The 144,179-nt window shown below is 43.0% G+C and overlaps 1 protein-coding gene across 1 annotated transcript; it reads left to right on the top strand.

Moving 5' to 3' along the window:
• The first annotated feature begins 35,789 nt into the window (after positions 1-35,789).
• On the top strand, positions 35,790-119,059 carry Sgms1 (sphingomyelin synthase 1). The gene is given in 7 exon segments (XM_050157565.1): positions 35,790-36,001; positions 36,759-36,830; positions 84,203-85,041; positions 101,135-101,252; positions 112,697-112,850; positions 116,453-116,619; positions 117,232-119,059. Coding segments are annotated over 5 exon segments (1,242 nt in total). The 5' UTR covers positions 35,790-36,001; positions 36,759-36,830; positions 84,203-84,418; the 3' UTR covers positions 117,412-119,059.
• Positions 119,060-144,179: the final 25,120 nt, after the last annotated feature.

Here is a 144,179-nt window from a genome sequence, read left to right as displayed (position 1 = left end):
TGCTTTTATGAGCGCACTATCTTTTCTCCTTTGTTTTCTTGGTTTTTTTTTTTTTTTTTTGTTCTCCTTGTTCAATTTATTTATTTTTAAAGTTGTTGGTATACATTGGTGTCTTAGTTAGGGTTACTATTGCTATGATGAAACACCATGACCAAAGCAACTTGGGTAGGAAAGGGTTTATTTCAGCTTATATTTTCCATTTTGCTGTTTATCATTGAGGGAAGTTAGGACAGGAACCCGGAGGCAGGAACTGATGCAGAAGCAATGGAAGGGTGCTGCTTTTTAGCTTGCTCTCCATGGCTTGTTCATCCTGCTTTCTTATAGAATCCCCGACTACCAGCCCAGGGGTATCAATACCCACAATGTGCTGGGCTCTCTCCCATCAAGCACTAATTAAGAAAATACCTTACATGCTTGCCTACAACCTGATCTTATGAATGCATTTTCTTAACTGAGGTTCCCTCCTCTCAGATGACTTCATCTTATGTCAAATTTATATAAAACTATCCAGCACAATGGCTAATAGTTTTCCATCTCCCCTTTGACTAAAGATAGACCATTCACCATTTTTGGTTGTATTTTCTGGTATTCATGTATCTGTTTCAAAAAATGGAAAACGCTTTAAGTGTTACTTTAGTGTTTTCTTCAAGAATTTTAGATATCTGTCCTATTTCCTGATGAAATAGGCGACCCTTGACTGCTGGGATTCATTTGCCATTCCTACCCCCACCCACTTTTCTTTTACTTGTCTTCTTCCACCACCTTCTCCTTCTCTCCTTTTATGAGGGGTAGGGGAGACTGTGGGCTTATACTGATCTCAGACTTAGAGTCCTCCTATCTCAGTGTCTGGGACTATTAGATATGTAACACTATGTCCAGATTTCCATTTCTCTTAGGGCAGCTGTGTCCTAGACTGCATTTAAGTATTAATGTTTGCTGAGTTGTGATAATTATTTGGCTTTGGCTGAGCGTTGTGGTATATGTTGTCATGTAACAGCCATTCTGCTTCCTACTTGGCTGCATGGGATGTTTTATGCCTCTAGGAAATGGTTAACACTTTTCCTTATCCCAAGAATCCGGAAGTTCCATGCTGCGGGCTCCCTTCCACAATCCCTCTTTCCTTTTTCTTCTTCTTTCCCTTCCCTCTCCCCTCCCTCACTTTCCCTGATATTTGTAGTTTTTCACTTAGCATCAGTTTGATGACTTTCTTGCTCTCTTCTGTCACCAAAGTCAGAAATGATCAACTATTTCTTACACTGTATGATTCTGACCAGCTTCTCTCCCTACCCTTTTTTCTTTCTCAGAACTCTTTGATTACACTGGATTCATTTAGATAATCCTGGATAATCTCCCCATTACCCTTTTCCTGTGATTAATAAAATATAAATAACATTACTCACCCTTTTGAACATGTTTAGTATGAGGTAGATAGTGTTAATTTACATCTTTTATATAAAGGATCTTGAGACTTTTTTCACCTTGGAAAATTATTACTTATCTATGGAGTAACAGTTCCTTCTCCCTCTCCCTAGCCCCTGGACATCATTTTTCTTTCTTTTCCTTTGTCCCTGGAATCTGTTGTCTCTTTGAGGCTAGTTGCTTCCTAATGACCTGACCGTTTGTGCACGTAGCAGCACATGATAGAATCTTCTTTCTGAGGGCTGAACACTATTCTACTGACAAGGCAACCATATTCTCCTTACCCAGTTATTTGTCAGTAGACATATAGTATGGTGCCTTCTAATCTTGGTTATTGCTAAAACTGTCATAATGAATACTGATATGCAAATATCTCTTCAAAATCTTATTTCAGTTCTTTCAGATATACTTCATAAACTAGATCATACGATAGCTCTCTGTTTAACTTTTGAGGGATTGTCTGTGTGTGCTCCATATCAGTTGTACCATTTTACATTTCTAAGAGTGCACAAGGTTTCCAGTTTCTCCACAGTCTTGTCAACACTTGTCATTGTCTGTTTTTGCTAATTGCCATTCTAAAATGTAGGCGGCTACATTTGCTTTTGCTTTTTGACTTGCTTACCCTGATTAGTAATGCTGAACATCTACTCATGTACAGTTGACCATTTGTTTGTCATCCAGGGAGATGTCTGTGCATAAATTTTTGGTTACTTAGGGTTTTTGTTGTTGAGTGCTAAGAGATCTTTACATTTGGCTGTTCATACCTTTCATAGTCACAGTTTGCCAATGCAGCTTCCTGCTCGTAGCTTGCCTTCCATTCTGTTGATTTCTTCCTTTGCTGTGCAGAAGCTTTTACATTGGATTTAATCCTGGTCTGTTTTGCTGTTGTTGCTTGGGTCTTTGGTGTCACAACCTGAAGAAGGACTAGTATGGGATTTCTTGTAAGCGTCCCTCTTCATCTGTCGCCCAATGTGGGGCGAGTAACTTATAGGCTAATGGCAGTAGGAATTCCTACAGCAACAACCAAGAAATCTGTTGACAAATTACATGACTTGAACCTTCGTTCTTGCATTCTCTTCTAGGAATTTTAGTTTTAGATCTTACTTTGTACAGCTCAGATCCATTTTGACTTAATTTTTGTAAATGGTATAAGGTAAGAGTTTTTCTGTAGACTTGTAGGCAGGCTGCCTTTTCAGTGTTATTTTGGTCCCTCTGTCCTCAGCCCTGAGAGAACTTCAGTGGCTGTGCTTTGGCTTCTCAGCCAAAGCAGTTGTTCTGCTTTCCAGTATGCACAGTGCCCAGTGTCCCTTATCTTCTGTGGTGCGGCTTTCATTCCTCTCTCTTTATGGGTTTGTCATTATTTTGCTATCTTATCATTTTAATGGCAACTTGAAGAGAAGCAGTGCAAACAGGTCAGTCACAATGTCCATTCACAATCCCAAAATATTGCTTTTAAAAGTTAACGGAAGATTTTAAAAAGTACTTCAGAAATAATTTACAAATCCATTTCTTTTCCGTTTGTTTTATTTATTTATTTTTTAATTTATCTTGTGGTGCTGGAAACTGAGCCAAGACCTTGGGCACGCCAAGCAAGTGCTCTGCCCCTCGGCTTCATCCCCAACCTGTTTGCTTTCTTTTTGGTAGCCATTTGACATGTGATGCACCAGGACCCAGAGCCAACAGTAGCAAATTTACTTTCCAACTGTTATTTCAACATCAAGGTAAACTGAGTCTTTTCCCATATGAAGCAATATGAATTTATTTCCTCTTCTGATTTATTATTTTGTTTTTATTTTAGTGAAAGTTTGAATTTGTTATTCCCTTTTTATTGAGATAAAGCCATGGGGCTTTGGCTTTGGGCTTATAGGCTATGTGTTACTTTTATTAAGAGGTGGTGTTCTTTAGATAATAAATGAGTGTGTATCTCTGTATTCCCACGAAGCTGTAAGTGAATGCTCTTTACCATAGAAGGGGATTAGGCTTTAAAACTTTGTCTCATATTAGTTGAGACAGCTGCTATTTTGTGACTGCTTATGGCTATGGTAGGTTGAACATGATTTTTTCTTCCTTTCTTTGTTTCTCTCTCCTTCTATGTGTCTTTCTTTTTTCTTTTCCTGTGTGTGTGTGTGTGTGTGTGTGTGTGTGTGTGTGTGTGTGAGAGAGAGAGAGAGAGAGAGAGAGAGAGAGAGAGAGAGAGAGAGAGAGAGAGACTTACTATGTTGTGTTTGCTGCCCTGGAACTTGCTATGTAGACCAGGCTGGCCTCAGCTTACAGAAATCTACCTGCGTATTCCCCCCAAGTGCTAGGATTAAAGGTGTGCACCACCATGTTGGACTGAACATGATCACGTACAAGACGCCAACACTAGGTTCTAAGGAACTGTCAAGAGGGTGGCTGCTTTTGCCCTTTGAGTTGTTTATTCCCAGCAGGCTGGGCTGTGACTCAGCAGTAGAGTACATGCCTAGCATCTGGGAGGCTCTCACTCAATCTCAGCCCCACAAAGGAGGGAGTAGCTCAGCATGTTAGTCTGCCCAAATGCCCTGGACATTGGGTTCAGGAGTGGCTTCTTGAACATTTGAGGTTGAGGCTTAGAAAGGCCTTGGATTCATCACGGGCTTCAAGTGAACCTCAAAAAAGATTTAGATTGAGGCTTAGAGATTCTAAACGGGAAGGAAAAAGGAAGAAGGGAGGTGAGTGTCTTAGTCAGTATTTACAGCTGCATAGTGATACCGTGACTAAGGCAATTCACAAAAGAACACATTTGATTGGGGTCCCGCTTAGAGTTTCAGAGGGTGAGTCCATGAGCTTCATGGCTGCCAGCGAACCAGAGCTGAGAGCTCTCATTTTATCTTCAAGTTAAAGATAGTGAAAGATAGAGATAGAGAGGCTGGGCCAGGTATGGGCTTCTGAAACCTCCAAGTTCACCCCAGTGACACTCTTTCTCCTATAAGACACCTCTCAATATTTCCCAAACAGTTCCACCAACTGCCGGAGTTATTCTCGTTCAAACCACCACAAAGGTTAAGGACTTAGTTTTTAATTAAGAAAAGAAGTGTTATATCTGTTTTATGTTAATAAAAAAGAAAACAGTACAAAATAGAAAAGCTGAAGCTAAGGAGGTAGAGCAGGACTATTGGAATGTTTTGTTGTTGTTGTTTTCAAATTATTAACCATCGTAGTGCTATTATTTCTGTTGAGCCGTTCTCCTGCATTTGTAAGTTTCTTTTAGCTTTGGAATTTTATGATGCTATTTCAGAGTTAATCTCAAACTGTTCCAGTGGTCTAAGATCACCTTTGGGTCCCTAGTAATTGATCCCATTATCTGGCTAGGAAACTTGATACCTGGCAATCCTGCCTCAGAAAGCACACATGACAATTATCGCAGAAGAACTGGTTACTAGAGTCGAAACAGTAGTTGTCAGAACCTGGCATGCCTACCCGAATATACAGAGTTAGGCACTGTGTCCTGTGGGAATGGGGCCAGTGCTTAGGACTGGAACATGCCAGTCTGTTCTCTAACCTGAGTGTTACTGTTAGCTCTGACTCAGCCCCTTCTTTTATAGCCCTTCCCATTGCCTGTGGGATAATAATGAATCAGTGAGCCTGATTCTGGCCAGGTGCTGCTGGGGAATTTCTGACTGGAGACTGCGTTGGTGTCTTTTCTGGGAACAGAGCAGTTTGTGTGGAATCTCAGCAAGTGTATGTCCTCCAAATAAACTTTTATTGGCTTTTGAACTTAACCCTGGTCAGCACTGGCGCTCTCTGGGCTCAGAATCTGGGATGTGTTCTATAGTTCATTGTCTCTGGGCTCTGATCTGTGCCGTGGACTGTATTCCATGGTCTCTGGGCTCTGATCTGTGCCGTGGGCTGTACTCCATGGTCTCTGGGCTCTGATCTGTGCCGTGGACTGTACTCCATTGTCTGGAAATGGCACCATGTGCTGCCACCTCCTTTTGAAGCTGAATTTAAGAATATATGTTTAATTCTTGAGGAATTTTCAACACTTACTATTTTCATCATTTGCAGAGATGGTTGTTATGAGACCTTATTAAAAGTGCTTCTATTTCTGATGCAGGCTCTGCTGTGGTGTCTGGTTTCATATTTATCATCATCCTGTCCTTTCTGTGTGAACCTAGTGAGGCTGATACTGGAGAAAAAACGATAAGGTTTTTCTAGAAATCTTATGTAGTTCACAAACTTAGTTCAGCAATTAAATCCATGTTAGCAGAGGGCCCTGGAACTGCGGTTTATCGTAGTCTGGGGGAGAAACCTAGCACTGTAGATATAACCAAGTGAAAAACAAGACATCCACTTGGATACCATGCATCGACTCAGATTGTTGACTCTCAAGAGGTTGTCCTGGAGGACTCAGACTTGGAACTTAGGGACGTGACATTCATTCTGTGTTATGTTTATTTAGGCTTTCGGAATGTTAATGAGTTAACAATAACTATTTATCCTGATAAATATTTTAATCATTTTTTATCCTTCCTACCCCTGGTACTGAGAATTGAACCCAGGTGCCTCTTCCATGATAGGGAAGTACCCTGTCACTGAGCCACTCCCAGCCCCACAGATGAATATTTTAGTTTGTCATCAAAATCCCGGAAAAATCTTAGCTGCTCACTGAGAGACCAACCTGAGGCTTGTGAGGCCGTGAAGCTGCCAGAGATCATGTCCTTAGAAGATGAAGGAGCCCAAACTTGATCGGAGACCCATCTGATTTCCCAGACTGCTTAGGTCTGCCTCGCTGACTGCACACAGGAGTGCCAGCCACCCCTGGGAATTTTCTTGCATCCACACAAAGGCATTCTGAAGCTGTGGTGTGGTGACACATTCTCCCTGGAGCAGTGGGCACTTCCTTCTGGACCTGAGGCTTCCTCAGAGCAGGGTCATTTCAGTTTAGACCCGGAGGGTGTGTCTGCTTGTGAGGTGTGCCAGCCTAGTTTAGTCTTCTAGTAGGGCACATGCTGTCTGTCATTCCCAGTGCTTGGGAGGCAGAGGCAGGCGGATCTCTTTTGAGGCCAGCCATGGTCTAAGATGTGAGTTCCAGGACAGCCAGGGCTATGTAAAGAGGCCTTTTCTCCAACAAACAAACAGAACAAAATAAAAAGAAAATTAAAAATAGGTCAGTTTGCTTTAGTGGTTGCATCAGTAGTGGGGTGGGACTTAGGATTTAACCAAGCCATCTCACAGTGAAGGACAGCTCTGGCAGCCCTGTACAGATTTCAGAATTTTGTCTCATATTCCTGTCATTGCCTAAAGAAAATGCCCCCTTCCCCCTTACCACCCTTTCCCGTCTTCCTTCCCACTCCCTGTTTTGTGTTACCAATCCATAATTTTTTGGAGATGGGCTGTATTTCCCTAGTGCTGGGGTTAGAGGTATGTCTCGCCAAGCTCAATCGTTTGCTCTGAATGGGACTCTAGAGTTTTGCTGTGCAGATTTTAGAGAAAATTTAAGACTATGGTGGTGTATGCTTTGTTTTTAGTGCTCAGGAGGCAGAGGCAGGCAAGTCTCTGATTTTGAGGCCAGCCTGGCCTATTATTTGAGTTCTAGGACAGTCAAGGCTATTGAAAAAGACATTTTCTCAAACAAACAGAACAAAATAAAAAGAAAATTAAAAACCCCTACTTAAAAGTATTTTGGTGTAGAGGCTTCCATTCTTATACCTATGAATAGGTATACTTTTTTAAAAAAGTATACAAAATTAAAATCACAAGTCTTTCATATTTATTTTACCCTGTACAATGCCTGCATTTCTTCTACATGCTTAAATATCCTTTGATAATGTGTTCTTCGTGGCACGAAGTCTTCCATGTTCCGTGTGGCTAAGGAGTAAATGATCTGCCTGGTGTTAGGTAGACATACTTCTTAGACACTTGAGGTCATGCTGGAAGGAGAGTATCGAGTGAGGGATGCACAATTGCCACGATTTTCATCTATCTTGTTGTTGGGTTTTTTGTTTGTTTTGTTTTGTTTTTTTCAAGACAGGGTTTTTCTGTGTAGCTTTGGAGCCTGTTCTGGAACGTTCTTTTGTAGAACAGGCTGGCCTTGAACTCAGAGAGATCTGCCTTCCTCTGCCTCTCCAGTGCTGGAATTAAAGGCCTGTGCTGCTAATGCCTGGCTTAGAATGGTATTTTTTTAAAACTAGGGTATTTTGGAACCTCTGTTTCTTTCTTTGAAGTGGGCAGCCAGTCTGTGACCCGAAACCTCTCATACCTTATTCTTAAGTAGTTTAGCCCTCTTTTTCACTGTGCGAGTTAATTAAAACTCTTCACATCCTCTTTTGTTGTTTAAATATTTTCCACAGTTTAACCCTGGTTAGGTCATTAGCCCCCACTGAACCAAGGAAGCCTCAGACCTCTTGAGAGTTCCTATTGTAGGCCTTGGTTAGGGGACAGAGGTCAGCCGTCACAATGGGCAGGAAGACAGAAAAAGGAACAGCCAAAACCTGTGTTGTGGGACTCAGTTTAGTGGAAAAAAAGATAGTAAGCTCCATATATAAGTAAAATACCCGTATGCTATACCTGATGAGGGTGGGGGAGGGATAGAGGAGGGGAGACAGAGGTGTGTACTGTGTGCGTGTGTGTCAACATTTCCTTCCTGGTGTGAAGATGGAAGCCATGAAGTCTTGTGTGAGAAGGGACAGTCTAGCTAGCGAGGGGTGAGCCTGCTTATATCTGGGGCAAGGACATCCCGGGCAAAGATGTTGAGGAAGAGCTCCCGAGACTTCCCAAAAGTGCACACAAGCCAAGCTAGCCCAGACGTAACCGCGTCAGAATCGCCACTCTCATGAAGTTGCTCAAAGAGAAGCATTTCCTTCCTCTTAGAAAGGGTTCCAGCACCTGGGAAGAGTTTTATACTCTACAAGCAATGAAGGCTTAGCTGACTGGCTTTCAAACCAAAGGAACGGACACCAGATAAGTAGTTAGATTAAGTGTTGCACTCAGATAACAGAACCTTACATTTACAGCTACCCTCTCTGGGGTCAAAGGTCACTCCAGAACTATTTCTGCCCTTTGTTTTTAAAATAAAATGTGATTTTCTTCACAAGTTTTAATATTCTTGTTTTAAATGTGAAAATTTGAAAGCCTGACATTCTAGTTTAGTGGAAGTTGACAAAGACTATGGCCTGGGAGGACATGTGTGTAACAGACAGAAGCATGGACACTTTCCTCCATTATTCCAGAGGCCTTCATCAGGGGTTTTGTGAGTGGAGCCTGAAGAAGGTAATTGACCGGGAGGAGTCTTCGTGATCCAAGACTCCTTTGGTGAGGTCAGTGTAAGCACCATCGCCTGCTCGGCTCCCTTCCCTCAGGCTGGGGAATAAGTGACTTGTGGCTCTTTCACCCCTATACCTGATGTTGGGGAAGGGCAAGGGCCTGGGTGGGTGATATTGTCAGGGGGAAGGGGTCTTCCCCTCGCCCCGCCCCTGGGCTGATGTTTGTGTGGGACAGGGGAGTTCGGTGGTGGCAGGGTGGGTTGAGGGGTTCAATCCATAGGTGCTGCTTTGCTTTCTTAGCCAGGATGAAGAAAAGATGCTTAAATTTTGATATTGGATAAACTGATTGCCCGTGAACATGGTGTTGTGATTTTGATAACTACCATCAAGTGTGACCCTCATACCTATCTGAAGACTCTTGACAAAGTAGCTTTGTTGTTTGGGGATTCCCAACTGTATTTACTGAATTTGCTGGCAGTAACAATCTCATTGAGTACTAATGTCTTAGTGGTGTTTCACTCTAGACCCAGCTTGTGAGGCTGCTCCAGTGTAAGGAATGAGGATCCAGCCATTGGAAGCCTCTGTTCTGTGTGTAATCTTCATTCCGTTGTTTCAGTGGGATTCCAGTTAAGGGTATGTGAGAAGCTAAGATCCTGCTGGATTGATTGACATCCATGGGAAGCAGTGAATTTTAAATACTGGGATTCCAAATAAAAAAATTGTTTTGTTCCCTTTCTCCTTCTCTCCCCCAAGAGCTTCCCTCTTGTGTAGCTAGAGCTACGATCACACTTGTAACTCTCCTGCCTCCACCTAAGAGTGTTGCATGTCCTACCCTCTCACGAGTTTTTGTCTTGTATTCATAGCCTCTAATTTGTTAATGGATTATACTTTTAGAGACACCCCAGTTCATAACAGAAGGGAATAGATGTTTAGAGGTTTATTCACCCTTGTCCTGGTCATTCACTGTTGGGTGCCAATTTGTAGCATGGAGGCCACTTGTTTGTTTCCCGGCTGCTCAGCCCCGAAAATAATCACACAGAAACCATATTACTTAAAACACTGATTGGCCCATTAGGTCTAGCTTCTTAGTGGTTAACTCTTACATTTTAATTTAACTCATTTCTATTAATCTGTGTATTGCTACATGGCTGTGGTTTACTGGGTAAAGTTCTGGCATCTGTGTCCAGTGGGACTCCACGGCTTCTCTCTTATCTGCCTTCTCCCAGCATTCAGCTTAGTTTTCCCCATCTACCTCTATTCCCTGTGCAGGTCCAAGACAGTTTCTTTATTAACCAATGGTAGTCACAACACACAGAGGGGAACTCCACATCAATTCACACCCTTCCCCATCATCAGCATTTCCTGCAGGGGTGGCACACTTGTGACAGGTTGACAAGGCAACCTTGTCATCACCCAAGATTGTGACCACTGCTGGGAACCACTCGGGCTATACCTTCTTTGGATAGACAGTGACACACAGGGCTGGGTTTGAGGCCACTTGGGTGAAAAAATGAAAACCTTGAAGAGAATGGAAGGGAAGATCTGGACAAAAAGGGATGGTTGGGGCTCTGCAGGGCAGGAGCCAGTATGACTCGGGGAGCTGCAGGAAGTCGGTGTCACGTGCTGCTGGGCTGTCAGACTGAACTGAGGACTGCTGTTCCCCTTAGTAACACTGCACGTCATTGATGGTTTTGAAATGATGGCTGTAAAGGAAAGTGGTAGGAATAGAAGTAGCTCGGGAGACCATGAGAAGATTCCCAAGGATGGGACTCAACCTGTCTTCTCTTTTTTGGAGGCATGTGCTGCAGTCAGCTTTATTGTGCACGGGTATCCAGGTACCATGGCACTGGGGCTGGCGGCGGTTCTCGGTTCGGCAGGTTTGGGAAGTATGCAATATACAGTTGCCCAATACTCTGTGCTTTGGACATGGTAGTCACTAAAAAGAAGTTGAGCAAGATTGTAGCTATTATGCAGCATAGTGTCTGTGGGTGACAAAATATTACTGATCATTTCTGAGAGTAGATTTGAAGTAGTCTCACCGCAACAAAAGAAATATGGAAGTTAATGTGTGTGTTAATAAGCTTGCTGTAGTCAGTCGCTCACAGGGAAATATAGGCTTAGCAAAGTATCATATTACACGTGATAATGATATATAATTTCTACATATCAGTTGTACAGGTTTATCAAAGTATCATATTACACATGATAATTATGTGTAATTTCTACATATCAGCTGAACAAAGAAGAAAGGAAAATATGAGTTGCTTTGACTACAGTTAAGAAATGTGACTGGGTAGAGATAGTTATTAAAAACAAGTTTTCTTAAAATCATTCTGTTCTTTAAAAGTTTTAACTGACTTTGCACTTTTCTGTTATTAATATTGCATGTGTGATTTTTGAAAAGAAAAATAATCATGTATTTTCATTTTGGGAACTGAACCCAGGGCCTAGAGCACTCCAGGTGAGCTCTCTATCATTGGACTCTTATTCCCTTTTATTATTTATTATATTCCAGCCCTTTTTATACAAGAGTTTCTTGTCTTTTACCAGACTGAGAGTTTCTCAGTCACAGGGAGTCATCTTTTCTTCATTTCTCTAGTGACTGCTGTCTTACCTGTTGTATGGTAGAAGTTTAAAGATTCTACTGACAAAAAGCACTAGGGCATCAGGATTTGTCTTCTGCTTCACTGTGGCATGCCTTTCCTGTCGTGGGGTTAAAAGTGGCCTTTAAATTGTCCGTGGTGGACTATGGAGATGATGGCTCCATGGATAATAGACCCTGGGCAAGCGTGGAGGCCTGCCTGTAACTCTAGTGCTTGGAAGACTGGGACAGAGGATCCCCAGCAAACACACACACACACACACACACACACACACACACACACACACACACCAGCATGTTAAATAAAATTAAATGAGATCTAAAGACAGATTGCTTTTAATTCATATTTTATGAACATTTTAATGTGACTGGTTCACATACTGCTTTGACAGGAAGCTCACAGTTCCTTTTCCTTTTTAAAGAGAGTTAGTGAATCATCATCTCTCTAGAGGCAGAGGATGCTTCTGTTGGGCATGGTGCCTCACACCCCGAGTTCCAGCTCAGGGGAGGCTCAGGCAGGAGAACAGTAAGTCTGAGGCCAGCCTGGGCTGCGTAGCGAGATACTGTCTTAATAAAATAAATCAAAGTTAGTAAAAAACAAACAAACAAACAAAAAAAAAAAAAAAAAAACAAAGCCACTAAGAAAGGACATTCCTGTCACCCTGGAAAGGTTTTCATATGCCCATTCCCATCATGTACCCATTCCATTAGTGTCCCTTTTTAACGGGAGTGGGCACAAGTTTGATTGTGTTGACAGGTGCTGGCACTTCCAAAACCTCAGACACCGTTGTACTGAGTGGGTTTGTCTTCCTTTGTTCTATGTAATGATACTTTTGTGATTCATACTTATTGTTTGTCTGTCAGTGTGTTCCTTTCTGCTGCTTAGTAATATTGCCTTTGATGACTGCATCTATTTGCTATTGGTGTGTATTAGGGTGGACTTCAATTTGGAATTATTATGGATATCTTGAACATAACTGCACACATCTTATTATAAACATGTTTTTCTTTCTTGGAGCCATGTACTTAAAGATACCCCCTTGAGGAAATGTGTGACTTTGTACGAAATTGTCACACAGCATTTGGCAATGAGATGTACATTGTAGTATTCTCGTCAGTAGTGAATGCTTTGCTAATTCTCCCTTCCACATCCCTGATCCTCTACCTTGTTTTGTTAGATTTTGATGCTAGCCGTCTGTAGATGCGATGTTATTTTGTTGTGCTTTCCTGTGATTTCCTTGGTGGCTAACGATGTTGAAAATGTTTTTGAATTCTGCTTTTCATGTCCTCCTTATGAAGGATCTGGCCAAATTTGCTATTTCAAAAACTGGCTTGTGTGAATCTGGGTGCACATTTAATGTGTGCCTGGTGCATACTTTGCAATTATTGATTTTTTTCCAATTTTTTTTTGATCTTTGAAAGGGGGGATATTTTCATGAAGTCCAAATGATCACTTTTCTCACTTATCTGTAACAGTTGGCCTCCGTACTTAGGATTACACTTTGGCTTGTTTTCCTGTGAATGGCTTAGTTTTAACTTTTATTCTTAATTGTGTCATCGCTCTTATTTCTGTTTAGTGTTGAGGCAGTGGTTAGGATCCATCTAGTCCTGCTTAGTTCGCTTCAGAGATGATCCTTACACTAACCAATTGTTGTATGTGTGTGACCTCTGCTATATTCCTTTCTTTTAGTCATTTGTCCTTATCGTGATCCTATGTTTTTTGGGAGCTTTTTTTCTTTGTCTCATGAGTGACATAAATTTAATATTTTCTTGTTATTCTCTGTTTTTTTTTCTTTTCTTTCTTTGTTTCCCCTCCCCTCCCTCCCTCCCTCCCCTCTCCCTCCCTCCCTCCCTCCCTCCCTTCTTTCCTTCCTTCCACCTGGCACATCCTTCTCACCTGTTTACTAGGCTGGTGTCTATTAAAGAGCATCCATTGTCGAGAAGGGCGGGGTTCTGTGTTACCTTTTAAGCATACTTTAAGGATCTATATCTTTCAGTTCTAACATTTCGTCTCTTTTCATTGGCTGCAGTTATTGGCACGGTTAGTATTAGTTCCCTCGTTAAAAATATTTTTTAATTGGTTCACCCTTTTAAAAATGTTTTTGTTGTTTCTAGTTGTGTGTGTGTGTGTGTTTGTACACATGAGTACAATGCCCACAGAGACCAGCGTCATCAGATCCTCTGGCGCTGGAGTTACAGTGGTGCTGAGCCCCGGATGTGGGGTGCTGGGACTCACATTCAGATCCTCTGAAAGAGCAGTGTGTCTTTTTAATACCACTGAGCCTTCAGTCTGCCCCAAGAGATTCTTTCTCTCTCCTTTCTCTTCTTTCTCCTTTTTTGAGACAGTGTCTCATTATGTAGCTCTGGCTTTCCTGGAACTCACTATGTAGACCAGAGTGCTGGGATTAAAGACATGCAACAATGTCCAGCGTGATCCTGTCTTTTAAGACATTTTTCTAAAATTTCTATCTTTTTCTTCTCCTTTTTATTTAATTGAAAAATTCTTTACATTGCATTTTTATTTCAGGTATGTCTCTTTGCATCATTATATTTCTATACTTTTTGTTAATTAAAATATCTATCTTAGTAGAATTCCTACCTTGAATTAAGGTGCGGCTTCATGTGAAACTTAAGAAACTTGTAGCGTCTCTATTTTCCTCCTTTCACGCCTTGGTTCTCATTCACTCATGTATGCTTATGCATGTATGGCACAGACTAAACAGTGCTCGGACATGCTTTTGATACACTGCAAAATGCAGGAATTTCTTTTGCAAGAATAGTGCAATTTACCATCTCTTTTCTTGTGCCCATTTCTTACCTCAAGACTCCTCTTTTTTTTTTTTTATAGACCCTCTCCTCTGCTCAGCATGTCACGGAGTGTTTATCTACTGACCACAAATTCTCAACTTTCATTTATTTAAGGCTATCACGTCTTCGTTAGTTTCAAAAGGTACCTTTTTGCTTCGTAGGTAACTCCAGCTGATTGACCCCCACACCTTTCATTTTCTAACACCATTTCTGAAATTTTTGTTGCTTCTTTGGGGCGTCATTTTAGGTGAAGCTTTGTTGTGGTTTACTGAATTTCCTGCTGGGGGGATTGTTATTTGGGCTGAACTTTGAAAGTTCTGGCCATTTTTTAATAGTTTTTTTCCCCCATATCATCTGTATCTTCCCTTCAAAAAATACGCTTTATCATCAACTAAAATCATAGTTTTTCCCCAAGTGGCAGAGCACGGGAGACATAGCCATGTACCAGCTGGAGAACATGTGGCCTGCTCTTTCTGCTCTTATGGTATAAATCTAGGGCCAGTTTCCTTCTTCAACCGGCCATATCACGTTGCCCACACTGCAGGCAGCAAAGCCTCAAAACGCTGTGCAAGATCTGACTGCTGATCTCTACTACCCACATCCTTGCTAGGCGGGACTGCAGTAACCATCAGAGCTTTCTATTTAATTCAGGTCTGCTTGCCTCTTTTAGACCTGGGCGTTCAACAAGGTACAGTTCTGGAAGTCTGTGCTCGTACCCGAGAAGCAGACATTGCCCCGAGAATGACATGGATACTAACAGGGATGAAGTTCGTATCACAGAAATGAGATTTAAAATGATATCACCTGAGATTTTTGAGAGACATTTCTTGGAGAAAGAGATTGGCAGCTAAATAAAGAGTTGGGTGAGAAAATGGGAGAGGAGAAGCTAGGGACAGTCTGGAAGGCAGAGGACCTGTCTTAGACAAATGAGAACTCCTTTGTCTTTGTTCAGGACAGTCTTCTTTTCTTAGTTACTTTGAAGCATTGGGATGATTTTTGTCCCACAGTCATCTACATAAAAGATGTGGTAAGAACAGGTAAGAGTTGTGAGTTATGGACAACAAACAGCATGTTTTACAAGTGGGGTCTTTGGATCAACTAATGCTGAGCAAGTATATCATCTTTCCCGTTCTGACCCCTGTCCCACCCCAGTGCTGCACTTCCTGGAATATAGGAACTTCTGGGACTATAAATCCTCAGGCTCTTGGTGCCAACAGAATGGCTTCAGTGTGCCAAGCTTTTCAGGGAAGCCCGTAGTATCTCTTTCTATCTTTTGGTATGGTAGCCACTGGTTTCCTTCTGGAGGCTGGGAGTCAGCAAATCACAGGCTGCAGTGAATCTGGACAAGAGCTGTTCTTGCTAATATCATCCTAGTGCATGCGTCTGTTCTGATCTTGTTTGTGCTCTTCTCGGTCATTGATTTTTCCTCTTCTATCCACAACCGGGCATCCATTTGTCATCCTGCCGTCCGGCCTCTTCGTTCTTCTCCCCTTTCCTAGTAGTTACCCCAGGTGACACGAGTCAGTATTTGGGGCTGGCTCTCTTACTTAGGTCATGTCAGTCTTTGTTTTTTATCACTTTTCACTTGAAGTCTGGTCACTGCTCACACTTGAATGGTTTTCATTTCTTGGTTCGGAGTGACGGAGAAGAGAAAAGCACAAGCTTTGCCTTCAGTGAAAGAACTGGAGCTGAGCCTCATGGCTTAGGCAGGAGGTTCCAGCTCAGTGCCCGAGAACACCCGGCTCTTCACCTGCCCCAGGACTGTGGGAGGACAGAGCACCTGGGGGCTAATAGGTGTGCTTCTTGTTTTCTGTGTAGCCAAGATCAGTCATGATAGATTTCCTTCACTTACCAATGTCTGTGAGAAAGTAAACTTAACTTTTGAATCCATTGTGGGAAAATGGGGATTTGTGAGTTGTTGTTGTTGTTGTGGTTGTAGTTGTTCTGAAAACCTGCTCTAGTAACACAAAGAGTCTTCTTGTTGAATTTGGTGTAAATAAGAACTTAGAAAGCTTAAATTTTATGAATTACGCTATTTCTATAGAAATAATCAATAATATTGAATGAAAGCCATTTAGACTGTATTGTTAAAACTAGGAATGCTGCATTGTGATGGAGATAGGAGAGATCAATAATAAATTTAGAAATTACAGGTGTTTTCCCAGATGACTGAGCTAGGGCTAGGCTTTTGTTACTATCCTGTCCGTGGAAGAGGCGTCACACAGGACATGACAACACAAGCTTTGCCTGGTTGAAGATAACATGTTCCTGCCTGCCTTACATAAACCATGAAGCCACTGCTAGGAAACGTCCCACGAGTTTACAGAAGGCGGTGGAATAGGAAAGGTTGCCCAGGTGCGTTCCCTTCCCTGGGAAGGAGCCAGAGAAGCCAGCGTTCAGTACATGCAAGGTGAGGGAAGCCAGGACTCCCTTATCTTGTACCACCCAAAGAGGAGTAAGAGCGGGAACTCTTATGTCTTCCTCATAAGCCATGTGTTTGCATGTGCGTGCGTGTGTGCGTGTGTGCGTGCGACATATAAATATATAAACTTAAACATTTACTGGTAATAGAGATTTATGTCAGAACAGTTCTTTGCTATACAGAGAATTTTACCATTTATTAAACACGAAAGCTTCATTTGCACACGGAGATGCTGTGCTTGTTTATTTTCACATAAAGAATTAAATCTTGGCTGAATATTGGATACTTAGATGAAAATATCTTCAATATTTTTCACAGTTGGTTGATATTTTGAATTTATAATCATCAGGGCTGAGAACACCACTTAGCATAAATATGTGGTACAAAATGGCAGAAGTGCATTCAGGGCCAGTTCAGAAACTGGAAATTCCATCCTAATTGGAAGACAAAAAATAATGAAATGTTTTAGAATTGGTTTATTGGTAGCAGCTTAAATATCAGCATTGGACATTTCAGGTGGTGCTTGTTGGCACCGTGTGGTGTGACTGCATGCATACTGTGAAGTGCAAGCGCTGTATACTTAGAACCAAGGCTGCCTGCCATGAAGTTCTCCGTGCATCAAGAGCAAGTGTGGCACCACACATTTCATTTTGAATTAAGATGTGATGTCCAAGCGATGCTAACACAGTGCCTATAGTCCTTGTTGAGTGGAAACTGCAGGCTTCGTGGGGAAGAGAAACCCTTGTTTATTTTTTGTTTATTCTTTCATTGTCTGGGATAAAGGAGAAAGTTGAAAGGCTACATGCATTTTTCCCTTTGGGAAAGTTCCCTAACTGGAGTTGTGGACAAATCTGACCCCGTTCGTTGGGATTGCTTGCAATGTCATCACATGGAAGAGCAAGCTGCTGCTTCCTTTTAAATCCAGAGGTATCTAGGGGTGACGACAGCCCTGTCTCCATTCTGATCAGCCTCCTGGTACACATGCTGCAGATTCTTCTGCTGCATTGGTGGGCTGCCAAGATGGGGTTACTTCTGTTGAGAGTGTCGGCAAGCTCTGTTTGCCGATAGCGAGCCAGGCGCCTGTGCTCTGCACCTGCCATGTTGCTCTGGCTCGAGACATCCTCCAGATGTTCACTGAATGGATCAGCGACTTCAGGGATCAGCGTACATGAAATAGTTGAACAGTCTTGCTGGCGCATTTTCTGTGCCTGCCCTCTTTTGATTTTCTTTCTTACTTAACATAAGGTAACGAAAGAGATTCAGGTCATTCATAAGAAAAGCAGCCTATTTAAGGCACACTCCACCTTACTCAGAGCGTAAGATTTGCATTGCTTTGGAAAGGACTGAACATTTAACATGAGTGTTTTATGCAGTGGTACCCCCTCCCCTGCCCTGCGCTAGAGCATAGCTCTTTAGAAATAAGAACTCTCTGGTATCCTGAAAAGTGAATTCCTAATTTTCCTTCACAAGATAATATCACTGCTGTCGTGTTTTCATGCTGAAGCTAACATTTGGTAGAGAACTCAGTGTAACGAGGCCTGGGAAACAGGAGGTCAGAACTGTGCTGCTGCAGAGAAACCTTGGACAGATGAGCTGGTCTTCGGGTGTGCGCATTATGTCTGTCAGCTGCAAGGCTGGGCCTGAATGAGCAATGTAGGTTTTCCACCTTGCAGAGGATGTGACTGTGGGGTGACCTTTCTGCTTGTAGTCAGCTGGGCTGTGAGGTGAGGGGGTGTTTTATTCATAGCTGAGTACACTCTGGCCGTGAGTTGAGGTTTCCTGAACTGATTTATAGAAGTTGTAGGTACTTGTTCAGAAGATTTGCGTGTGTGTGTGTGTGTGTGTGTGTGTGTGTGTGTGTGTGTTCAGTTTTGAGAGTTTGTATTAGGAAAATTTACATGAAACTCTTGGTGTCTTCATTTTAATTGAGTTCTTAAAGGCACTAAGCACAAGTTTCCAGCTTGCCTCTTCAAGCAGCGTTTAAATATAGTACATATATATAGGACGCTCACATTATTCTGTCATGGCCAAGTCTGTAGGAGAACTTCTCTCCTGGTAAAAATTCTCTTGCTGATCTCAATGGCATGCTGCGTAGCTTTTGGAAGCAGCCAAGTTTCCCATCACCATTTAAAAGATGATTTTGTTGGTAAATGGGACTAATTATACCTTCCAATTGGCCAGCCTAGGATGGGAGTCTGTCTCTCCTGAGCCCCAAGGCTCCCTAGGCCTTCCTCTTTCTTCCTCCTCTTCTCCCAGAAGGCCACGAGAAGGCATTATGGATGTGTATTTCTCTGCCTTTCTGCGCTATTTAGAGCCACGTAGCCATGCATACAGTACAATCCTTGTAGATTGACTGACTTACATATGATTCTTGACTATCCTGGAGCAGGAGTCTGGGCCTGAGTTGGTTGAGTGCGGAGCATGGTCACTGTCTTGTCTGAGGTACAGCTGGGGAGGGCCTTAGTTTTTTTGTGGGCTCTTGGATCAAGCATCTTGAGTTCTTGTGATCAGTCAAGGTTGCCCTCAGTGGCTTTCATTCTGTAACTCACATCATGGCAGCCTGTCTTCATAACCAGCATGGGAGAGACTCCCGTGGCAGAATGGATATTATAATCTCCTATAGTATAACACACACATCCTGTCATAGCAGTGATGCCCTGTCAGTTAAGTAAGTCATGGGGCTCACTCATACCCAAGGGAAGGGGATTGCCTACAGAATGAATCATGAAAGGCAGAGATCATGGGCCTGATCACCTGATCACCACACCTGAGCTTGGCCAGGGCTGCCATTTCTCTTTCCTCCTCTCTGTATATTCTGTGTAACTAGGATCCTGTTTCTTACTGCTGCACCTCCCCTTCCCACCCTCCCCACACCCTCAGAGACTTTAACTGCCTTGAATGACGTTTTCCTCCTCTTCTTTCCTTCTTTACAAAGCAAACTGCAATGAAAGATAACCAGAGGTCAACCAGTAGCTACATGCTATGGGTTCCTTTCTCTGAGAGTAGCATTTTGAGTATGGGGCATGATCTTTATGCAGTTCTTTCTAAATCATAGTATGTTTTGTATTTAAAAAGACCGGCGTGGTCCCTGTGCTCTTCATGCCAGCAGCACGTTCTAGAACGTTCTAGAACAAGATGCCATGCATGGTGCCATCATCTCGGGAAGTTTTTTTTTTTTTTTTTGTGAGTCAAAAAGTCTGTAGCACGAGAATGTTTGGTTCAGAGATGCATTCAGTCCAGTGTCAATAGTCCCCGTAGTCTATCACAGTCTCAACAATGTTTAAAAGTCCAAAGGTCAATGTCTCTTCTAAGATTCATGCAATCTCTTGGCTGTAATCCCCTGTACAATCAAAATAAGAAACCTTTCACATACTTCCAAAATACAGTGGCACAGAATATATATTACTGTTCCAAAGGGGAGGAAAGGGAGCATAGTGAGGAATACTGGACTAGAGCAAGATTTTTCCTTAATTTTTTTTTTTTTTAAATCATTTGGAAACTTAGCTGGGCGGGGTCTTTCTTTGAGGTAACCACTTCCTTTATTCCACGTAGCATCAGGTTTTCCTGTAATCTGTTTACACTCTGTAGTGCTCCTTTTTCCCTCCTTTTTTTGTATTTTTGTACATTTTGTGTTTCTCCACTTGCTCCTTTTCATTATATATCTGTATAAGTCTGGCCACTGATGTTACACAACACAGTCAAGGCTAGGTTGTTTGGAAATGTCCTCTGTCAAAGCTGTTAATCCATAACTCATCAATTTAGTGTTGGGCAGATTTTTTTTTTATTATAAGGGCAGAAAGCAGACATATCCGTCACCAAAATTTCACAAGAAAGATCTCTAGGCTACATATTGATATTCTTCTCTGAAACTTCTTAAGTTGGACCCCAGCAGTTCTGTTCGCCCTCACCACAACTGTATTTCATGCTCTTAATAGTGTGGTCTATTAAGGCCTACTTAAAGGAGCCAATCACGTTTCTTAGTCCAAACAAAAGCGTGATCTGTCCTGTTGCAGCGGTACCCCAGTCATTGGCATGAATTTCTGTCTTAGGAATTCTATTGCTGTGAAGAGACAATATGACCACAGCAGCTCTCATAGGAGAACAATTAATTGCAGGCTGATTTACAGTTCAGAGGCTTAATCCATTGTCATCATAGTGGGAAGCATGACATCATGCAGGCAGACATGGTAATTGAGAGTTCTACATCCGGATCAGCAGACGGCAGGAAGAGTGACACTGGGCCTGGCTTGAACATATGAAACCCCAAAGCCTATTCCCAGTGACATGCTTCCTCCCATAAGGACATGAGCTGATAGGAGCCATTTTTATTCAAACTCCCACAGTCCTTAGGGGTCTTAAATCCCCTTCCCTGCGTCCAGTGCTTGACAGCATGAATGGGTGGTTCATACTTGTTGATGTCACTTTTAATCGTGTGGAACAACTAACCGTAGCAGTGGCACATTGCTATCCTTGATCATAATTTTAATCCTTTTAGCTAATTTATTAAAATATTTCCCATAAATAGGAAATAAGGTAGGTTTGCCCCATGCATCAGTGGTGACTGTGCTCAAAGGAGACAGGTGTGTTGATGGACATTGTCCACAGATGTTCTGAAGATGGAAGCAGTTTGCATTATTGGGAGGCGTGTCAAATGGGGCAAGTTAGAGGTGTCAGTGATACCTTCTGTAGACACAGAGTTTTAATACATCTGCTTCAAGGTTGGCATAGTCTTATCCACGCTGTCCTCGGTGAGACTGTAATGTGGTGCTGAGGGAGATGGGCTGCCTGCCGTTTTGAGGGTGACCCTTGTGTCCAGCAAATGCTGGTGGGGTGCACAGCAGTTCAGTGCCTCCACTGGAAGTGAGTGCACAGCAGTTAGTGCCTCTGCTGGAAATCAGTGCCCAGCAGGTCAGTGCCTTCGATAGAAATGAGTCATTTTCTCCAGTTCAGAGTCCATCACCATAGAAAGAACTCAGTGCTGATCCAACACCAGCAGGTACACAGCGCTTTCTCTTGGCTGATGTCAGGAAGGGCTGCCAGAGAAGGTGGCAATTTCCGTTTAACACTCCATTATGATATAAATGTCTCCTAGTAACGACGGGGAAGCTTCAATACCTCAACAGTATGGCTGTCTAAACAAGACCTGGAAAAGGACAACAGCAACAGATATGCCAGTATGGGAGGGAAAAATCTATGAGAAAATAGTGACTGCAGAGAGGGAGAGTTTGTCTTCCCCAGGAATGGGCCTCCCAGGTGGTTACCCAACACCCAGTGGTAGCCCCGTTGTATTTAATAATTTATAATAATTAAAGAAAAGAGGCCAAGAATTTGAGAGGAAGTGGGAAGAGGGGATTTGAGAGGTTGGAAGGGCAGAGGGAAGAGGAGAATGATGTAATGATATTTTGATTTTTTTTAAATTGCAAACATAATGTCAATTTGAAAAATAAATACTAGGAAGTTTGTGTTACTGTCAGAAGATTTAAACCTCTTTCCAAAGTGTCCACATAGAGAGTTTTACTAGATTTTTACTAGATTGCATACTGATGCCTTTTTATAACAAGGAACTTAATATTATTAGTCTACTGTGATCAGTAGTAGTGACACACTAGGTGGGGTTTTCTTTTGAGGACACCTTGTGTGGATGGTCTACACACTCAGCTCCATGTGTCTGCTTTGAACTGTAGTCATTACTGTTCTCATCATACAAACCTTAAGTCTGTTGAGCCCTAGATGGAATAAACTAGCTGGCCAAGATTGCTCTGTTGTTAAATAGCTAGGCGTGCTTCACACCTCCTTCTTTTAAACCTATGTCAAATTGCACAGCATTTTCCATGCTTTTAAAAGCTTCCTTGCAAAGTGGCCAGCCTTATAAAGCCGTAGCTAGCCAATGAGCATGTCCGTCTCTGTGTTGGGGCTTTAGTCTTTCTCCAAAGGGAAGTCCTTCTGTGCTAGCCAGTTGTCTCTGACCCTGGATTATGTGGCATTTCTTCCTTCTCCTCCCCTCCTGGTCCATCCTGCACCTCCTACAGGCTTGGGTCGCACGAAGCCTCTGTCTTTCCTCCAGGTGACTGTTGCAGCACTGTGTGGATGGAGCCACGTCACCTTGTTGTCGTTCTCTTTGCTCTGAGTTAGGGTGTCACTTAGGAAAGTTAGCTCACGTTCCTGCTCTGCCAGTGTTGACTCCCTGGAGCGACACGTTCTTCACATAAACTCACCAATAGCTGCATTCTCCGGGGGGGGGGCAAGTGACCCTCTGTGACAAAGAAGAACACGAAAGTCCTATTCCTAGTCTGTGGGCCCTCCCTGTTACGAGGTTAAACCAGCGGTGAAATACTGTTCTGAATGGGTCCTCGTTACTAAACACAAGCACTTTGCTGGGCTATTCCATTATTGGATGAACGCATGTGGATCTCCAGTATCTGATGAACTGAACATGTGGGCAATAACCAAGCTGTAATCATAAGTGTCGGATGTCCCTGTTGCTGAGACTACATCTCTGCCGGATCCAAGGATGTGGACCGTGCCCTTTAGCTTACTTAACTGTCACTAAACATAGACAATAGGGGGTATTTGATACTCTTTTAGAAATGGAGACTCGGGGAGAGAAATTACTTTCCCAAGAGCCTGTGGCTAGTAAGTGGTAGAATTTTGGACCATTGGGGGTTTTGCTGTTTTTGTTGTTTTCTCTGTGGTATGTTTGCTAAGTGTTCTTAGTAAAGGCCATGCAACTAATGAGATTCCTTCTCCTGGTAACAGGTGATGGAAATGTGCCGGAACACTGGGAGAAGCTAGTATCTCCTAGGAAACCAAGATGACAAGAATCTTTTTACAATAATCCGTAAGTAAATTTTTGTTAGCTCTTTGGAATTCTTTTAATGATTGGGTGAATCATTTTTAAGAAGTCATAGCAAAAGGGCAGTAGAGTCAAGTGACATAAATATGTAAAAACCGAAAATGTTTTAAGAGGCATCAAATAGAGAGGTGACTCCACCATTAAGAACACTGGCTGCTCTTCCAGTGGTCTCAGGTTCAATTCCCAGCACCCACATGGCCACTCATCACTAGCTGGAACTCCAGTTCCAGGAGATCTGGGGATTTTCTTCTGGCCTCTGAGTCACTGCACACACATAGTGCACAGCCATACATGCAGGCACAACATGCACTCACATAAAATTAAAATAAGGATTAAGAAAAACTTAAAGTATTCTAGAGACTTCAGAACACGATGCCAACCCTGTGAAGGCTCGACATTGCATGAGCTGTTCTGTGGAGGACACAGTGTTCTTAGTTGATGGACGGCAGGTGGATCCTTTGTACTAAGGCCAGCAGTTAAACTAGTTAAACTAGGAATGACGTCTGAAAAATACTGATGCTCTTGCTTTCAGGGACTTCTATGTCCACTTCTTTAGGTAACTCTTGTGGGTATTAGACGTAATTATGAAGAAAATTGCTGAATGAGTAAAATTTGATCCGTTGCCCACAAAAGTTTTCTTCTCCATGTGTGACACTGTCCCTGGAAAGAGGGGAAACAAACATCTACTCACCCCTGGGAAATCGACTGCAGATGTTACAGACCCAGGTCTCTCTTGGTGCACCAATGCATGCACTGGAGTTCTGTGCAGGAGAATATGGTTAAGCAGTTACTTGTGGGAGCAGGGATGAATCAAAGGCAGCTGCGTCACTGAAATCCCACTCCAGCATGTTTGGTAATTCACAAAAGCTGGAACTCTCTGCATGACTTGTAGGCAGTATCTTGTCCAGGCTGCTCCATTAGTCTTGGTTTCCTCGGTAGCTCTGGCTCTCATATAACCTAGTGCATCTGGTCAGTTTCCAGAACTCCTGGGGACTTCTGAGTTGTTTATTTCCCGAGTCTTAATGAGCTTCCCTCTAGAACCCCAACTCTTAAGAGCCCCCTTTCCAACTTTCTGGCTCTCAGCGAACCTTGTAAAGAATTGTCTCATTCTACTCTGTCTCTGAACAATTGTTGGTTCTGACCATTGCATCTAGCTGATGTCCAGTTCACTGGGATAATAACACTGCTGCTGGTGGTATCATTGCATGTGGTAGTGAGAAACTACCTTGAGCCAGGCATTTCTAGACCCCACTTGCTCCTGTGCCATTTAGTACCTACTCCAGCTGAATAATCTGTATATTTGATTTGGTAATCCCTATTGTGACATGAAAGACTATCCATAGGACTTTCTGTATAGACCCTTTCTGTAGGGTTACAACAGATGTGGTTGCCTTCTGTTCATATTCTTTGTATTTGTGATTTACAATTGATAAGACTTTATTCTGACTTAAAAGATAGCCCAGCTTAAACATGGCATCTCTTTGAAAGGATGCTGATAAATGCTTTAGGTAGCAAAGTCCAGTAAGTGTCAGCGCTGTGGCTCTGCTAGGAGGGCTTCCAATGCCAACAGGTTTCTGGGGCTGTAAGCATACCTCACAGAAGTCACAAAGGCAGGTTTGAAAGCTATGCATACTCCATTATATGGTTTTTCTATGAGTTAGACGCGGTAGTTGTAACACGTAGAAAGGAGCTGCGGGCAGGCCTGCTTTTCGTCCCATCCAGCTTCCGCACGGCTAGCTTTACACCCGAAATAACAACACACAAGTTGTATTCATTTAAACACTGCTTGGTCCATTAGTTTTAGCTTCTTATTGGCTAATTTTCATATCTTGTTTAACCCATTTCTAATAATCTGTGTAGCACCATGAGGTGGTGTCTTAACGGGAAAGATTTAGCATGTCTGACCTGGCCGCTGGCTCCATTGCATCTGACCCAGAGAGGAGAGGCATGGCGATTGCCTCACTTCCCTTCTTTCCAGCATTTGGTTCTGTCTATTCCACCCACCCAAGGGCTGGCCTATTAAATGGGCCAAGGCAGTTTCTTTATTAACCAATGAAATCAACACAAACAGAAGACCCTTCCACATCAGTAGCAAGCATCAGGAGCCTAGCTAATGGCAAAATAATCAGGAAATAATTAATTTTGAGTGTTTATTATCTTTATTTTGGTTATAATTATAAAAGTTTCAAGTTTCTATAATTTTTTAAAAATTCATTTTATTTTTACTTATGTGTATGGATGCATGTCTGTGTGTGTGCCCATGGAGAGGGCATTGGATCCCCTGGAGCTGGAATCCCAGGCAGGTGTGAGCTGACTGATGTGGGTACTGGGAACAAGCTCAGGTTCTCTGCAAGAGCAATAAGTGTTCTTATCAGCTGAGCCATCTCTCCAGCCCAAGTTCCTCTAGTTTAATTCTTACTGTGGCCAGCTTGCCAGTGGCCCTGAGAAATTAGCAGTCTGCTGCAGCAGTGTGGTGCAAGTCGACTCCAATGCACCTGGTGGTAGGCTCCTGTGGTGAAGGCACGTCAGAGCCCAAGTCTGCAAAGCCCAGTTCTTGGCTGTGATAGGAACGCGTCGCTTTGGCTGGCGTGGTGCAAGTCGGCTCCAATGCACCGGGTGGTAGGCTCCTGTGGTAAAGGCACGTCAGAGCCCAAGTCTGCACAGCCCAGTTCTTGGCTGTGATAGGAACATGTCGCTTTGGCTGATGGCATCAAGGTTTGGTTAAATACATATCCTCATGACCATATGGCTTTGGGAATGGAAGGTAAATGCCCAGATTAATGTTTTACTTAAGTCTCTGTTCTCAGGGGTTCCACTGACATTCTTCAACTAGGAGCTCAGCTTTGTGTCTTTTGGCTGCATGGTGGCAAGGCTTCACGACAGATCCCACCTGCTCACTACCTTTCTACTTCCTTCTGTCCCCTCGCCATCATCTCTACATCTGAACTCCCCATTTGGCTCAGGCAATCCGAGTACCTCTGTATACTGCATGTGCTTTTACTTTTGATTCAGAAATTAGGTTTTAGTGGAAAGTAATTGCTTGCTGAGAGACAGCACCTGAGTGGCTTAATGTTCACCTTGGCTTGATTATGAAATCACAGAGAGTAGAGAGAAGAGCAGGCTTGGATCATCTGGACCACATGGCTCAGTTCCTTCTAGAAGCACGTTCTTTTTCAGTTTCTTTCATTTGCCCTTTAGACGGGAGTAACTGAAGCCTGGAATTGTTAAGTAATGGCAGAGATCATGGTGGTTGTTTTTATTTTAGTCTCTGCCACCTAACTCTTAAAACATAAGCCACGAAAAGACAAGAAAACAGAAAGACCTGGGGTATTTTAAAGTGTTTATTTGTGTCAGTTTCATGAATCAGATTCATATAATCTTAAAACATTCGTTTCTCTTATTTCCTCTAAAAACGCACTTATAGTTCACATTGAATCTGGGGATTATTGAATTTGTACAAAATTCATACTTGTCTATTCCATGTGGAAGCTTATGGTTAAAACCGGAGAGATGTCCTTGGATTATGAATTATCACTCTAGGGCTTCATCAGGATTGAGGATCTTTGTAACAGAATGTAATCATGGGAGTAACAATTAAAGAAGTGTTTCACAGATAAAATGCTTGATTTGTTTTATTACCTCCTTAGGATGGACCTTCTATGGTTTCTGAGTATCCCAAGCATTAATATAATTCGGGTCAGATCTGCAAGGTGTGTGCAGTCCGCAGCTGTAATCCCCAGCTGGGTTGCAACTTTGTAGTGTGCACTCAGTTTTCTGGGTACCCGCTCTCATGGGTTTGGGGGGTAAATTCCAGTACAGATAATACATGCTAATTCTGCTTCAGGGGTCAGTAATGAAGCCTTAAAAAATAAAATAAACATCTTAATTGAAAGTAGTAGAATATATGAAAGATACATAGAATAGCATGAAGGAGGGTGAGGAATTACCCAGGTGTCAGGGGGAGGGGACTAGATTCAGGCAGCTTTCAGAGGCATAGGGCATTTAAATTAAAAGCTCATCAGCTTTGAAATACTAGTTCAGGCACCGCTGGGAGGGACCACGCGCTGGTGATAGTGAGGCTATCGTGAGATGGTATCTGGAAATTAACATGATCAGCATGAAGTCTCGCGGAAACGGGGGGGGGGGACACGACTGCTTTTTAAAATGAGGTGCCCTAGTTTCCTTCTTCAGGCAGTGCCCTCTCAGTTACCAGTTGTGCTATTGAAGACACCAGCCTTCTTTAGATATTTCCAGCTCAAATGAGGCATTTAGATAAGAGATGAGGACTCATCAAGAAGAACCGTCCTTTTCTCTTTAAGCACGTGTCTAACATTGTCCGTGTCGCGGTATAGAGCATTCCAAACCATGGGTCCAGCGTCTGGGATCCCAGACCATGATGCATATACTGCCCGTCCATAAAGAAACAGGCAGCGTCCTGCACTCCAGCGCGATTCCAGTCCAATACTTTGTGTACTATGTTGAGTCTGCTGCACTTTTCTGCATGTTGGCCCCGATTTCAGATGCCGTTGCTTTCTGTTCGCCCAGTTAATGTCCTCTTCCTCAGCATGTGTTACGATGTCATTCAGCGCGCACTGGGTGTTAAGCTGTTCCTTCTCAAATGTACAGTTTTTCACTTAAACAATTTGTACTGACTTGTTCACTCCCTTGTGTACATGCCCTTTTTTGTCCCATATAATTCCTTTAATTTCACAGATGACATGTTAATTTATGTCTCCTGTCAAGTAAGTGGATCAACATCCAGTTGCAACAAAATTAAGCCCTTCATTAGTGGGTTGTTTTCTTTGATTTCTGTTTTTCCCTCTGGTTGTTGGCTCACTTTTGCATGATGGATGATAAGTGAATTAGAGTTCATTATTGTTCTTTGAGATGCCCCCGTCCTTTGTCTTTTTATGTCATGAGAGAACCAGTTGGTCTTGGCTTAATCATACCTTCCTTTGGGTAATTTGGAGTTGACCTCTCCAGACACACATCTCATGACCTGACGTTGGATCAAGGAGATTTGGTGCACTTTAAAATTACCAGTGTCTAGTCCTGGCTAGGTCCGTGGAGTAAAGCCAGGTACTACAATAACCTGTCTCCCTAGTGGTCTCTGTGTTTGGCAGGGTACCACGAAGGATCCAGTTTCTCCAGGACTGAATTCAAAGTTGTCTTAGTTAGGATGCCTGTTGCTGCAAGGACACATCGTGACCAAAAGCAAGTTAGGGAGGCTTATACTTCTGGATCATAGTTCATCTTTGGAAGAAGCCAGGAGAAAATCAAGCAAGGCAGGAACCTGGAGGCAGGAGCTAATGCAGAGGCCATGAAGGGGGCACTGATGGCTGTCTTGCTTCCTCTGGCTTGCTCAGCCTGCTTTCTTATAGAACCTAGACTACCAGCCCAGAGAGGGCATCGCCCACCATGGTCTAGGCCCTCCCCCATCAATCACTAATCTTATGGAGGCATTTTCTCAGTTGAGACTCCCTCCAGTCTGATAACTCTAGCTTGTGTAAATGACATAAAACTAGCTGGCACAGCAATTTTCTGTTCCATTATATCCTATTGCCTCTGTGCTGTGTTTTCAGAAGGCAAAGAGTACTTACTTCTCTGTTTGCACATTTTGGAGATTTTGAAGATTTTATTTCTAATTATATATGAATGTGTGTGTGTCTGTGTATGTATGGGTTTGTGCACGTGAGTGCATACTTGAGGAAGCCAGAAACGGAGCTGGACTTCAAGGTGTTGTGAGCCACCTGATGTGGGTGCTGGGGCTGGAACTCAGGTCCTCTGCAAGAGCAGTAAGTGCTTGTAACAGCGAAGCCATTTGTCTAGCACCCTTATTTTAGTTTATTTGAAACCATGTTTCATTATGTAGCCTAAACTGGCTTTCAGTGTGTCCGCCTCCCCAGTATGAGAATGCAGGCATGAGCCACCACACCCTATTTTATTATAAAAGGCACTTCTTGGACCAAAGTCTTCTAAATCTTTAACACAACTCTGAAACCATTTCAGCCTCAGACAGGAAGAGGAACACACCGAGAGCTGTCAGGTTTCTTTTCGAATGGCTGGTTTCTTAGGTGTGGTGACTGTGTGGGTGTTGATTTTATTATTGTGTTCCATAACAGATATCATAAATACATCCTTTTGAATGTATTCAGTGCTAGATTACCATGAAAAACTTTTAAGTGTGAGACAGTTTATATTACTGATTGTTCCTAATATGTTTGTGATGGCATACCTGACAGTCTTCTCCAAACCAGCAACATTTAAAAAATTTTAAATTTTCTATTAAAATACTTTAGGCTAATGGTTTAATATAGGTGATGTTTTCTTTTTTATGAGGGTATTGTTTGTAAGTCCTCGGTTTTTCAGGTGTTACAAACGGACTTGCAGTGTTATAGCTAGAGCAAATCTAAACTACCGTGTACAGGATGGGCGCCACTGCCATGACCAAAGATGCCTTAAATGAATTAAATTGTAGATAGAATTTCAGATACGTTTTCCATGTTTTGAATGAAGTCTGAGTGCAGTATTAGAAATATTATTGATGTCGAATTTCAGATCAGCCCTGAGTTAAATGGGCTATTTAGGACGGGCCAGAGATGCCAGTATCTGCACTCTAGACATAATGTCTCCAGTGACAGGAACTCATTGGCTAGGCAAAAGTTCAGTGGCTTTAACCTTTAGTGGACATTTAGAATGCAATTTATAACCAGGTGGAGAAACACCTGGATCAGCCTCCACATTAGACACAGAGTGAATTTCATGCTAGGTGCTGATTTAATTCCTGAGTTCCACTTCTATGAAGTAGACCCATTTTCTTTCTTATTTTCTGTCTCTGTATAGCATCCCCAGCTGTCTTGGAATTCACTCTTGTAGACCAGGCTGGGCTCGAACTCACAGATATCTGCCTGTCTCTGCCTCCCGAGTGCCTGAATTAAAGGTGTGTGTCACCATCACTCAGCTTAGTAGATCTGATGGAATTTACTTCTCACACCAGTCTAACTAGACGATTCTCTTGTAGACCAGGGCATCATCGATAAATGGCCCTGGCTAGAAGGTGGAAGGCTTTGCTGAGAATTTTCTTTTTTTTTCTTTTTCTTTTTTTTTTTTTTTTTTTTTTTTGATTTTTCGAGACGGGGTTTCTCCGTAGTTTTTGGTGCCTGTCCTGGAACTAGCTCTTGTAGACCAGGCTGGCCTCGAACTCATAGAGATCCGCCTGTCTCTGCCTTCCGAGTGCTGGGATTAAAGGCGTGTGCCACCACTGCCCGGCTGCTGAGAATTTTCAAATTTACAGCTCTAAATGTGGAAGAGTTCCTCACAGTGCCAGTGCTGGGAGGTGAGTAGAAGGTAGGTGCCTGGGGAGTGGCTCCTAAGGCCCAGAGATGCTTCATCAGGCATTCCTGCTGCCTGCCGTCTTCATTCAGTTCACCGCATGTTGCTTCTTGGCCGAGGATGCTTCAGGTACCATCTCTGTTACACACAGGCTAAAGGATGCTGACTGCCTCTCTTGATTATCTATAAGGACATGTTGCAGTGTCCTTTGTCACAAATTTCAGCTGTGAAGCATTTAATTGGCTAATAGGGCAGCTGGCTTCTGACATAGCTTTTATGGGAAGAGTGGTAATGTTTACTGTCATAAACACAGATATTTATTGACACTAATTAAACTAGTGACTGGAGATACGTGGGTATATATGTGGCAATGACTCTAGGTGCTTGCTCTGATACAAATGTCACATGACTTTTGATTAGATCATCCAAACAATTGTACCCCTATCATGGGGCGTGTGTGTGTGTGTGTGTGTGTGTGTGTGTGTGTGTGTGTGTGTGTATGTATGTGGGGGTGGGCGGATTTTTCTGTCCCTCCTGCCAACTCCCAAATCATGACATGGAGACTTCTTTTATTAATTAGAAAAGCTCGGCTGATAGCTTAGGCATGTTTCTAATTAGCGCTTCTAATTTAAATTAACCCATTCTATTCGCCTATGGGTTTCCACATGATTTGCGGCATTTACTTGTCCTCCTGCATGTCTTGCTCACTTTCCGTCTGGCTTGCGACTCCTCATGGCTCCAGCCTGCTTCTCTGTGCCCTCTGTGCCTGGAAATCCTGCCCAGCTATTGGCCATTCAGCTTGTTATTAAACCAATCAGAGTGACACATCGTCACAGTGTACAAAAAGATTAGTCCGCAACATGTGTGTGAGAGTGTGAGTGTGTGTATGTGATTGTGTGTGTGTATGTGTGTGTGTGAGAGAGAGAATACAATTGTGCTTTGATACTGTACTTTATTATTGAAGTCATTATTAAAGGCAGCTAAAGAGAGATATTGTGACTATAACACATACACTGAGAGATTTATATGAAAGAAGAAATGAGCACTTTGGCAAATCACCAAGCATGCGCATATGTTCCCTACTGGAAGGAAGCTACACGGAGTTAACGCCACTCTTCAGTGGGCTAGGGTTTGGGGAACTGAGACTTGAGATGACACATGCTGCATCAACCTCCCTTCCTCTCAGGAAGTCCTGGATTGGCTTCCCGAGAAGCCTTCAGTACTGTTGGAACGTGTTAGAAAGAGAAACACAGCTGATGCTTGGCTTCTGCTCGCCAACTGGTTTCAGAAACTCTAATAGTTGTTTATTCCGGATGCAGCAGCCAAGTTTTCTTTTCACTGTCTAGGTTGTTATATGACTTGGGCAGCATTAGATCAACAACAATGCCTACTTAGAGTAGCTTAGGCCTGTGGGATCTAGGCCTCTGAAGTACACCGCTGCCTGCCTCATATGCAGTCACCTGCTAGGGGAGAGGGTAGGGATCTCACCGAGAAGGGTGGCATGAAGTAATGAGGTCTGTTCCCCTTGGAGAAGGAGAGAGGACAGGAGCAATCTCATCAGGGCTTGGGCCAGGAAGCGAGTTCTAGGAGAAGGCAGGCTTGAGTGGGTCTGGACTAGGAGAAGTAAAATGATTCGAGAAGCTCATTAGACAGCAAGCCCAGTGTGGGGCAGATGTGGAGGTGACTGTGCTCAGTGCCCGTGGGAAAGCACAGACAGAGTGATAGGTTCTTCGGCAGTGTGATGTAAAGACTGGGTTTCGTGGAGTAGAAGCTGTCTTCTGACGGACTGAATGGTCTGCATCTGGCCTGTGGGCTAATCTTTGTCTTTGTTTTTTCATAACTGTATACTGAGCAGCTTTGTACTTTGTGTTGCCATTGTGGATAACAAAGACCTGGAAATATTTAACCCCTTCCTCTTGTGAGAATGCCATAACTATATCGATAATGGCGGCCTTGTTGCGGGTACATAAAGGCTGCGGAAAATGTGTTTTAAGTGCTTTGATTTCTGATTACAGCTGATGGCATTTAGGAAGGTTTCCTTCTTCCTGGGCTTAACACTTGCTCTGAATGTCAAGTTCAATATAACAACCAGAATATTGCCTAGTAAATAATATCCTAGTACATAATATATAACCAACAGAGTTCACAAGGTATAATAAATAGCAGTAGTTTTTTTTTAAATAAAAACACTGTTTTTAAAAATCCGCATGAATATGACCATTTGAGACGCTGCCTTTTAAGAAGACTGTTTCCGTTTGCACCTCCTCTAAAGGTACAGTTCGGTGACTGAGGGAGGAAAGGTGTAAGACCTGATGGCATGCTGAACTTTGACATTTATCATGTGATGTGCTGATTTGTCCGGAGGCCCAGAGGGAGGGGCCTTCAGCAGAAATAGCAGTTGGACAGCATCCAACATCCCTGACTCTGGCACAAGGAGCCAGTGTTTGAACCAAGAACGGCAGAAATGGTACAGGCATAAAGGGACACCTTCCTGACACACCTGTTGATAGTGAGTTGCCAAGAGATGGAGATGGAGCACAGAGGCTGCCAGAAGTTAGCTTCGAGGGTTGGTGAGTGTCACCTTGCTGAGGGATATGGGGGAAGCGCACGATCAGGCTCCTTTCGAGTGCTGGGTATCTGTTGCTAGAGAGAAGTGGAAGACCTGTCTTGCTTCTGCCCCTTTTGACCATTTGTTTTCCTAGTCAGTTTGTTTTTCCTAGTGGACGAGCTGGCAGAGAACTTGAGAGAGATGAAGCTGTGGTTCTGGTCAGCTACTGGCAGAACCCAGACTAGGAAGGGCACTTTTGGTTCATGGTACAGTGTTCTTTCTGTTTCTCCCATTGCCTCACAGGAAAGAACAATGTTTTAGGAAGGCCCCATCCTCGCTTTAGGTCTCGTTGGTTAGAGAACATTTTGAAGAAGTCTTGGCCAGTGGGATGACTGGCTCTAAGGGAACACACGGTGATCTGGGGAAATGGCTCAGCCTGTTAAGCGCTGGCTGTGTTAGCTGTTTGACAACCTGACCCTGAGTGAAAACCCCAGAGCCCACATAACCCACCTAAAAAGCCAGACACCTTGGGCTGTCAAGATGGCTCGGGTATGGTTGTCAAGATGGCGTGGGTAAGGGCTCATGGAGACTAAGCCTGATAAACCTAAGTTTGGTCCCTGGAACCCACGTGATGGAAAAAGGGAACTGACTCCTGTTGGTTGTCCTCTGACATTCACACAGGTGCTGTGGCACACCTCCTCCCAAATAAATAAATAAATAAATAAATAAATAAATAAATAAACACATAAATGAGTAGATGGGAGAGCTGAGCATGGTGGTGCATGCGTACAGCGGCAGCATTGGGGAAGTGAAGACACACATCTCTGGGGCTTCAGCCTAATTGGGGAATTCCAGGCCAACCTTGTCTCAAAAAAACAAAACAACTAAAAATGAGCGTTCCTGAGGAAAGGCACCTAAGAGTTTCCTCTGGCCACTAAGCATAAACATACATTCAGCCATGCATGTGTTCGTGTGTATGTGCATACCATACACTTGCACGTGTGCACAGACACTTACACACACGTATGTGGGAGCGGCAAGGGAGTCAAACTCAAGAGATCTCTAAACCTAAGAAGATTTAATCTCCGATTTATGAACAAAGTCTCTTGAGCTGGTGCGATAGCTCAGTGGATAAAGATGCTTCCCATGCAGGCCTGATGACCCACGTCTAGCCCTTGGAACCCACATAAGGTAGGAAGAGAACTGACTTTGACCTCCACACTTGTGTACACGCACCCACCCACCCCGCCACCCACCTGCACACAGTAATAACTAATGAAAATAATCTTTCTTCCTCTCAGAAACTCCATTAGTACTAGTGATCAGTTCATGTTTTAATAGATCAGGATTCCGGGAATTAGGAGTTCTGTAGTCTCCTCTAATTTGCCAAATCCCAACTGTTTACAGTTTCTTTTAAATTTTTTATTAGAATATAATGTTTAAGACACTGTGTCTAGATAGAATGTTTTAAAAATATATTCTTGCTTTTTAAGTGTATTTAATTTTCTAAATATCACTCCTTTAATATTCTTTTTTTCACTAGTAATTCTTTCCTTTCAATTATGTTATTACATAAAATCCAAGAAACTTAAACCATAAGCCTACGTTTCTCATGATTTAAGAGAGTCAAACCATGCAACACCAAGCAGCTATTTCAGCTGTAAAATACTCTGTGTATTTTTAGCATAAGAAACAATTTTTAAAGTTAAAGGCCAGTTTATCATTTAAAAGTTTTTTCTTTGCAGTTTAGGGAATGGAACCTAGTGCCTGATGTGTGTTAAGCTAGAACTTCCTCATAGGCTACATCCAGACCCTGCCCACCCCTTAAAAACAAACAAGCTGGGTAGTGGTGAAGGCACACACCTCTAATCCCAGCACTCAAGGGCAGAGGCAGGAGGATCTCTGTGAGTTTGAGCCCAGTCTGGTCTACAAGAGCTAGTTCCAGTACAGCCAGGACTGTTACACAGAGAAACCCTGTCTCGGGGGAAACAACAACAACCAAACAAAAAGCCTTTTGAAAGTTTGAGTCAGAGTCTCCCTAAACTACCCAGGCAGGAATCCTGCTCCAGCCTCTGGATTAACTGTGATTACAAGGCTGTGTCACCTCGTCCTACTCAGTCTATGGCTGTTGACAATAGTGGCACTCCAGATTCAGGATTTGACCTATCTGAGTAGCTACTCTGTGGAGCGCTGAGCTAAGTGTCTTGCATGTAGGGTCACCTGTAATTTGGCCACCTTAGGCGGGCACAGTCCAGACTCATGGCACGTCAGCTCTCAGCCCGCTTTGGTGGCGGTCTTGAGAGCACTTTGCACACATTACAGCCTCAACTCGGGAACCAGTACCAGCAGAAACCCAAGGGCTTCCACTGGTTCTTATTACATGATTAATCCTGGCTTCAGAAAAGTTTTCCCAAACTTTCGAAGTGTTAAAGTTCGTAAAAGCTTAAACTGGACCTAAAGCTGAACTCGACCTAAATCAAGAAAGGAAAGTTCCGCCTTAACCGACAGTGAACGCGCTTATTGGTTAGGATAGCGTAGGGGCTGACTCACTTCTTTAGCTGTAGCAGAGAGCCACGCCCTGCATTCCAAAACCCCGTGCTGCTTGAGGCGCCCTGGCTCCTGCAGCCCCCTGAGCTCACTGTTCTCTGTGCTTTCCGCGCCGGTCAGCTTCTTAGAGGCGGTCCGCCTGCGGGGACAGCAGCCACTCCTTACGCCCGGCTGCTCGCACGGAGGGAGTGCCCGGCTCAAACTTGATCCTTCAGGAACTTTCCAGGATCCTGTCTCCAGGAGGAAGGTACGTGTGGCTCTTTGTGGGAAGGCAAGGAAGGCAGTTCATTAAAATATTCTCCGGGGTGACGGGTTGTAGCAGCGCCAGATGGTGGAACTCCAGGAAAAGTAGAGGAGGAGCGAAGTCGCGCGTAACTTCCACAAGGCACCCTGTGATCACCAGTGGGATTTCCTTCACCAAGAAAACTCACGGGAATCGGCTTACCAATTGGGTTTCAGCCCTAAACTAGGTACTACCTAGTAGTAGGGCAGTGGCTGGGACTGTCGCTCCAGGTAGGTAGGGCGAATCAACAAATGCACCAAATCCTGTGTGATGCCAGCCGATGTGGTTCCGAGTATATAATACACAAGCAACACAGTTTCAGTTTGGGGTTGTCAGGGTTTCCTAGAGTAGGTCTTTGAGAAGTGAGATTGTATTTACAGCTTGGCTATGGAGTTTTAAGGATTACAGGCTTCCTCTGCTCACCTCTACCAAAGAAAGACCTTGTGGAGGAGCTGGGGGAGCGAGCCCTGTACCAGGTGCCAGGAGGGAGCACGTGTTGTCTGTGTTTTCCAGAGAGGCTGTTTACTCTGCAGACTTCTGCTTCTGTTTAGTGCTTCAAGGTGATTGCTCTTGTGAAACTAACTGAGAAACGCATGAGGGTTGCCTATTTTCTTTCCTCCCTGTTTATCTTTTGCTGTGTGTTTTAACTTGTGTTGTCCCCAACAGGATTCTGAGCTCAGTTTTCATGATGGGAACAAATTTTTATTCTACTTTTAACCAGGTTGAGTGTGTGTGCGTGTTGCTGGGGATACAGCCCAAGGTCTGCCTCCATGCTACATAAGCATTTTACCAGGTAAACTAAATCGCTAATTTTTGTCTTGTGGTTTTTTTTTAAGCTTTTTAAAAATCTGTTTGGCCAGCAGATTTGTTTGTATTGTACAAGCCGATTTTTATTTTATTCCTTGGTGGCAGTCATTCAGTCCAGGACTTCTCGTGGAGCTAAACCTCTCAATCCCCAGTTTACCGACTTTCTTGCCATAGCTTGGAAAGGTAGAGGCCTGGGACATAGCTTTTGGTTGCTAAGGAAATGCACAGTACAACCTGGATGCTATCGTAAGTAGAATCAGTGTGTACCAGAAAGGCGGGCACTTGTTGTTCTGATGGCATAGGCAGTACCAGGGACATTTCTAAACTGATCTATGGTTAAGAACGTGCATTAAGCTAGGAACGTTATCCCTGCTCTTCTGCATTTATGAAGCTGTAGACTGACGCTCGCAGTAGGTGGAGAGAGAGCAGAGTAAAATTCTCTGCAACTGACCTTTCTTAGGTCTATAAAGAAAACGCTAGAAAGAAAGCACTTAGAAATGGAATAATTAAATTATGTTTTGTTGGTAATTGGAGAGGTTAGTTCCCCGCTGAACGTCCAGCACCCATTGGAAGCTCCTGGGCTAATAGTTACGCCAGCTGCATTGCCTTAGGTTGATCCAATGTCTGGGTAAAAGGTAACCACTTGGAAAGCTTGGCTAACAACCTCTGACCTCCAGAGAAAAGTCGCCTCAGGGCACTTCTGGGCAGTTGGAAGGCCCCCTCCGGTGGTGAGAGAGTGGGAGAAGGGCCTGCTTACTATAAAATGTTTAAAACCTAACTGGATGGTTCGCAGGCAGTTGTTACAAAGCTGAACATCTAAGGGTGTCCTTTTGTCTGCAACTGAGGCGGTGCGCACCCCCTTCCTCCCACTGACGTTCCGAGTAGCTAAGAGGGAAGTGTATTACCCCGGCTGCTGCTGCTGCGTAGTTCAAGACTTGGTATAACCTGTTTCCTATTTCACAGTCAGTTGCTTTCTTTGTTGGGAGTTAGCGTCAGACATTTACTGTTTTCCCTGTGGCTCTAATAGCTGTCAAACAGCGCCAGTTTTCCCTGTGTGAAGTTATACTTAGGAGAGTCTTGGTTTGAAGCAGATTTCCAAGTGATTTTAAAGGTCTTCGGTGCCCCGTGCCCAAGTCTCAAAGTTCACAGAATAATATATTTACTCAGGAAGCTTGAGGTTTTCAAATATTAACTGAGCAAGCACTGCACTTTTCTTGATGGGTGGGTTGATACATGTGGCTGCCTCAGGGCAACCAATCTTTGTTGACTTTTCTTCCTGAAGCTCTTTAGTTCTGACTGTGTCCTTCCTGCTCCTCAGAAGGAGCACACTGGCTTTCTCCCAGTGTGACACCAGGCGCAGTGTGACGGGTGACTGTACATACGGGCTGTGTCTGATGTGCTGTGGGGAAATAGTTTTCAAGTTAGGCTAGGCACTTAATGTGCTGTTAAACTTGCCTTTTCAAAAGGGTGAGCTCGGGGCGAGCGAGATGCCTCTAGCCATCACAGTGACTGAGAGCACGTGAGGTTCTTACGGAGCACCTGAGTTCAGTTTCCGGCATCCGTGCCAGGCAGCACAACCACCTGTGACTGTAGCCCCAGGGAGAGCTGGTGCCCTTGGCCCCCGTGGACGCCTGCCCTCCTGCCTCCTATTCACATAGTTAAAAATAATAAAAATGAACCTAAAAAAGAACAATGAGGTAAAGGACATGAGAAGGGCTACAATTTAACCTGTTAGAAGGAGGGAAAGGTGCGGTGTGTCGTTCTAGTGGTGGCCGCCAGCTAGCACATTGTGTTGCAAGAAAACAGTGCCACCTTCTTGGAAGACCAGAGGCACCTAGTCCAGCTTACCCACCTCTTCACCTCCATCTGCCTTACGTGGACCTCCCACTCACCTTTCAAACCAAGAATGCCTTGGCCACCTCCTCAGATCTCCGTATCCTGGCTATTTGAAGTAGCGCGCATGCTTGAGGATGTTGAAAGAGCATATCAGGGCTTAGGGGTGTAGTGCGATGACAGAGCGTTTGGCAAAGTACCCAGGAGGGCCTCGGTTCCCTTCCTGGTCTGTGAAAAAAACAAAGTAAGAGAGCATGCAACAGAATGTGCCAGTCTGGTGGACGAACCACTTAGGAGTAATCTTAGAAATCTCACTGGAAAGTATTCCAGAAATGAGATTTTTAAAAGCAGGTAGACGGTCAGTTCCAAAGGCTTCAGAATCAGAGGGTGCTCTGTTGTCAAAGAGAATTGCAAAATGTATTTTTTTAAAAGATGGATGATGCTCTCACAGAAATCACGTGATGAGGGTGGGGAGTAGTAGCACATGTCTGTAATCTTACCCTGTGGAAAGCAGAAGCAAGAAGATCTGGCGCTCAAGACAAGCCTGGGCTACATAGTGTGGCCCTCAGTATCTCTGTGTCTGGCATATGCCTGCTAAAGATCATTTGTGTTCATTAACCTCACGTCTTGTTTTAATGGAGGCGTTGGGCAGGAATTTCAGGACGCTGGCATACGTAGGGCACACCAGCTTCAATATGAGATTTGAAGTGTCCTGTGGGTCCTCTATCCAAAAAGAAAAATGTGGTTGGACAGTGCTATGGATACATAAGCTTGTCTTATACCCAAAGAAGGCGGGTTGGAAGAACAGTGATGTCAGACATGAGTAGTCTTGAGCAACGCACCTGGATAAACCCGTGGATCTTGGGTTACCAGGTGGAGTCCCTAGAAGATGTGATTCCCACGGCTCTTGGATTGACTACAGAAAACAGTAAAGAACCTGGGACTCAGGAGTCAGGTCTTGTGTGATTTTATTGGAATTGCTTGGGCTTCTGTTTCCTTAATCACAAAACAGAAAGAGAAGAATACTTGGCAGTCGGATTTTTCTTTGGACCACCAGCTCATAAATAATGACATGGAGACTTATTATTAATTATGAAATCTTGGCCTTTAGCTTAGACTTGTTCCCAACTAGTTCTTATAACCTAAATTAACCTGCTTTTTAAATCTATATTTTACCATGTGGCTTTGTACCGTTCTTCCATTCTGTATGTCTGTCTCTCTCCAATCTTGCTGATGTCTCCTGTGTGCACCTCCATGATCACCTCCTACTTCCTCTCTGCCAGGAAGTCCCACCTATACCTCTTGCCTAGCTATTGGCCATTCAGCTTTTATTAAACCAATCGGCGCATTATATCTTCACACAGTGTACAAATATCCCACAATACTGACCTCATAGACAGTTGAAGACATTGAAAGATTAAAGTAGTTAATTCATGAGAAGTGTTCCGGAGCAATAATAAACTTCATGTCTTACCCTTAGTTATGGTTGTCTCTGTGGATTTTTTTCTGCTTTTGTGGTACCACTTGAGGCAGGAGGTTGTCTGAACTGAGTTTGTGTTTAGACCTATATCCTGTGTATGCAATGAAATTTTGGAGGGGGTCTATAATCACTTGGGCGGTGGTTAGAAGACACTGAACATGTTTCATTATAGAGAAGCTGGCATATTACTTGTTTAATAAAAGGATGCAGATAGCTGACACCAGATTCTGTGTGTGTTCTCTGGTGTGACATGTGCCTTCCCATGGGGAGCTGTAGCTTGGTTTGAAGAGGAATGTGTACTGAACGAGGTTATAGGGGAGCTAGTTCCTGCTAGTTTCTGAATTTAGTGTAGTTTTTCTGTGTGCAGTTCTGTCAGCTGACTCTGGTTCTCCTCAAAGAGCAGGTTTCCCCTCTAGAGGACATAAGGTAATGTCTGGACATAGTTTTATTGTCATGACTAGGGATGGGTAGAGCCAGGCATGCTGCTATCCAGCTTGCTTGCAGGCACCTGGATAGTCCCATGACAAGGACTTGCCCGTCAGACTGTCAGTAGCACAGGGTTGAGAAATCTTGGCTTACCAGTTGAGTACTTGTTGTATTTATGAAATTGGAATAGCTGTTTTTGCTTGGGTATTGTCACTAGCTAGCTGGAAGAATGTGTTTATGAGAGAGCCTTTGAGACTGAGTCTGTTCTAAAACCTGCAGGTATTTTTATTTTTGTCATTGGTGGTATGGTCCAATAGCATTTGCCCCATCCCCTAGAAGAATATATAAGGTAAACCTATACTTGGATCTCTGCTCTCCAGTTAGTGACCACATGATATAGTCAATGCTAGGCTGGCTTGAAATCTTCTCTGACAATGCCATTAAACTGAAACTCTTCAATTTAGCCTTCAGCAAAATTTTAAGACAAGGACAAAAAGCAGGCGTGTTCTTTGTTAAATAGTGCAAGAAGTCTAGGCCGTTTACTAATATTCTTCTCTGCTGAAACTTCATAGGCTGCGCTGCCATAATTTACTTTGCTCTCAGCAATAATATCATCCATGTTCCTACTAGAATGACCCATTAACTACCGCTCTATTCTTAATATGATTTCTTCATGTATTTCCCTGTGTCTTAAGTTGTAAACAGCACACCCAGCCAGCCAGGGTAGGTCCAAAGGCACCAGCGTCATCACCCTAGTGTAGAGGTATCACGTGACCACTGTTCTTGGCCCCTTCTTTTTGTGTCAAGCCGCACAGTCTGGTCTGCAGCATCATGCAGCTCCCTGACAAGAATATTTATCATGCGCGTTTTTTCCCTTAAGATAAGTGTGACTTTTATGTGGCAGAAGGCAGATGAGAGATTCCAATTTTCAAATCCACTTGCTGTCTACATGTTTTGCAGTTTGTTAATTCTTCCAGTTCTGTGTCAGAGGAGGGTGCTTTATTAACTGTTGGAAACAGTTGTCCCTCTGAAGGTCTCTTTTTGTGTAACTATCTCAGAAGTACAGGACTTGATCCTGTAAAGGTGGCCAGTGTGAGCACCCTCTCCTGCCAGCAGCAGAATTAGAATTCACATTCTCCCCATGAATGGGGACAAGCTAGAATCACAGCAACCTTGGTGTGAGTGGCAAGCATAATGGAATGGCTTGGACTTCAGAGTGCACAGCTAAGAAAGTGATTATGCAGACTAAGTAAGCATTGTGAGTTGAGGGAGCCCTTGGCTAAGTTAACCTTCAGGCTCACCTGGTTCTCCTGATAGGGCAGAAATGGGAGGTGGCCTTCTACCTCTAATAGGCTCATGTTGCCTGGAGGTTGCTGGATAATTGGTATTGGCAAACAAATACAACCAAACCCTTACTCTCAGAGAATTTTTCTTGCAGAACCATAAGCCAAGGGTTTAGTGAGTTTAGTCTAGATCTCACAAGAAGGTAGCTTTGAATCTGGAGATTTTTCTGCTGACAAACCAGCAGTGTCTGTGGTTAGAAGTGTGAAATCTGTTTTTTTTTTTCCCTAATCTCCAAGAAAATAAACTTAAAGACTAAGAAAATTATGAGTTTTTTTTAAAATTGATTTTTATTGAGCTCTACATTTTTCTCTGTTCCCCTCCCTTCAGCCCTCCCACAAGGTCCCCATGCTCCCAATTTACTCAGGAGATCTTGTCTTTTTCTACTTCCCATGTAGATTAGATCTATGTAAGTCTCTTAGGGTTCTCATTGTTGTCTAGATTCTCTGGGATTGTGGTTTGTAGGCTGGTTTTCTTTGCTTTATGTTTAAAAACCACATATGAGTGACTGCATGTGATAATTGTCTTTCTGTGTCTGGGTTACCTCACTCAAAATAATGTTTTCTAGCTCCATCTATTTTCCTGCAAAATTCAAGATGTCATTATTTTTTTTCTGCTGTGTAGTACTCCATTGTGTAAATGTACCATGTTTTTCTTATCTATTCTTCGGTCGAGGGGCATTTAGGTTGTTTCCAGGTTCTGACTATGACAAACAAGGATGCTATGAACATAGTTGAGCATGTGTCCTTGTGGCATGATTGAGCATCCTTTGGATATATACCCAAAAGTGGTATTGCTGGGTCTTGAGGAAGGTTGTTTCCCAATGTTCTGAGAAATCGCCACACTGACATCCAAATGGTTTGTACCATCTTGCATTCCCACCAACAATGCAGAAGTGTTCCCTTTCCCCCACAACCTCTTTAGCATAAGTTGTCATCAGTGTTTTTGATCTTAACCATTCTTACAGGTGTAAGATGGAACCTCAGAGTTGTTTTGATTTGCATTTTTCTGACGGCTAAGGATGTTGAACATTTCCTTAAGTGTCTTTCAGCCATTTTAGATTCCTCTGTTGAGAGTTCTCTGTTTAGGTCTGTACTCCATTTTTTTTATTGGATTATGTGTTCTTTTGATGACCAATTTCTTGAGTTCTTTGTATATTTTGGAGATCAGACCTCTGTTGTGGGGTTAATGAAGATCTTTTCCCATTCTGTAGGCTGATTTTTTTTTTTTTTGTCTTGTTGACGTGTCCTTTGTTTTACAGACGCTTTTCAGTTTCAGGAGGTCCCATTTATTAATTGTTTCTCTCAGTGTCTTTGCTGTTGGGGTTATATTTAGGAAGTGGTTTCCTGTGCCAATGTGTTCAAGTGTATTTCCCACTTTCTCTTCTATAAGGTTTAGTGTGGCTGGCTTTATGTTGATGTCTTTGATCCATTTGGATTTGAGTTTTGTGCATGGTGATAGATATGGGTCTATTTTCATTCTTCTACATGTTGATATCCAGTTATGCCAGCACCACTTGTGAAATATGCTTTCTTTTTTCCATTTGATATTTTTTGCTTCTTTGTCAAAAATCAGGTGTTTGAAGATGTGTGGATTGATATCTGGGTCTTCTATTCAGTTCCATTGGTCCTCCTGTTTGTTCTTATGCCAATACCAGGCTGTTTTCATTACTGTAGCTCTGTAGTAGAGTTTGGAGTCAGGGATTGTGATGCCTCCAGAAGTTTTTTTATTGTACAGGATTGTTTTGGCAATCCTGGGTTTTTTTGCCTTTTTTTTTTTTTTTATATGAAGTTGAGTACCGTTCTTTTGAGGTCTGTGAAGAATTTTGCTGGGCATTGTGTTGAATCTGTAAATTGCTTGGAAATTTTGTAGAAATTATGAGTTTAAATGGCACCAATGATTGTAGTTTTTGAGACCTGATGGGTATTGGGTGACTTCATGTTAGATCCATTCCTTGTCTTTGTTTTCTTGGGTGTGGGACTGGGAATTACCACATGCTGCTGCAAGTGTTTGTAAGCTTCATACACACGTGCAAAGGCCTTGGCATCAACTTCTGCAGTATCTGCTGTCAAGCTCCCAAGGTCTAGATTGTCTAGCCTCAGAGTATAAAGATAGATTTCTTTGCATTTATGTGGAATGTGGGCTTGCTGCTGTCCCTGAACACTGTAGAGTGTGTCTTAACCGGTAGGGCACCATGTCTAGTGGTCCAGGGCAACTCAAGCATGAGTTGCTGTTCCCCTCTAGCTGCGCATGCTCATGATTGGTATTTGTTGTTCTTCCCAGTGAGCAGGAGCTATCGAGTCCTACATTGTAGTTTGTGTTTCTTACAGTAGAGTTCAGTTGGCATTTTTACTTTAGTGCTACGATGAATGTACTCAGCCCAAAAGTTTTGAGCCCCTCTATGAACTGTGGTGAATCCGAGGAGATTTTCCCGGTAAAACCAGCTGGCTTCAGAAGGGGTTACTCGTCTACCCCAGGATTCCCTTTCCTATCCTATTCTCAACATGGGAACGTGATGAATATACTAAGACTGTTACCAAGTGAGTACCACGGCATGCTTACTCACCCAGGAGACGTAGGACCCAGCTCTGTGAGTGACACATGCAGGAGTAAAGAAAATGAGTTAACTGCTGTCGTAGGGATTCCCAGGCCAGTTCTCCTTTAAACTGTACAAACTACCAGATAGCTACAGAAATCCCTCATCAAAGCAGCATGATTAAAAAAAATGCAAATTTTTTGTGTGGTTTTGTATTGCTAAACATTCTTAGAAGTTTATGAAAAATGCTTTAGTTTGGTTCTCAGGAGGATAGTTTGGATCCACTATCTAGAGTGTTTTGGTTCTCAGGGCTGTAACACTGAAAGCACATGGAAGTCCTAAATTCCCACCGCTGTACTGAAATGCTCTTCACTTCTGTTCATTGTGATTTCTGTATGTTTATTGTCTCTTTGAAACAGAGTCTTTCTTATTGCATATACTAGGCTGGCCTGCGCAGTGCAGTGTAGTCCAGACTGGCTTTGAACTCGTGGCAATCCTCCTGCCTCTCAGGTACCTATGTGCTGTTTCCAGATTGTTGAGCAGCTAGGTGATTTTCAGCCCAGGAGCCCGAGAGAGGAAGCTCCTTATCTCCTGAGCACTTGCTCTGAGGAGCAGACGTCTCAGCAGAAGCAGGACTCAGATGTATTTACTTTCTGCCCATGTGAAAGTCAGAGATAGAACGGTATGTGCTTCCTAAAGGAGAACCATCAAAGCAAATGCCCTACGTCACTTGAGCAAGACCGGCACTCACGGAGATGTACTCTGCGAAAATCCCGCAGGTCTGTAAGACTCCAAGGGAAAAGAGTCAGGAGGGATGGGCTGTCTGCATAGGGCACAAGCAAGGAGTGGTCCCCCTGGGTTGAAGACTTAAGAGAAACAAGCAAGCATAGCAGTGCCGCCTCTCTGCTGAGAGTACTAGGTTTGGATGCTCACAGTTCCCTGCCCTTTCCATCGTTCCCAAACTGTCACTGTGCTCATACTCATTCTCATAAAAACTTAACAAGGTCACTTGACTAAGCTGTGTGTAGAGTAGGAATGTACTGTTAGCCAGCACTGTGCCATCCCCTGTCTAAATAAGGGAGTCTCTTTTCTGAGTGAAGTTTTCTCTGTATGGCTAAACTGTTGGGGGAAAGAAGATTCAACCAGGAAAGAGTCCAGCCTTTAAAGAACACAGAGATTACCATGGTTTAAATATGAAATGGACCTTGTAGGTTTATGTAAACAGAACCCAAGCGTAGCCAATATAGGGAACAGCCACCACTCCAGGGACTCAAAAAGAAGGAGTGTCCAAAAGAAGAGATTATAGTCCCCGCCAGCCCTCCCCCCACAGCTGAGCTCTGAGCTCTTTACAGAGGATGTGGCCCTGGCACACTGCATGACCAAGAAGGCAACACAGTTCCCTGCCAGTAGAGCTTGCTGCCAATCTGCCTTCCAGAATTTACTGAAAAATTTTCTTTAGACGGGCCAAGGAAAGGTGTTCAGGGGGAACTGTCACCCAGGGGGTGTCTTGCTCCATCACTGTTGGAGGGCCCCAGAACCAGGAAGTGCAGCTCCTTGCTCTGCAGTATCTGCTGTTCTGTCTACCCACAAAACCCAAACCAACATTATGCAGCCTGCAAATGAACAAGATACCTGTAAGTCCCAGGTCAGAGTTTGTCAGTTACGTCAGTCAAGAACGGAGAGGCAATAGATGAGTAACTTATGGGGCGTGGGGAGGACAAATCCCATATCCCATTTTCTCAGGATTCAGGGTTTTCTTTTGTTCAGCCTGGCACTTGTTTCATGCTTTCTTGGACTTCTGAGTTTATTCCTGGCTTGTCCATGTAGTGGCTCAATGCTAAAGGCTGATTGAAGGTTAGATTTCTTTCTTCTTGTTTGCCTCCTAAGCCATGGGAGGCATTTGGAGCAGCTTTTATCAAGAAGACCCCCCCCCCCCCACTCCACCGCAGCGTTGAGCTGCTAGGTGTCTGTGGTCTCTTGCTTCATAACACAGTGCAATGTGTAAGTCAACTTTCTGTTTGAAACATTAGGCATCCTCAGCCCTAAGCTTGATTCTGAGTTGTCTGTCGTCTGCATTGCTTTCTCCTCTCTACTTCTGGTCTCCCGTCTCTTGTTCTGTTAGCTTAACCTCCCAACACTCCTGAAGGTCCTCTTTAAATGGATCTGGGGGAGGTTCAGACATTAAGGCTGATTATAAATTCTTTAAGTTTTCTGCTTATATTTTAAACCAGATTTTGTTGGATGACATCAAACAGAGTAGATACTTACTCATAATCTTATATCCTGGTAACCATGATAACAAAAATAAAAGCAAAACATGCTTGTGGTTAGTGTATAAACTTATCAAAAGCTATAGATGAGTTGTGTTGGTTACATTCAAATGTGTTAGTATACTTGTGATTTTTTTCCCCTAAAATGGATTGGCATATCACCATATGCTCTTAATAAAAATGTTAAACTTTTTAATTCTGCAGCTAATTTTCCTATACTTACAATATTTTGGAGATCTTGCCTAACCACACACAGAAATCATGACTTTTGGTTGTAGTGATGATATTGTATTTCATTAAATGAATATAATGAATATATAGTAATTAATTTCACCTTTGCCTCTTTCTAGACATTTTAATAGTTGCCAAACTGTGACCGTGTGCTCACTCAGGTATTAGATTGGCTGTATTCTGCCCTATGTGTAAATCTTGCTGCTAAAGTTGGTGTTTAAATTCCTATAAGTGGGATTTCTAGATCAGAGATTAAATGCATATGAACCTTGCTAGATAAAATCGCCAAACTGGATTCCACAAAGGCCACCAATTTTAATTTTAAACCAAATTTGCATTCTTAATTTTTGTTTAAGATATACTGCTAATAATTGTACAAATTTATGAGCCACAGTAAAATTGTAAGATGTTTATCTGAGACAGGGTCTTAGTATATAATCCTGGCTGGCTTGGGACTTGCTGTCTTGACCTGGCTAATTTCAAACTCATGGAGATCTGCCGGCCTCCTGACATTCACAGTGCAGTGGTAATACACGTATGGTATGTTTGCTGTAATCAAATTGTAGTCTTTAACATATTCACCACCTTAGATATTTATCATTCCTTTTCGGTAAGAGCATTGAAACCCTCCCATAGCTATTTGAGACTCGGTGCAGTACTGTGATCCAGAGTTGTGTCTTTCCACCTCCCATCCCTGTAAATCCCAGGGCATTAACTGTGCCGGTGTGCTGAGTTGGAAGTAATGCCTATTTTCTTTTGTTTTTCTTCATCGGGTCAAGACTTAGGATCTTTTCACTCTTCTTTGTTCCCTGGATTTTAATTCCCTAATCTGGTGTACTTTACTCTGTGCTTTTATTTTCTTCTTTCTCTTCCTTATTCGTCTTAGCCGTTTCCCTGAACATTCTTCCTTCTGTTGCATTGACTTACATTAGCACATTTTAAGCATGAGAAATTAGTCTTACTTAATAAATGTTACGTGCATTTTGCCTTTCCTTTGAGCTTTTTGCTTTCATTAACACTGATGCTTTTACTTTAGTGTAAGGAAAATTAAACCGCCTTTTAAAAATGAAGTTAAACATCGAAGAATGATGCTGGTTGAGAAAGCGTAACCATAGTTTGTGCTGTTTGGGGGGCTGAACAGTTATAGTTCAGGGTATGTGCACGGATCTAGTCAGTCCCACAGTCACAAAGACCTGTAACATCCCGTTTACCAAAACTGTTTATAGGGAGTACTCGTCATTGATGCCCTTCTCCTCTGTTGCATTGGCCCCTTTCGGTTTCTTGGCGCTCTGGGCAGGTGAGCTTCGAATGTCTTTGACTGTTAACACCAGGGTGTAGTCATCTGTGAGATGACTGTGCAATCCTAAGTCTTTCCTAGATCCTGAACACGTAGGCTTATAATTGCCTTATGGAGCATGGTATATTGAGTGAATTCAGAAGAACAAGAGGTGCAGGGGCAAAAGTGAGCAAGATTAGAAAGCTTGAATGGAAATTCATTTGGGGACACTTCAAGTTGACTAGATGGATCTCACAACTGCACTCTAGATGGTGCAGCGTCTCCCTGTCCTGCTGTCTTAACTCCTAGTCAGTTAGCGTCTAGACATGTGGGGTGGGCTCCCAGGTAATGATAGCCTGTTTATTGCACACATGTAGACACTGAATGCAGCAACAGTTCATTTGTATCCAATGTTGACTGAATTCTCTCCTTGTTCACGCAGTTACTCTACAGACTGCTAGTGAGAAAATCTTGTCTGTTTTCTTGTGAGTAGTGTTTAAAAAGGTACTTCACAGTAAGACAAAAAAAAAGTTTGACTTAAGTGGATTTCTCTCCAGATTTCTTTAATGAACAAACTTAAAAGAATTCTTATTAATAAAAATTGAATATGCAATGTGTTGTTGCAGTTTATATAAACTAAGCTTTAATCTAAGTTCCAGGAAAATAGTAGGTTAGTTTTTTATTACTTACACATCTCCTGAGCAGATTTTAAATATTCTTGAGTTTAAAAATCTATATTCATAGCCATATCATGATCCTTTCCTTACTTGGTTTGACAAATGATATTTTCTTAAATGTTAATGGCTCAATTTCTAGTAGAGTTCTGACCTCCTTTTCTTTCTGTTTGACCTGTGATGAGCCAATAGCTTTGTTTACTCTTCACAGTTTCCAGAAGGTAATCTACTCAATTAATTTGTATTTACTAAAACAAAAGCCCACAATCAGAAAAATATATTGAATTTTCTGAAAGCTGACGCTATTAGGCTTAGACTTCTGTTACTGGTCAGTGACATTCACACAGAAGAAAAAATAATTGGATACTAGGTCATCAGAGAATAGCTATGGTTACTCAAAATGATCATGGTGTTTTTTAAGCAAACATCTCGAAGTAGGCTAAAGAGATCATGGGTGAATGATGTCGTTAAATAGGCCTTTGACCAGACAATTTGGCTACGATTTGGTGATGGCAGTTTTCTTTTCTAAATAGTATATTGACATGAAAGATAAATGGAGATACTGAGACTGTGTCTTTGACAAAGGAAGGTTCACAAATAGCTTCCCGTGTCCAATAGTTTCGCGTCGCTTTGATCCAAGTTGTAACTTCAGCTTTTAACTTATTAATCAAGTTGGCTAAATAAGGCTGACAGAAATTCACTTGTGTATTGTCGTTGACATTTTGCCCAGGAGGATAAATGAGTCTGGCAGTGGAATCTACTTAGAAAAATGAGGTCCCGGAAATAAGAATTTCTGTGATTTGTTATACTAAGACATGTCTGAGGGTGAAGGACCTTCTTGGTGGTAAGCCAGTTGTCCCTGGAGAAAGGGAGCAAATATAAACAGAATTCTGCTATCAGTCATGGCAAATGTAAAATGTATAAATCAGCAGGAACTTTTGTGAGGCATGTCTGGTTGTCACTCCGAATAACCACACAGCAAATGTGTCATTCTTTTCTTTATACATTTGTAGGGCTGCAGCAGTGGCTTAGTGGGTAAAGTGCTTGGTAAGCAATCATGAGGACCTGATTTTGGAGCCCTAGTGCTGTAGAAAAGCCAGCTCCACCTGTAACCTAACATTTGGAGGTGGGAACAAAAGGGCATTGGGAGCTTGCTGGCCATCCAGTCGAGTCAAAATGGTGAGCTCCAGGTTCAGTGAAGAGGCACTGTCTGGAAAATAAGGTGAAGAAGTCACACATACACACACACACACACACACCCCAATAAGACAAAATAGTTTCTCATGTTATGCAAATTAAGGGGGGGTATTTTTCTGGCTTGTCAAAGTTTAAAGTGTACCTCTTAAAATGCCAGGTAGGAGAACGGGGCCAGTTTGTAGTGTGTTGTCTTTCAGCGAAGTAGATACTTGCTTTGTGTTACTAGAGCATGACCAGTAAGACAGTTTTCCCCACTGCTGTCCCAAGTGTTAGATAATTGACCCTGGTTTATGTTGTATGTTTCTAGGTGAGGCTACAAGTCCCATTGAGGTCAATTATTAGGTCTAAGTGTTTATAACACAGCATTTGCGTTTCAGGAGTGCTCACACCATTGGTCAGGTGAAGCATGGTAATTATTGTCATCATGAGGCAGCCCAGTTGCTGGGCAGCCGCATTAGGAGTTGGTCACAACACATTGAGCTGTGCCTCTAGGGAGCTTCCTGCCCAGGCACCCTCTGGCCATGCTGTGACCCAGAGGGAGTTTGATTGCATCAATGTTGGCCATAAGGTAGGATCTGAAGGCTTTTGTCATTTCTCAGTTTATTTTGCTCCACATTGATACAGAATGTACTTGTAGAGTAAGTCAATGTTGGTAATTTTCTGTTTAATTTTTGTCTCATGAAATTACTCTTTTGTGTTGTAGTTTTACTGATAAGATGTTGGAATTCATGCTCTTTTCTGTATGGGGTATCTTTCCTATGCAGTTTGCTTTCTGTTTATGGCTTCGGTGTTGTTACCTCCACTAGTAAAGGCTGCTGTAGTTCAGAGTGGTTGAGCAATTTTTTCCAGATCTTAAAGCAGTAAATACAAGAGCCAAGACTGAAGTCTAGATCATCTGGTTCCAGAATTTCATTGCCTCCCAGCCTCTCCCATAGGAAAGTATGGGCAGCTATATTAAACAGACATGAAAACCGTGGAAAGAACTCTGCAAGTACCACCCAGCAATAGACCTTTCTTAGCAATGTATGTCCACCTTTCTTCCTTGAACTCTGATAGATAACCCTCCCATCTATCTGTGTCTACTTCAAAGGGTTAGACATAATGAATAATTTGATGCCCATCTTTCCAAATATATATGCAATTACATACATTTATATATAAACAATCTGTATACACATCTCATGTATCCTGTTGTATAGTAATTGATTGAGTAGGCATTTTTATTTGCTAGTGTCTCCCAAACATATTTCTCTCTCAGTGTGTCCCTGGGTGTAATATTGGTCCATTAATTGCTTCACGTGGACCTTTTACAGAATGGTAAAATTTCTCTTAAGTATGTCATTTACCTTGATTTGTTTTGTGAAAGTACTAATTAATGCTATCTTTTGAAGTTCAGATTATTGGAAAGAACAAAGATGAATACATTTACTTTTTCCTCCCTTCTGCTTTTTCTTTCCTTCCCCTCCTTTCCGTTGATTGAGAACTGAATAGGTGCTGGCTTTATAAGCAGTGTACTAGCCTAAACAGCAAGAGCTTGCTAGGATATGGCCCTGTGAGAGGTAATGCTCAAACTTTCTTGGTCATAACAACCCAAACCTGGTTTTGATGTGAAGTATTTACTTCAATTTACTTAGAAAAGTTGCAGAACCCATCTTTATTCAACTATGTCATATTGCAAATGAATGCATTGAAAGAAGGATTTATTTTATGCATATGAGCGTTTGTCTGCATGGATGTATGTGCAGCACATGTATGTTTGGTGCCTATGGAAGCCAACGATGATGTAAAATCCCTTGGAGCTGGAGATACATGTGATTGTGGGCTGTTATGTGGATGCTTAGAATAAAACTTGGGAACTCTGTAAGAGTAGCAAGTACACTTAACCACTAAGCCATATCTCTAGCACCTTCAAAATTATTAATTATTACTTTATTGCTATTGTAAACTATTTTAGATTAAAGGCTAATAACTGTGTGCTTACATGGGCAATTGAAGCTACTCTCATTTCATGGTCTCCATTTCCATATCTTGAGGCATGATCTGGCTTCCAGGTCATCTGGCAGTTGTGCGAGCATTCGGATGTGTGCTCTCTGCATGGGCAGCTCGACTTGGACTCTGGTTTTCCTTGCTCTGTTTTGGGATTTCTCTTTATGGTGAATATAGATTTATTTTTAATTGCCCCTTGAAGTGAATAGTTGCTGCTTTCCAAAGACTTCTGCTTTTGAAGAAGAGTTGTCACCACCATGCCGTCTCCTCGCAGCAGCAGAATAGTAACTAAGACACTTGGCTGGTGCACATACTAGTGGTTTTCTGAGTATCAGTCATGTCTGGGTTGGACTCCAGTAGAATACTGAGGTAGGTCTGGGAGGACCTATATTTTTAGAGCCAAGAAAAATACTCAGAAAGGCTTATTAGTTTACCAAAGTCACAGTGAAATTTTGGTGTAGCTCTTTGTGTTTCATAATTTACTTTTCTTCAGACTAACTTGTTTATTACTTTGCCTAGCCCCAGAGTACCACCCTTTCCACAAACTGAAGTTTTCTCCTTTGCTTTGTATAGTCTTAACCTGTTACCACTTCAGAATCTGAGCACAGGGTATTGTGCAGGGTGAGCGTTCTGGGAAGAGAATCCTGTGGCAGTGCCAGTCAGTCTTTGCTGTGCTCTGGTTAGCTTCTAGCTGGCAGGCCCCAGACTTCGAAAGGGCGGGGATTGCATAAGAAGGAGAGGGTAGCAGAACTAGAGGTGTGGGCCCCCAGAGGTGGGACCCTGAGCCCTATCCAAAGGGACTTTTGTGACCTGCAGGCTGCTGAGGAGATGGCCAGTGAGGGAAGGGTGAGACAGACTTCATTGGAGGCAAAGTTTGTTCTTGTTGATATGTTTGATGAAAACAATGGGAGTGGGTGGGGCTGAAGCGATGACTCAGCAGTCAGGGGCACTTGTTCTTGCAAAGGACTCTGACTGGGTTCCTAACACACTGGGTGACTCACAACCACTTGTAACAACAATTCCAGTGGCTCTAGCTGCATGTCATCTTCACAGCCACCCCCTCCATACACATAGGGCTCGCACATACACTTGAGAACCCCACACACAGACAAATAAAATAATCCTATTTTTTTTTATAAGAAGGGCAGAAAATGCAGCAGGAAGGAAACTAGATGTTGGTTTTGTTTCTCTCTGCAGTGAACAGTTGAATGATCAATCATTTAAGGCTGAAAATAATTAAAATTATACCCTACCACAAGCATTAGAAATAGTGAGGGGAATAATCCAAATACGTTATTACAGTTGTGCGGGTTATTACAGTTTGTTTGTGCGGTCCTGGGGATTGGACTCAGGTCATTAGGCTTTATAGTGTTTTTCCTGTGGAGCCATCTCACTCACAAAAAATAAAAAATTAAAATTTAATAAATGCTTTGACTTTTTTTGAGCCCTATGCATAGTGTCCTGCGAGTTTATCTGATTTGTGATGTTTACTGTCTTCCCGGAACCACACCCGGAATGTCTCACCAACCATCCTGTGCTTAATTCTTTAAAGTGGCTGCTCTGGAACAGCAAAGTCTTCAGAAGGAGCCCATTGCCAAGTTCTTGGAGGTTTTTAGGCACTTTCCCCCCTTCTGAATATTGAAGTTGCTTCAAATAGGAGTTTGGTAGCATTCCTGTTACCTGACTACGCTTATCAAGCCCTACTAAAGGTTCAGTTTAATTTTATAGGATTAGCAAGCTCATTTTCCCCTCATACTTGCATTTCATTAGTTAACAGCTTAATTAAATCCTGCAGCGGCAGAAACAAGTCCAACCTGTGTGAACAGGTTTGGAAGCAAATACAACTGTCTGGGTGAGCATTGCGCAACTGTGTGGGAGGGGCAAGGCCAGGCTTAAGTCAGCTAGTGTTGGTGACAGTGAGTAGTTCCTTAGTCATCCGCGTGTCTTCCTGTATATACAGCAGGAAGACTTAAGCCAGGCCGAGGATTAAATAGAGGCTCAATAGTTTGAGGAGCTTGGACTGAGTGGTTTAATGCCTGCTCCTTAACTGCTCAGAGGAGTTATTTATTAGAGGTATCTCAGAGATTTCAGAAATTTAACTTGATTTTATTTCTAACTGTGCATTAGATTTAAGTGTCAAGGGTATTGTCCTGGCTGGTTTTACGTCAATTTGACACAGCTAGAGCCATCTAAAAGGAGGGAACTCCAACTGAGAAAATGTCTCTGTGAATTCCAGCTATAAGGCATTTTATTACTTAGTGATTGGTGGGGGAGGACCTAGCCCCTTGTGAATTGTGCCCTCCTTGGGCTGGTGGGCCTGGCTTTTGTAAGAAAGCGTGGTGAGCAGCATGCTCCGTGGCCTCAGTATCAGCTCTTGCCTCCGGGCCCCTGTCCTGTTTGAGTTCCTGCCCCGACTTCCTTCAGTGATGCAAGTGTAAGCCTAGAAACCCTTTTCCTCCCCAACTTGCTTTTGGTCCTGGTGTTTCATTGCTGAAATAGAAACCCTAAGATAGGAATTTGTACCAGCATAACAGAATTGTTGGGACAGACCTGACCGTCGTTTGGGGAGGAATGTGGAAGGACTTTGGGCCAGGAAAAAACCACTGAGTTGAGAGCCCAATGGAATATTCTCTAGGAGCTTTGAAGAAAAGTCTGAGCAGTACAGATGGAGGCCTGCCTTGTGACGATTCACAGGGAAACGAGCCTCTGGGGCCGTTTGTGTGAGGAATCGGTGTTGTCTGGTCAGCTGGAGCTGATGAATTAGCTCTATTACAAGATAGCAGAACCTCAGGTAAAACCTTTGCTTTGCCAGGAAAGATACTAAGGTTCCAGTGACCCATAGGTTGGTCTCTTTGCTGATACTGGAATGAAATACCCAGGGCAGATTTCTTAGTAACAAAAGGTTTGTTTACTTCCCAGTTTTGTGGAAACCAAGATGGTGCCGCCCCATCAGTTTGGTGCTTGCTGAGGGCCTAGTGGTGAGTGCCTTCAGAAAGAAGAACCTGTGCAAGCTGAAGAGTTCCCATGGCTGGACAATAAGCTACAGAGGGATAGGTGTGGTTTCCCTTAGAAAAACTCAGTCTATGGAGAACTTTCCTTTCTCCTGCTAGAATCACCTAAATCCTTTTCCAGCACAGTACCTTCTATTGAGGACCGCCCTGGGTGTTTTACCCCTTAAAGGTCTGTGTCTCCTCCCCCCTATCCCAATATCACACTAGGGACCAAGCTCTCAATGCATAAACCCTTGTGTGGTAGGTTCGTATCATGAAAGTGTTTTCCTTTGGGGGCTGTGGTGAGGGCTCCAATCATAAGAATGTAGGTTTATGGCAGAGATGGCAGGTGGATAAGGTTTCTTCTCATCTCAGTGCATGTGACCCTGGACACTGAGATGAATGTATTAGGTGTGTGTTCACTCAGGTGCCACCAGACAACTGCCACTGAGGTCTTCTTGGTAGATGACGGCTGCAAGTAGTTTGTGCAGATGAATTAGAACATAGAGCTTGTGATATACTGCATTGTTACGGGACATGCTTTAAGAGACAGCCACGGTCGCGGAACGTCAACATTTTAATTTCTTCATTAGACATTCCTATCAGATTAGTTTCTAGAAGTCTGATGCTGACAAGGCAAAGAATTATGTAGACTGTATCTTAAAAGATGGATTAAAACAAAAGGAACAGGTAACTGTATGAAAAAAGATGGTTATCTTCCTAATGCACATTTATTTATTTAATATAACCTCAGATTTATTTAGTTTGGTTTCCATTCATGTCTGGTTCTAGGATTTGCACAAACCTGTTGAAAGAACACAAACCCACAGCCTTTGGGAAGGCCAATAGTATGGATAGCTATGACTAACTGAATCTTCAATTGGGTGTGATTGGGTCTTGTTGTGTGTCATAAAATATAGTACAGAATGCACATGTAGTTTTAGCCTACATTTATGCCATTACATGCATTGCCATCCTAGAATCCCGAGTCTCCTAAAGTAGGAATCCATGGGGCTACTGATGGAGGGGCTGCTGAGTTTTAGGCTCAGGTTCTTGAGGGATCAACACTGAGTCTTTAGGTACAATCTCTTGACTAGCTTTGCCCACCTATCCCCTGATTTGGCGGAGGGATTCCTGATGGCCAAAGCAAAAGGAAAGCCATCAGAAGATGCACCTTACCTAGGAGATGGGAACTGATCACTTTTATGCAAAACGAATTCCTCTTCCAAACTCAGAAAAGAAAGAAGTCAGAAGAGATTGGAAATTTTTCTCTTTTAGTAGAATATTGGGTCATAAGCAGGTTTCCTACTATCTGTAGAGGTGAGATGTCTCTCTAAACATTTGAGTAATGAGGACCTTGCTCCAGGCAAATGGACTGAGCACAGTGTCCCATGGAAGATCAAAGGAGTCCTCATTTGGGGGACTGGACCTTTAGCGTTTCACTGGAAAGTCTAAGCCGTTTCACCTACTCATCCAAAGCTGTTGTTAGCTGAATCTTGACTGCCTGTGCCGACATAAAGGTACTATTTAAAAAGTTATTTTAAAGCTCTGTGTGTGTGTGTCTGTGTGTGTCTCTGTGTGTGTGTATTCATGCACAGTGCTTCTGAGTGTATCCATTTGCATGCAATGATCAGAGGACAACTTGAAAGACAGTTCTCCTTTTTTCCTTTGTATTTTTTGTCTTTTGTTTTTTTGTTTTTGTTTTTTGAGACAGAGATCTGCCGGTATCTGCCTCCCAAGTGCTAGTATTAAAGGTATCTACCACAACCACCCAGCCATTTCTCTCCTTTTATCATGTGGATCATGGGAATCAAGCGCAAGTCGTTGGCTGGGTAGCAGGTGCCTTCTTTATCCTCTGAGCCACTTGCCAGCCCTCTCCTCCATAGTTACTGAGCTGTCAAGGGGTAGGTATTAGAGAGGAGCCCACACAGCCTCTTGAAGCCCTACTGGTTGGGCTCAGGATTCTGGGCCTTTATCAAGCCTGTTGATCAACTGGGAGGCAGGTCAGTGACTTCCTGAAATGGAATTTCAAACAATCCTACCTTCCTTCCGGCCTGCTTCCTTATCTGTCACTGTGATGTTGCTCAGCTGTTTCCTGGCCATCCTGGCCGCTGGAGCGAGATTACTCATGAGGAGTGGGGTGATGGAGGTTGGGTAAGAAAATGCCGACTGAAGATTTGGTGTGTCCTTCCTTGTCAGACAGTATGCCGCGCTTGTGCCTCTCGACTTTGTATTTTCCGCATGACACAGGCGTCTTGCACATCGAGTTTGGCCTTTTCACCTTTCTTTTCTCTTTTCACTGTTTGCTGGACTGTGTTTTTAGTTTGAGGAAGTGGATGTAGGTGAGAGTTGATCTGGGCAACACTGACAGGGATGTGTGGATGCCCTTCCAAAATCGGGACTTGCTTTGATCAAAGGTTGTTGTGGAATTAGGTAAATTATGGACGAGCAGCCCCATGGGTCAAATGCCCGAGGTTTGGTAGCAGGACTTTGACCTCCTCTCGCAGTAGTTCATTGGCTTAGTGGCACTAGTGTGTCGCTGACTTGTTCTCTGCCTTCATCATTACTTCACCTCTAGTTCTTGTGCCTCATTTTCTTCTTAAAATTTTCTAGTACTTAATGCTCACGTGTATACATAATTTTAAACCAAGTGAGTATATAACAGATAAAATTCCAATATTCCAGTTTAAAATCATTCTTAAGGAGTCACTTAATGCACTTGTGGTACAGTAGGGAACCAGTAGATCACAAAAGGGTAGAAGTAACTTAATGACAATTTAAATGTAGGATAGTAAAATAAATCAGATATCTTTATCATTTAGTATTATCATCAACGTTCTGTGATCCCAGTTCTCTCTCCTGTTCATCACCCTTCAGTCTGGAGAAGAAGACAATATTTCAGAGCAGATCTTAGATAACATGCCATTTCACCCTTGGACTTTGTCCCGTGTTTGCTGTTCAATTGTTTGTTTGTTTATTTATTTATTTATTTATTTATTTATTTATTTATTTATTTATTTTTTGTTGACTTTCCTTTTCTTTGATTCTTCAATGACACCTGGACTGTGCCCTAGTTATGTTATGGAAGTATGACTTCTTCCATTCTTACCTGTGATTAGCCCGTCAGAGACTGGTGCCCTGCGGAAGACCACTCCAGATGTGGCATTCACATCTCCTCCCTTGAAGATCTTCGAGGAATTACTGCTACTTTCCATCCTTACGGAATTAGATGGAAAGCAGGTACCTGTTATATGGTGCTGCTGTAGACATAGGCTCAACTCTAAGCTTTAATGACATATAATTTTCTTAAGCTCATAAAGAAATCATGACTTAAGATAAGGAAACTCTAAACCAGTGATTCTCCACCCTTCTAATGCTGTGACTGTTTAATACAGTTCTTCGTGTTATAGTGATCCCCAGTCATATCATTATTTTCGTTGCTACTTCATTACTGTGATTTTGCTACTGTTATGAATTGTAATGTAAATGTCCCATGGTCTTAGATGACTCCCGTGAAAGGGTTGTTTGACTCCCAAAAGTTAAGAGTCATTGCTCTAAATGGATAGCATTTTGGTTCCCTAATTTCATAGAAGGAAAACTGTGTTTTGTTATTGTTTGTTTTTTTCTTTTTTCCTTTTTTTTAGACAGGTCCTTATCATAGCCCAGATTGAACTCATTATGTAGCTGACATCAGCTAAGGTAATCCTACCTCAGTCTCAACTGCTGGGATTTATTTTAGAGCATATTCCACCAGAAGATTGTTCACTTTACAAACTTACCCTTTATCAATGCACCAGCCCCTAGTTCAATAATGATCCATGCAGTATTTCAGTTTTCAAAAGATTTCTCTGTAGACATCTTATTTGGTTGTCACAGTAGCGGTTCAGAATGGAAAGTGCTGAAATACCATTGTGTAAGTTAGAGAGGAGTGGGAGCTGCGGGGCCAGAGGTCAGCTGCTGTTCTCTAGTTCTCTGTCCCCCCCCCCCCACTGGAAACTGCTTTCTGGAATATGCTCTGTGTTGTTTGGGAAGTCTTTGGAAATTGAAATATTCTCTTTCCTCAGCATTTTATGCCTGTTGTATCTGATACTGGGGAAATCTGCAGCACCATTGACAGGATCTAGAGATGCTAAGGGAAGCCCACACTTAATGATGCCCATTCTAAGTGTGACAGTAGCGTGCACAGACCCTGGTGGGACAGTTTGATGCCATCACCGCTCTCCCATGTTCTGGTTTCTACTACTCTATAACTACCCCAAAGGCTGACCGAGATTATATTTAGGGCCCTTTGCCTGGGTGTGCTCATTATTGTAATACAGTGGAGTTTGAGCCTAAATGTCTAAAATTTTTCCTGGGAACTGGAGACAACTTTATTTAGAAGGATAGTTTTGAGATTCCTTTACCCTTGAATATTTCGTTGCTCTTTCGAAGTGAGTCATTCTCAAGCAGATTAAGAGCACCATTGAAGGAGACAACTGAATTTGCTTGTGTGCTGCCTGTCTGTTGAACTCTAAGGGCTACAACAACAATGTGCATGCCAAGGTGAAAGGCTCTGAATGTGCTTATAGCCTGCCTTTGGGGTAGATGCAGAGAGTGGTAGGAAACTGTCTGTAACAGAGAGTAGAGAGGGGGGCAACTTCTGCTTCATAAACTTAATTTGCTGGAAACCCAGGATAAATGCCTTCACATTTGCAAGTTCTTATTATCCAGCTGTTGATCCAAAGAAACCTCTAGGGCAGGATGAGAGGTGTTATGTTGGTTCTTGACAGCCCCATCCCACTCATTTGGGACCTACCCCTGATGTCAGTTCCTCGAGCAAAAGTAAGAATGTTGTCGTGGCTGGGACTTGTGCTGTAAACGGAGACCGCTCTTAAGTTTCCCAGCTGCCCAAACCCAAATAATCACATGGAAACTATACGTGTGATTACACGAGTTACCAGGATACTGTCTCTTAAAGAAGCCATGCAGATATTGCTGCTAATGTTGAGTCAGAAAGCTTTCTCTTAAAGAAGTTTCACCCCTGCTTGTCACCAGCGAACGGAGCCTATCTGAAAAAACGTGGCTACCAAGAAGCTCCAATTGACTCCTGTTTTTGTGAGTCTATATGCCCTCTTTTTAATTATATCACTGTCTGGCCCTATTAGCTCAGGCTTCTTATTAACTAACTCTTACATCTTAAAGTAATCCATATCTGTTAATTAATCTCTGCATCACTATGAGGCTGTGGCCTGCCAATAAGGTTTCAATGAGTCTTTCCTTGGGAGCTACATGGTGTCTCCCTGACACTGCCTATTCTCTCTCTATATTGCTGTTCTGATTTCCTGCCTGACTTTACTCTGCTAATGAATTTGCTGAAACAGCTTCAACCAATAAAAGCAACACATATACAGAAGGACATTCCACGTCATTGTGCCAGAGGACCACTGTTCATATCATGATGGATACGGGGGAGAGAGAAGAGGAGAGACCATAGGTAATATCTACCCAAGGACCCACACTAGTGACCTACTTTCTCCAGTTAGGCACTACTTTTGAACTTTCTGGACCCTCCCCCTTTCCAATGGCTGTACAAGCTAAGAATAGGCATTCAAACCTCAAGCCCATGCAGAAGGTTCCAGAGTCAAACCATTCCAGCATTCCTTTATTTTTGGCTCATCTGTAAAAAAATAAAAATCACTTAAAAGCAATAGTGATACTTGATGTCATAGAACAGCATTAAATTCTAGTCATTGGCAGCTTTACATGCATGTCCTTAGTCCTCTTAACAGTCACAGATAGCTTTGTTTTATAGGACACTGAATGGAATAGAACAAGAGAAGATAAAACAGCTTTCCCATCGTTGGTGCATGAATTGGTAGAAAGGTCATTGGACCCAAGACCACTTAATTCCAAATCTTTCATCTCATTCCTGATTTTCCATAGCCATATTGACAGAAATAACATGGGGTCAGCATCCCAAAACAGTAAACGACAGTTGGCCAGCATGTGCTGTTTGGTGTGATAACTGGAAAGACATGTTTCACTTCTGGGTTTTCTAGCCCAAGGGCATGACCCCAGTTGAATTGGGAGAAAACTCGGGGAGCATCTGAGATTCTACAAAATACTGTGGTTTTCAGACCTGCTCAGGCCATCAGAGCCAAGGAAGGAAAGAGGAAGAGGAAGGTGCAAAATTAAGAAAGATTTACAATTAACTGTTCATGGTGGGAAGGTGGCCTGGGGTGGGGTAGCTTGGAGGAGCTAGTGAATTTGAGAGAAGAACACAGGTTGTATGGCTGAGACTGTCATAGTTTCTGGCTTTACTCGTTGTGCCATGGTTCTCTTGACACAAAGCAATTCCCTATACTGCGCTTGCAACTTTAAAAAACCTTATATTTATTTTAGAATGACAGAAAAAAAAAAGTGGTGGGAACCTTTGGAGGGCAGGGGTGTCATGTCACTTACTGTTGTATTAGGGTAAGGTAACCAAGGTCTCAGTTGTGAGACAGCTTAACTGAGATCCTACAAAACAGTAGTCAGCAGGAAGGGAAGAATATTCCACAAGTATTGAGGAGAGAAAGGCCACCTCCCAGTCTGCCCCTGCCGCCTTAAGATTACCATAACAACAGAAATGTCTGACCATCCTCAGGATAGGAAAGAAGTTGAAGGCCAGCTTAGTCTTCCTCTGGGACTATTAGCATCAGACCCCTTTGTGGTAGAAGGACCAAGGGAACTAAGCTCTTGGGTCTTGTTTTTATAAGGACACTAGTCCCATCTGTGTGGGCCTTATCATGATAACATAATCACCTCCCAAAAGCCCTGCCTCTTTTCACGTTCACCTCAGGATATAGATGGAAAGGGGATGTTAGTCATCAAATGTAACATTATATTGAGCACTGTGATCAAAGGCCCTCACATGTCTAAATATAAATATGTCACAGGCATTTTCCCTGGGCCAAACCCCATGCCTAGTAGATGGTTTTTATTTTATACTGGAAAAAAAAAAAGATGGCTCATGTGCCTACTGAAAACAAAGGAAAACATAAATCTAATAACGTGTTTTGGCATGCACTGAATATCTTGTGTTTATAAACAGAGCAATATTGAGAGAACTTATTGCCGAGGCAGTCTGACAGTCCTATGACGCTGTGCTTTTTGGAATTCAAACCAAACAGGTATACGTTTACCTAGGAAAATAAAAGCTTGTCATTAGAAACTGTTGTTATTACTCAAAGAATGTTTACAAAGTCTGAGGTTTCCCTTCTGATTGGCACCACTACACAGCTGAATTCAGTGCCCTCAGAAGAAGCCATCTTTCTGTTCTCTTAAGCAGAGTTGGGTTGAGGAATGGAGGTTGTGTGTTTGTTTTAAGAAGTTAGGCCAATAGGAAGAGTGGAAGTTTAAAAGAAAATCCCAAGTGAATTGTGAAATACAGCTAGAATTGCAACAGAACTATTTTTAAATCTTGTGAAAGGAGAAATAGGTGTTTGCCTTCGTTTCTCTAAGCAATTGAATGATGATTCTGTCAACTCTGTGGGTTAGACTCATAGTGAAAAACTTCAAGCATTCATGTCTTGGGCCTTCTTGTCTTCAACAGGGCAGTACAATTACCTAAAATCTTTGCTGAGATAATTCGACAATATTATAAAATGCATTAAAAATGTCGGTGTCTGTCGGCAAAAATGTTTTTATTGTAAATCTTGGTATTTTTATTAGGTGTGGTTATTGCTGATTTCTGAGGTTAATAACTACATTTCCAGATTTGAACCTTAAGCATGGCATAACGGCTCATACTTCTAATCCTGGAGACTCTGAAGTTGAGATGGGAGGGTGCCTCCTATTGAAACCCAGCCCAGGGTTCATAGTGAGTCCCTGTCTCAAAAAACAAAACAAACAAACAAACAACAAAAACACGGAACAGAATACAAGGAAAAGGAAAGGAAAGGAGGTTGACCTTTGCTTCTGGTTTGTGGGGATCCTGTGTTTCATAGAGACACGGGGTGCAGTTTGCCAGGACATTGTGTAATAGCTCCCTGTGGCACTCTATTTAATAACATGCAGTTCCTGGGGGCATTTGATAGAACTAGATGCCTCAGGAAGCCTGGAGTGACAAGCCTATGCACTTTAGTTTCATAAGGCCAGACTATTTCAGGGGTTGTTTTCGAGACGTGTAACTCAGATCTGTCCGCTAAATTTAGTTTGTCAGCTCATCGGGTTTTCCCTCTCACTTTCCGCCTATCAAACAGGTTGAGCACATGGGTGCAGAGTTTCTGGGAGCAGAGAAGGGAGATGATGTGTACGTGTGTAGTTGTGTTGAGAAAGAGCATCCAGCTATAGGATTTCTATTTTATAGCCTTTCTCAATTATAAAAGTAATGTGTTGATTGTAATAAACTTTGGACTATGAAAATATGCAGAATAAAGTCAACCGGGATTCTAGCGATGTGGAGTATAGAAATAAATCCTTACTTTCTGTATATTTGAGTCTATTATATATTACCACATAAGCAGGCTCGTGTCAACCATGACGGTACATGACTTGAATCCCAACACTCTGGAGTCCAAGGCAGGAGGATCTCTGTGCATTCCAGGCCAGCTTGGTTTACGTAGCGAGTTCTAGGACAGTTAGCATGGTTAGACCCTGTCTTTCAAAGCCAAGCCAACAAACAAAGCATGATCGCTGAATATAACCTTGATTAAAATTTGCAGTATGTATCAAGGCACTTTTCCATGTCCTAATCATTTCCTAAGAACACAACTTGCACACAAGAATACTAATCCTGCTCCTATCTAGACTACTTCCCAAGAACAGCTGATGCCAGTCCAAACCCATGGGTCAGAAGTCAAATATAATCCCAGGACTTAATTCACAATGTTCTTCCTTGTAAAAGTTGCTAGTATAAAATATATGTGACTGTATATACATGATCAAACTGTCTAATTTTTTCTTGTCATTTCACCTTCAGTTGCATCAGGAAGTTTTGGGAAAAGGAAAACACCTTCCTCTCCTTGAGCTTCTGGTTGGGGGTGGTGGCTGGGGTGATGGAGGGATGGGGAGCAGGGATGATGGAGGGATGGGGAACTGAGGTGGTAAAGGGATGGGGGGCTGGGGTGATGAAGGGATGGGGGTACCCAAAGCACTTCTTTCTTCTTGAACACACAAAAGAGGTCTGCTAAACTACCCAGAAGACTGGGAATTTCATTCTTTCCTAAATCACCTGTTTCTCTTCTCCACTGCCCTCTGACCCCAGACAGGGGACCTAGGGAAGGCTTAGGGTGAAGGGGGCAAGCTCCCCTCAGTAACCTACTTGTGTCACCACAGAGCCTGTGCTGGCCTACTGTGTAGGGATTATTTTCTTTCTGCTTGGCTTGTTTGCTGGGTCTTTTTTACAAAGAAAACATTTTTCTCAAGTGGTGAAATCAAACTTCTTACCTCACTGCTCTAACCCAGCCCCAGCTTGGCTGCAAACCAAACCCAGGGCCTTAAGCGCTTCCCACTGAGCTAAATTTCTCAGCCCCTTATTCCTGCATTTCTTCCCCCCCCCCCCCCTGACAGGGTTTCTCTGTGGTTTTGGAGCCTGTCCTAGAACTAGCTCTTGTAGACCAGGCTGGCCTTGAACTCACAGAGATCTGCTTGCCTCTGCCTCCCGAGTGCTGGGATTAAAGGCGTGCACCACCATGGCCCAGCTCCTGCATTTCTTAAGTGCATAACTTAGCAGTAGCTCCTTTCTCACTTCTGTAACAGAATACCTGACTGAGACAACCTAAAGAGGAAGGTGGGAACCAGGACCAGGACATAACACATAAGAACTCCCCCTCCAGTAGTTACTTCCCCTACAGCCCCCATTTCCTAAAGGCAGCCCCAGCAGGGACCAGCGGTAAATATAGGAGCCCGCAGAGGGCATGGCACATGCATGGGGTGGCAGTGGACCTTCACAGTGGCGACGGACACAGTCCATTTGTAAAACTTGCATCATCTCAAACTGAAAACCGTCTACTTGTTTAGGTAATGAAGGAAAAGGGAGGGGTCCTCAATGCCAAAAGCAATTGAATCCGAAGTGAACTGAAAATCGTGACAGAAGAAACACAAAAGACTTGTCCTCCATTGTGCCTTCTTTCTGCTCTCTGCCCGCTCTTTCCGTGGTGCAGGAGAGACTGGGTGGTTTCCCCCGTAGCAGAGAAGCCCCCAGCATCAACCACAGCTCTCTTGCATTCAGAACGTGTTCCCCAGAGTGGCCCTGCAAACAGTTCTACACCACAGGACTTAGTCTTAGTGTTTTGTTTATTTGTGTGTGTGCTATGTGTCTGCGCGTGGAAGCCAGAGATGTTAGTGTCGAGGGTCTCTAGTGATCGCGCTCTGCTCTGTTTGAGACAGGGCCTGTGGCTGAACTTGAAGCCCATGCACGGTGCTGATATTGTGAGCACAACCTACCACATCCGAATTCAGATGGCAAGCTCTTTACCAGCTGAGCGATACCCCCAAAGTCTTATTCTTAAATTCTCAGTTAAATATTTGTCTTCATGTCCATTCATTTCAATAAAGAGAGCCAGCATATTTAACACCTTGAACAAAGTTTGCAGTGAATAAGAACATTTGTAAGTAAATCTTGGTATTGATGTCTGCCTGGTCCATGCCTCAGTCCAGTGCAGCCTCGAATAGCAACCAGGTGTGTGGCCGGGAGGGGATGTAGGAGGCAACATGAAGGTTTCTACTCTGAGTCTTATGACCTAGACTAGCTTCTGGGGTGCAGATAAACTAAGAACATCAGACCTCTTTCTGGTCTAGGGTTTTAGGGACCTGCTGAAATTGGGCAGGCCAGGTCAGATTCTTTTCTGTGACTGGTGGTTGCTGTCTTTGATGACTTTTGCCACATTAGGAGAGGTTTCTTCTCCTTCTCCTTCCTCCTCCTCTTCTTTCTCTCCCTCCTCCTCTTGTTCTCTCATCTTCCTCCTTCCGTCTCCTTTTCTTCTTTCTTCTTCTAAGTCTATTTTCTAGAAACCAGAGTCCCCGTATTTAGGACAGGACCAGAAAGGTCTGTTTGTTGACTGTGGCAGGCCTTGGTTGCTGAGTCTTTCTGAGGAGCTTTGGGTGCTGGCACTTAGGGAAGCCTCGTGGGTTAGGAGTAAAGTTGCTGGCTGTTGGCCTGGGAGCTGCGGTGCCAGCTGTGTTCTTAGAGGAAGCAGCCAGCTTTCTCTTTCCTTCCTTCATGCCTTGCCTCTGGTCCCAGCAGGGTTGCCACAGGCCCCCAGCAATGTAGGCTTCCAAAGAGGAAGGAGTTCCAAGCAGGCAGGCTGTGGTAAGTCCAAGGCAGCCTTGTCGCTGCTTCAGGAAACAGCTTCCATTCAAAGAGACTTGAGTTCTTAGGTAACTCTTGTTTTGTTTTTCTCTCTTTCTTCTTTCCTCCTGCCCTCTACTCTTTATTTTCAAAGAATAGGATGGTATATAGTGTAAGAAGGTAGAATTCTGTGTTGTCCCCTGTTGTCTTCCTCTCCTCCCACATAGGATCTCTATGTTTCCAGAACTGTGTACATATATAGATGCAAGTGTGTATGTCCACTTACCTGTGATAAGTCAATATACCTTGAAATGAACCCTGTGACATGCTGCTTTGTGCAGACACACTGCATTCATTACAATGACTAGTGTTCCATGATGAAGGGTTCCACATCTACTGCTGGGCCACAGGGGGTGTAGTGCTTGAGGACATTCTCGGGGTGCAGTGCATGCCTTTAATTCCAGCACTTGGAAGGCAGAAACCAGTCAGATCTCTGTGAGTTCAAGGCCAGCCTGATCTGCAGAGCTAGTTTGAGGACAGGCTCCAAAGCTACAGAGAAACCTTGTCTCGAAAAACAAAACAAAACAAAAAAGCCGAAAAGATTTTGTGATTGTATATGCGTGTGCCTGTGCATGCATTGATGCACTGGGGTGTGTGCATTCATTTTGAGACAAGGTCTTACTATGTATCCCAACTGTCCTGGAAGTCACTTGTGAACCTAGGCTAGCTCCCACCTTGCCAGCCCCCTGCCTCAGCTGTCTAAGTGCTAGGATTATAGGTGTACCTTGCCATGCCCTGTGCTTCCGTGAGCATTTCTAAAGATCTGTCCTTACTTGTGTTTTAATATTTCCCATAATCATGAAATAGAAACTATGGAGCATAAGTATTATTAAAGAATTGGATGGATGGGGTGAGTCTCATTCTCAGTATTGGAGTGAGTTCCTGTCACACTCGGGTGTCCTGAGTTCTGTCCCAGCCATTCAGAGAAAGACGTTGGTAAACAGGTCTTGCCTTCCTCGTGTGATGTTTAGAACTGGCTGTTGCTTTCGTTTAAACTGAAGCCAGACTCACATGCTTTTTCACACGTTGGCTCCTTTTTTCCGTGTGTCCAAGTGTGTGCCTTGCTTCCTTAGCGTGGCTATGCTTTACTTACCGTCTGGGGTGTGTAGTGATTTCGTGGTCGGTGTTCAGTACGCTCTGGGTTGTGGAAACCGTGGGGATGGTTTAACCCACGTGCAGTGTGCTCTTCGGCCAGGCTTGCGGATGCTTGTTCAGTTTATAGTAGCTCTTAGCTGGGAACTAAGGAAGTGAGAAGATGGGCTCGCTTACCAGACATAGTAACAGCTCATTGCGTGTGCTCTCCACTCATCCGATGTTCAAAGCCTTTTCTGAGCCAAGTGCTGTTCTCAGCTGAAAATTACATACTCGTGTGGGCTTCTGATTAAAGTGTTCAGATTAGCAAATGAACGTTCGTTTCCTGGGGTTGTGAAACATTTCAGGCCTTGCTGCTGTGATTGACTGTGCTAGAGGGACTGACCTGGGTCAGCTTTTCGGACATGTTGGTGTTAGAGCCTGCTTGCCTGCCAGTGGCCTGGTTATACAGAAGAACATGTAGTTTCCTGGCCAGATGGTTTAAAGCATGTAACTAGACTTAAAATTCTTAGTTGTGTGTTTTGAATTTTAAGTAGAATTTGAAGCTCCCCCACTTCTCACCTCTTTCTGGTGTACTGTTAATTAGGATTCATTGTTTTGTTGTCTTTATGGAATAAGAAATGTGAGGAAAGAAATCAGTAAGACCAAAGAAATGATTCCATCAGTCACATGAGAGACTCCTGTAGTGAGAATTCTAATTGCTCTTAATAATAAAAACCTGGAGTCAGATGCTAGCGGTGAAAGCCGAAAGATCAGAGAAGCCGAGCAGCAGCCACTAGTTCTTACCTCTACTGAATCCTCAGACCAAATGGGGTATCCTGTCTCTACAAGTCCTCAGACTGAATGCCCTATGAAATCTCAAAATGAATCCTGAGTACCTGTCTCCTCTGAGGCCTTATATTCCTCTGTCCACCCAGCCATATCACTTCCTGTCTCCACCTTCCAGTGCTGGGATTAAAGGTGTAAGCCACCACCATTTGGTTCTGTTTCTCTTTTAGACTGATTCAATCTCATGTAGCCCAGGATAGCCTTTGACTCACAGAGACCCATCTGCCTCTACCTCCCGAGTGCTGACATTAAAGGTGTGTGCCACCACTGCCTGGCCTCAATTGCTAACTAGTGGCTAGCTCCACACTCTGATCTTCAGGCAAGCTTCATCTGTTAAAGCACAAACAAAATATCACCATGCTTTTCTAGGGCAAAGGTGGGTGTGTAAGCTGCAACAGAATGTGTGGATACAGACTGTAGGTTTATGAAGTATTACCTTGTTCCCGAATCATGGCCAAAAATTGTGATACAGATGTATCAAGAACTAGTATTGGCATGTCTTGGGAGAGGAGTCAGCATTTCAGGCAAAAGATATGGTTAAGGCTTTTAAGAAGGGGAGCTTATGTTGGATTATCCAGGTAAACTAAACTGCAATCATATGTGTCCTTATTGAGGGGCAGGGAGAGAGTTGGCACACAGGCAGTGTCAAGGCAAAGCAGATGGCTGACGATGACACCACAGGCTGAGGAGCATCCTGGGATGCCAGCAGTCAGCAGATGACGGGAGGGAGGCAGTGAGCAGATCTTTATGCAGAGCTGAATGGGGTGGGGGTCGGGATTAGGATAACTGCACAGACACCTTGATTGTAGACTTCGGAGCCCCAGAAATCTGAGACACACGTGCACCAGTGACCAAAATTTTCCAGTGTCACCTTGATGCGACGGAGATCCCACACTCTGTGCTCTCTGCTGTTTCAAGTGTGTGCTTTCTTGTGGCCTCAGTTTAATCTGGACAAGCTAATGCCTGCCTTCTGTCTGCCCACTGAGTTTCTCTCTCTACCATGCTGTTGTGGGGTGCACTGCTTGCTCCTCCAGAGCCTGTCTCCATTCTGTCTTGGAACATGGCACATGCTACAGAATGGCTTGCTTGGAGCTGATTTCTTCAGTGGTGGCTTCATGCTTATTCTTTCCTCTTCTCTTTGAGCTATGGTCTTTCTGTGCAACCCAGGATGGCCTTAAACACATGAGCTGAAGCCCTTCAGCCCTCACAATATCTGGGTTTATAAGCATGCACCATCACGCGAGACTAGTGCTTTAGTATTGTCTGGATCATGGGTGATAAGAACTTCTAGTTGCTTCTGGTCCCGAGTTTCTCAAATTTTCTTATTCCAGTCTTTATGCTTCCATAGCTCCCCTTCTCAGTAGCCTCAGGCTGCAAAGATATTAAGTAAATAAAAATATGAAGCAGTAAAGTAACATGAAAAGTGATAGTCAAGGAGTTTCAGTTGATGCAAAAGGTATTTGAACCAAACTATTGAGGCAAGGGAGTCCCCGAATCATAGGGATATCCGGGGAGGGGTATCCCCAAAGTTGCCTCAAGTGCAAAGACCCTGAAATAGGAGCCCGTGAGCACGCCCAGTACCTGTGAGACCTGCTGAGCTGGCTCGTGTTGTCAGTGGGATGAGATCATAGCTGGATGAGAGAAGGGGAGATGTGGAAAACGAGGTAGCAGGGCCCAGAGCAAGGACACTGAGTGCTCCTGAGAGCTTAGGCTTTTCCTTGAATGGCTGCAACCCACGGGGTTTGAACACAGCAGTGACCTTAAGGGGTCAAGGAGGAAACGGGAGGTTTGCACAGTAGGCACATCAGGGGCAGTTATACTTGAAGGTGAAGCTGATGGACAGACAGGCTCGCATAGGTTGAAGGAGTCTGGGAGATGTTGGGCATCTATATATAGAGAGGGTTTTGCCCCAGAAGAAGGTTTTTAAAAGAGCAGGAATTTGATTTGGGCATTTTCATCTAGTTAGGCAAAAACTGGTATATGTACCCCTGGGGCTCACAGGATGCCAGCCAGCATTACTTTTGTACGCACTAGGTGCTTAGTAAATGGTTGGTTAGACTCTGATTCGTGATTTGGTTTTTACCATGTGGTGTAATCTTCAGTCTTTAGCTCCCCTGGTGCTGGCTCTCTGAAAGACAAAAGCTCATTAAGTTTATAAATAGATATATTTGAGCTGTGCCTTAATGTAATGAATGTGACACTGGCCCTGCCAGAACCTTTGGTAATCTCTTCCCTGAATGCTGATCCAGTCCCTTTAATGAATACGATATCCCTGTGGTATGTACTGAGCTCTCTAAATTCAGAACTCTCGGAGGAACCGAGACTCTCGTGTTGGGTATATGGTATGACTTCTCTGCCATGTAAGTGAAACATGCTTTGTAATAGATACCCACAGGACTGCTACTCTGATTCTGTGGTAAGAAAGTAGTTCTCAGTGTAGTTTGAAGAGCCATTGTTGGCCGTCTTCTGGATGCCATCATAATTACTGACTGGTCTTAGTCTTTTTTCCAGTTTTGATCTTAAAGAGCGATACACACACACACACACACACACACCAAATGAAATCAAAATTTTCCCTTGGTTCTTCTTCACCTGTGGCATTTGGAAGCTAATTGCTTTATCTCCTCATATCTTCAGACCATTTGATAAGATTCTGAAATGCTTTTGAGCTGCGCCCTTCCTGGGCTATGATAACGTAGTAATGCTATCTTTGTGCATGAGGTGGCTTTTATCTGATAGTTTGAATGCTAATGTAGGCAGACTAGAAAATCGAGCTTTGTGTGATCTAGATGCAGAAGCTCAATTTAGGACAGTGACACCGGCAGCTTTCCAGAACTGTGAGGTAAGGAATAGTTAGACACCCGCCCGCCATCCTGGTGATGCCCTGCACCGCTCTGCCGATGTTCTCGCTCTTCCTATCAGTATCTCCTTGCTCATGTCTCTAAAGGATGCTGCAGTGTTCATACATGAACTGTTGGAAAGCATCCCTAAGATCCTACACCAGCCTGCATTTCCTGCTGTAATATCTCTCTGTTCACCCTTCCTTTTTTCCTCCTTCCTCCTTTCTTCCATCCTTCCTTTCTCTTTCTTTTTTCCATTGCTGAAGACTAAGCTGAGGGCCTTGCAAACCCTAGGCAGTTGCTCAGCTACTGACCTGTATTCCCAGACTGTAAAATCTGATTAGGTAACACTGCTAAAGAGGATTTATGGAGCATTGAAAAGAGTGGGGGGTTATTTCCTGTAAGAGATGAATGTGCGTCTAATTGGATAAATTTTGAGTGTTTTGTTTTTAATTCATTGCTGTTCAGGTACTCTGTAAGTTTTGTGTTCTCTGTAACAAAGAATGAAAACTCAGGGACCCCTTCTGGGCCTTTCCTTTGGTCATTTCAGTGGAACGCTTAGTTCCTTCTGTCAATTTTAGAAGTTAGGGTTTGTTTGTTTGTTTGTTTGTTTCTGGGAAAGGGGCTTGCTCCTGTTGGTAGAATGTTTGTCCAGCATACACAAAGACATGGTTCAGTCTGCAGTACTTAAGGAACAAAAAACACCTGGATATTGTGACAAAGCCTGTGATCTTTTCAGTGAAGAAGGAGAAGCATGAGGACAAGAAGTTCAGAGTCATCCCCGGCTACATAAGGAGTTTGATGCCAGCCTGGGCTACTTGAGATCCTATCTCATTTAAAAAGAAGGGAAAAGGGAGTGATGAGAAGGAAGAAGAAATAAATATTTCAATTCTTGAGCCCGCGATATAGTCCAGTGGGTGAAGATGCTTGCCCACCAAGCCTGATCGACCTGGGTTCCATACCCAGGCCCACGGGTGGAAGAAGATAACCAATTCCTACGAGCTGTGCTGTGATCCCCACGCATACCTATGGCATGCGCATGCTTACACACACAAACAAAATCATAAAGAAGTATAATATCATTTTTTAAAGGAAGAAGCATTTAACCGAGCCCTGAACTGTTTTTTCTGCTGTTGGGGTCTGAGTGAGAATGGCCCCACTGGCTCATATTTCAGCCCTTAGTCACTGTTGAATTAGGAGCGGCGGGGCTGCGTCCCCGGCACCCGGCCGCCCACATGGCTAGCTTATGCCCAGAAATAATTACACGGAAACTGTATTCTTTCAAACATTGCCTGGCCCATTATCTGTAGCCTCTTATTTGCTAGCTCTTACATATTGTTCTAACCCATTTCTAATATTCTATGTAGCCCACGAGCTGGCTTACCAGGGAGGATCTTAACCTGCATCTGTCTGGAGCGGGAGAATCATGGCGACTCCTCGACTCAGCTTCTTTTTCCCAGCATTCTCCTCTGTCTACTCCGCCTACCTAATTTTCTGTCCTATGAGGGCCGAGGCAGTTTCTTTATTATTAACCAATGAAATCAACAGATAAGATACAAGACCCACCTCCATCAAGTCACCAGGGAGTGGCGCTATTTGAAAGGATCAGGAGGTGTGGCCTTGTTGGAGGAAGTGTGTCACTGGGGGTGGGCTTTGAGGTTTCAGTAGTCCATGCCAAGTTCAGTGTCTTTTCTCTCTTTCTGTGGATCAACTTATAGCTCTCGGCTACCTGCATGCACGCTGCCCCAATAATAATGGATCAGACCTCTGAAACTGTAAGCAAGCCACCAAGCTTTCTTTCATAATGGCTGTCTTGGTCATGGTGTCTCTTCACAGCAATAAAACAGTGACTCAGACACCTACTAAAGCAGATTTAAAAGCTAGAAATTGTGTAATTATGTTCCGCACACAGCTCTGAAGCAGTAACTGGAAATTGAGCAGGGTAGCACGGCATAGTGGTGGGACTCAGCCGTACTAAGGCGGAAAGGGGCTTATGCGACATGCAGTGTGCCTTTTATTTTAAGAGAGAGATTTCAGAGATAGGAATCACAATCAGGGCTTGAGAGTGAGGGGCTTTGTACAAGCACAAACATGGAGACCATGGCAGAAGTGCCAGTGAAGTGTGGTGTTGCCTGACCTTGGTGATTGAAACAGAAGTGAAGGGGGTGGCTTCCTGACCAGCTAAGCAGTAGCGTGCAGGGAAAGCGCTTGGATTTTCATCAACACCATCTCTCATTTAGATGCTTCCTCTTCGTCAACTCAGTTACCAAAGCGTAGCCTCTTTTGCTGTCTAATTGTTTTTAACTAATGAGGTTGAACTTCTCTCTCTCTCTCTCTCTCTCTCTCTCTCTCTCTCTCTCTCTCTCTCTCTCGGGGAGTGTGGGGTGTATGTGTGTGTGTGTTCCTATGATCCTTTGATCAAGCCCCTAGCCTCATACACATTAACATATGTGTCTGTGTGTGCTTGTATGTGTGTGCTTTATATATGTATATGACTGGAAGATTTACAGTCCCTGTTTATTTAAACTTTATCAGATTTTAAAGAGCGTCTCATATTTGTGATCTATATCATTAAAAAACGTTTGTCCTGTGATGTTGCTTATCTTTTTACTTTTGGAGTGTTTTGTCTGCAGCTTTAACGCTGTGATTTATATAATTGTACCATCTATGTTACCGGTAGAGACTCTTGATGCTGTGGCCTTGAGAAAGCGTTTATGCTTACTTTGAACTTCAGTTCTTTCCATGTGACACACCGTAGTGATGGACACACAGGTCTTCCTTAGAGGACAGAGCTTGTTGAACCCACTGCAGAACAGCTGAGCCATGCTTCTTCAGATCTCAGTCAGTAAAAAAAAAAAATATTTTAGCATACATTTTATGAACGAGTTTTACAGCTTATATGTTTATAATTTAATTGTAATTCAGTAATCACCATCGATTGAAGTTCTCATTTTATTGCATTGAAATAAAGCTTATTAAAATTTTATATAAGACAAGGATGTATTTCCAGTGGAGCTCTTAGGGCTAATCTCTCTTGTAAATGGTGATCTCTGATATTTAGGCTTTTGTACTTCCTTGGGATCCTAGAAATTGTTTTGTGACATTGCAGGATAGCGCAAATATTTAAAAATTGCTCTATTGCTAATGGTATGAACGTTGAAATCATGAGGGTATTGGGGAAAGAATGTCAGTTGGTGACTCAGAAAGCAGAGGCTGTCGTTCCTGGAGTTTCATTACCTAGTTGACTTTCTCTTAGAAGTGTTCTTTATAACCTGGTGGCGGCTGGTACAGCCTGTCATCTTACTGCTGTGCTGCCCCCTGGTGGTATACACCTTCACTCACAGGTAGAGCAACCTGATTCTGTGCTGTCGGGCTGCTTTGCATCATGGGTAAGGCTCTCAGCTGAACTTTGATTTGTGTGTGTGTGTGTGTCTGTCTGTCTGTCTGTCTGTGTCTGTGTTTTAAACTGTTAGTTGAAAAAGAGGTTCAGAAAAAAGGGCCTTAGACGGTTTGGATTACGAGGTCTTAGAACAAAGGAGTCACAGATAATTAGAGAGACATTGATGAATGCTTGCTTAGTTTTAGGGATTGCTGCCTGAAAAAGACACAAATGTGATGTGCTTGGGCGTGCAAAGGGAGAGGACAACTTTTGTTTTCCTTGAAGTCCCCAATCCTGTTTTACCCCCGAAAAGAGAAGCGTGAGAGCTGCATGCAGTGGCTCCCTGGTCACGGTGCTTCTGTGACCCCAGATGCAGGCACCCTGGACAAGGTGCTTCTATGACTATGGATGCAGGCACGCTGAAGAGCCATTCATTCAGAAGTCCCCCCTGAATGTTCTCTGGTCTGAAAATAGTTTGAATTTAACCAATTATCGAAGAAGCATTTGAAATGTATTTTGGGAGACACACTTGAACTTAATTTCTCTTAGCTGGGCCTGTGCGTTGTTGCTAATTTTATGCCTGGTGTCAGTCCCCAGGGTCATGTCCTTTAAATGAGGCTCTTTTCTCTGCTTCAGTGGGTCGAGTTTATAAGCATGGCATGGGAGACTTGCCTTGGTGACACAGGAGACTTGCAGCTAACTGACTAGTGGGTATTTCTGTTCCTCAGTGGCCGAGGGAAACTGATTTTATATAAGTACACGAAGCAAAGACTTCTATTAATTTGAAAACGGTTCTCTGCCTACATCCATTTGACATGGTGATCCTCACCTGAGGCAGAGCCTGCTTTAAGACAGCTGCATTTATTATCTGTGGCAAATGTGTTGATCGTGACACCGATGTCCAGAGTTCACAGGTTATTAACAGAGGTACTTCAGAGTCAGAACAATCATGTATTTGACAAAAAAACAAAAACAAAAAAAAAAAAAAAACCTATCTACTTGTAGGTAGAAGAAGCTATCTTGGAGAAAAGTAATTTAGAAACCAAAATGTTTCTTCTTAAAGGACATTTCCATGGTGTTTGAGGGAAGGGAGAGATATATTTGAAATCTGAACACCTTAGAAAATCCAGAGACAGTGCTTACTGTATGTTAAGCTATAAGATACACTCGTGGTTTTGCTTTTAGATGTTGATAACGCACAGTGAGCGTGAATACTCTGGTTCCAATACCGGAGTCAAGGACGGGGATTGAACGATGTGGGAGAAAATAGAGCCGCTGTGAAAAGCAGGATGGACCGCTTGTCTGTTATTTCTTTGCTCTCTCTTCCCTTGAGATAATTGATATGAAATGGTATTAGTAGTATATATTTTCAGCTACTGTTTGGGAATGCTTGATGTTTGGATGCTTCCCGTTCTGTTGGGCGTATTCCTTCTTCAGGTGTTTTTTTGTTTGTTTGTTTTTTGTTTTTGTTGTTGTTGTTGTTTTTATAGCCCTGGTTGTTGCTGTCCTGGAACTCTGTAGACCAGGCTGGCCTCAAACACAGAGATCTCTCGGCTTTTGCCTCCTGAGTTCTGGTATTTCAGGTTTTTTTTTTTTTGAGTGATTTTTATGATTATTTATACAGTTTAAAAAGATATTTTTGAACTTCTTTTTTCCTTTTTGTGTTTTCTTGAGCAATGTCATGTGAGAAACTTTTTCTGCAGGATATAAAAGCACACCCACACACCAGCACAGAGTCTGCTCACTCCAAAAAGGGAGCCGATGACAGATTAAAGTAACGATTGCTGCAGAGTCCAGGTTGGTGAACCGTGGTTGTTTTGTTTGTTTGGTTTTGGTTTTCAAGACAGTGTTTCTCTATGTAGCCCTGACTGTTTTAGAACTTTGGAAAACAGAGTAGAATTCACAGAAATCCTCCTGCCTCTGCCTCTCGAGTGCTGGGATTAAACACAAGTACCACAATGCCCTAGGATTAAAGGTGTATGCCACCACACCCAGCCAACCAGTGGGCTTTTATTGGGGATGCTAACTAGAGTCTGGGGTGAGAGGTTACTTGCAGGAGCAAGAGCTTCTCACCTGTAACTGCGTCATGAGAAAAAAAGCCCACCGGAAGGCCTCAGGAAAGCTGCATCTCTGGGGCCCTAGGCATCGCACTCAGGACTGGTCAAAGCCGTTCTCTGTTCTCTCGAAGCAGCAGTTTACTGTTTCTGCCAAGTTCCATTCTTCCCAGACCCAAAAGTCCAGTTCCTGGTCTCACAACTGCTCACCTCCGGTGCGCTACTGGGAAGGCTGTTGAAGGCTCTATGCGGATATCTGCTGTAGAATCTGTACCGAAGCTTTGTGGTTTTGTTTGTTTGTTGTAGTGCTGGAAATTGAATTTAGGGCCTCACACATGCCACCAGGCAAGTACTTTACCACTGGAAATACAACACCTCTCTATTTCCAGCACCTTGGGTTTTAAAAAAACAAAACAAAACAAAACAAAACAAAAACAAAAAAAAAAAAGCAAGCTAATAAGCCAGTTGGGTTTTTTCCACAGCCTTGGTTTACTTTTGTGACAGATTGAGAGCTATGCATATGTCTTTATAGTCCAACTAACAAGCCTGGTATCTAGGGATTTGAACTCTTGATTTTTAAACAGAAGAATGGAAAGGCACAGAGTGAGGTTTGTTAGAAATGGAAAAGCTCTTCTGGCCGGCTGACATCAGCACTGTACACATCTGCTCCTATGGGAGCTGCTGGAATTTGAAGCATTGGCTATGCTCCGACATTGTTCAGTGCCCCTAGAGTGAGCCCCCGTCTACGAATGACAGATTAACCGGCAAGCAGGACAAGAGCCCTGCTGGCTCCCAGCAGAGGCAGCTGGTCAGTTGAGTGGGAATAGATTTGCTTCAGTTTTAAGTGAGCTCTAAGAATCAAATCGCAAGGAAAGCTGTAGTGATGAGTTTTCAGAGAGTTGTGTGTGCCGGGTTTCCCCGTTAACAATCAGGGAAGAATTTCCAAGTGGTCCTTTCCATTTCATAGCTACCTGAGTGGGCAGACACCGTGGGACTCGGTAGTAGGCAGTTATAATTCTCCTGGCTTGTCTTCGCTCTGGACAGTGGGAGATATATCAGCCTAGAATTTTGTCGTAGGTTTGGGCTTTAGTCTTATCGTTGCTGGTAGATTGGCTCACTTCTCAGTACTGTTTCTTCATATGTAGGGCTTGGGGTTGTGTCTGTAAATTCTAGTCATGTCTTCAAGCCCATTTCCTATTTCTGAAGAAAGCTGGTATAGGAAGCATCTTTTCAGCTTTGCAGTGCAACCTTCAGATTTCAGAACAATATACTTAGAAGAGCGACAAGATTTATTTTTTTTTCTTTTCTAGGCAAGAGTAAAATGTGCTTATCAGAGAGATTTTAAGACATTGTGGGGGGAGGGAAGCAGAACATTATTTTATAATTCTGTTATTCTGGGACAACAGGAAGTTAACAAATAATACCTTGACTTTTATCCCACGGTATTTATCATACATATATTAACAAAATCAATACTCTGTTTTATAGCTGGTGTTCTCTTCATAAAATTGTAAATATCACTATAAATATAGAAATGTGTTGCAGTCTTTAGTGGGGACTTAGTCATGTATTGTATAATAAATTTTTAATGTATTTCTAATTTTTTGTTGTACTAAATGATACTTTAGGATCTCTGATTACTGAATATAGGAACACCTTATCATGAAATGCCTGGGTTGAGTGGACTTTGCTGGCGATGGGGTTCTCTGAAGTAGACGGAACTGTGGTTCATAGTACGCAGTTGGCGTGACTGCTTTCTTGTCGTTATGTCCTATTGGTTTTACCAACCCAAAGTCACCTCCACCCGGGGACATTGAAGGTTGCTGCTTCTCACTGTAGTTCAAGCTTTTGTGGGAGTAGAGAGTTAAACAAGGAGACCATTAGATAAACAGTTGGGCAGTCACTGAGGAGGAATTCTCTACAGATAGTGTGAAATCTAAGTGTTAAACACAGTTAAATCCACAAGGTCGAGTGGAGGCGGAAAGATGTCCCCACATGCCGTCCGAGTAGACCAGAAGGCAGAGGTGTGTGTTTTGTAAAGCGAGCCCTCCGCAAAGCTCCACAAAGTAGGTCAGCATGCACTTAGCTGGAGGAGCTGCTTTCAGGAGGGATGATTTTCTCTGTGAACCAAAGCTGGATTGTGGGATTGTGAGCTCTGCATGCACTAGCAATTGAAAATAAAGGCCAGAGCAAAGGTTATAGCAGCTCAGAGGAATCTTCTAAACCTCCCCAGACTGTAGAATTGAATGGGTAGCTCTTTCAGCCGGTATTGTTGGCCAGAATTGTTGCTCTAACTTTCACATGCAATTTCTAAACTCTTAAATTAACTCTCGAAGAGCTAAATAAGAAAAGGTGCAGCCTACTAGAGCTGCTTTGGGGAAAAAAAAAAACATTCCAGCTGATATCTAAATTGAACTCATGGAGAAGTAAGTATTCCATTGACTTAGGGGGTTAATTAGGTTATTATTGACATTTATGGAATGTTCTAGTAGATTCAGAAACCTTTCTCTAAACTTGAAGCTTTTGCAAAATGTCAGTTGTTTCATAAGTGATTTGGATTTCATTCTGTAACCAGTTCCTAATTCTAGTCTTTTCGGGGAGATGTTATAGTATCGTTACAGGTTTGTGAGATTAGGTCTTGCTAGGTAGCCCAGGCTGGCCCCAGGCTTGCCGTCCTCCTGCCTCAGACTCGAGTACTGAGACCGCTGGTGTGATGTTTTAGTTTTATGTCATTCTTAATTCTCACAGGCTTTTATTATCACAATGCTATTTTATTTCTAGACTTTTCCAGGTGACAGGCCATTTAATAGCTCCCTTTGAAGAAGTGTAAGCAAATACTCCTAAAAGATTTATTTTCTGATTTTGCCTGGTTGAGTCATCTTTGTATTTCCAGAATGATTGCTTTAGTTTATTTTTTCTTCCGTGGAGATCTGGCTTTCATTATTAACTATAAATTCATTGTATAGTGGTGTGACGTTTCATTGAAAGGCTTTTTGTAGTATTAAAGACTAAAGTAACTATTTTAAGAATCTGAGTTCAATTGAATTTTGTATAGTTATTTTTCTCTTGGTGAAGACCAAATAGGAAGTCCTGCTGGGCTTGGACCCTGTAATGAACATGTGCTCTGGTCTGCCCTCCCATTAATGGAGCTGCTGAGGACTGTAGATGCCGCGCTCTGGGCTTGAGGCCGTTGACTGTTGGGCAGCAGACACATTCTGCAAGCTCCTTGGCTGTAGAGCCAGTTCTTTCCTATGGATAAAATTTTAGACAAATCAAAACCTGACTCTACATTGTCTCTAAAAATTAGAGATGAGAGTTCCCATACCATCTCAGTCTCTTAAATTTTGGGATATTTCAGGAAGAAATGTTTATTTCTTTTTCATTCTTCTGTATTTCTCCCCCATGTTGTGCTATAAATTCAGTAAGCTGGGACGTGCGTGAGTTTAGCCTGGCTTTTCCAGGTGATGATGGGTGTTGCCCAAGATGACCTGTCTTCTAGGCCAAGCTGTAGAGATGTTTTGCTTGTCTCTATGTAGAAATCCTTCACTCCATCTCCACTGAGTGAGTGAGGCCAGGTGAGCAATGGCTCTCCCACTTCTGCGTCTCCAGCCAGGCCCTGGAGTCTCTGAACACACGCTTGTTCGCAGTGGCTGTTAAAAAGCTAGGCCCCTGTCCGCGAGGTCACTTCCCCAGAAATGACTTCTCCCGGTTTCCTAACTTGAGCATCAGCTGCAGACAAACAGCACGCACATGTGCGTTTTCAAGCTCACCTTAGAATCAAGGTTTGTTTCCTCATGAAGCTGGAAACGGTCTTTAGCCCTGTGCTGGAGCGACAGATGGGGCGTTAGAGATGCTATCTGAAAGGACAGCTTCTATAAGTGTGTGAAGTGTCCCTGTGGGCCCAGTTGGTCCCTGGAAAAGAAGGTAGGGCATTCTTTAAAGAATAAGATGATTAATGGAGAAGCCTGAGGCTTTTATCCCTTCAATGTGGATTCTCATCATGGCTGCACCTGTGTGAAGGTGGGTGAGATAGTTACTAGGCTTGGTTTCACTCGAAAGGACTTCCCTCACTAAGGTACTAGTGTTGGCTGCCTGACATGTTTATCCTGCAGAGGACCATCTGAGCGGTCTCCCACACAGACATGCCAGGAGGTTAGATTCTGTGTGTGTCACCGATGTTAGTGAGGAAGGGATTTGGGGGATGTGGAAAAGACTGGGTGTAGAACACTGAGGAGGGAAAGTATCCCAGATTGGGGGAGGTGCAGGATCTCTGTTCGGGAGGGAATGCCTTTTTAACCCTCGTTGGCTACAGAATAGAAGATGCTGGCCTATCTTGTAGCATATTTTGGAGAGTTCCTTTGGCTATCAAAGATGATTTGATGGATATGACTTTGCAAGATTCTTGTTCCTCTATTTGGTTGATGTTTGAAGTACTTGCTATGCCAGATAGATATTTAGCTCTATATTAAATTATCTCCCACAATTTGATTTGTTTCTGTTTTGAAGTTTGTTATCGCTCGGTAAGAAATGGTTTGTCTATTTCTCTATCAGAGAGAAGTGATAAATGTCTTGACCTTTGTGTAGTCTGTTGTTCTGAGGGTTTCAGACACTGGCGTGCTTCCTGTGCTGGGCAAGAATTATGGGATGTAGAACTTAGGAGAAAGCCAATGTCCTTCTCCCTTGGGTCTGAACATGAAGTCAAGGTTTTTCTTTAGCATCCTCTTGTAGATGTTGAGGGTTTCTCAAACAGTTACCCTAGATGTCCTGGGGAGTGTTTGAGGCCAGGCTGTGGGTCTCATGCTTAAGAGACAGGCCTCTGTCTTGTACAGCCTGTGCAGGGATTCGGGTTTAGTATGCATGCCTTTGGCACTCAGGCCAAGTTCACCGCAGTTGAGGTTCCCTGGAAATGGTTATGCATATGCAGAAGTCACATGGGCTTTCTCTCTGGAAAATGCTCATAATTTCCTTGACTGTCCAAGGTAGCTTAAAAGACATTTCAATATTAGTGACACTATTAGGCTTATTTTCCATTACACAGTCTGCACGACGCTACGGGTGTTTGTGAAGCTATTGGCCAGTTATTGACTGAGTGGCTTTTGAGCCCTGGGGACATGAAATGTGTGGCTGCTTGAAGTAGCTGCCTTTGTGAGGCACTCAGCTTCTGGGAACCTGCAGGTGCTTAGCTAGGAGAGAGTGAGGCGGGGGGGGGGGGGGGGGTCGTGGGGGGGGGGGGGGGGGGGGGGGGGGGGGGGGGGGGGGGGGGGGGGGGGGGGGGGGGGGGAGAGAGTGAGGCGGGGGGGGGGGGGCGGGTATCCAGCACCTCCAATACTTGGGAGGGACTGGGGTGTGTCCTTAAGGTTGGTACTGCTGTTGGTGCTATAAGAAATCGGGAGGACACATGCTGTCTGTCCTCAGTCTAGAGTCAACTTGACGGTTTGGTGTGAGACTGGAGAGAAAATGGATGGGCAGAGTAGGTAAACCTTTGGAGGTCAATTTGAGAAGTCCACATAAGCATTTTCTCTACTTGGGAATGCCTCAAGTGTGTACCTTCCTAATGTGAGCACAGTGTGTACTGAATGTACTTGGTGGAAGAACTATCCTTTTAAGGCACAGTACACGTGCACAGTACAGTTCCATGAGCGCATTCTTAGGGAAACAATGTCACTCATAATTCCCAGCTTTTAAACTTCTAGGGGTGTGGAGCGCCTTCTGTAGTTACCATAGCAATAATCATGTCAGAAAAAGTCCAGGTGGTAGAGTTTGTTGTAGCGGGAGATAAAGTGGACAGAGCCTACTGCATAGGACTAATGATTTGAGACAGGATAAGAAGACATGTGCCCCACCAACCTCTTGAAAAGCTCAGCTGTTTCATCCACTTTCATATATAGACCCAGTGATTGACAGCAACCCTCTAAAGGAAATATTTTATTGTTACTGCATCCATTTTAAAGAGAACAGGCTGAAACTCAGACAGAAAGGCAAGCAGGAGAGATACCGCTTGCCACGTTTTATAGCTATGTGGCCTGCATATGAAATTTAGGCTTTTGCTTTGATCTTTCCTTATTTTTTTAGTAATTGTTACAAAATTAGTATGTACTTATAAAAGAAATCAGTGGCAGAAAAACGGGAACCCTCAGAATCATCAAGCATAGCCTAGCTGGTCTGTGTTTTCTGCAGTACTGTGTGTTTTCTGCAGCACGATGCATTACTCAGGGCCTCTGGTTGCATCTGTTCTGTATGTGTGCATCCTTCCCTTGGAGTCTTCACTAGAGCATAGGCCTTTGATTGTTACACCGCTGGTCAAGTATTTTAATCAACGCCGCCCATCTTAGTTACGGTTTTTATTGCTATGAAGAGATACCATGACCATGGCAACTCTTGTAAAGAAAACATTTAATTGAGGATGGCTCGCTTACAGTTTCAGAGGTTCAGTCCATTATGATCACAAAGGGGGCATGGCCGAGTGCAGGCAGACATGGTGCTGGAGCTGAGAGTGCTCCATCTCACAGACAACAGGAAAATGGCTAATTGTCACAGTGAGGGAAGCTTAAGAAAAAGAGACCTCATAGCCATAGTGACACACTTCCTCCAACAAGGCCACACCTCCTAATAGTGCGGTTCCCTTTGGTGGCCATTTTCTTTTAAACCACCACAAATACATACATGGAACTTACATCCCCTCTATACATTCAACTATGGGCAAGACCTTTGACCTTTATAGGACGCATTCCTCGTGTATAGATGAGCAGTGGATCAGATCCCCCCTTTTTTTAAAGTCATGGGGATCTACAGAAGTGTCGAGTGACTGAGGATAGAAAGATCACCTGAGCCTTGGCCCTAGGTTCTGCCTGTGTTGTGCCAACCAAGTCAGCCTCTGTGGTACTCTTTTCTGTATTAGGGGTCACACATGTTGGGAAAAAGTGAACTAGTAGCTTTTTTGGCAAGAAAAGAACAAAAAAGGCTTGTAAAGTTGGATTGGACCAGATGATCTTAAGACCAGCATTTCTCTGATTTTCTTCTGTGACACCAAAGTTGTCACATCTTGTGCACATTTTCAGCATTCCCCAGCAGAGAAACTGATGGAGTGAGCAAGGATGCCAGACTGTTTCCTGTGATGTCATGGAAGTGTGTTAGGTACAGAGAGAACCAATGGTCTGTGTTGAGCAGCGTCCAGAGTCTGTTGTGTTACTTTAATAAGTACTCCCTGGGAGATCTATCCACTGCTGTCCCTGACTGTACACATTTTCAGATTCAATTTAATGATCTTTCGTGGAAGACTTAGACCAGGGAATCATTAAAACTTGAAACTAAGGGCTGGAGAGATGGCTCAGTGGTTAAGAGCATTGCCTGCTCTTCCAAAGGTCCTGAGTTCAATTCCCAGCAACCACATGGTGGCTCACAACCATCTGTAATGAGGTCTGGTGCCCTCTTCTGGCCTGCAGACATATACATAGAGAGAATATTGTATACATAATAAATAAATAAAATTAAAAAAAAAAACTTGAAACTAACACACTTGAAACAGTTTACCGATGACTGTCCTTCCACGGTTTGCATTTTGAAGGAACTGATCTAGAAGTCCCATGGTCCTAACCTTTTCTTTTCCTCCCACAGAAGGAAGAATCCTGTTCAGAAATGAGGCAAGTTAATGTTCGGACACTACTCCATGACGAGTTTTAAACTGCCCTGACCACCTTGCCAACTGAGTCTCTGCTCATGAGACCCAACAAGATGACCCGGCCCAGGAGGGATAGTGTCCTGCCTTGTACGAACAGTGACTGCTGACGTCTGAGCGCAAGTTGGGGGTGCTGCGTCTTGTCTGCCAGTACCATGAAGGAAGTGGTTTATTGGTCACCCAAGAAGGTGGCAGACTGGCTGCTGGAGAATGCTATGCCAGAATACTGTGAACCTCTCGAGCATTTCACAGGCCAGGACTTGATCAACCTAACCCAAGAGGATTTCAAAAAGCCCCCACTGTGCCGAGTCTCATCTGACAACGGGCAGCGACTCTTAGACATGATCGAGACCCTGAAAATGGAGCACCATATCGAAGCACACAAGAATGGCCACGCCAATGGGCACCTTAGCATTGGCGTCGACATTCCCGACCCCGATGGCAGCTTCAGCATCAAGATTAAACCCAATGGAATGCCAAATGGGTATAGGAAAGAGATGATAAAGATCCCCATGCCAGAACCAGAGCGCTCCCAGTACCCCATGGAGTGGGGCAAGACTTTTCTGGCCTTTCTTTATGCTCTTTCCTGTTTCGTCCTCACTACAGTGATGATCTCGGTCGTCCATGAATGAGTACCTCCTAAGGAGGTGCAGCCTCCACTACCGGACACATTTTTTGACCATTTTAACCGGGTGCAGTGGGCCTTTTCTATTTGCGAAATTAACGGCATGATCCTTGTAGGACTCTGGTTAATTCAGTGGCTGCTCTTAAAATACAAGTAAGTAGAGTAAACCATAGTCTTAAGATCCAGCGATGATGGGTTGGCATTTAGCTATCTAGTAATGGTTTGGAAATGAAATTTACCCAAGTGTTGAAATCACAGCATATTGAATAATTTTGAAATGGGACTAACTAAAGCTTCTAGAGCTTTGAGAGAATATTGTATTTGTTGCCTGTTTGATACAGTTCCTCCAGAATTAAGACCATGACTGATGGCAGTCTGTTTTCCGATATCTTCAGAGAGTAAAGGCTGTTGAATTACAAGGGGCAGGGGAGGTATGATAAAGCTACCTAGTCTTGGTTGGTGGTTACTCAGGTGAATTGACAATTGGAGGGTGAGCTGTGAGTGGTGGAATAGTTCCTCCTCACCCCCAGCCAGACCCAGAACCTTATCAATATGTCCTCATAGTTTTTGACCCATAGATCAATCAGACAGCTATTCTGTAATGACTTTGGTTGGGGAAAACTGATATCTCATTTAACTTAAGCTGGTAGAATGTAGTGGAACCTGTATGACTGCATCTTATAGAATGTGTAGCGCTTAAAGCAGTGGGTGGCTAAGTCTGTATTTGGTTTTAGTTGGATCCAAAGTGATTCTTATGTCCCAAGCTGTAATCATGGCAGGGATCTCCTAAAGTGAGCTATTTGCTTAGGTAAGTGTCTTCCCCTGGTTTTAATTCATTGCTCTTGTTCTTAGTGTCTCGGGTTTTTTTTTTTCCCCCTTAGTGGAACATCTTTGTGGCTTCCCTGTGGTAGTTGGGAATGACCATTTTCCCCTACCCACTGGACTGGGATCATCAGTAAGAGGTATCACTGTGCTCTGGCCACATCCCAAGCTTGCTGCCATCGTCCCATAGTGAGCAGGGCCATGCCTGGGACTGAGGCCAGAACTGGGGCTGCTTCCTTACAGACCTGGAACTGTCATTCTGGGGCAGCTTCTGATGATGGAGCCACCAGCTGTTTTGCGTTTCTCTCTGGTAGACTGAGTTGCCTGAGCCGAACGATGGCTAGATATTAAATTGTCTTCCAAGATAATAAAATATAAAAATGCAGGTGGAGCATTTCTGTTCAGTTTGACTCTGAGTGTTTTCCTGGTGTTGGATAAACTCTCAGTTCATGAAGTCAGATGTCCACAAGTAGAAAGGGAAGATTACCTGCTGACCTCATCAGGGAGACCATCTTCACGTTGGTAAAGTCACTGCCATAGCCAAGGGTTTACTTGGGGCTAGTTTGACAAATTTATAATCTAAGTAGAATTTGAAATGGAACTGATGGGCTCTGCTATCTAGTTGAAGAAAAAAAAAATGTTGCTTTGGCTTTGAGAGGAATTGGCTTCCGAGATAGCAGTGTTTGGGATTCCTTGCATACATTCTGTTGACTGACAGCTTCTTTTCGCCCTTTCTCCCTAAAAGTCTGAACCTGTTCCCCATTCTTTTCCTTCACAGAGGAAGGGCAGCTCAAATTACTGAGGTTTTTTTGTTTGGGTTTGGTTTGGTTTTTTCCCCTTAAAATTTGTTTTTTCTCCAGTTCGGTTTCTGGCTTTTCACCAAAATTCGTAGACACAGGCAAATCTATTGCCCCAGAATATAACTCAATAAGTCAGACTTACTGCAGAATTGAGGTGTTTTGTGATTTCAGTCTTGTTCTGAATGAACTTCCTACACACAGGACTAATTTCTACATGTTTTATTTTTCTAGCAGGGAATTTTCCCCAAATCTGTTTTTCTTTAAATTTTCTAATTTGGAATTCTCCTTGTACTTACTACCAATACTATAGTAATTTATTTATTTAAGTTGTTCAACAACAATAAACCACTTGGAATGCCTTCTACACAGCTAATTCCGTGCTGGAGTAGGCAGCCTGGGTTCTAGCCCCAGCTGTGACTTTGCATGCTAGGTGGCTTGGATGAACTTTTTCAACTCAGGAGCCTTGTTCCCCTCCCAGGAAAAATAACAGCTTCTCAGTCAAGGTTCCTGTTGTCCTAGAAAACTTTTAGGTTGGCCCTAACATTGCGGGTAAGCCACTGTGATGGGGTTGGAGTAGTCAGGTAACTAACTTGAATATAGCCAGCTAAGGAGTCTTTATGGCTTCCACTCTAGTTTCTACCTTAGACTGTTGTCCCAAGCATCCCCCACCCTGACTGTCTGTGACCTCTCCCAGTGTATGTGGCAGTCCAGGCGTGGAAGAGGGGAGAGGGTACGAGCTGATAGAGCAGGATGTTTATGCTGATGACTGCCATGTCTGCTGTCATCACAAGGCTAACCCTTGGACACGCTACCCACAACACCCACCCTCGTTTCTAGCTAATTGGCTGTTGCTATGTGACAGTTTTATTTATGGACTGATTTGAAAACATGGAGCTTTCTGCTTATGGGGTACTCTCCCTCCCTAACTTTCCTTGTTTTTGTGTTTCTTGTGAGTTTGGCCCATCTCTCCAGCATCCACCAGCTGGATGGTTTACTATTAACCGTTTTACTCAGCTCCTCAGAATCAAAGCTGTTTGGTTAGTATTAAGTTCCCAACAAAGCCCAAATTTCCATCCCTGCCTCCCAAATTATTCTGACGTTAAGAATCCTGGAATCCTTAAAAAGACCCCCTATTCCTTTTCCCTTTGTACTTTCTAACATAAGATAAAAGATAAAAATGATGAAGAATTGAGAAGTAAGACCACTGGAATTTTGGGCAACATCTGCCGCCAATCAGTCCTTTAGCAGACTTGTAGGGTTCTGAACACTTTGATTCTGAATTTGTGACATTCAGTTCTGTTTTATGTTGTATACAGTTGTCCTTCACTGTGAAAGTAGGTTCTGAACCTCTTTTTGGTTTTTAAAATTGTAAATAATGTTGTCTCCTCATTTAGAATTGGACTTTCAAGCCACTGACTAGGAAAAATTCCCGGGAAATCTCTGCCTTTGTGTCAGACTTCACTGCAAACCAGGTACCCCTTGTTTTAAGAAAGCACCATAAAGAGTATTTGGAGCTCACAGACCGATGGAGCTGAGGCTCTCAGCTAACACGGTGTCACCCCTGCATGTTTCCTGTGGCTCTACCCTGTCAGGACATTGCCGACCTTTGACTGAAGGCAGCATCGAGGTTTCCAAGGCAGGTTTTCTGAGTAAGGCGAGGGTGAGACCGATTGTGGTGATCAGGGTGCCTCAGACTCTCCGGGACCCAGGCCAGATTTGTGAGCTGTGTTTCCTAAGTCGCTTTTCCCCTTCTCTGGCCAGTGGCATTTTCGAGAAATGTAGAACAACTCAGCTGGTGTTGTCTAAATAATGAGCTCGGTCAATTCTAGTTCTCTGTTCTAGTTCAATTCTAGTTTAGGTATGTCTCCTCCTTTCCTTTCATTTCTAACTGGAGTCCACACTGTGGAATCTGATGAAGACACAACTTCTTAGCTTTGAAGCTCGGGGCTCTTCACAAAAAAAATTGAGTCTGCCCTATTTTACCCGTGGCTGCTCCGGTTCCCTGTAAACACCTTCAGCTCATAACACTTTCTCTTTTCTCAGTTCTGCATGTGTCTCCTTCAGTGACAGATTTTTTTTTTTTAATTTTCCTTAAAGGAGGAAATGATGCCGTGTTCATCACTCCCACTTCTATCCTGATGCTGTGACAGGGCCTGGCAGATATAAATAGAGTGTGTTCATTTAAAATCCATCCATTCATTCAACTTGAGTTCACTGAGGAACCTGCTGTATGTAAGCCAGCAGTGCTAGACCCTGGGGATTGCTGCAGCGAGAAGAGGCCTCTAGTGCAGTGATTAGTCTGGGCAGAGTGAGGCAGCCAGTAAACAGCCGAGGATCTGGTGTCAGCTAGTGTAAGGGAACTAGAGACCGCGAGTCAGTGTAAGGGCTTCGGTGTGTTGGAAATAGGGCAGAGGTGGTATTTTCAGATTGGGTAATTTGAAAGGCCCCGGATGAGACAGCAGTTCCTCACACACTTGAGTCAAATGGAAGACAATCCCAATTAGGTATTTGAAAAAGAATGTTCCAGGTAGAAGACATAACAAGTGTTTGAGGGTGAGTTTATTTCTTTGGCTTCTTTGAGCCCCAAAGTATCTGTAATGGCTGGGAAGAGCTGTCCAATGAAGTACAGACAGGGTCTCAGATGGAACCAGTAGTGTGTGGATTTAATGTCAAGTGTAGTAAAGCACTGACACGCAATGATACAAGCACACTTGTGTTGTGAAAGAATTATATAGCTTCAGCAGGATGCTCAGTTAGGACGCTTACTACCACACCTTAAAACTGGAGTTTGGATCTCAGAATCCATATAGTGGAAGGGGAGAAATGATTCCCACAAGTTGTGCTATGACCCACCCCCTCACACACACACCCAAATAAATAAATATGATTAAAAAAATTAAAATGATATGGCTGCTTTTTAGGTAACAGGATAGCAAGAGTTGAATCCAGAGAATTGTCTGTGACCCCCATTGCCATAGTGAACACAACTGGTTTCTGTTATAGTGTATTTCACACATGAGGCCTTGGATTTGCTCACGAAGCTCTAGTTTTTATGTTATTTAAAGAGGGAGATTCCACTAATTCAGGGGTACTCACAACTGTACTTGAATATATTTTCTTTGGAACAAAGTCAAGTGGTCTGTGTAAGCATTGGAGCTCAGATGGAGAGGGATTCTGGCAGTTGGGAGCAGAAGAAACCATAGAATCACTGTAAGCTCGGCAGCTTACAGCCCCGCCCTGGGGGAAGGTTCCCCCATGCAGGTGTCCCAGCTCTGCTCTGAAGGGGGAAGGTTTCCTCATCAAAGCTGTCCCAGCTCAGCTTGCTCTCCTCTGCTCCAGGGAAGTATTGCAGCTCTGCTCAGGCTGCCGGGGTCAGGGGCATAGGGTGAGGGCATTTGGGGGGGGGGTGTTACAGCTCTACTTAGGTCCCCCAGAGTGTTACAATTCTGCTGGACTAGGGGAAAGTTTTCCCTGTAAAAGTGTTACAGTTCTACTTTGGTTCAGTCTGCTCAGGCTCCAGGGAAAGTTGTTACAGCTGGGCTCTACTCTAGCGAAAATGCCACACTGTGCAACAAACCTCACTAGAGATTTATTGGTAAGGGAGAATCCCAGGGGTGGGGGTGAGGTGGCTGCCTCCTGTGAGAAGCAGCAGCAAACTGAACAGGGTACAGAGTTTATACAGGGTTTCTTGGGAGCAGGGGTGGAGTTTTCCAGGGTGATTTGGGATTAGTGGGTTTTGGTGGTCTGATTCTGAGGCAAGTTCAGGGATTGGTGGGGTTTTTGCTCAGGTCCTCAGTGATTGGTGGGATTCTGCAGCCTGACTCTAGGGCAAGATCAGAGATTGTGATTTCAAACCCCAGTCTTGGAGTCAGGTCAAGGTCAAGATGTTTCTCCTTGGCCTTTTCCACTCTTAGTCTACGTCCCGTGCTGGGTTTTCTGTCATGGTTTGGGGTTAGACATTCACTTAGGAAGAGTAGAGTAAGTCAGTTGGCTGAGTGGCAGATTATGTAAGAAGGAATTAAATGTACTAGTAAATATTTGAAGAAAAAAGAAGAAAGCAGTTGGATTATGGCGAGGACTCAAGAACTTAATGGTAGAGATGTTTGGTGATGAGGGAGAATATTGCACCTTAAAGAGCTGCAGGGTCACAGTGGAACTGGTTGATGAGTGGAAAAGATCATTGAATGGGTTCTTTGAAAACTGATCCCAAAGAGAAGGAAGCGGATAAGGGAAATGACATCTGTATTTAAAACTGTCCCCACGTGTCCAGTTTTCCAGTGTTGTTCTTCTGGGGTGGTTATTACAGTTCCAGGATGGATTTTTAGTGTTTACCCATAGTGTGTGTTCTGTAGTAAGAGATTTCTTTAGAAAAAAAACCTAGCTTTTGTTTGTTTTTAAGATTTGTGTTTTCGAGCTGGGTGATGGTGGTGCACGCCTTTAATCCCAGCACTCCGGAGGCAGAGGCAGGCGGATCTCTGTGAGTTCGAGACCAGCCTGGTCTACAGAGCTAGTTCCAGGACAGGCTCCAAAGCCACAGAGAAACCCTGTCTCGAAACCCCCCCCCCCAAAAAAAAAGATTTGTGTTTTCATGTATATGTGTTTATTCGCATTCATGTATATGTACCATGTGTGTGCCTGGTGCCTGAGGGTGTTGGCTTCCCTAGAACTGGATTTGCGGATGGTCTGTGCTACCACTTAGAAACTGGGAACCAAAACCCAGGTCCTTTGGAAAAGCAGAAGGACACTGAGCCTTTCTTCACTTTCAGCTTTAATTTTAAAGTCTGTACGCTTGTGTATGTCAGGGAGTAGGCAGGCGGAACTGGTGACTGAGCCCAGGATCTCGCCCATGCTACTGCACCTCCTTTATCCCTGGCTACACTGCCGCCTTGTTTCATATTTTAGTCTCCGACCAAAGTTTTGGCTTGGGGAGTCTTGTATCTTTGCTAGGTTTCTGCCACCGTAAGACTATAGCATTCCCTTTCTTTTGAGACTGGAGTTTACTTTCTGAGGACAGGCTCTTTGGGCTGATTGGCAGCTGCTTCCGTCAGAGCTATTTTAATCACTTAGGTCTGTTTGGTATTAACAGGACTGTCCACTGACATTTGTCTTTCATTTTGCCCTAGTTGAGTTCCCTCAATGCCTATTTTCGCATTAGCTGTGTATCCGAGTAGTCATTCCTCTGTAATCGCCATGGTAGGTTATGACCGCAGATACTGTCAGCACACTGTCCCTGGTTTTCTTGTCTTGGATGGTGAAGATTAAGCAAAGTTCTTAAAGCACCTGATGTAGAATATGTGACGTGAAACAATTCTTTCCAGGTTTCTATTCAAGTAGCTTGCTTTCCAAGTTCCAGAAGAGCCATTTCCTAGGGTCAGTTCATTTGATCAGCGCTTTGTCATACACTATGGTAGACCAGATGGCTCTTCTCTAATTGCCCTTCCAACATCTTTCTCTGTTTAGTTATTTACCAGGCATTATTGCAAAGGGTCTCTGCAACCTCAGTCTGCAGGAGGCAAGAAGCTAGTTCCATTTAGCACAACTCACTGGTCAGTGTTGGTTCAGACTTCTGGAGTCTGATCCCTAATAGTTAGTTTACTTAGGCATATTTAAGCATAGCACAATTTGGTGAAAATGTATTCTGGTGATAATTAATTCTATCCCTCATATACAGCAAAACATACATAAATCTCTTTGAGGAATAAAGTAAACTAAGTACAGATGGATGTGATCCATAAAGATGGGTTCTGTGCATTGACTGAGAAAAACAAGCTTACAATATGGACCTAGGAGAGGATCCAGTACAATCTCTAACCGCATAGATAGTGCAAAGGTCACTAGGCTATTATTAACCAATTTGGTTCTCAGCCTTTTGGGAGGATAGTAGATTATGCACTCCTTCTCTTGAAGAAAACCCCTGTGTGTTTAATGTTCAGGTTCCCCTAGTGCTCATCTGTGAGCACAGAGACCTCAGTGAATTGTGGGTGCTGCAGAGAACATTTTGAGGGAATTTTCCACTGATCCCATAGTCATGTCTCAAATGTTCAAACTGGGAGCACAAAGTTCCCTCTTGTTACTGTAATGTTTTTGACACCTCTCCCATTATTTGATTGGCTGGTATGCTGTCCATAGTTCTCTCTATCAGTAAATGAGAGAAGAGCTCAGAGTAGTCTCTTCTCTTTCTTTTCTCCTTACTTTTCCTGCTACATGTAACTGAATCTTTTGTGTGTCTACTCTTTGGTTCTGAAATTTTTCTTCCATGTCAAAAATCTTTACAACTAGTCAAGAGGCAGATTCCAAAATAGCTGATCTTTAAGTAACAATTTTTACATGAATTGTAATATCATTGATCTAATAAGCCTTTTAAAAATAAATGGTGCTATTCTTTTCTCTTTGTGAAAGTAACTGAGACTTGGAGAATCTGTTGACTTGTCCAATATCCCACAGGAACGTATGCTGGGAAGTGAAGGTTCTTTGGTGTAAGCCCAGTCTGGAACTTTTGCTACTAAAACAAACACTCTCCAGAAATGTATTTTCTTAACACATACTGTGGCATTAACTCCACGCACAAAGGACAAATAGAATAAAAACAGATGGGGTTGGATTTTAGAATAATGCTGTGTGCTGCTTTTCATCTGGAAGACTTTTGAATGGGATGCTAGTATGTTCTCACCACCCCTTGTGGTTGTCATGATCTGTCTGCTCCCTGTACATCGTAGCCAATGTACGTAGTTCAGTCCTAGCTGCATGCTTCCTTGTAACCTCCGAGGTAAGTCAGAACCACCATTTTGGGATAAATGTCCCTCTACCAGCAACTGCAGACCTAGTGCTCCACTAAGTTGACTGACCAAGCTTATCCAAGTTCATAGTCTCACTTTCTGTTTTTTTTTTTTTGACCAAGTTTGTGGGTTTCTTTTTGTTGTTTTTTCTTTTGATTCTGACCCATCATCTCTCTGGCCTCAGGACTGAGATGATTTCCTGTTTTTCTGGGGATCTTTTCTGAACCCTTTGCCTCTCAGGTCATCTACCCCCAGCTTCCTGTAGTCTGTGCTTGGCCTCCTCTGTTTTGAGGAACATTGTGAGATGAACCTATGGGACCAGACAGTAGATTCAGCGCCACGTGGTTTTACCTGGGCTCACCTTTACCATTTTAGGTTTCATGGCCTAAATAGTCCAGGCCAAAGGAATTATGGGAAAACTAGATTTCCCTGGATAACCACTGAATTGGTTAATGCCAGCATTTTGACTAAGTTATTCTGTGTTAGTCATTTACCAGAGTCAAGTTAAATTTTTATTTCTAACACTAAGACAATGTAAGGAATGGTCTTTTGTGTAGTCAGGTTAATAATGATAAGTAATGCTGTTTCAATATGCGCTTCTTAATTTACATTGAAACTTAATCCCCAAGTTTTACGTCAATGATCCTTGAAGGTGGGGCTTTTAGGAAATAATGAGGACTAGATGAGTCAGGTAGGTGGGCTCCCCGTCTTGAAGAGGGGATGTACAGGCTGTCTCACTTGCTCTGCTTAGCTTCACGGTCTCTGACATGGTGGTAATGTAGCAAGGAGCCCCTTAGCAGGCACTGAGCACACTGGCACCTAGAGTTTGGACTTTTCAGCTGCCAGACAGACCCACGAACAAATAAGCTAAATAATCTGATCTTGATGGTGGTGTGTGTGTTTATGTTTGAGTGTGTGTGTGTGTTTTATGTAAATTTTTAAAAATTCTAATTCTTCATCTCACCAGAGAGAAAATAATAACTTTGAGTTCACATTGTTAATCTGCATCTGTGGTTTTAAGTGGATTCATTTTACCTTCTATTTTCTAACGTGCCCCAACAGTCCCTTTAATCCCTTCTCAGCTGTCCACCACAGATGTCTCTGTGGTCTTTCTCCCAGCCGCCTCCTAGTGCCAGGATAGTGCCTATGGGATGATTCTCCTGGTTTAGTCTGACATTCACCTATTGAGCTCTGTGATCAAACTATTTGCTTAATCATTTCTTTACCTACAAGATGAGAATGATAGTCATTTTTACCCAATATTGTTATGATGCTGAGTAGAAATAAATTCACAGCATCCCACAGTGCTTGGTACTCAGGCTGGTGTTGGGGCCAGCCTTGGAAAAAATACCCTCTTCCAGAGTGGAGGCATGGGGATTTAGACATATAGTAAAGACTGTGAAGATGCGAATGAAAATAAAACACAGAAACATATAGGATAGTATCGGGAGGGAATGTCAGTGAGTACTGAAAATTCACCCGTGTTTAATTTCCAACAGCTCAATATACTCCTGAATTTAAAAGGTGGGAGTAGAACAAAAGGACTGCATTCACGTACAAATTGAAAGTTGTGGGGCACAGTTGTTGCCTATGCCCTTGACTCATGCCCTAGACCAGGCACTCTGTGGGCAAACCACTCCCTGGGTGGAATCCCTAGTTATTTCCTTATAGGGAACTGAAACTTAGTTGGTTCCTTAGACTTTTGTTTTAGGTAGGAACCAACTACTTCCCTATTTCAGGAGCTGGAGGTCTGGCAGCTAGCCACACTTGTTGGCAAGACTTGTGAGAGCAGAACTCTGATTTACATATAGGTGGGACCTTTGAGTTAGAAACATAATAACCTTGAATGAACTAAAAACAAGTCCCAAACTCTCTGACCTTTGGCCTCTTTGGGCCTCCACAGGCTGGTGCTGTTCCCATATGCTTCTTAGCAAGAGCTTCTCTGTTCTTACCTGTTTTAAACCCAAACATCTTGAGTTTTCTTCCTTGATGATGCTTTTTCCCAGTACCTGGTCTGTTAAATCTGAGTCTTCTCGCTGTACCTTCAACTGGTGTCACCTCCTACGCGGGGTGGCACTAGAGCCTCCTGCTGGTCTGTTTTTCTTGGGTCAATCAGCAGTCAGTGTTCGCAGCTCTGAGAGGGTATCAGCGTGTATCACTCTTCTGCCTCATGTATCACTAAAGCCATTGTCTTTATTGTGGCCTAAAGGTTCTGCCAAAGCCAATGGTTCCTTCCCAGACCACATGGACTCATGAACTTTGTTCCCCAACTTTCTAATAGGTCAACAAATGGTTAGGCATACTGACCACGAGTGTTTTCTTCCAAGGGGTGTCATGGATAGGCCTTAGAGCCCTGGGTTTTATGGGGATCCTTCCATTCAACTGGTACCTAAAGTCTCTTGTAAAATGGAATATTGCTGAATAGAAATGCAGATACCAAAAGTGTGTTTTATATTTTTTTTTTTAAAAATGCTGCAAGATCCCCATTGGCAGTAGGCAGCAGAAATGCTATAGGTCCTAAATGGTGGTAGCGGGCCATGTGGTGGCAGACAGTGGGCCCTGTGAGCAGCCAGTCCCAGGCAGAGATGATTGCCGGTCCCTGAGCAATGGCTGGTCCCAGGCAGGGAGACACATGGCAGGCGGGCAGGAGACAGAGACATGGATAGACACAACATGCAGAGTGAGGTTGAATATTTATTCAGGGGGTTATGGAGGAGGAAGGGTGAAGGGGGGACAGAGAGAGAGAGAAGGAGGAGAAAGAGACAGAGAAGGGGAGAAGCAGAGAAGTGGGGAGAGAGGCAGAAGTGAAGCTGCCTCTCCGAGAGGAAGATGGAAAAAAGAGCGAACTCAGGCCGGAATCTGAATGAACTCAGGCCGGAGCCTGCCTCAGTGGATGGGGGAAGGAGTGGGCGTAGCTTGTCTCTTAAAGAGACAGAAAACCATAACAGTGTGAACTTTTTTTGAGTTGGATTTTAAAAAGTTGAGAAGACTTTGCACATAAATAGACACATCTCTGGGGTAGGAGCTTGGCTATCTGGATTCATTCTGCCATCTTGCCTGTGGAGATGCCCACATGCTAAGTGAGTTCTGAAAGACCTTAGGAGAGCATTGGTTTTGATTTGTTGCAAGTTTGGTCTTTGCCCTTTCATCTGTTTGAATAGCCTTTCTTTGGAGTTTCCCGCAACAGTCCTGAGTTTAAGGCCCTGAGTTTTCCTGCTTTGCCTTCTGGTGCTCTGGAGATACAAATGCTGTAATGGGAGTGGAAGATGCTGTGGGGGGGGGGAGGAGTAGGGAGGGGAGAGTAGGGGAGAAAGGTGGCAGAGCTCAGTCTAGGGATTTTCAGACCTGTCTTGAATGGATGAAGCCATCTCAGCAAATATTTTAAACTAAAATGTGAATGCAAAAAAAAAAAAAAAAGATGTGGGTTGGAGGGACAGTGAGCATCAGATTAATTCTGGCAGATAAACGAAAGGTTTACAGGGCAAATGTGTGTGAACAGAAATGGGGACTAGCTGTTGGGATCCAGAGGCTCACAAAGATCCACCTGCCTCTGCCTTCCTAGTTCTGAGATTAAAGGTGCGCACCACCACCACCCAGCTAATAGAATCTTAACTCTCATGTGGGAACTCAAAATGGGATTCCTCACACAAGTTCCAGCGCCTTTTTGTCTTATGTAATTATACTTCAGTTTAGACTCCCTGAGACTCAGTTCTGCCTTCTGTGAAAAAGAAATCATAGCCATTCATTGCTGGGCCATCTTAAGAATACAGGGGGCTGGAGAAAAGGCTCCCAGTGAAGAGCAGAGGCTGCTCCTGCAGAGGACCTGAGTTTGATTCTCAGCACCACAGCCAGTGGCTCACAACCATCTGTAATTCTGGTCACAGGGGATCTGATGCCCTCTTCTGGCCTCCATGGGCAACAGGCACACATGTAGTGCTTATACACTTATGCAGATGTTCACACAGAGGTATAAAAGGAAAGAAACAGAATGAATTAATGCTACAAAGCTTGAAGGCATGAAGGAGAAATTTGGCAAAATCCCTACTTTTATATGGACAACTTTTGACTTATAATAAAAAAAAATGGTAAGTTAAGTATTGCAATATCCATTCTTAGTTCTTTTCCATCGCCTTTTTCTTTATTGCTAACCCGTTTCCTTGATGCGCTAAGAAGGAAGGCATTGCCCTTGACCTCCTTTTTCCTGACAAAGAAGCAAATTTTGTAGGAAATACATGGAAATGACTGAGGTCACCAAGAAAGTCTCTGTTAAAGGTAAAGCAGCTAGCACGTGAGTGGCACTGCTGTGGTCCAGTGACAGCCGAGTCCCTGTGGATCTCATGCTCGAATCCCTGAGCAGAGACCTGCACTGCACAGGACCCTTTCTCTGCCTACGACGGCTCCCATTATGCTGCACAGCATCTCCCTTGTCATTGCCTCTTAGTTGTGAATGTGTTGTTTGGTTCACTGTGTTTTTGTATGGGTCTATTTGTTTTTAAAAGCCAAGAACTTCCAGAAAGATTTAGGTGATGAAGTCTACATCAGAGAAATGGGTTAGAAACAAATGGAAAGATCACAAAACAGTAAAGCTGGGGGTCAGAGTAGTCATTATCTACAATTCTGTAATTCTTTCTTTTGTTTTGGTTTGGTTTTGACTTTCAAGACAGGTTTTCTCTGTATAGCCTCGGCTGTCCTAGAACTCACTCTGAAACCAGGCTGGCCTCAAATCAGAGACCCTCCTGCCTCTTCCTCCCCAATTCTGGAATTAAAGGTAGGTGCCACCACCACCTGGTTTATAATTCCCTTAAATGTGTTGGTCTTTAAGATCTTGGGAAGTAGAGTAATTTAATTTTGAGCCAAGTGCCAGTGGGCGTGCCAGCTCTTATCTACCACTCTTAGCTACACAGGGAGTTTAAAACCAACCTGGGAAACATGAGACCCTGTTTGGGGGTGGAGGCAGAGATAGAGGCAAGTAGTGTACTACCAAATAATATTTTTCCGTTGATATAGTCCTTTGGGGAGTGGAAATTCTACTCTAAGCCAAGAGTGCCGCATGTCCTGCTGCTATGGATTCATGGAAAGAGACTACTTGGGGCGGCAGAACTCTTTCCAGTATTTAATTGAACTTTATAGTCTATTCATTTCTTTGGCCCTTTTTCCTTTAGAATTTTAAACCTTTGTACTAAATGCCAAAAACATTATAATACTGCTGTTTTTAGCCTGGTTGTTGAATCACACAATTAGATTCTAAGTCCCATTTCCTTTTTGAAATTAGAGATATTATAAAGTTCAGTAGGGGCCTTGGGCCATGGCTCAGTGGTTCAATACTTGCTTGTATTCCAAGGCCCTGAACTCAACTCCTTATCCCAATTCCTGTCTCAAACAAAGCTATATAAGTCACCTGTACTGGAAGCAGGATGCATTTGTAGCAAGTCTTAATTGTATATAAAATATTAACAATTTTACTCATTGTCTTATATACAAATTTGGCAGATATAATATTCTGAAGGGGGTGGGTAGTAGTGAGCCTGGTGTGCAAAACAATAGTGGGAAGTCTGTTAGCAGATGCAGTCTGTGCACTGACGGTCACTGCAGTGTGAGCAGATGGAATACAGACTTTGGGACATGAAAGGCATGTTTCTGGACATTTGATGAATGTTCTGGGTTTCGGGGAATTATATCCAGCATCTAACTCCTTCTTGGCATTTGCTTAATCTCTAGTAGTATCCCATGGGCATTCTTTCTATAATTGTTTTTCTTTTTTTAAAAAAAATATTTTTGAGATTATAATATAGTTACATCATTTCCCCGTTCCTCTAGTTCCTTTCGTATACTCCCCCTATGTTTTCTTTGAAACTCATAGCCTCTTTTGTCATTAATTGTTGTTACACACATATATGTATTCCAAAATACATAAATACAACTTGCTCAGTCTACACAGTGTTACTTGAATATATGTTTTCATTTGGTATTAGTTGATCAGTTGGTGTGTTCTTCCCTGCAGGAGACGATATCTCCTGCTCTCGGCATTCCTTAGTTGCCTGTAGTTCCTTGTGTAGTTCATGAAGGGTTGAGGCCTCATGGTCTTTCCACATCTCCTTTTTCATGTCCATTGGTGTCATTCTTGTCCAGATCCTATTTGGCTAGTCTTGTGGGCAAGACTCTATGAGTGTGCCTTCTGACAGTCCTAGGAAGCATAACCTCACAGCAAATTCCTTGATCCTCTGGTTCTTACAGTGTTTCTGCTCCCTCTTCTTCAATGTTCCTTGAGCCTTTTTTTTTTTCATAAAGAATTCAAAGTGTGTGGAATTCCTGAATTTGGGAAAGGAATGCCTTTGTACACTAAAAGTATATACAATTCTTTAAAATAGAAATCCTTTGCTTTTGAACATCACAGTGACTACCATAGACTGCATGTTCTATTCACATCGGCACTTCCTTTGTGGTATTCTTGACTGACATCTGTTGACCATAGTTTTCACTTCTCTTGTGATTAGACTTGAAACCAGAGACGCACACCTCTCTGTGTGTACATGGCAGCCTCATATAGAGTGAATTCTCACCACTGGGAGGGATGTGACCCCGTGACTATGAGAAAATGATTAAAGCCAGCTCTGACAATGACAGTTTGACCAACTTGTGAAATACAGATAAGGAGACATAATACCCACCCGTCTTTATTTAGTAAATCCTGAATTAACTTGAACTGTGTGTATCCCGGTGATATGCCGGTAGAGTAGTAGGAAGTTGTTGTGATACACACACACACATATCACACAGGTAGTCGGTCACGTTATTGCTCTTACTAAATCAACGATTATGAATGACAGTATTTCATTTGGCTTCCACACTCCATTGACCAAGCTAATGGTAGAGCACAATGGTAGAGCAACCACACATTTGCTTTTCTAAAGGAAAAACCTGTCCACTGTTCCTAAATTTTCTTTTTTGCTAAATCATATTTACCCAAGCCAAGAAAAAGACCTTGAGCCTAAATATGTGATATACACCATGTGATGTATCTCCCATAGCCCGTGGCTGAATGGGAGAAAGTTAGAGAGTGAAGGCTTCTACTTAAGGAGACACTTGGGACTACATTAATGAGGTCAAGTCTAAGAAACAGGTAGAATTTGGTGCTAGAGTTCATAGGACACGATATATGCCTGTATTCATCTCGCTCATTACAAACTAATGGCTCTTCCTTGTCCTTCTTTCTACTTTGTAGCCCTCTGTCTATGCCTGCTCTCTGTCGGGGGCTCCAGATCGTATTTCTAGAGTGGTTATCCCTGTTGTACCTGTTAGGAAGAGGAGAGAAGTACTGTCTGAGGTAGCAAAGCAATGAGGAGCAGTGTCGGGGTTTTACTCTGCTTTTCGTAGTTCTTCCTTTGACCCCAGGATGCCTCGAACATCAGTTCCGGATGTGTACTCCCTCGCTGTTTCCTGTCTGACTCCTTGAAGTTTTCGTGCTCACGTCATTCTGAGCACCTTGACGTTTTAGACAGAGAGACACAAAATTTAAATGCCCCGGGTCCTGCATGGCTCGGACCACTCCAAATAAGATCTGCTTATCCACTAGTTGAATGTCAACTCAGATTTAAGGCCCGTAAAGCCTAGTTTGTAGCAGTATAAATCCGTGTGATCCTTTTGGATAATGGCCATATATATAAAGCACAGCCTACAGTATTCTAAAACTCCCCACCTAGATCTTTTGCCAGTGATACTTTACCACTCTGATTTCAGGCTCTTGAGTAGGTTTTTGGGTTTGTTCTGTTGGGTCTTTGAAAACTTTTAAGTAAATGAACCTGAGGAATTTCTTGACTGAGAATCTGCCCTGTTTTTCCCTTTTTCTAGGTCTATTGTTAGCAGAAGATTTTTCTGCATAGTGGGCACGCTGTACCTGTATCGGTGTATTACAATGTATGTAACTACACTCCCAGTACCCGGCATGCATTTCAACTGTTCTCCGAAGGTAAATTATTCCTCCCTGTCATTTCCCCTTTTTGTTTGTTTCTCCTCTTGCCCTGGGGACCTTACACTAAGGCCAAGATGAAAATTTGCTCAGAATCACTTTCATCTGGGAACATCCCTCAGCTATAGGGCCAGACGGCCACACCCTTCTCAGAATTCCCCAGCTTCGCCAGCCCCTCCCAGATAGGAACAAGTGTGGCCAGGGAGTGTGCTGGAAGCTCTCTGTGGAGGCAGAGCTCTTTGCTTCCTGCCAGACTATTAGATATGTTCCTTTGTGCAGATCTGGAAGCCTTCATCTGTGTTCCTTCACTGAGACAGAACGCTGTTTCCTGTGGCACTTGTCCCTCTCTCTGTCTTCCCATCAGTGCTTTCGGCAGGGCCAGGCAGGCACACTCGTGTCCCTTGGCAGTCCTCTGCTAGTTTTTGTGAGACTGTTCTTGGGAAGGATGAGAGGCCTTGCATCTGCTGCCTTTTCTTGTATCCCAGAAGATTTTGAAGCTGCCCTGTATCTCTTGCTTGGAGGCTCTGCCTTTGTACCAGATTCAAATAACCATTACTTTGGAAGAGATTTTAACTAGAAAATCCTTTGGAATGTCATCAAATAGAAAAAGACTTAATTCTTTAATACATTAAAGCTCCTTAGTGCAGTAAGAAAGGAAAGAAACTAAGTTCTTGCCTTGATTTCTTGATTTAAATATATATATTGCTATATAATATATATACAATACTATGCTTTGAGATCATTTATCTGCATTGAGCTGTGTGCTGCAAGAGCCAGCTGTCTTTGGTCCCATCCCTTTCTAAGTCTCTTCCTGCCAAAGGAGACCTCTTCTCAGAGAAGTTTTAGAAAGGGGCTTGCAATATTCTCTCTGGATTTTTTTTGTGGCATCTTTATGATAGGGAGTTCTGGATTCTTTTGGTTTTCGTGTGCACTTTGTTTCTTCTCGGACTTAGCAAACATTCCCACAGAGGTGATGGGTTGCTTTCCTGACTCTGCGAGGTTCACTGCATTCTGGAGAATGCACATTTCGAGTACCGCACTCAGCCAGCCCTCCTCCATCTCTGCCCCGCTCTGTTCCTGGTCCTTGCTCAGTCCTTCTTAGGAAGCCAGCCTCATGTTTCATTTAGTGAATTTTTCCCAGAACCCACTTGCAATGCCCAGATTACAGAATTCGCTCGTTCATTTCCTTATTTTCTATTTGGAAAGACCTTGTCGTTGAGAGTCCGGCAGCTCTCGCTGAGAGTGTGGTTGATAAACAGAATGTTCTGTACTGTCCCCTGACAATTGTGGCACACACCCAAGGGCAGTTCAACTCTTAATAGAGTCTGAATATTGGTAAAGTTGCCACAGAGAAGTAGGTAGATGTGGATTCTGACGATAAGTCTGCGTCCGGGGCCTGTTTTCCATTCCCAGTTCTAGTGCTGTGCCATTGTGAGGGTGTATGCATTTCGAATCAGCTCTTCAAGTCCAGAGTGGCGAGTCAGCCAGAGTCATCAGTGAACCTAACCACAGTCCATGGCTAAGAAGAGCTCTGGGGTTTTGTTGGTAGCAGGCACCACACAGAGATTAACTCAAACATGTCATCCATGTTTTGGCCGGAAATCCAATAGTGCCGTGATTTTATGGCAGGCTTCTAAAACTCAGAATCTTAAAAACAAACAGTTGAAGGTGTGTTAGCACACCTCAGCACATAGTAGTTCAAACCAGTCTAATTTATTTTGTCCAAAAAGGAAAAATTCTGCACACAGCTCTTTTAATGCAGGACTTCATGTAGCACAGGGAACACAACTTTTTATTTTGTTCTGGAATTTTCAAATGTATTCAGTGTAGAGAGGCTAGTGTAAGGAAATCTGTTCTACCCAACACTCAGGTTCAGTCCTTATCACAACGTGTTAGTTTCGGTTCATCTGTAGGCCTTTTTTATTTTGGAAGTATTTTAAAACATATATCAGACAGTGTCAGCCACTAAATCACTGCAGATGTAGCATGTGCCAGAATACTGGACATTAATTACATAAGTGTTAGACTCTTGGTAGTCTAACTAATAATTCTTTAGCCTTGAGAGTGGAATAGTCTGTCTGTCTTGAAGGCATTTCTGATGGTTAGTTTGCACTCGTTAGGATCCAGAGTCTATACATATTTGCCGGGCCTGTCTGTCAGACTCCCCACTCTACCCCTACCCCCATCAGTGAAGTGTAGAGCTCGGATCCTCGGTCCTGATCTCCACCTGCAATCACACTCTAAATGGCCTCATCTGTGTCATTTGTTCCTCGCTCCTCCATACTTTTTCTCAATAGGAAGTTGTGTTTGGAGACGTGACTTGATTCAGTTTTAGCGTGTTTAGCAGGAATTCTTCATGGAGAGAACTCAGAGAGCTGTTTGGATCCAAGGCGAAGAGCTGCAAAGGACCCTCGGGTAGCAGATCGAGCTTGAGACTCGCTGTTCTGCCACATGTTGGAATGTCCCAGTATGGGACAGCGTCACAAGGAAGAGAAGGTTGGCACGTTAGAGGTCTCAGAGACCACGCCAGGCTGAGGGAATTAGAATCAAAAAGAGCCTTGTAAAATGTCTCTGATCAAGACATCATCATTGCCCTCAGCCTCTAAGACCAAGAGTCTACAGGAAGCAGAAAAAACACTGGGTCACATGTCAGTCTGCTAGCCATGAGACAGATGAAAGTTCATGGGCAAATTTAACTAATAATGTCTTTGATGTGATCTTAAGGATTTGTGAGTGAGCGGAGACAATGTAGAAAGGGCTCTATCATTGTAAGATTCTGCAAGCAGGGAAGGGACTTGGTATGGCTGTCCTTCTCTTCTACTGAGGATCGGGCAGTTTGCATTAAACTCCCTGTAAACGGAGATTTTTCTCCATCCTGCCAGTTTCTCTCCGCCCACCATGTCCCTACAGTCCCTTATGAAATAACCATTCTGAGGCTTAATGTCATTTACAATTGTTTGGCCAATAGCCAGGTCTCTTAGCTGGCTAGCTCTCTCTTATAAATGAACCCATTTCTATTAATCTGTGTATCACTGCGTGGATGTAGCTTAAGGTGATGTGGTGATGCCCTGGCATCTCACTTGCCCGGCAGCTACATGGCATCTCATCCACTCTGCCTTCTCTTTCTCCCTATTATTGTTTTGACTTACCACTAGCTATATTCTGCCTGGCTATTGGATGAAACAGCTTTATTCATCAACCAATAAGAGAAATACGTAGTCACAGCATACGGAAGAACATCCTACATCAGCACCCACTATGTTTTATGAGCTCAGGTACAAGAGATGGGCCAGGTAGAGATAACTTTGTTGAAAACACCTTAAAATTTACCTGGTTCAGGATTGTCCCTTATGGAATGAAGTTTTGAGATGATGCCGTAATAGGATCAAGATGAGCCACTAACCCCAAAGATGAAAACACCACACAGATCCGAGCCGTGTTCAAGGGTTAAATTGACAATAATTAGAAGGAATGAGAAAGGAAGGGAAAGATTTCAATGACTGGGTTTTTTTCTTTTTTACCACTCGGATAATTATAAATGGGAAGGAAGGGCGTTAATGACTTTGGGACGAACACAAGTACTTGTGAGACAGCTAAGTGACACCTATAATGGTTAGGTTTGTAGTCTCAAGTTGAAGTGAAAACCAGGGCTAGGAAATAACTATTTGTGATTTGTCATCTTGTGAATGATGGTAAAAGCTGGGACTATGAATGAGAAGTCCATAGAAAGGGCAGAGAATCTTTAATGCTTATGTATAGAATTGGATAGTCAGCGTCTGAGGTCTCTCTAGGCCTGTTTCTTACTATGAGGACGGCATCACTCATTCAGACTGCAAGAAAATGCAGATTGCTAATGTGATTGCAGTTGGCTAATACAAGTTATTTCTTCGAGCAAACGTCTCTGGAGAGCCTGTCCTGTATGGACATAGTGTTGAATATTAAGGGCACAAATGTACATAGCAAGTCTCCCATCCATCTCTCTCCTCCCTCCATGGGCCTCTAGAGCTAGGATCCTTGTGTGATCCATCAGGTCTCTCCCTGGCTTGTTCACTCCTCCCTGTATGAATATGAAGGTCCCAGTTGCCATGGATACACAGGAAAACAGCCATTGTGCTGTGCATGCAAGCTGCCCTGCAGGTGTGTCTGAGCCAAGGTTCTGAAGGACAAGTCAGAATCTGTCAAGTGGAAACAGAGAAGATGGATAGAAAGGGATCATGCAAAGGACTGTAGAATAACTTGAGGTTTAGTGAGCACAGGTATCTGGTTCTCTGGCCTCAGGGGCCTGAGATGAAGTAAAACAGGCAGGGTGTGGGCAAATTTGAAAGGGCTTTATACCTTTCTAATGAGTTTTGACTTCAAGGACCATAGGAAGCCTGGAAAGGTTTTAGTAGGAAGTTACTATGTACTCACAATTTATCTTTTGGGTACTAGTCATATAGTAGGGTGCTTGGGAGAAAAGGAGATAGACTTTGATTGGTGCCAAATCATGTACCCCTTTTTCATTCTCACTGTGGTTCCAAATATGGTTTATTTTCATTTAATGCTGAAAACTCTGAGTGGAGGAAACTGCAGTCAGTTCAGAGATATGTGGCTCTGACTAATGTTTCAGAGCTGCCAGGTGACAGAGGCAGGACATCTGGCCACTGTCTGTTGTAGATGGTACTTTTCCATGGTTGTGTGAATTGGTGAGGAATACCTAGACCTGGCTGATAGCTCTGTCACTGTTGAGGGAAACATTGAGGAGGCAAAAAGCCTTACAGATATTAGGAGCAATCGACTGTGAAGAGGCAAGACATTAACTGAGCAGTTCCAGAGAGCCTTAGAGGTGACTATGTACACCTCAGGGGAAACCTTACCTGTAAGTGGAAGTTTCTCTGTCCCATAGCTGCTCTCAATTAAATACTCAGTCTTATATTAATTATAAATGCTTGGCCAATAGCTCAGGCTTATTGCTATCTAGCTCTTACATTTTAAGTTAACCCATGTGGAGGTACCTTTGTTAGTATGGCACATTTATCTACTGCTTCCTCAGCATCTGGCTGGGTGACTTCTAATTCTGTCTTTCTCCTTCCCATCATCCTTTGTTTGGTTGCCCTACCTATACTTCCTGCCTGGCTACTGGCCAATCAGCATTTTATTAGCATGACGTATTCATCTCCTGTTCCCATGCATTTGGCTGGTGACTCCTGACTCTGCCCTTCTCCTTCCCATCATTCTTAGACCAGTCACCCTTCCTATACTTCCTTCCTGTTTTAGTGTACTAATTTGAGTGACAAGTCTTAGCAGTATACAAGAGGATTATTCCACACCACTTCCCACTGGCTTAGGGTACAGGAGGTGGGCAATGGCAGTTTGATCTTAGGGAGTGGTCTTGGAGCTACCTGGGCATGAGAGACCATCAGTGATAACTCTGAAAAAGCCAGACTGTTCTGCTTGGGAACTCTCCCTCTGGCCATGATGGGTTTGTCAAGCTTTGTTTCTTGCTTTTGCAGTGCTGGGACTTGAGCCCAGGCCCTGTCATCTATCTTTCTCACTGAGCTGTAGCCTCATCCCTCAGGGTTATGCTTGAGACAGTTTGAACATGGCAATATCAGTTTGCAATAAATCAAAAGAAACTTTATAACTTGAGATAACACTTTAGAAAAAAACTAATAAATGTAAAAAATAGAAAATGATTATTTGGTAGCTATTGCAGAAATAATTCAAAAATTATAATCCATAATGGGTGGTGTTGAAGCTTTTGGGAGAGGGTTGGGTCCAATAGTATTTAAACAGTTTTTTATAATCACATTTCTTATTAATTATTAAAGGGCAAAGATAACATATTTAGTGGAGAAATCTGGCAGGCATTGTGTGGCCAGATGGCCACACCAGTAGCCGGACAAATGTCACCAGGGCTTCCTCACAGGTGCACTGGGATAGAGACCACAGCCGTTCTGTTTATTCTGCCAACAGCATTTAATTTGAATTTAAGCAGACTGCAGCATTCAGAGAAAATCCAAGGAAGGAGATGATCTTAAAGTGTGACTATCACAGGAGAAGAAAATGAAGACAGAAGCTCTGTCATTTCTGTGAAAAGCCAGAGCACGACAGGCCCCTTGGCACTGGTCCCTGAGTTGATCCTAGGTCAGTGGGGAGGGATCCAGAGATGATGCTGGGGCTGGTGAGTGGTCTGCATAGAGGCTGTGAGGTGTGACTGAGGTTGGATCACTGTAGATTTCATGCATGATTATAGCTTCTTACTTTGGATTTTGGAGTGAGGTGTTATAAAACTTATGACACAGGAAAAGAGAAGCAGATGTAGTAAAATACTGACATGGAGTCAAAATGAAGGGCTTTGTTATTTTTCCATATAAAAATTTCAAAATAAAAACATGAGTACATTTTTTGTAGCCTCTACTTCCTAACTAGGTTGACTAGAGGAACTTGAACACTCCTACCCCCCAAATTTAGAGCAATGTAATTTTATTATAGGGACATTTTGCTTTAAACACTGGAGTGTGAGTAACAGATCCAGAGTGGATCCAATTTAAAGTTTTTATGAAGCCTTTGGATAGTGTCCTTATTAAAGGCTATGAAAAATTTTTATTTTTGGCTGGAGTATAAAGAGACTGGTGGTAGATTAGTGTCTTGTTGCTGAGGTTGCTTAGAGACCTCCACCCACCCCAAAGCCTGCTTAATGTAGGAACTGATGCAAACATTTGAGTGTGGAAAAGGGCCAAACCGTCCATAGCCAAGTGGAATAAAAAGTCCTGGAAACCATGTAGAAGTGCTTAGTGAAGCCTCCTGCTGAGAAGTCGTGGTGGGTGTGGTGGCATTTGCAGAGGAAAGCCTGTCTCTGCAGAACTGGGAGAGTTCAAGAGTCTCCTGAGTGGTAGGGAGCTGATCACAATGAGCATCCAGCAGAGCCGCAGGTTCACAGAGAGCCAGAGCAATCTCCTTTGCATCTGCTGGCTGTTAGGAACTGAGCCTGAGGTTCCCCCTCCAAAAATTGCCTCAACTTGATAACAGTAATACTGTCCTCAATTTCTGTAATGCGAGCAGTCACTTTGAAAACAGGTAGTACCTGAGGCTGGGAGAGATAAAATGTTTCCTGCTTGGTTAACCTAAAAACTCTTGTCGGAACATGAAGTTCGTAGGGAAAGGCGAGAGTACAGGGAAGAAAATGGAGTATCGATTGAATCCAAACAAATTATGTGCATGTATGAATATTTAGTAAAGGGGTTTTGGGGGAGGGGAGAAGTGGACAGTTTCAAGACAGGGTTTGTCTATGTAGCCCTTGACTGTCCTGGTACTTGCTCTGTAGACCAGGCTGGCCCTGAACTCAGAGAATCCACCAGCCTCTGCCTCCCAAGTACTGGGACTAAAGATGTGTGCCACCACACCCAGCTTAAATAAAGTATTTAAAATAGAGCTTGAGTTAGACTTGAGCTCATTTTTGCTCCTATGAAGTGTATCTGAGGATCCAGTGAGATGGTTTAGCATCTGCCATCAACGTCAAGTTCAGTCCTCGCACCATTGTCAAGGTGGAAGGAAAGCACCAACTCAACAGTCACCATCTGGCCCCGACATGTGTACTGTGGCACACTCATGCACAGCTCCCCCCCATACACAATCAAAAATAAATAATAAAGTATATTTGTAAGCGAGACATGATGGTGCATACCTGTAACCCCAGCACTAGGAAAGGCCCTGAGTTTGAGGCTAGTCCAGACTCCATGATAAGAACCTGTCCCACACATACAAAAAAATCTCTTGGAGGTCAGTGTAGCATAATAGAAAGCAAGGAGAGCTCGAGTTGGGTTGAGAGTACCTGGCTTAAGAAGGCATAGGAAAAGGTTAAATCAATTAAATTTTATTAGAACAGCAACGAAGTATGAACTTGGAAATGCTGCCCCCTTGCTGTTTCAGGAGGTGCTTACAGCCACGGGGTGCTCTCTCCAGGAGCCGGGTAGGATCATTTGTATTTGGCTCACAGATAGGGCCCCTTGTTCTGATTCGAGTCTGTGTGTGTCCTCAGGAGCAGTCCGCAGCCCTCTGTGTACTTCTCTTCTGCAGGATGACCATCATAGCCCCGCTGTTAGCCAGCAGACGAGCGTAGGAGGGTGCAAGGAGGCAGCTGATGGGAGAATCCTGTTACAAGTTTGGGATCTGTGAAAAGGGAACGTAGTGTTGTGTTCTGTAAAGCCGCCCCACTACTCCTTTTTTTACTGAGCAATTAGGTGACAGGAGAACAAAACAAGAAGAGAGCAGGCGACTTTGAGTGACTGATCTTCCTGCTAAGGAATCTATCCTTCCTTTCTTACTCTCCTAGTGGGGCCTCAAGAACTTTCATATCCTTAGTGTGCGAGTATCCAGTCTTGTTCTCAGAGGGCCACCTGCCCGTTAAAACTCAGACAACAGCATGCTTTGCCGTCATTTGTGGAGCTGACTGAGCCCGCCCTCCGAGCATGTGGCTTTCTCAGTGGCAGGATGCTCAAGGCAGGAGCCCACCGGTTCTGTTTCTGTCGCTGCTGTGTGTGTGTGATCCCTGTGTGGTCAGCTGCCCTGCTGTTGGTCTGGGTGCTTTAAGAAGCAGCTTTTGGGGACATGTGATCAATAATAATGCATTTTCTAGTTTGAAGGAAGACTCTTATTTAGGATCAATACACTGTAATTGGCAATGTAGGTAGACTGATTGAATGGCATTTTCCTAAGAGATCCTTGGCGGACCAGGGTAGTTGAAATGCGACATTGATAGTGTGCTCATACTTGTTACTCCCTCTGGATCCGGTGATCAGTCTGATCAAACTCTGAGGGACTAGCATGGCCGCTGGCACGGTACTTTGCTAATAGTGTGGTCGTGCCTTGTTTAAAGACAAGAATGCTTTCAGGCAAACTCTGTGCCCCTGAGATTTAGCGTGTTCCTTCTAGACTGCAAAACTAGCCTTCTAGCATATGACTGTGTTGAGCATTATAGGCGAGTGTAACCTGATTTCAGTATTTATATGTCTAGCCAGGAAAACATACAATGTAAACTAAAAGATTTACTGAAGGTGCAGCTCAGGGCAGTCGCCAGGAATGGAGCTTGCTCTTGGGGGGCCAAGGGAATAGTGTGAAGTCCTAGAACATGGCTGTGTGCTACTGTAGACCTAGTAGACACTGCACACTTAGGCTGTGCTCCACTTGTAAAGACTGTTTTCCCTCACTAATAAATTGACACATACTGTAATCTTTATAAACTTTGGTTTAGTATTCCTTTGTAATGATACTTACCTTAAAATACATTGTAAAGCAAATATACTGTAAAAATACATGTAAAACAGAAGTATTTTCTTAAGACACACAGTAGCCCTGGTCTGCAGCAGATCCTCTATACACGGGATCCACTCATCACCATTCACAGGGTCCCCTCCCTCATCACCATACATAGGATCCCCTCTTAGAGGTCAGTACTTACCCAGTTACAGTTCTGTAAGTGTGCTTAACAGACAGCCAAGTGTCACTTTCCTGTAATTCAGTGACTTTTAGTCTGTGCCCCCCCTACTTTTGGAGGTGAGGGTTGAATGACTTTCATAGGGGTCACCTAAGGTCAGGAAACACAGATATTTACAGTACAATTCATAGTAGCAAGATTATAGTTATGAAGTAGCAGCATAAAAAATCTCTTGGGTCAGGGGTCAGCAGAGCATGAGGAACTGTGTTAAAGGATCACAGCATTAGAAAGGTGAGAACTGCTGCTCTAATTACCTTTCCCTTTCTGTACAGTAGTTTGCTCCCCGGAGTTGATAATTGCCTTGTGTTTTGTTTTGTTTCAGTAGTTTTCTATATGTTTCTTTCTACTCAACTTATGCCTTATAGTCAAAAGCCTTAACTAACCCACCAGTCTCCTGCCCTCGGATACCTCTGGAAAGCATCTAGACTGGGCACTTTGTGAGTCCATGTTGCCGCTGCCACACAGTGCTGTGGCTCTCCCTTCATTGCCTCTCAGAAAGGTCTTCCTCTCTCTGAGTTTACTCACCAGCTTTGGAGAATGCACCCTCTGCAGATCCTGGAGAAGAAGAGAGACGTGACAAATTTTCTAAAGTCTTATGTACATATAAAGGGTTAGCTGCATGGCTAGGTCTAAAATCTAAATTGGAAATCACATTGCTTAATAAATCGAAGCTCTCTCCCTGCCCTCAAGCAATCTCTTTTTCTGGAATGTTCTCTCAAAGTCATATCCGTATGGATCCTTCATCTAAAGCTTGGTTTTAATCTCTGAGGACTTTGGCACTGCAGTACCCAGTTCTGAAGTGCCACAACATGAAATCTTTCGGTGTAAGTCTGCTTCCGTTTGCTGAGCATTCAAAATTGCCTTTGTATTAGAAGAGTCAAATCCTCTGGGATCTGGCAGCTTGCTTTCCTGAAGTAGATAACCTGATTGCTATTTGCAAAGGAAAAGATAATGAAACATGCATTTTTCCGAAGCTGGGGTCTTAGCAATTAAATGTTGAAAGGGGATTATGGTAATTAGACTGGCCAACTAAAATGAACGGGAATGCTGCAGGGACTGAAGCGATGGTTCTGTGGTTAAGAGCATTTGTGGCTCTCATAGAGGACCAGGGTTTGACCTCCCAGCACCCACATGGTAGCTCAGAACCATCCATAACTGCTCTTTCAGAGGACTCTCTTCTGCACCAGGCACACACTTGATATACATACATACATGCAAGTGAAACATCCATGCACATAAATAAATCTAAGAAAAAAAATTGATCAAAAAGAATACTGCAGTCATAGATACAAACATTTGCATGTCTTTGGTGGAGCAAATACACGTGGTATCAAGTGAGTTAGTTAAGCCATTTATTACTTGAATATCCAGCCGAGGCTTGCATCTTAGGCAGATAGATTGCTTTATAAGTTTCTCTCCAACTCTTACTAACAGGAAAAATAGCCACTGTTGCCTGTGTAATTTCAGAGGGCTGAATGTACATCGTTTTGAGTCCCTTGTTTCATGTATTTAACTGACTAACCTCCAATTGCTTTAGCTGATAATTGTTATCCTTTGGGCAAAAATGTTTGCTTAAGAGTCATGCTTTCTTTTTCCAAAGTAGAAATTACAGTAAATCAACCATTAATTCCTTCTGCTTCATTGTATTAAAATTTAAGTTGGATACAGGCGTATAGCTTAGTAGTAGAGCACTTGCCTTCCATGCTTGAGGCCCTGCGTTAAAATCCTGAACCTAAACATTGCTGAAATGTACTATCGAAGAAACGCCAGTGTCTGAATGAGGTTCTAGATCCAGATACGGCATTGCTAGTACCATACACTTTCCAGGGGCTGCCACTAACACGATGAACAGTGTGTGCACACTTGATGAGGAGGACCGTGTGTGTTTTAATAAAGTATACGAAAAGCCAATGGGATGCTAACGAAGGTTCATGGGACTAATGGTGAATCTCATTTCTCCTTTCCATAGCTCTTTGGAGACTGGGAAGCTCAAGTGCGGAGGATAATGAAGCTCATCGCCGGAGGCGGCTTGTCCATCACCGGCTCTCACAACATGTGCGGGGACTATCTGTACAGTGGCCACACGGTCATGCTAACACTCACCTACTTATTTATCAAAGAGTGTAAGTCTAAAACAGCCTTGCTTTGTACTGTCTTCACCCGCCACTCCCCATGGTCCTTTGGAAAGTCCCCTAAAGCCAGGCCGGAGGCGTGAGGACTGCTGTCTTATCTTACTGTGCCTGTGCACCCGGCGGATGTGAGGAAAGACCTTAGCTGCGGCTCTTGTGGGGGGTGCTCGGTTCCTGGATGGCAGCTGTAATATTTGGTCAGTTTTAAATATATGTAACAGAATCATTTACATAAGTGTGTATGTATATATATGAGTTTGAGTGCGTGTATATGTATGTGTGTATATATGTGTGTATGTACATATATGTGTATATGTATGTACGTATATATGTGTGTGTGTGTGTATTCTGCTACTTTGTCCTTTCAGATTGTTTTTGGTACATGAGGCTTAGTTCATTCTTTCTCATTGCTGTTAGAATTTGAGCCCTATAATTGAACAACAGATTATTTGTTTCTCCGGAAAATTCAGTTTTCCTCAAAATTTTACTGTCATAAACTGTTAAGTGAACACTCTCTAAGCAGTTCCCCTGAAGAGTGCTGAGTGAAGTAGGATGCTGTGGTCCTGCAGAGAAGGGACGCATGCCACCGCCACAGTCCGGAAATGTTTTAGGTGCATTGTAACAGAAAGCCAGTGTGCTGGGAGCTGAGAGTAGTAATGAGAGAAAGAATCAATAGATAAGTAGCAACAATCAGAGGGTACCCTAAGCTGCAAGGCAGAGTCGGTGGGGTACATGTAGGGAATGGGAGAATCGGGAATAGTGTCTTCTGAATCTCTTTCAAAGAGGGAGAAAACACCCCGGCAGGAGCTTTCAAGGGGCATTGGAGAGAGCAGACCAGAGACCAAGAGATAGGTCATTGGTTTCTGTTGTAGTTATGCAGAGTGGGTGTGGCCTGACCTGCCCATCACCCATGGGGAGAAGTGGAAGGTACAGAAGCGGGGGGGGGGGGGGGGGGGGGGGGGGGGGGGGGGGGGGGGGGGGGGGGGGAGTGTACATATCAGATAGGAAGCAGGGAAGGAGGAAAAGGAAGCAGATTGGCCAGCCCTGACCTTGAAACAAAAGTAAAAGGATGTGACTATGTGATCAAATAAAGTGAATTCTAGTAATGTCTATTCAAAGGGTACATGCACCTTATCTCATAATATAACCAGATATAGAAAACGGGAACCTTAGGGGTCAGATGCCATTGGCCCTTTGGGAAAGGAGTGCCTGCCCCCTACTGGTCAACACCTGAAATAGTTTCTCATGTTAAAATCTATAAGGGACCAGGCAAGCATCATGCAAGAATCACAAGACTCTGGTGTGGGATCCTGGAACTCTCAGCCACCAGCACTATGACCCTGGGAAAAATCTTTAATCTCTGTGCGACTTTTTGTTTCTTCATCTTTAAAATGAATTTTTATTTCATGAGTGGGGAAGAAGTTATAAACATTTAAAAAAAATGGTGTGGATGGATACTCACAGGAAATGTATATATAGTAGCTGCTTTTTCTGTATCATTAAGGTATCAAGTATGAATATTAGTGGGCTATTCCTGCCCCCACCACCCAATTTAAAATTGGGGGAAAAAAATCAAAGAAAAAAAACCCTTTCCTCCCTCTCCTCCTGATCCCTCTTGTCCTTGTTTATTGTTCATTACTTATACAACCCTGTGATTAGTGTCTTCCTCCGTTCTCCCCTTCTGGCAAGGCTTCCCCCACCAAGGCCCTCCTTTGCCTGTTCTGAGCGTTGGTCCAGGCATCTCAAGCAGGACCTGTCTCTGATCATGGTAGATGCACACTGTCTTAGTGGGTGACTGACGGACCTCCTGAAAATCCAGGAAAATGCAGTACCTTCTTCCTGGAAGTGGGGGCGGTAGATCCTTTCAAACTTCTCTCTGAACTCCCAGGCCCTTTAGCCCTCTACCCCTTGAGAATGGGAAAGAGGAAGACATACCTTTACTAACAGAGGGCTGTCTCCGCAATCTCCCCAGATCCGGGTACAGACAAGTATTTGTGTGGCAGGGTCCTGTCTTTAGGAAGATGTTCGAACTACAAATTCCAGGCATTTGTTCTTTTATTTATACTTCAGAATTAGCAGCCTCAGTCTTTCTGATGATTGTTTAGTTACAGAACCCGGAAGGCAGGACGGCAGCCATACCAATTATAATTGCTTTTTCGTATTTAAGCCTCTGTGGCACAAACATGAGCTAAACAAGGATGGCTCCACTGAGTGTGCCAGCCTGGATGGGGGAAAGGCCATGAGGCCTCAACTCTACACAGAGAACTATAGACAACTGAGTAAAGCTGGGAACACGAGAGGGGGGCTCTCCCCAGGGAAAAGCGTCGCAATTGATTGCCCAGTGTCAAACGAAAACATACGTACAAGTAATATTATAGGGACTCGGCAGGATATTTGTGAATATGTCTGTATATATGAACACAAATGTATACAGTAACAATTAGTGAAAAAAGAGGCCTTGAACTTGAAGGAGAGTGGGGAGAATTTGGATAGAGGAAGGAGAAGGGAGAAATGTTGTAATTAAATTAAATTAAATTTTAAAAATGGATCTGTGACACATTGGGTATTGGGTTTATATGAAGCATTTGCCTCAGTTTATCAACATGTGAAATTTAATTAATGGTCATTGAATAGGGGTGGAGTGCTTGAGGTGTGAGCATGAGGGTATCAGGTAGGCACAGAAGTGTGCTTGTAATTCCAGAGCTGGTGTGGACAAGACAGGGAGCCCTGGGAGCAAGCTGAGGAGCTACACTAGTTGAATTGGTGAGCTGTGGTTTCGATTGCGAGGCCCTCCCTTGGCACATAAGGTAGAGAATCAAAAGAGTAACTCATCAACCACCTCCGGTTTCTACATGTGAGACACACATGTACCTCCATACATGTGTGTTAACAATCATACAAACGTGCATACACATACACACATAAACATGTCAGTAGACAGTCTTTGAAAGTAGCCAGCTGTGGTGGCACACACTTTTAATCCCAACACTCAGGAAGCAGAAGCAGCCAGATCTCTATGTGTTGGCCAGCTTGGTTCACAGAATGAGTTCCAGGACAGCTGGAGCTACACAGAGAGACCCACTGTCAAACAAGTAAGCAAAAAAACAAATCAAAAAAATTGAAGTGCATTGCAATAACCTGTGCCTATTTGGTTATAGTCACCTTTCCTTTTTTAAAATTTATTTACTTTTATATTGTGTGCATTGGTGTTCTGCCTGCAGGTATGTCTGTGTGAAAGTGCCCGATCTTAGATAGCTGTGAGCTGCACTGGGTGCTAGGATTTGAACCCGGGTCCTCTGGAAGAGCAGTCAGTAGTACCCTTAACCATTTAGCCTCCATAATCATTTTTTAAGTTACATTTCTAATTATATAAAGCAACTTCTAGCCCTATATAAATTACTGCTGCTTGTCACGTACTCATTGAAAGTTGTTTCCAGCTAGCCTTGGTTATAGAGAAATAAAGTCTTTTGGTTTGCTGGCCCAGGCTTTCAGGAGAAAAGATGTAGGCCAGTTGGTCTCGGGAATGGCAGAGGCATGACTGAGTGCCCTTCATGGTATCTGAGAACGGGACAATTGCAAATCTTTCTTCTTTCTAGATTCCCCTCGGCGACTCTGGTGGTACCACTGGGTTTGCTGGCTCCTCAGCGTCGTTGGAATCTTCTGTATTCTCTTAGCACACGACCACTACACTGTGGACGTGGTGGTGGCCTACTACATCACCACAAGACTCTTCTGGTGGTATCACACAATGGCCAATCAGCAAGTGAGTCTGCCCCTTGCCTGCCTTTGATTTTAGCTGTTCATGCCCAGCTCAGTGCCGCCATTGTAGGCTGGAGTCAGAGGAACGGGGAGGAAATGAATCTGTGGATATTTTCCACAGCTTCTCCTTCCTAGGAGTAGCAGACTGAGATGGCACTGGCTTTTATACCTCTGAGCCTCTGCAGAATCCGTTTTGTAAAGTGTTGCTATAATGACACAGATACTGCTTTCTTCTGAAATATAGACCCCTGCTGCCTGTGAAAAGAATATTCGCTAAGCCTGTGTCTACACTTTGCTTGATGTCCTTCTTAGCCTCCTTTTGTTATGTTGGGCCCCTCACTAGTTTTGTGGTTATATTTAAGTTTTCCCTTTTTATAAGCATAGGCTGGAAAGGAAAGGCTGAAATATTTAACAGGCAAGAGTTGAGGGAGTCTCAATTCCCCTTGCTGTGCTGGAATTTTATGGGTTTGGGGAATAGTATGGAGGACCCAGAGTAAAGCTGAGCTGTATGGATGGGTGTGGAGCAAGTCTGGGATCCTTTGAATTTCAACATGGGAAGTGTTTTTAAAATGAAAGATTGTAAGATAAACAATGTGCGTGTTCTTCGCTTTCTTAGGTGCTAAAGGAAGCATCCCCGATGAATCTCCTGGCCAGGGTGTGGTGGTACAGGCCATTTCAGTACTTTGAAAAGAATGTCCAAGGAATTGTACCTCGATCTTACCATTGGCCCTTCCCCTGGCCAGTAGTCCACCTTGGTAGGCAAGTCAAATATAGCCGGTTGGTAAACGACACATAACAGCGCTACGAAGAGGGGAATATGAGGACCTGTCCGAAGTGCTAAGAACTCCATGAGAGAAGATGCCATAAACAAACACCTCCCTCCTGCTATTATCTTTCAACAGTTACCTTGACTTAACCTATTGAGTTACCTGGTCAGCACTGTGATCTTTTTTTTTTCTCTCCAAAGGACCTACGGTGGACAACAATAAAGAAAATTGACCCTTCTCATGCACTGTACGCATTTCCTGTTGTTAAGCCTGGGGCTTCTCTAACCGGCAGCCACCACTTCCTCTGTGCAATTCAGCAGCGCCACCGTGCGCGCTTCCATGTCATAAGCTCTGGCCTTTCCAGCCATATCTGGAAATAAAGTGTGTTATTTTCTTGGGAAAACATACTTTTCATATCTCTTGCCCCAAAGACAGGGCTGTAAGCCATTTTCTAGCAAATGTCTCTATGAAGGGTTCAACGTGTCTGAACGGGATTTGGTTCCGAAATCTCTCTGCCTCCTGTGCTGATGCTCAGCTGAAGATGGTAGGTCTGGAGCAGGCTGCTCACTTGGGGTTTTATAAATCAGCAGAGACAGTGTATTAAAAACTGCAAAAAAAAAAAAAAAAAAAGGAAAAAAGATTCTGTTATAAAGTGATTTTTCTAAGTATTTCCTAACTTTATTTTTCAAAAATGATGTTATGAAAACCAAATTTGAAGATTTTTACATGTCACAGAAAAGAAAGTGAAAATTTAAAAATGCTTCTTGGGAGAGAAATTTGTCTATGTTTCTAGTGCCTTTCTTGTCTTGAGTGTATGGTCGGTAGGCAATCTTAAATGTTTTTATTTAAAATAAAGTATTCCATGAAAATATAAATGTATGTATACACTACTAAATTTTGCATTTATAGCTAAATTAAATGAAAAGACTGCTAATGGTTTTAAAAATGTTTTGAATTAAAGAATAGGGTTGTGAATTAAGAGTATGTGCCCATTCACATTTTGTGAGCAGGCAGTGATGGCACATACCACTGAAATTAGTTCATCTATTTGGTAGTTCAGTTTTAACTACTCAATAAAAACAGCCATGAATATTTTTTTTAAAGAGAGTTTTGAAAATGACCACTTAGCCTAAAACTTGAAAGCTATAAATTAGTTGTCCATACTCTCATGACAATTTTGTTGGTGAATAACAACAAAAAAAGAGATCTATTTCTTTAAAATAGATTTGTGCAGAACCTGCATGTTTTACTCCTGACATGCGTGTGTTTGGGGAAGTATTCTGCTCCATACTTGCCAACGTGGAGAACAAAATAGTTTTCTAAGAACGAAGAAGTATATATATATATATATATACATATATAAGATATCCATTCTGTATTTTATGTGCAGCAGAATTACCTTCTGTAGGTTGTATGTGTGTGTGTATGTGTGCACAAGCGTGTGTGTGTGTGTGTGTGTGCGCGCGCGCGCGCGTGTGCGAATGTGTGTTACTCACGAGGTGATATTTGTATTGTAAAACAATAATGGTGAAGGAAATAAAAAGGCTTTTAAATTTTTGTTTGTTTTGAATCTTTGTAAAGTTATTATTCCAGAGCGTATACTGAGATCTTACAGCTTACCTAAATCATAAATTAATCAAGATGCACTTTGTAATAAAAACTGATACTGAAAGTATATGGCCGTTCTGTTGTGTTCATCTTCACGGAACTCACGACTGTGTTAAATCAGTGCCGGAAACCAAGCCTCGAGATCTCCTCAAAGCATGTGTGATCCAAATCCTTAGTATTTACTTATTTCTCCATGCAGGACTTTAAGATGTATTTTTATCATCAAAAACTCCTACAGCTCTTTGCTTTTCAGTCTGTAAAAGGAAACACAGATAAGTTAAAATCAAACTGTTACTATTGTTTACCTGTGAATTCTTGAATTCGCAACCAAATTACTCACTTTTTTTTCTGTAATGAACCAATGTAACCTTTTCCACGTAGATGGGAAGGAAGGGTTTGAGGCAGTGGTTCTCAGGCTTCCTAATGCTGAGACCCTTTAATACAGGTCCTCATGTTGTGTTAAGCCCCAACCATAAGATTATTTCACTACTACTTCTTACCTATAATTTTGCTACATTATGAATTGTAATGTAAATATCTGATATGTGATCCCAAATGGGTCGTGACCTACGGGTTGAGAACCTCTAATCTGAGTCGAGGTTCAGTGGCAGAGTGTGGACAGTCTGTGACTTGGGAAAACTCTTCACCGAAACATGATACTGATCCCTGATTTAAGGCACAGAAGGGTTTAATAGAAAAGGCCTGTCTTTTTTTTTTTTTTTTTTTTTTTTTTTTTTGTTAAAGGAGCGCCCCAGGGAGGCCGGTAAAACCAGACTGCAGAGAGTTTGGAGTTTGTGTGTCCCAGGCCTACAGAGCAAACAAACAAAATGATGTGCCTGGTCCATCTTCAACTCTTGGTGGGGTTGGCTTCCCTTGTGCACTAAACAGATGCTACGTACTGAAAAGGAAGCAGGGTGGGTAGCCATATAAATTACTAACACATCTTAGAAATGGGTTATTTTTCTCCCTCTAAGAAACTTGAGGTAGTGTTTTGTTGTGGTAGAGGGTCGAATCTAGGGCCTTGAGTCTTCTGGGCAGGTGGTGTGCCATTTGCTGCGTCCCTGCCGCACCATTCCCATGGTCTCATGTGGCCTAGGCTAGTCTTGAACTCCTGATCTGCCTTCCCCCTACTTTCCAAGGGCTGGGATTACGGGTACACGCCAGCACAGTCAGCTTCCTTCCCTATTTTGCTATAGGATCTGAAGTTACCTAGGCTGGCCTACTACTCGCTGTATCTCGGGCAGGCTCAAAGCATGTAAGACCCTTCTGCCCCAGCCTCCCGAATCATAGGAGTATGCCATAACGCCTGGCTGAAACTTGAGGCAATTATATTATAACGAAAGTTATGAGTTTGTTTGCCGTGTGTGTGCCGGGGAATTGCCTTGTTAGCTTCACATCGAGTACATGCCGTATAGTGAGGAGCACGCCCTTGTGCCTCATGTGTCCCCATTATTCCCCCAACAATTTCACATCTACTTCCGGTTTATGTACCTACATGATTTTATGTGACTATAAAATCTGCGAACGAAAATGAGAGAGAACACATGCTATCTGTCCTCCTCAGACAGGCATAACTTGCTTCTACCTGCTGTAGAGCCCATGAAGGACAATAGAGAAACGTCTTTTTATCCCGCAGGTTGCACCTGTAGGTTCTGTCCTGTTGGATCAGATAAAGCCCTGGACAATTGCAACAATTATGTCACTCATCTGATGAGTTAAGCATGCTACGTGTGTTATCTTGGTAACCTTCATGCAACCACGATGTAGTCACAGTCCTCTGTTATGTGTAGACCAGTAGGAGTAACTCAGACCAGGGCACAGATGCGGTACAGGGTGTCCCCAGTTTCCACCCTTCCCGGGCAGTGCTGGGAGCTATTACTGAACATAATGAATCAACAGTTGCAGAAGCCTCTGCCTCTGAGGGTAAGCGTAAGCGGGATGACTGTGAATGATGGCCCGAGTCACAGGAAATGTACACCGTGAGGTGTGAGGGAAATTTACCAGTGCCCTAGTGATCATGTGGTTCTTCTTTTGAGGCATGCCAGGTTTGATCATTTTGGTGTTTCATACACTTGGTTGAAACCACAGAAGATGAGAATTTATGCCACTGTAATCTGGCCCTGACTACACAGAAAGTCAACTAGGTTTTGAGTTTACTCTGGAATAGTATGCTGAACAAGTCATGTAGTAACCTTTATCTTTCTCTCCCTGTAGTCAGCAATCTTACTTGAAAGAAACTAAAACTCTTGGTATTCTGCTTCTAGCAACTATTTCAGAATACAAGTTAGAAGGAATTTATGTGATCCTTGTCATCAAAGGATCTCAGTATACCAGTTATTCCCCCTTTTGTTAGGTGCATGATAAGTGTGTACTTGTAGTTCCAGATAACTGAGGCAGGAGGATTGTTTCACAGCTCAAAATTCCAACCCTGAGCAACATAGCAAGACCCTGCCGTAATACACAAGTGTCTGGAAGGGTGACTTGGTGGTTAAGGGGGCTTGCTATATTTTCCTAAGGACCTGAGTTCCAATCCCAGCACCACAGGCATGGTGCTATGCACCTGTACCTTCCGTCCTGGGGGAGGAACACTGAAACAGGAGAATTTGCTGTCCCCAGCCTAGCTGCAGGTTCAGCAAGAGACGCTATCTCAGTGCAATAAGGTGGAGAAGTGGAACAGGATGCCAGTGTCCTTGGCATGGCCATTTGTATCTATCTATCTATCTATCTATCTATCTATCTATCTATCTATCTATCTATCTATCTATCTATCTATCTATATAAAAGATATATCTAAAGTTTGTTCTGGAGTTTATAATGTACATTTTTACCTAAGTTATGCCTGTCTTGAGTGTATTGTAGAATCTGCCTCATCTTTGTATATGCTCAGCTCCTCCTTCCTGTCCCTTGGGAGCATTGCTGCCGGTCACTTATCCAAACGTCATAATCACCCAGTACATCAGCACCATATTCCCTGAAGCAAGCAGTTATCTTTTAGGTTTAACTAAGGACTAGAGGATTAAGAATCAGAAAAAGTCAACGATTGTGTTTATGTAGTGGTGTGCTTTATGTAGATGTAAGGCTTTGGTCTCTTCTGGGGTTTTCTGAGACAGGTTTCTCTGTAGTCCTGGTTGGCCTGGAACTCAAAGATCTGTCTGCCTCTGTCTGCAATTACAGTGTGTGCCACCACACCCAGCTAGATGTAAGCTTCTGACTGCCATTTTCTTTTAGCTTGAGGAAATTCTCACTCCTTGCTGAGCAGGTTAGCGGGTAATGAACTTTTTTAGCTTTGTCTTGGAATGTGTTTATTTTCCCTTTACTCCCAAAGGATACCTTGCTGGGTGTGGGATTCTAGGTTGCATGGTGGTGACTCTATGGCCCACATCTTGTTGGCATGGCTTCTTACCCGAGGCCTGCTGTCATCCTTGTTTCTCTGGTGGCAGTTAGAGTCTTTCCCCTGGCTTCTTCAAAACAGACCTTCGCTGTCTGTTTGAATAGGACATGCCTAGGCGCTGGGGTTTTAATGTTTAATTTCAGTGTTCTGTGAGCATCTCACGTGTCTACTCTAGTGTTCATCATTAGCTTTGGAGAGTTCCCAGCCATGACCACTTCAGGTCGTCTCCACTCTCCTTCCTGGTGATATGTTGAACCTTCTGGAGTGGCCTCAAGGTTTGGAATGATTCTTTGATTTTTCCTGAATTTTTTTTTCTTTTTGTATTTCATGTAAATATCAAGCTTGCTTGTTCTTCGTCAGTGCTGTCCCACTGATGAGCACACCACAGACACTCTTTGTTTCTATATCAATACTCATGATTTCTGACATTTCCCTTAGCCCTTGAATTTCCCAGCTGTCTCACAAAGGATTCCTCTTTCCCGTGACCCACTTTGTCCAGCTCAGACCTGCATATTCTTACTTGAAGTTCTCTGGATATTCGTGTGTGTGTGTGTGTGTGTGTGTGTGTGTTTGGGTCATTCCTGGATCGCATTCATTCTTATCTTAAGATTTATCTTTAATTGTATGTGTATGAATATCTTGCCTGAATGTGTTAGTATGTGTACCCCTCAGAGGTCAGAAGAGGGTGTCAGATCCCCTGAAACCAGAGTCATGGATGACTGTCAGTCATCGTGGGAGTGCTGCGAACTGAACGTAGGTTCTCTATAAGAATAATAAGTACTCTTAACCACAGAGCCATCTCTCCAGGGCTTGGGTCTTGTTCTTATTCTTGCTTTGTATGTTCTATCTTCAGAGTATTTCTTCCTGTCTTTTAGCAAACTTTGTAAAAAAATTTTTTTTTTGTTGAAAGGTAGACCTATTAAGTTGGGAAGTGGGAATTTAATTTTAATGTATTCGTCAGTATGGTACTTAATGCTTGCAACTGTAGACACCACAGGCTCTATAGCTCTTTGATGTACTGTTTTGGATAGCCCTCATGACTGGGCTTCCTCATAGTTTCCTAACAGGTATGGGCTGTATTTCCAAGCTTGAACTTCACAAGTAAATATGAAACTCTCTCATCTACCACTTGACTCTTGTTGTGTATTTTGTCCCCTTATGTCAAATGGGAAGGTTAGAAGTAACTGGCACGGGATAAAGGCCCCCAAGCATTTCTCATTCTAGCACTGGTTTCTATCCCCGCCCCTCCCCAGCTGTTCATCAGTGTTGCCGCTCTGTCTTGGAACTGCTGTGGCAGAACTCAGTCCTTATTCTAGATGCAGCTACACATATTGTGATGGTTGGACCTACAACCTTAGTTCTCCTGTGTATCCAAGAAAAGTTGTTTTCTGTTTGGTCCAGCCTTTTCTTACCAGGATGCCTCCCAAGCTTTTACACTGTAGAAAAGAGATTTCTGGTAATATTTTTTTGAGATGGTGAATGAGACCATAAGCTTGTCTCCTAACAGCAGTTGAAAAACTAAATCTGGCTATCAGAGTCTACCTTGTGTCCCAACTGTCAACCCAGCAGATGTCCAGAAAATCGGGACATGGAGGAATGAAAGTGGCAGTGGAATGAAAAGTAGACAAAGTAGACATGTTATATTCTAGTGCAGTGGTTCTCACCCTTCCTGATGCTGTGACCCCGTGGTCCAGCTCCTCATATGGTGACCTAGACCAAAGAGTTATTTTGTTGTTACTTCAGAACTGTAATTCTGCTGCTGTTATGAATCTTAATGTCAATATCTGATATGCAGATATTCTTAGGCAACCCATGTGAAAGGGCCATTCGACTCCCCCAAAGAGGTTGAGACCCACAGTTTGAGAATTGGTGTTCTCGGACCTGTAATTAGCATCTCTTCAGATTGCTGAGGCCTATTCCCTAGGCTTCTTGACAGTGAGACTTTTCAGAACTGTTGGTGTGCCAGTGTGCCCGGCAGTGCCCATATAGGACTTAGAATGAAGCTATATACAAGTCCAGATCTCGCGTTGCTCTACCAAAAAAGAAAAAAAAAAAAACTCGATTGTGTTATCAAGTGGGGCCTCCTGAAACTAAAAAGCATCTATAAAGCAAAGAACACCATCATTTGAGCAGAGTCAGCCTACCAAATAGAAAAATGTCTAGAAAAAAAAAACTCAGGAAAACTCAACATCAGTGTTGGAGAGGAGGCTGAGCAGTTAAGAGCACTGGGTGTTCTCCTAGAAAGCACAGATTCAATTTCCAGCACGCACATGGAGATGTACCAACTGTCTGTAACTCTAGTCTAATACCCTGCTTCTGCCTCTCTGGTCACTGTGTGCATGTGGTTCACAGCTATACATGCAGACAAAACACCCATACACATATAATAAAAATAAAGGTTGTAAAAAAAAAAAAACCAAAAACCTAAGCACCAAGTAATCAAACTATCCAATTAAAAATTAAGGCATGGAACTAAACAGAATTCTCAAAAGAACTATAAATGGCTGAGATCTTCTGGTTTTGCTTTTGTTTTTTAATATTCACCATCCTTAGCCTTCAGGATAATGCAAGTTAAAACTAGTTTGAGATTTCCTCTTACCCCAGTCAGAATGTCTGAGATCAAAATGAGCAACTAAATAAATGACAACAAATGGTGGCGTGGATGGGGGGTGGAAGGGGAGCGCTTATGCACTGTTGGTGGGAGTACAAACTGCTGCAGCCACTGTGGAAAGCAGCATGGAAGTTCCTCCAAACACTAGAACTAGGTGTATGATGCAGCTAGACCACTCCTGGGCATATGCCAAAGGACTCTGTTTTACCACACAGACGCCTGATCATCCATGCCTGTTACTGCTCTATTCGCAGTAGCCAGGAAATGGAAACAGCCGAGATGCCCATCAGTAGATGAAAGGACAATGATAATGTAAGACATATACACAGTGGAGCTTTACTCAGCTGTAAAGAATGAAATATATGAAGCTGGAAATAATCGTTGTAAGTCTGGTAAAGCCACACCTAGAAGGAATCTGACATGTGGATTCTATCTTTGACTGTGTATGTTTAAATACCAGAAGAAGTCATGAGAGTAATAAGGGGCCATAGCGATGGGTGGTAAATGTTGGGGAATTGAACACAGGTGGTTAGAAGGAGGAAAGGGGATTATAGAGCAGGAAAAATTATGGGAAAATGGGAGGGAAGTGTGGAGGAGGGATTATGGATGGGGATAAATAAAACTGGTAATAGTGCCCCTACAATTAGAGATTACAGGCTTTCCAGAAGTCAGTGTCAAGTATGGGTAGGCACTCCTTTCTTTCATTTGTTGGTCGGTGGGATTCCATCCCCCCAAAACAATAAAGCCTATTAACATTGATTTTGATTACTCTCTAGAACTTGATGTACCATTCAGACTCTGTTGTGAATGTTGCTCAGCCTGTTGATATCCCATCCAGATACCACATACTTATGTCACAGAAAAGGGATCAATCAAACCGGTACTGACCTGCACATTTCCTCCCCGCTAGCTAGCTTTCATTGTGCTGGAAGGAGCTATGTTGTATGCTATCAGAGGAGAAAATGAACCGTGTCTTACTCAGCTGTGAACGCTACAACCTACCGTAATGACTGGCCTGGTAAAATATGTCCACCAGCCTAACAGTGGCCTGGATATTATGGGAGTAAATGATTATATTCTGATTAGTTTTAAGGTCTATGTCACAAGATGAAACTCATGCCTGGAACCACTAGCTAAGTGAGAACCTGTGGCTAAAGAATACATAGACCCTAAAGGGGAACCTACAGCTACTTGCTATATGAACATGGCATTAAGATGCCCCTAAGTAATTATCTTTATACCCATAGATTAGCACATCTCTCAACCATTATCAGAGAAGCTGCTTTTATTTTTTATTTTTGCAGTAGATAGCTATTAGCATAGAGACACACCACCAGGACATTCACAAAATAAGAGTGTGAGGAGTGCTTGGCTCTAAATAGGGCGTCCATATGACACCCATTGCTCCTGAGGTTTAAGGATCATAGTGAAAGAGAGGTTGGAAATATTATAAGAGCCAGAGGTAGTGGATGTCAGTTGGGAAACAGTGCTTTTTGTACACATGAACCCACACAGCTGTGATGCATGCGGAAAGCCTACTCCAGGTCAAGCCAGAGAAAATCCTAGCGAGAGCAGATGAAAGAATCAGAAGGTCCCATCTCTAGCTGAGAATCTATCGACAATTGATGGCTGCTGAAGTGGGGTAGGAATAGCAGTATGGGGAGACAGAGGATGAATTAGAGGGGAGGGAATGGGGGAGCGGGGTGATGATAATGCTGGCTAGTTTTGTGTCAACTTGACAAGCTAGCTGAAGGGCGTCATCTGAAAGCACGGAGCCTCAACTGAGCGCACACTCCCATAAGGTCAGTCTGTGGGCAAGTTGGTAAGGCATTTTCTTAATTAGTGGTTGATGTGGAAGAACTCAACCCACTGTGGGTGGTGCCATCCCTGGGCTGGCCATCCTAGGTGCTATAAGAGAACAGGCTGAGCAAGCCGCGAGGAGTAAGCCAGTAATCAGGGTTCCTCCAAGGCCTCTACACCAGCTCCTGCCACTGTGTTTCCTGCCCAGCTTGAGTTCCTGTTCTGACTGCCTTTGATAATGAACAGTGTTGTGGAAGTGTAAGCCAAATAAACCCTTCCCTTCTCTTCCCTAGTTGCTTTTGGTCGTGGTGTTTCATCCCAGCAATAGTAACCCCAACTAAGACAGGTGGGGTAGATTTGAAAATTTACTTTTTAAAATAAAAATCTCAAAAAATTTGACATACGTTATTGAAATAGCCAAGGAAGAAATTATCTCAAGAGACCCAATGAAAGTTGGAGCCCTCCCTAAATTTTTAATAGTGGCGTCATGAATATGGCACAGCACACCCATCTACATCAAACAAAGACGGGTTGGCATTTTAAGGAGCCTCCTATATAGAGGTTCATATTTACCAGATGTGCAAGTAAGCAGATGTCTGGATGCTCTGCCCATCTTAGTCAGAATGACTAAACCTACCTCAGTTACAATGCACACAGCCTAATCACATATCTGCATCAGAATATTTAATAGTAATAATAATAATAAAAGACAATGATCATTTGGGTGAAACATGATCTAACTACTAAGATGTTTGTTTTCTGATTGACTTCGGGTTTCAGGGGGCCATAGTCGCCCATTGCCAGGCCTATGGGAAGTGTGCTTATTGTGTGAGCATTGCCAAGGAAGCCTTTTGACTTCTGAATGGTGATCAGCAGTGAGAGGGAACCAGGAAGGGACTTAGAGACAAAGTGTGTCCCGTACACACTTCCTTGCTGTGTCCATTAGCAGACAACACTACACCCAGTTCCACGAGTCTCCTGAATGCCACATCAAATGGGTTTGTAGGCATTTGCTAACCCTCTCAAGCCACAGGTTCCATGATGAACAAGTACAGCAAATAGCTGGAAAGGGAATCTTGTCCCACAGGGCTGCGGGCACAAGTCCCCTTTGGACGTGGTGCTTCCCTGCGCTAATGGTCTGGTCTCCTTCCTGGTGCTATTTAGAGCAACTCTCAACCTTCCAGGCAAGTGGGCATCTAATGAGTTTTCTCAGGGACTTCTGGGATCTTGAGCACAGAGGGAGGCAACTGTGAGAGGAGGAAGAGTTGAAGGGAGGAATACAGCCAGAAGACCTTTCCTACAAGGCTTTTGGCCCATTGTGCCCAGCAAAGCAGAGGTTGTTAGAGCAGGGGGGGGAGGGGAGGAAACCATTCTTTCTCCGGAAGAGGAAATGTCGGTGCTGTGAGCACTCACCTGAGCCACATTCAAACAAAAGTGAAAAGGGAACAAGGCTTCTGAAATGTCACTTTCACACGTGGCGAGGGTGGAAAACTGAGTTTCGTATACATCTGGGGTAGCAAAACTGTCACCAAATGTGAGCTGCTCAGTGCTCAATCGCTCGTTAAAATCAGAAGAAATGATGGCTTGCCCGTCCTGTCCTCAGAAAGCCTATTTCTTTTCTTAGACAAAATGAGGAACTTTTCTCTACAAACTCTCTTCTTCCTTTCATTTTGTTATGAGAAATCTTATTTAAGAATTTCATAATAAAAACCCTGTAGTTCCTTATATAGTTTCGACCATTACTTTACTCTGCTTGCTTTCCACAGAGCGATCATTGATGCTTCTCTTTATCAATGCCAGTTCACTTCCCCCCAACGTCAGTATGCATAGCCTCAACTCAAATTTGTTCAGATTTTTATGTTTCAAATTAAGATTTATTGATCGTGTTAGTTAATATGCTAAGGAAAGCCCAGAGTGGTCACTAAAATGTGTCAATACGGCATTAAGGAATGAAGACAGGAATTTCCTCTTTGATTAGTTTGACCAAGATTCAGCTCACAATTGACTTCCATACTTCTCTCCCTGTGTCTTCATCTGTCTGTAGTCTGAAGTTCCTGACCCATCTGTTGTCTGTCTGTTGTATGTGCCAGATCTGTTCCTGTTGCCTTTCTGTTGTGCCTGTCCTACATCTCTGCCTGTCCCTAACAACCGGCTTTCCTCTGCCTTCCTTGCCCAGCACAGAAGACACCGTATGGGAAAGGAACAAGCGATTCCGGGCAGAGCTCTTTGGCAGAGTTTTACAAGGGCGGATGCTACTATCCTGACACAATTCACCCAGAAGAACACTCAAAACTACACAGATGTTATCAACTGCATCTACATGTCGCTTCCAGCATTTGTTTGGTATAGGGTTGCTTTCAAACTGCTGGCTTCTTTTAGCAAAAGATTGCCACAACACATACATATGTTATTCTGTATTAGGGCATGGAAGAATCCATAATTTAAAATTAAAGCTATGCATTTAGCTTATATTGTGAGGACTAAGTTGCATAAGAAATGTAAGGATTAGTTAAGTGTGCTACATTGTTCTCTTAAAGGCAGGTTAAACTTAAACAGGTGGTGTGCACAGTAGGACTGCAGGATAAGCATATAGTCTTAAATGATCTTGAGGCATATTATTGACTTGGCTGCAAGGTCCAGCAAAATTCATTCTCTTTTAAAGAATAGTTTTTTTTAAAAAGCATATATTTACCATTCATGATCAAATATACAGATTAGTATACTTTAGTTGTTTGACAAATATGTTTATATACCCCAAATATCAAGATATCAGATAACACTATCTCAAGAGAAAGATAAGGCTTTCTCAGTCAGCCTTGACTAGCCCTGCAGAGCTGAGATCAATTCCCACTCTTTGTTTCTACCACCGTGCTTGTTAGTTTTTAATGTCACCTTCATATAAGCCAGACCCCTCTGAGAGAAGGGGCCCTTAACTGAGAAAATACTTCCAAGATCAGGTTGTATGAAATCCCATAAGATTTTTTTTTTTTATTATTTGTGGTTGATGAGGGAAGGCCCAGGTGGAGCCACTCCTGGACTGACTGGTTCTATAATAAAGCAGGCTGTTCCCTGGTGGTTGTGGTGGTGGTGGTGGTGGTGGTGGTGGTGGTGGTGGTGGTGGTGGCACACACCTTTAATCCCAGCACTTGGGAGTTAGAGGCAGGTGGATCTCTGTGAGTTCAAGGCTAGCCTGCTATACAAAGTGAGTTTCATGACAGCCAGAGATACACAGAGAAACTCTGTCTTGAATAAACAGAAAACAAAGAAACAAAAAGAAAGCAGGCGGAGCAAGACTTGAGCAGCAGGCCTTAGTAAGCTGCATCCTGCCTCCAGGTTTCCAGAATAGTATCTGCTCAGGTCCAAAAGAAACTTGGGGTAAACAGCTCACTGTGGTACCTTTAGCATCTACAAAGCCCACGCCAGCCTCCGGGCTCTTCTCAGCAGCACAAGTACCTGCTACAGAGTCCACCCTGGCATCTGGCTCCTCTCATCCTGCCCCGCCTCTACCCTAAATCTCTCCAGCTCATAGGCTCCCCGACTCCCAGGTTCTCAGTCTTATATAACTCTGCCGGCCATGTGTTCTCTTGGCCCTCTTTGCTCTCTTTTTGTCCCTGTCTCCTGTTCTCCCTCACTTCCCCTCCTCTCATGGCCCAATTCAGTCTACTGGCCATGTTTAATCTACTATTTTCTCTCTCTGCTCTGGACTCTTCCCCAGTCGTGTTCTCTCTCTCTCTCTCTCCCTCCTCCCCCCCCTCTCTCTCATCTACAATAAAAACCTTCCCCTCAATCATACTTTGGGGTGACAATGTCCTTGTTTTATAAACATAGGTAGATTGTGATTCAGGATATGTAAACCAAATAAACCCTTTACGCCTTTACGCACCCCCGCCCCCACTGCCAAGTTGCTTCTGATTATGGTATTGTATCACACCAGTGATAACCCTAACTAAGATGCCTGGGTTTTTCTTTTCTTTTTTTGTTTTTGGTTTTGTTTTTTTAACTGTGGTAGGCAAGTGCGCTCGCTCTATCTATCTATCTATCTATCTATCTATCTATCTATCTATCTATCTCCAGCCGTCCACTCTTCTCCCACAATACCGTGTCTTCAGTAAGTGGTCTCTATGTCTGCTTTGTTTTACTCTGCTTTATATTTTTTACATTCATCCCTGCTAAGGGCCTTCACTGTCAACTTGACTGAATCTAGAATCATCTAGGAGATTGATGAGGTATAGCCATGAGTGTGTCTATAGGGGCTTTTCCAGAGACAACCCAGGCTGACTACACCCAGTAAAATTTCATCAGCCTGGAACCCAGACAGAATGAAAGGGGAGAAAGGCAGCCCAATGTCCATATCCCCTCTCTCTTTGCTACCTGGTTGCCCATGAAGTGAGCAGTGCTTCCCTGTGGCAGTCCCGACACCATGATGTCCTGTTCAATTGGACCAAGGGACCGTGGGCTGAATATTCTGAAACTGTGGGCAAAAATACATCCTTTCTCTTTTAAGTCCTTTCTACCAACTCTTGAGTCACAACCACTTAAAAGGTCTGCTTTGTGTGCATTGCTGGGTCACTCTTTCTATACAGGAGCAGTGGTAGACAGAACAAAAGTGCTACAGCTCCACTCTGAGCACTGATATGAATGAAGCAGCCAAGAACATTCTTGCATGAACTGCGTGCTTGTGCTCAGGCTGTGATACATGATCTATGTTTCCTGTGTGTAAACACGAAGGTATGAGATTGGCAGCTTATATCATAGATTTATATTTCCTAGAAATATAGGAAATTCCTAGAGCAACTTTTTGGAAGCTTTTTTTGCTCTTAAAGATGCTCGTGGATGTAGGCGCCCTGTTCCTCTAGCAGAGCCTGATCTGGGTCCCTAACAATGTCCTGGGATGCTAAGATAACCAGGTGTTGGGGTGACCTCCTTGGATGTCGTGTGATGCGTTAATAACATCCATTGCTGTGTACTCCAGCTCGAGTCAGAGACATTTTCTAGTTTTTAGTTGACAAAATATAAACAAAGATAAATATTCCTGAAGTATTCCATACACAGAAGTGATGTGTATTGCTTTCGCAAGCTGAACACACCTGCCAGCTGGTTTCCGATCAAGAGTCAGGGAATGGGGCTGCTGCACATGTCAGAGTAATTACAGGTGGTAAAGTGAGATCGAAAGCTCCAAAACGGTGCACTAAACACTAAGGAAGAAATTACCGTCGTTCTCTATAAAGCTTAAATGAGACACCCTGGTCAGTCTTGTTCAATGTTTCCCTCTCTGCTACCCCCACCCCTCCCAGCCTCCACTGCCTCTTTTTTATTTATTTATTTATTTTTTTGTTTTTTGAGACAGGATTTCTCTGTGGTTTTGGAGCCTGTCCTGGGACTAGCTCTTGTAGACCAGGCTGGTCTCGAACTCACAGAGATCCGCCTGCCTCTGCCTCCCGAGTGCTGGTCTCAAACTCACAGAGATCCACCTGCCTCTGCCTCCCAAGTGCTGGGATTAAAGGCGTGCGCCACCACCGCCCGGCCTCCACTGCCTCTTGATCGATAAGAGTCACCTCTCAGTTTTCTCTGTATGGCCACTTCTGACCTCCCACAACTCAGATTTCAGGTATAGACCAGCCCTGACTCTAGGGTGAACAGGGAAGGAGAAAGGAACACACATTTTGCTGGCTAGCTGATGGTCCTTTTTACAGAGTGTGTGTGAAACAGTTGTGTTCCTGCCTCAGCAGGGTAGCCGCTATTGTCATTGTCATTACCGCCAGGTCGCCAGGCCGTCTTTGCTCTCCTATACACAGGTCCATTGCACTCTTTCCTGGAGCTTTTCATTGAAAACTCCCAGGGTAGAAGTAGTTTAGACAAAGGAGGCCCTGGAGCCCAGGGGCCTAATTAGCTGGTAATAAAGCCCAGAAGGCAGTCCTTGCCACTGCAGAGAGCAAAGAGGAGAAGCAGGCAGTCCCTAGCCCTGGTTCCTGTTGGGCCAATCTGTCTTCCTGAGTACCTGCAACAGTTCAATTTTAGCAAACACTTGTGTCACAGCTGCCTGCTCCGTACTCAAGGTCTTACTTCCTTCTGTGGCCTCAGCAGATCACGCCTGGAGAAAGCCAGGGGCTTGCCATAGCTTGGTTCTTGCCTCGGCAATAGTATGTAGCTGTTCACTTCCAAGCGGAAAAGGAGCAAAGCTTTCTTTGGGAATTCTAGGCTTATCAGCCTCCTGCATTGACATGAGGGAATGAGACAGGCTGCAAAGACTTGAGACACATGCCTGAGATCTCATCATTCAAGAGGTCTGAGGCTGGGGGATGGTTATGATTGAAGCTGGGACACAGTGATAATGTGTCGCAAGAAGAAAAAGCTGGAGACAAAATAACAAAAACAAGTTGCTCCAAAACTGGAAAGGTTTACTTTCTTTCCTTGGCTTTGATACTTGTAAATCAACTCCCAAACATAAGAATGGCACAGGCACCGCACTCCCCTACCTGCCCTAGGAACTTTAATATAGATAACACAGGTGGTTTTGAAGGAAGCTGCTTTTTGGGTTTCCCTAGAAGGCCATCATAGGAAGTATAAATATGACTTTATTTGTTTCTCCAAATTACCCAGGTAATTTGGTACATTTACTGCATGCAAATAATTTTCTCCTTCAAATTGCACTCTGTCTAGGAAAGTGGAGACACCATCTTTCCTAGAGCTTAACTCCTTCATCCAAAATGTTCTACACTTCAGTCTCTGCACTGATGGCTCAATCTTGTCTCTGCGGTGTGCAGTGATATCTTGGGGAACGAGCTGATTCCTTTCCAAATCAAAGCAGACAAGCAGGTCAGACTATATCAGTGGTTCTCAACCTTCCTAACGCTGCGGCCCTTTAATACAGTTCCTCGTTGTGACCCCAACCATAAAAATATAATTGTTTTGTTGCTACTTCATAACTATAATTTTGCCACTGTTATGAATTGTAATGCAAATGTCCAATGGTCTGAGACGACCCCTAGGGTCATTGGACCCCCCCACACACACACACACAAAAGGGTCACAACCCACAGGTTGAGAACTGCTCCTCTGGACCATCAGCAGGCTCAGCGGTGTGCCTGGTGCCTGCTGGCTGAGTCAGCACGCAAGTGCAAGTGGTTAAATTAGAGAGCCTTGGCTTTCTGGGTTTAGAGCATCCAGCCTCCAAGAGTTAACCTGCAGCGGTGTTCAGGAGAGCCAAGGCAGAGGATACCCAAGCGTCCCGGCAGGCTTTCTGGCTTGCAGGGAATGCCGAGCAGCTGCAGCAGCGAGTCGGGTACGTGGCTTTACTTTGATTGATGCTGTATTGTTTTCCCTCCAGAGAACAAAGCAATGATTGTTCGTGTTTGCAAACAAGGTCCCCTTGAGAAAGAGCGGTTGTCTATTAGCCTGCTTTCTATCATGAAAATAAGAGCCCCGGGTGCAGGGTGAGTGCCCGTGGATTGTCCGTCCTCCTTTAAGCTGCATCTTTGCATTCGTGAACTGTCTTTAAACTGATCTGAATTCCAGTGCTGCATGATCAGGTCATTTGAATGTCATGATTGCAGTGAGATTCAAAAGACACTTTTGCTATATATCCTGTAAATGTCTACCCAGAGGCACAGAGGTGAAGTTGTCTGTCGAATTAGTGGAGCCAGGGGGCAGAAATCTGTTTTTTTTCTGCCCCGTTTTGGGAGGCAAGATTTAAAACCTCAGACTCAGGGAGCAACTTTTACAAATTCATCACAAGCCCGAATGAGGGAGGCATCACCTTAGATATGACTCTTTCTCCCTGACTGGCTACTTTATTCCCCTGTGTATGCAGTGTGACCTGAAGCAACCTTCAGGAAGCCTGGTTGTCTCCTCAGACTGCTGTACTGCTCATGTGGGCATCGCTATTACTTCACAAACCTGCATTTTTTGTTAGTGAAAACTGTATCGGAAACTCAAAATAGACTAGAAATGCCTTCAAAGATTTTAATTTGATGGAATGTATTTCAAGGAATACAGGCTGTGCCCAAGGAGTTCTCTCTATATAGATTTCAGCCCTGCAGTATCAGCCACAAGCTAAAAACACTTTTTCCCAGTCAGCGCTACCTCTAGATTAAACTGAGTTGCCCCTTAGCCAGCACGGTGAGCAAAACCAAAATTCAAATGCTTTTACATTACCCAGAATGTTCTCTTCTAAGTGTTGGTAGCTTCTGTTCATCTGTATTTCAACCTAGGCATTCCTTTGATAACTAAGATTTCTCTGAAAAATTCAAACGCTGTTGTAAAACTTGGGCAAGCCACACGCACTCTGAGAGACTGCCACAGATCACGTTGCCTGAAGTCATGGATATTTGCTAAAGTGAAAGACAGGTGCCGAAAGGAAGGGCTGTAAAGCCTGGGTTCTGAAGACTAGTGGTTGCTGAGCCAAGGAAACATGGGAGAGAGGCTCAGAGGCAATTTGGGGAAAAGAGGACCATGAAGATACAATGTAGAAGTGCTTGCTGTGCTGAAGGTGAAGATGTTTGCAAGCTTCCAGGAATACGTAGTGTAGTTAGAACCCAAGGGAACCATTGTACAGATCGCTAACTTCCATTTGATACCTTTTCTGAAAATTTACCTCAGCTTGGACACCATATTGAATAAGAACACACACACACAGAGAGAGAGAGAGAGAGAGAGAGAGAGAGAGAGAGAGAGAGAGAGAGAGAGAGAGAGAGAGAGAGAGAGAGAGAGAGAGAACCCTTGTCTTGCTTTTGACCTTAGGAAACCGTTTTTCCTTATTTACTATAATGTTAGCTACTTGTTTGTCATGTATAGTCTTTAAGTGGCGATATATTCCTTATATTTGTACATATCCAGAGATTATTTTCTATGAAGGGACGGTGAAGTTTGTCAAAAGGTGTTTCTGCATCTCTTGAGATGATTGTGTACTTTCTATCCTTAAGCCTTTTGGATATTATGTTTATTGTTTTTCATATGTTGAATCAACCTTGAATCCCTGAGATAGAACAAACTTAATTATGATATATTATCTTAATGTTTTCATGTACACTTTTGGCAAATATTTTAGCTTTTTAAAGATTTATTTTACATTTAAAACCTTCAAGCCTTAAAGGCTTTCACTTAGGGTTCAAAAAGAGAAGCCGCAACAAGCGCAGGAACTAAAGTCTGATGGCTATAGGAAAGAATTGTCTCTCACACATTCTTTCTGTGCATGTTCTCTTTCTTCTTCTCCTTCTTCATTTCATTTCTTCTCAATCAATCTATTTCTTCTGCTGTAACAAATTCCCAAATGTGTGTGTATGTGTGTGTGTATCCATTCATTAGCAACTTGTTAGGAATACTAAAAACTATAAGGAAAATTCTCAGGGACACAGACATTCTTTGAAGATAAGTAGTAAAACGTATCGGCTACTTTGTAGCTAACTGCAGCTCCAGTGTGAGCCTCCACAGGTTACAGAGGGAGAAAACTAACCCATTGAGAGATCTAAGGAAAAGGCAAAGAATACATGCATTATTTTACATTTTGTAAGTGTGATTAATAATACCTGGACATGGTTAGTCAGTTAGGTGCTATTGATTTCTTGACGGACTCAGAACAAGGACAGACACCTGCAATACCACCCTAGTTTATTATAAACCATCTGAAGGCTTAGGTCGTACAAGGCAGACAGTTGCAATTTCATAAGTAAGATCTTGTAAAAGTCCCGTTTGTGATCTGTCCAGAAGGACGTGCGTCTGGCCAGCTTGCTCTGTCAGTAAGGCTAATGATAGAGTTTCTAAGTTTCTCAGTAGAGAGAAGTCATCCTTTTGACCATGAACAAATATGTGTGCCAGTAAGATTGAGATGCAATCATGAGATTACATGTACACATTACATGAAAACACATGGTGATGGGGAGACATCATAGCTACTGTTGCACAAGCAAAATTACAGATGAAAGTAATAGTTTTCAGAGTCGGTGGCCTTGCTGGCTTTGCAGGCCAGGGTTCTTCCATCTGAGAATAAATTCTCAGGTGGGTTGACATCGGAATTATCAATTACTATAAGCTGTAATTGTGCCATGGCTCACAATAGCTTGTGGTAGACGCTCCTGATAATTTGATCTTTATTGTGTGTATGCATATGTCTTTTTGTGCAGGTATGGGCACATGAGAGCTGGTGTATTTGGGGGCTAATAGAGAGCATCAGATCCTCTGGAGCTGGAGTTCTAGGTACTTGTGAGCCACCTGGCTGGGGTGCTAAGAACCAATCTCAGGTACTCCGGAAGAGCAGTACATGCTCTTAATCACTGGAATGTGTCTTCAGGCTTGCAAATATTTTACTCATCTGTGCTCATGAGAAGAACTGGTAAACAGTCTTCTGCTTGTATCTGTGCCTTTATCTGCTTTGGGTGTCAGGACAACACTGGCTTCACAAAATGAGTTCGTTAATGCTCTCTCTGTTCTATCAAGGAACAGTTTGAAGAGTGACGGTGCTAAGTCTTCATCGAACGAGTTGACAGAATTCACCAATAAGTCCCGCTGGTACAGGGCTTTTCTTCATGGGAAGATAATTTTATTACTGTCTTACGCTTGTTGGGTATGGAACTATTTAAGTTGCTGATATCTTTTTGATTTAATTTCAGCAGGTTATGTGTATTAGGGATTTTATAATTTTTTCTAACCTGTCCAGTTTTGAGGACTGTATTTTCAAAGAATCTCCTGATGAGCTGCTGGATTTCTTTGGACTTTATTGTAACATCACTCTCTTTCATCTCTAATTTTATTATTCTGGAACTTTTATCCTTGGCTAGTTTCTCAATCTTATTTATTTTTTTCAAAGAGTCTATTTTGTGTTTAATTGATTCAACATGCTGTTTTTTTCATTGGGTCAGCCCTCATCTTTTTTATTTTGACCTCCTACTGGTCTTTGGGCTTGGATGGCTTTTGGTCTTCTAAAACCTTGAGGTTCATCATTGGTTATTTATTTGAGACATCTCTCTTGTTGTTGTTTTTTAATTTAAGCACTAAAAGCTATAAATTTACCTCTTAGAACTGCCTTACTTATATCTCAAAAGTTCTGAGAAATTGTGCTTTATTTGATTGTACTTGTTGTTTTTAATCTTTTGTCTCTTTTGGGGGCCTGCCCCCTGTTCTCCCCCCAAAAAAATCACACTTGAAGGCTTATTCTTTCTTATGAATACCTGGCCTAGTTTGGCTTACTTATAGCCAGCTTTTCTTAAATTATCTTGTCTACCTTTTGAATCTATTTTTTTTTTCCTTTTCTTACTTCTGTATATCTTATTTCCCTCTTACTCTGTGGCTTATTATGTAGCTGGGTGGCTGGCTCCTGATTTCCTCCTCTCCTTGTTCTCTTGTTCCTTTTTCCTCTCAGATTTCTCCTCTTATTTAATCTCTCTGGCTGCCAGCCCCACCTATCCTTTCTCCTGCTGTGCTATTGATCATCGAGTTCTTTATTAGACTAATCAGGTGTTTTAGATAGGTACAGTAACACAGCTTCACAGAATTAAACAAATGCAACATAAAAGAATACAATTCACCTTTGCATCATTGAAAAATGTTCCACAGTGTAAACAAATATAACACATCTTAAAATAATATTTCATATTTCCCCTTTTGTCTAAATAAAAATGAAAGTTTTGACTTTAATATTGTAAAACTACATACAACAAAACAATTATCAAGTAAGAGTTAATCTACAATATTCATTCCATCTGCACTTTGCAAATTCAGAGAAAACACTCCACTATCCATTCCATCTTAGTGATGCCAAAGTTTTATACCTAATTTACTTTCTATCATTCCTAAGGAAAACTGAAACTCTATTTTGTCTTTAACTCCATCAAAGACCCAGAAGGATGTAATACTACCTAACAACAGAGACATTTGGCTGCCTGGACAGTCACTCAAAGTTCCTCTGCAGTGCTGGGACATCAATCTTCATCCTACAGACCCAGAGTATCTGTCAGATTTTTAAGTGAGCCGGGAAATTTGAAGGACCATCCTGCCTTGTATTGGAAAAGTTCGTCAGTCACTTTCTTCTGTGTCCTGCAGAATGTCTGACAGACTCTTCTGTGAAACAGGAATCTCAAAGGACTGTTCTGCCTTGTTTTGTCAAAGTTCAGCAGTACTTTCCTGTGTGTCCTCTGTGTCTAGTCTGCACAACACACTGATGTGGGATTCCCCTCTGTATGCTGTGATTGTGTTTTGCTACCATTGCTTAATAAAGAAGCTGCTTTGGCCTATGTCAGGGCAGAATATAGCCAGGCAGAAAATCCAAGTAGAGATAGAGGAGAAAAGAAGGTGGAGTCAGGGAGATGCCATGTAGCTGCTAAAGGAAAAAGATGACAGAACCTTATGGTAAGCCACAGCCTTGTAGCGATGAATAGAAATGGGCTAATTTAAGATATAAGAGCTAACTAGAAATATGCCTGAGCTATTGGCCAAACAGTATTATAATTAATATAGTTTCTGTGTAATTATTCTGTGTGGTTGGAAAATGAAAGTGCAGTCTCTGTTTACTGCACACAGTCAAGTAGTCAAAGCAAAAGCAATTTCTTGACCAAATGACTAGCTTTGTGACAATAAAAGTAAACTCCTATCGAGTTTCTTTGATGCTCATGGCTGTAGGAATTTCTACTGTCAGTAGCCTTTAAGTTACTCGCCCACTTGGGTGTGGCCTCTTATACTATATATGCCCGTGTAAAGTGTGTGTCTGGCCTCTTTTCTGACTGTGGGATTTAGTTGCTGTTCCCTGTTCCAGCAGAGGATTGTCATCTGTGAGTGTACCCATAAACAAATAACCTTTTATTATCCTCAATTCTGAGTTGGTGTGGGATTTCTTTTTTAGCATCCTTCTTCATCTGGCGCCACAGCTACCGGGTGGATCAGCTTAAAGGCCTAAATGGTCCACAGTGCAAAAAGTCTCCCTCCCCATCCACTTGACTTGCCTTGACCTACTAAATGTTTTTTGTAACCCCCCCCACACACACACACAGTGGAGCTAACTGGGAGCTGTGTGCAGTGGCTTGGAAATTTCCCAAGTGCATGCATGCCTCCTCCCGCCCCCACTGCCACATTCCCTTTTGTGTGGAGACTTGAGCAACTTCTGGTTTATACTCCTGGCTCCTGAGTTCTGGGCTTCTTGCTCCATGTATGGAATTCATTGAATTGTTTTTAATTTGTCAAGCAAAGCATATTTCTCAGTATTTAGCCAGCACCAAGGAGGGGAAACCTAAGCAGTTCAGGACAGTTCATGGCACCAGGTTGCACCTCTAGTTGTGACTCTGCAACCATGACACCTGCTGGACAATAAAGATTATTATACCTAAAACAATTTACCAGAATTCATAACAGGTAATTAATAAATCAATAAATCAATTATATAATGGCAGACAAAATTACCATTGAAACTTTTTTTGCTAATACTAGAGATTGTATTCTGCAGAGATAGGTAATCTTCAACCACTACAAAGAGCTGTAGAATATGGCATTTAAATAACTTAGGGTTCTGTTAATTGCTCCTGGCAGCACTGGTCTATTCCTGAGAGAATGTTGAACACTGAAGACACTCCACTTGGAGCTTGTTTTCTTCTTGGCAAAACTGGCCTTTGGGCAAGGAACTGCTCATGCATCGACCACTGACAAAATGCACTGTCTGGACAGGACAAGCAGGATACAAGAAAAAAGACTGTCAAATCTTGCCAAGGCAGGGTAAAATGGTTTTGAAAAATTTCCTGCCTTTGAAAATGGTCTGTTAGTTACTCTAGGCCTTAGCCAAAGTTGGTTGTTCCAACATCACAAATGAGACTTTGGGTGATTGCCCAGGTAGCCAGTCACCTCTGTCATTTGTTGCACATTTTGGAAGTTGCTTGATTGCACTTCCTGCGTATTCAAGTAATATTGTTTCCCTTCTTGGGTCTTCATTGGGGTTGAAGACTAGATAGTTGTAGTTATTTCCTCTCATGACTTGGCCAAGTTATTTATTATACAAGACTTAAACTCACTAGGATAGGATAATTATTGAAACATTTGTTACATGTTTCTTGCTTGATATTATTTATGCTGGTTGTAATTCTAATTTTTATACCTGATATTTGCTCTTGTTGTATATAACTTTGTATTAGGCTTAGAACTTTCTTATTTAAACAAAAGGGGGAGGTGCTGTAGGAATTCCTATCACCAGTAGCCTTTACGTTACTCCCCAACTTGGGCATGGCCTCTTATACTATATATGCCCATGTAATATGTGCATCTGGCCTCTTTCTGGCTGCCGGATTCGGTTGCTGTTTCCTATTCCAGCAGAGGATTGGGGTCTGTGCGTCTAAGCCTAAATAAATAACCTTTTATTATACTCAATTCTGAGCTAGTGTGGGATTTTTTTTAACGTCCTTCTTCAGTCCATCATCCTTTTTGAAGTAAATTGGTGCTGCCAGTAGCAGATGTGTCTCATTGTCATGAAAAGTCCTAAGTTAACAAAACATTTTAAATTCCATATACTATGTATCTTTGAAGTATGTATTTTATACTTCAAAATATCTCTGTATGATCTAGAAAACATGCCTAACATCTACAAGTTTGATTGTTATATATGAATAATTACTAACCTATGTTTCTTGATTATACTAAATAGTTTATAATAATAGATTTTAAAAACTAGAACTTTACCTTACATTTTTAAATGAGCCGTGTAGGTACAATACCCTAAACAAGACTAGAAACATTTATACAGTGTAGCAAAAATAACTTTAAATTTGTATCAATATACCAAAATCCATGCCAATGCAAAATATCTGAGCTTAGTAGTTGTCTTTTTATCCTATATTCCTATATTTCCCTAAATATAACAAACATTCATGACCCAACAATTAACAAAAAGCCTCCCACAACCAAATTCTTGGGAATGTGGACATTGTTTTTTCTAGACTGCTTCCTGTTGACTGTGGGTGAAGGCGTCTTTAGGGGTCTCTGAGAAAATTGAGATAATGACTAAGTCCTGGGAAGACTGGTGGTAACCTTTGTTGATACATATCACCTGTCAAGTTTCAGGAGGTCTCTCTTGGTCAAATCTGATCCACATTAACCTAGAAGAAAACCACAGCCTCTTGTTTCCTGTAGAAACAAAAGCAAAACCTCTTCTCCAAAGTATTTTTAACTTTCATTTGACAAATGCATTTTTTTGACTTTCATTTGAAGTTAAGGCATTCTTAAAAGATCTAGGCTGGTTTATTTCATCAGTCCCCCTTTCAATCCCATATCTCTTAGCATCTGCTGTTTTCTTGATTAGCATTCAAAAATTTCAAAATCAAAACAATACTACATAGGATTCAGACTCCCTGTGTATCTTTACATGGCTTTTTAAAATATTATGTTTACCGTCTCTTTAAAGACCTTGTTTTAATTTTTTTAACTATTTCTTTCTTTCTGTGACTGTCTATACCCATATTTTTTCTTTCTTAAGCAAGTCTATTTATTTGCTCTGTATGCCAACCCTTCTTGTCCTTTCTCTTGCTATGCTATTAACTGTTCATCTCTTTATTAGACCAATCAGGTGTTTTAGGCTTATTACTATCTCTTACAACTTAAATTAACCCATTTCTATTAATCTATGTTTTATTATGTGTCCCATGACTTTATCTGTGCTCTAATACGTACATCTTGCTCCTCTGGCAGCAGCTTGCGCTGGCTGGTGTCTCTCTGATTCTGCCCTTCTCTCTGTATCTCTGATTCTATTTCCCCCCTGCTTCTACCCTGCCTTGCTGTAGGTCAAATCAGCTATTTTATTAACCAAAGAGAAAGAAACATATTTACAGCATACAAGAGGGTTATACCACAGCACACTTAAAATCCCCTTTTCTGATTTTGCTGATCTAGTGGTCATTCAATAATATATTTTTCATTCTCCAAGTAGTTGTGAACTTTCTGTGGTTTCTCTTGCTATTTATTTCTAATTCTATGTCACTATTAAGTTACTAAGAATTATTTTGATTATGTTGTATGTATTAAGATTTGATTACCTAGTGTGTTCTATTTTAGAGAATGTTCTACAGTCTACTGGGGGAAAATGTGTAATTCCACATCTCTTGGGTGGAATACTTGGGATCTAGCTATTAAGTCAACTTGATCTATGGTATGCTTTAACTCAGAGGTGTTCTTTGTTGAAGTTGTTATTTTGTTGTTGTTTGGATGACCTATTTATTGACATCACCCACAGTTGCTGTATCAATCAAACATTTTATGCTCATTCATATTTTGTTATGGAATTGGTAGCTCCACCATTCAGCGCATATATATATATTTTTTTTTTGCAGCTGTTACTTCTTCTTGATGATTTTTTTTCTTTATTAACAGGTAGTAGCTTTCATCATCTCGTCTGACTAATTTCTATTTGAAATCTTCACTATTATAGTGTCAGAATTACCACACCAGCTTGTTTTCAGCTTCCACTAGCTTGAAAGACTGGCTTTCAGACTTTGGCTGTCAGCCTCTGGATGTCTTTATCAACTAGGTGTGGTTTTATTCTGTAGGCCATGCACAGTTGGTCTTGATTTTTAATCCAGTCAGCTAGTTTGCGCTTCTTTACTGGTGATTTGAGGCAACTACAGTAAAGGCAATGATATTAACTGCTGTGTTCACTAATTCCAGTAATTGTGTTTGTTGTTTTCTGGTTGGCTGGATTGTTTTCACTTTTGAAGGTTTCTTTGCTTTACTTAGGTATGTAAGTGTTTTGCTTACATGTATGTATGTGTACCACATGCGTGCCTGGAACCCTCAAAATTCAGAAGACGGCCTTGGTTTGTAGTTGAAAGTTTTCTTGTTCTGTCCTGGAAGCTGCTTCCAAATTACCACACAGAGACTTTACATTACTCATAAGTGCTCCGTCAAGAGCTCAGGCTTGTTACTAGCTAACTCTTACACTTAAATTACCCATATTTCTATTAATGCTTTGCTGTGCCTCAAATCACCAGTTTTGTTATCTCATTTTCTACTTGTCCTTGTCTGGCAGCTGGCTGGGTGTGTCTCCCCTGACTCCTCCTCCTTCTTCCCATAGTCCTCTGTGTCTGACTGTCCTGCCCATACTTCTTTTACAGCTACTGGGCTTTCAGCTTTTTATTAACCAATGAGAGTAATACGACGTATTAATAGTGTATAAAAGGATTGTTCCACAGCATTGGTTCCCATGAGACTGGAGTTACAGATGGTTGTAAGCTGCCATGTGGGTACTGGGAATCAAACCATGGTCCTCTGGAAGAACAGCATATGCTCCCGAATGCTGATCCCACTTTGCAGCCCTGTTTATTTCTTCTGTCCCCGTTAGTATTAGGGAGTTTTATAGTTTACTAGGTTACACACGATTAATTAATATCTAGCTTTCCTTTGCTGCACATTCCTCTCATAAAGTTCATTCT

The sequence above is a fragment of the Alexandromys fortis genome, unplaced genomic scaffold, assembly GCF_014885135.2.
Source record: "Alexandromys fortis isolate MF-2015 unplaced genomic scaffold, M_Fortis_MF-2015_v1.1 scaffold_10, whole genome shotgun sequence".
Lineage (NCBI taxonomy): Eukaryota > Metazoa > Chordata > Mammalia > Rodentia > Cricetidae > Alexandromys > Alexandromys fortis.
This window is presented reverse-complemented; position numbering and strand designations above follow the sequence as displayed.